The 140067-nt window shown below is 49.4% G+C and overlaps 4 protein-coding genes and 2 non-coding genes across 10 annotated transcripts; 3 read left to right on the top strand and 3 right to left on the bottom strand.

Moving 5' to 3' along the window:
* The first annotated feature begins 20232 nt into the window (after positions 1-20232).
* TRIM63 (tripartite motif containing 63) lies at positions 20233-36412 on the top strand. Of its 2 annotated transcripts, none has more exons than XM_030805398.1 (9): positions 20233-20532; positions 21429-21601; positions 26497-26665; positions 27470-27565; positions 29192-29425; positions 30141-30163; positions 30465-30589; positions 33403-33474; positions 35834-36412. In XM_030805398.1, the coding sequence occupies exons 1-9, from the start codon at positions 20374-20376 to the stop codon at positions 35842-35844; spliced, it is 1062 nt and encodes a 353-aa protein (XP_030661258.1). In that variant the 5' UTR covers positions 20233-20373; the 3' UTR covers positions 35845-36412. The 2 variants fall into 2 exon arrangements, with proteins under 2 accessions (XP_030661258.1, XP_030661259.1); XM_030805399.1 differs by having other exon boundaries at positions 20237-20532; positions 21429-21578; positions 26558-26665; positions 35834-36065.
* Positions 36413-41580: 5168 nt separating this feature from the next.
* Positions 41581-50047, top strand: SLC30A2 (solute carrier family 30 member 2). Of its 2 annotated transcripts, XM_003271639.4 has the most exons (8): positions 41715-41847; positions 42514-42734; positions 43286-43432; positions 44179-44332; positions 45030-45189; positions 45933-46038; positions 48131-48265; positions 48734-50047. In XM_003271639.4, exons 1-8 carry the CDS (start codon positions 41798-41800, stop codon positions 48877-48879), a joined length of 1119 nt encoding a protein of 372 aa, XP_003271687.1. In that variant the 5' UTR covers positions 41715-41797; the 3' UTR covers positions 48880-50047. The 2 variants fall into 2 exon arrangements, with proteins under 2 accessions (XP_003271688.1, XP_003271687.1); XM_003271640.3 differs by lacking the exon at positions 43286-43432 and having other exon boundaries at positions 41581-41847; positions 48734-49128.
* A 1528-nt stretch (positions 50048-51575) lies between these two features.
* EXTL1 (exostosin like glycosyltransferase 1) lies at positions 51576-66258 on the bottom strand. 3 transcript variants are annotated; one of them, XM_012498364.2, is made up of 11 exons: positions 64581-66230; positions 58742-58835; positions 58321-58428; positions 57416-57535; positions 56748-56880; positions 56449-56555; positions 55529-55618; positions 54700-54786; positions 54159-54319; positions 53023-53191; positions 51576-52863 (listed from the first exon to the last, which is right to left on the bottom strand). In XM_012498364.2, exons 1-11 carry the CDS (start codon positions 65357-65359, stop codon positions 52681-52683), a joined length of 2031 nt encoding a protein of 676 aa, XP_012353818.2. In that variant the 5' UTR covers positions 65360-66230; the 3' UTR covers positions 51576-52680. The 3 variants fall into 3 exon arrangements, with proteins under 3 accessions (XP_012353818.2, XP_030661537.1, XP_030661538.1); XM_030805677.1 differs by having other exon boundaries at positions 56449-56880; positions 64581-66258; XM_030805678.1 differs by lacking the exons at positions 51576-52863; positions 53023-53191; positions 54159-54319; positions 54700-54786 and having other exon boundaries at positions 55545-55732; positions 56449-56880; positions 64581-66258.
* A 15562-nt stretch (positions 66259-81820) lies between these two features.
* On the bottom strand, positions 81821-81903 carry LOC115833111. The gene has a single exon (XR_004028552.1).
* An 8702-nt stretch (positions 81904-90605) lies between these two features.
* On the top strand, positions 90606-126771 carry PAFAH2 (platelet activating factor acetylhydrolase 2). The gene is made up of 11 exons (XM_003271637.3): positions 90606-90751; positions 97925-98061; positions 99210-99363; positions 100490-100586; positions 104193-104261; positions 104633-104774; positions 106247-106360; positions 110669-110760; positions 112800-112970; positions 114755-114909; positions 124441-126771. The coding sequence occupies exons 2-11, from the start codon at positions 97972-97974 to the stop codon at positions 124533-124535; spliced, it is 1179 nt and encodes a 392-aa protein (XP_003271685.1). The 5' UTR covers positions 90606-90751; positions 97925-97971; the 3' UTR covers positions 124536-126771.
* LOC115833084 lies at positions 122237-122340 on the bottom strand. The gene has a single exon (XR_004028535.1). It is a non-coding gene; the product is annotated as a U6 spliceosomal RNA (small nuclear RNA).
* Positions 126772-140067: the final 13296 nt, after the last annotated feature.

Raw genomic sequence — 140067 nt, 5'->3', positions numbered from 1 at the left:
GTGCAGTGGTGTGATCTCAGCTCACTGCAACCTCCGTCCCCGGGGTCAAGGGATTCTCCTGAATCAGCCTCCTAAGTAGCTGGGACTACAGGCACGCGCCACCACACCCAGCTAATTTTTTGTATTTTTAGTAGAGACAGGGTTTTGCCATGTTGCCCAGGCTGATCGCGAACTCCTGAGCTCAGGCAATCTGCCCACCTTGGCCTCCCAAAGTGCTAGGATTACAGGCATGAGCCACTGTGCCCGGCCCAGTTTATTTTCTTGATAGCATTTATTATATCAGAAATTATCTTTGTTTTTAAAAATCTGTCTTCTCCTGCCAAAATATAAGCTCCCTGGGGAGAAAAGGGAACTTTTCTTTCTTGCTTTCTCTGTATCTCCAGTGCCTAGAACTGTGCCTGGCATGTAGTAGGTGCTCAACAGATATTTATTTTATCAACTCGAGAATTCAGCAGACCAGCCGGGCTCAAAGTGGCTCACGCCTGTAATCTCGGCACTTTGGGAGGCCGAGGTGGGCGGATCACCTGAGGTCAGGAGTTCAAGACTGGCCTGGCCAACATGGTGAAACCTCATCTCTACTAAAGATACAAAAATTAGCCAGGTGTAGTGGTGGGCACCTGTAATCCCAGCTACTTGGGAGGCTGAGGCAGGAGAATTGCTTGAACCCGGGAGGCGGAGGCTGCAGTGAGCCGAGATCGAGCCATTGCATTATTCCAGCCTGGGTGACAGAGTGAGACCCCGTCTCAAAAAAAAAAAAAAAGAGAATTCAGCAGACCACAGTTTACCTAGATGGTCATTGAATATCCTTTTTAAAAATAGCTTATTAGCTGATGCTGCAATAGATGTCTTGGGGAGTCATTATATATCAAGGAGTTTTGGAAGGAGGTTTTGGAAAAAGACGTGGGTTCCTCTCTTACCTCTGTCATTTACTAACTTTGTGATGTTGGGCAGTATATTTAACTTCTCTTAATCTCAGTTTCCTTATTTGAAATGAGGGTAATATTAGTGCCTACCTCATAGGGTTATTGTGAGGTAAATAAAAGGAAAACAAAATTAAATAAAAATAATGCACGTAAAGAGAGTTCTTAGCACAATGGCCATGAAACAGGAGCAACCCGTCCCAGCGTGTTCTCTGTGCCGGGCACTGCTCTAAGTATTTCCCACGTGTTGTCTCATGTAATCATCAAAATAATCTTTTTTTGTTGATTACACAACAATGCTTATTTTGTGAAAATTTATTCAGCTACACACTTAGTCATGTACAATTTGGTATTTGGATTTTACAGTCGGTAAAAGGTTTACTTAACAACAATAACAACAGCAACAAAAGCTCTACGAGGAAGGAAACTTTATCATTCCCATTTTATAGATGAGGAAACTGAATCTCAAAGAAGTTAAATCACTGGCTCAAGATACAGTACAGCCAGGTGCAGTGGCTCATGCCTGTACTCCCGACTACCCAGAAGGCTAAGGTGGGAGGATTGCTTGAGCCCAGGAGGCAGAGGTTTGCATGAGTTGAGATCGTGCCATTTCACTCCAGCCTGGGTGACAGAGCAAAAAAAAAAAAAAAGATCAGGGCCAGGCGTGGTGGCTCACACCTGTAATCCCAGCACTTTGGGAGGCCGAGGCAGGTGGATCACCTGAGATCAGAGGTTCAAGACGAGCCTGGCCAACATGGTGAAACCCTGTCTCTACTAAAAATACAAAATTAGCCAGGTGTGGTGGCACACTGCCTATAATAATCCCAGCTACCTGGAAAGCTGAGGCAGGAGAATCATTTGAACCTGGGAAGCAGAGGTTGCAGTGAGTTGAGATCACGCCATTGCACTCCAGCCTGGGCAACAGAGTGAGACTACATTTCTTTTTTTTTTTTTTTTTTTTTTTTTTTGTGAGACGGAGTCTTGCTCTGTGCCCCAGGCTGGAGTGCAGTGGCGCGATCTCGGCTCACTGCAAGCTCCGCCTCCCGGGTTCACGCCATTCTCCTGCCTCAGCCTCCCGAGTAGCTGGGACTACAGGCGCCCGCCAACACACCCGGCTAATTTTTTGTATTTTCAGTAGAGACGGGTTTTCACTGTGTTAGCCAGGATGGTCTCGATCTCCTGACCTCGTGATCCGCCCGCCTCGGCCTCCCAAAGTGCTGGGATTACAGGCTTGAGCCACCGCGCCCGGCCGAGACTACATTTCAAACAAACAAACTAAAAGATCATACAGTAAGTGGTAGGGCTGTGGGTCCAGAGCCTGTGTGCTTAAGCACAGCTCTGAACCACAGCTGCTCACTGCCAGACCCATTTAAGCACTTGTTATACAGTAGCTTTTTATTATTATTAACATTTAACATTTTTGTTGTTTTAAAAGCTTTTTTCTATTTTAAATAATACTTCAGGGTATATCTTTGGCCATTTCTGGCTTTTCTCTGGTGCTGAATGATTTCCTTTGGATACAGTCCCAAGAATAGAGTTAACTGGGGAAAATAGGGTCCAGAGAGTTGATGTGACTTACTCAAGGTAAGTAGTGGTGCTTGGAGCAGGGCCACCATGTACAGTTATATAGATTATTCACTTCACTTGATCTGGGGGTAAGTGGGCTTCCCAAGGGAGCTCAGCCTTGGGCAGGGCTTGAATGGGCAGAGGGGAGGGGGTATTCCAAGTAGGGGACCATAGAAGGGGAGAACGAGGAGGGTGCAATGGAGAAATAGTAGGAAATCAATTCCAACGAGCAGACAGTCGGAGACAGGATTTTAGGAGACAGGTGGGACTGGATCATTCATTCATTCCATAAACACGCTAAGCTGCATTGTATGCCAGGCGCTATTCCAGGAGCTGTAGATAGCAGTGAACAAGCTCATCCAATCCCTGCACTTATGGAACAGATACTGTCTTGGGTGGAGGGTGGGGACAAACAACTGACAAATAAATTGGGTAAAATATAGATTGTGATAAATATTGAGAAAGAACCAAGCAGGTGCTCAGTCCAGGAGTAATGGGACAGGGCCTATTTAAATAGAGTGGTTAAAGAAGGCTTCTTTGAAGAGGTGACATCTCAGCTGAGGAGGAAAAGACTATTCTAGGCAGATCACACAGCATGTGCAAAGGCCCGGAGGTAGGATGCTGCAGAGACGGCATTCAAAGCCATGCAGAAGAGGGTCTTGAGGGGTTGTAAGTTTAGAAGTCATTTCAGACAGCCTTGAGCAAAGGATTCTTTCCCCACAACCCCATCCCAGCTTTTTTCTTTCTCTCTCTCTCTTTTGGAGACTGGGTCTCACTCTGTTGCCCAGGCTGGAGTGCAGTGGTGTGATCTCAGATCACTGCAATCCCCGCCTCCTGGGCTCAACCAATGCTCTCACCTCAACCCCTGCAAAGTAGCTGGGACCACAGGTGTGCACCACCATACCCAGCTAATTTTTGCATTTTTTGTAGAGACGAGGTTTCGCCATGTTGCCCAGCCTGGTCTCAAACTCCTGAACTCAAATGACCCTCCCGCCTCAGCCTCCCAAAGTGCCGAGATTACAGATGTGAGCCACTGCTCCCAGCCTCCAGTCTGATCTTTCTTCTGAGTTCAGCTGTACTTTTCCATTTGCCTGCTGGTTGACCCATAGAACAGGCACCTCAAAGTCACGTGTTCTTCCCAAACAGCTCCCCACCTCCCATCTCCTTCTAAATCTCTACACTCTCCCGTGACTGTTGCTGAGCGCCTTGAATCTTCCTTCCTCATTCTCTCACTTCTGTCTCTTCCTTGGCCACCTTCCTAGACCAGGGAGGCAGCCAGGTACCATAGTGTGATAGGACCACACACAAGCACTTTGAAAGTACTCAGACCTGGGCTCAAATCCCAGCTCTGCCATTCAGTTCATTTCACAGGGTCTGGGTTTATTGGTCTGTGTAGGGAAGTTGTACCTTGCTGGTGGCTGGAGAGTAAGTGAGATGATGTTGGAGGTGACAGCAGCTGGCACACAATAGGTATTTGATGAGTGACAGTGCCTTGCCCTTTCCCTACCAACCTTGGGGAACTGTCTTGTTTTCCTCATAGCTTGGCTCTTTCTGTTTGGGAAGCAGAGAGGTGGTTGAAGTTCTTGGGTAATCATTGACTCCCAAAATATCTCTCTGGGGGAACCAAGATCTCCGATATCCCTTTTCAAAGTATTTTAAACAGTTAGCTTAATTTGCAATCATAATACTATCATTAACTGAGTGTTTATTACCTGTCAGTTACTGTGCTAAGTGCTGTATGTATTTTCTCTTCTTTCATCCTCATGACAACTCTGTGAAGAAAGTTCCATTATTGTCTCCATTTTATAGTTCAGGAAACTGAGGCTCAGAAAAATGAATTGACTGGCTTAAAGTTACATAGCTAGTTAAGAAATGAAACTGGGACTTGAACCTATATTTATCTGGCACCAAAAACCTGAGTGCGTGATCACTAGACCATCCTGCCTCACAGCCTATCTGGCCAAAGTAGGGAGAGTCAACATGTTTCATTTCCTGCATGGCTAGAAGCTCAGAGAAGTGAGAGGTTTGTTCAGAGTCCCATAACGGACTGGACACTAAGCCAGGGTATGGTGGGTCTGGCCCCAGGTCCCAAACCTGCCCCAGCAGAGAAAACTGGGAGGTCTGAGACTTCAGGGCAGCTTGGACCTTCCTCCTAGAGCTGGACTGCCTCTCCAGAACAACCGAGCCATAAACACAAGCAGCTCTTTCAACACGACACTGAGCCTGAGTCACTGAGTATTTATAGATGGGCCTCTTCTCCTCGCCTCAGCTTTGCCAGGATTTATCAGGTTCACTTGGGGTTTGGAGGGTGACAACCTGTTTATCATCCAAGGTACCCAAGCAGGATGTTGGGACATTCTCCGAGAACGAGATCTGGAGTCCTGCCTGTGTTTAGACCTGGCCTGACCCCCCACACCCAGACTGAGGCAATTCTCCCTATCCAAGTTGTGCCCTCTTCTACCAAATGCTCCTCATGCTTACCCCATCACAACCTTATATACCTACGGAATTCATGGTCTCAGGTTAAAATGGGACAGAAATGCTGCTTCTTTCAGGAAGACATCCTGGATTGATCTAGGAAGGTTAAAAACTTTCTCTAACCCCACTGCTCTGAGGGAATAAACTCTCTCATTGGTCAGATAATTAAATTAATCATAATAACATTTGCTAAGACTGGGAGGACAAGGTGGGACGATTGCTTGAGGGCAAGAGTTTGAGACCAGCCTGACTACATAGCGAGACCCTGTCTCTACAAAAAATAAAAAGAATTACCCGGGTGTGGTGGCGCATGCCTGTAGTCCCAGCTACTTGGAGGCTGAGGCAGGAGGATCACTTGAGCCCGGGAGGTTGAGGCTGCGGTGAGCTGTGACTGCATCACTGCACTTCAGCCTGGACAACAGAGACAGAGAGAGAGACCCTGTCTCAAAAAAAAGTAAAACAAACATTTTCTAAGGACATTCTATGTACCAGATACCATGCTAAGAGTTTTAACATTACGTTTTTTTGTTTTTAAAGATGGGGTCTTGCTCTGTTGCCCAGGCTGGAGTGCAGTGGGGCAATGACAGCTCACTGCAGCCTCGAACTCCTGGGCTCAAGCGATCCTCCCGCTTCAGCCTCCTGAGCAGCTGCAATTACAGGTGTGTGCCACAGCACTCGGATTAACATTACCTTTTTGAATCCTCACAATTTTATAAGTTAAATATTAATTTAATATCATCTTTATAGATGAGGAAACTGAGGCTCACAGAGGTAAAGTAACTTGCCCAAGCCACATGGCTTTCCTCCTAGTATGTAGCAGGACTGTGCTCAAAATCTACGTTTTCCTTGGTTCAGTGGTCGAAGCTGTAGGTAACCTTGGACAAGTTACTTCACCTCTGAACTCAGTTTCTTTATCTGTAGAATGGAGACACTAATACCGACAGTTGTACAGACTGAACAAACCCAGTACACAGCAGGCTCCCAACTGCTGACTGCTGTCCCACGCCCGCTAAATTTGTTTGTTCTAAGTTGCTTAGGACAATCAGCCAGGCCACATCTGGCTCAACTCTGGGGACTTGAACCTGGGACCCAGGCTGTTCCAGCCACCCCTGCTCCTCTGCCCCTACTCTTGCCATCTCCTTAATAGTCATCATGTCCCGAGTGACTCAGAACACAGGGGTGGGTGAAGGGGGCAGGGGAAAGTAGGGTGGAGAGTGAGTAGGGGGATTGGGGGTGTTTGTGTACAGAGGCACAGTAGACAGACCTGGCTCTCGCTCCTGTGATCTATTTTGGGTGGGGCCAGCCTCCAGGCTGCTGGAAGCTGGAGCTGGAGGTGTCAGTGCTGAGTTAACGGAGTGGCCCTTGGGGCCAGATTTAGTGGTTGAGTTCTGACCCCAGAGGGTGGCTTAGCTGCGGGCACTGGGCCAAAGCCACTTCTGTGATTCCTGCCGTGGGGTTCTGCGTCTTTGTACAGGGCACCCTGCTCCTTTCTGCTGTCTTCACCACGCCCTCCCCAGCCCAGTGCAGAGCCTCTAATTTGAGATTCAGATAGATTTGGGATCAAGGCCTGGCTATTCTACCTACTAACATTATGACCTTGGTGTCCTGAGGGTTGTGATGATTAATTGGTGTGTCCAGATAGGGCTGTTTTCCTCCCACTTCCCCCAACACCACTGGGGCCCATGAAACCAGGGCTAATTCTCATGTCTTCATCCCACCTCTCAGGGTCCACTCCCCTGGCCTTGACCTGCCTGTTCCAGGGCCCCCAGGGCTCGCCTTGCATGGTGCTTCCAGAAACTCTGATCCTAAGTGGGCCCTGGCCTACCCAGGGCTGTGCCAGGGCCCAGCTCTGACAGAGGTGAGGGCCCAGTTCTGCTCAGCTGTGGCTCAAGTTTCCTGCTGGGCCTCGTTAAATGGGCTTATTAAGGAGCCTTTAGAGGGCCTCATTAAGGAGCCCTGGCTCCTAGTTTTTAACAGTTTGGAGATTTCTTTCCATCCATTTTCTATGCCTGTACCACATATTTGATACATACGTGTATTTACATACCTATGTATAATATTTTTTAAAAGAATAGGATCAGATTACATTTAATAGGCATGTGTTTTTCTGTTTGTGCCTAACAATATATTGCTGACATCTTTTGATATTGGTATTCAATATGGAAAGCTCAATGTCCATTGTTTTAAAATTGGAGGAATATTTATGTATATATATATATAAGTATTTATTTTTCTGCATGGACATTTGGAATGCTTATTGGGGTATGCTTTTTGTTGTTTTTGTTTAGTAAACTTTTTTTTCAAGTATAATATACATTCAGAAAAGTACACATTGCAATCCCAGCACTTTGAAAGGCTGAGGTGGGTGGATCACTTGAGGTCAGGAGTTTGAGACCAGCCTGGCCAACATGGTGAAACCCCGTCTCTACCAAGCAATACAAAAATTAGCCTGTAGGTCCAGCTACTCGGGAGGCTGAGGCAGGAGAATTGGTTGAACCTGGGAGGTGGAGGTTGCGGTGAGCCGAGATCGCGTCACTGCATTCCAGCCTGGGTGACAAGAGTGAAACTCTGTCTCGAAAAAACAAAATAAGTACACAATTCCTAAGTGTACAATTCAAGGCATTTTCACAGAGTGAGTATACCTGCATCACCCACACCCGGGTCAAGAAACAGGCCATCACCAGCACTCGCAGGGGCCCCATGCTTCCTTCTGGCCTCCTCAAGGATAACCAGCATCCTGAACGCTGACAGCTCAGATTCGTTTTGCCTTTTTTGAAGTTTATATAAACAGAATTATACAGGATGTCCTCTTTTGCTTGACATTCTATTTATGAGCTTCCCTCATGTTGTTACGTGTGGCAAGATTTGTTTATTCTAATTCTGTATAATATTCCACTAGGTGACCATACGGCAATTTATTTATTTGTCCCATTGATGGACATTTGGGCTGTTTCCAAGGTTTTGCTACTGCCAACAAAATTGCAAAAACGTCCTGGTGTGTAAATAGCTTTCTATATCTGCATATCTGTATCTATCTATCTAATTATGTCTTTCTGTTATCTTTCTAGTTTTTTGATAAGATAGAGTCCTCAGAATATAATTGCTGAGTCACATGTATGCATAGTTAACATTTTTCTTTGTCAGATTGCACTCTCCTGCTCCCCCAGGGCCAAGAGCAGTGCCAGCGCCCATGTCCCTACCCCTCACCGAGCTTGGATGTTATTAATCTTTAATACTTTTATCTATTGGATCAAAGAAAAATCAGATTTTCTTGTGGTTTTAATGTGATATTTTTAAATTAGTGAGGATAAGCACTTTTTTTCGTTTTTGTTTTTGGGGACTTCGACATTTATTCTTCCGTGAATTGCCTTTTTATATCTTTTGCTTATTCTTAAAATTTTAACGTATTATGGATTTTGACATTTGGTCTTTTCATGTCTCTAGTGTTTTCCCCCCACCAGCTTTGTTTGTGAAGCAACTGCTGGTTTAAATATAGTTTGTTTTCCTCCTGCTCACTGTTTGTGATCTGGCTAGTCCCTGAGGGTGTGCGTGGCAAACCCCAGGTTCAAGCTGTGGGGGTGGGGAGCGGCAGGCCAGGTGGGTGGGCAGCTGAGCCCCCAAGACTGTCTCCCAGGGGGTATAAACAAAGGAACATCTGGGTCAGCACTGAACCCTTGGACTTGGAGTTTGCCCCAGAGGCTTCCCCCAGTCCTGTTTCCAAATATTCCCAGTGGCACATCGGGTCTCACTGTCAGTGAAGAGAGACTCTCACCCAGCCAAGGGGCCAGGTGGGAATCAGGGGGCGCCAGGGCCTGTGTTAGCACCAGAGAAAGAGGGAAAGGTTAAGAACAAGGACTAAACAGTCAGCTCTCTGAAGTCAAATCCTGAACCCTCTGAGTGCAAAGCCTGATGAGTCTGCTAAAATCCCACAGCTTGGGTGGCTTAAACAACAGAAATTTACTTCTCACAGTTCTAGAGGCTGGCAAGTCCAAGATTAAGGTGATTTTATTCTGAGTTCTCTTCTCTTGCCTTGTAGGTAGCTACCCTCCTGCTATGTGTTCCATGGTCTTACCTTGGTGTGTATGTGTAGAGAATGGGAGAGAGATGCAACCGCCCAACAGGTTCACCTTGCCTGCTGCCTAGACAGAGCCGATTTGTCAAGACAGGGGAAATGCAATGGAGAAAGAATAATTCACGCAGAGTCGGCTGTGTGGGAGACTGGAGTTTTATTATTACTCCTATCAGTCTCCCCTAGCATTCGGGGATGGGAGTTTTTGAAAATAATTTGGTGAGTAGGGGCTCTGGAAGTGGGGAGTGCTGATTGGTCAGGTTGGAGATAGAATCATAAAGGGGGTCAAAGTCAAGGTTTCTCGCTGTCTTCTGTTCCTGGGTAAGATCGCAGAACTGGTTAAGTCAGATTACTGGCCTGGGTGGTGTCAGCTGATCCATCAAGTGCGGGATCTGCGAAATATCTTAAGCACTGATCTTAGATTTTACAATAGTGATGTCCACAGGAGCAATTTGGGGGAGGTTCAGACTCTTGGAGTCAGAGGCTGCATGACCCCTAAACCATAATTTCTAATCTTGTAGCTAATTTGTTAGTCCTACAAAAGCAGACTGGTCCCAACAAAAGAAGGGGATCTTTTCAGGAAAGGGTTATTATCAATTTTGTTTCAGAGTCAAACTAAATTCCTCCCTAGGTTAGTTTGGCTTAAGCCCAGGAATGAACAAGGACTGCTTAAAGGTTAGAAGCAAGACAGAGTTGGTTAGATCTGAAATCTTTCACTGTCATAGTTTCCTTAGTTATAATTTTTGCAAAGGCGGTTTCAGAGAGACATAGACACAGCAAGAGAAACAGAGAGAGAAGAAAGGAGAGCAAGCTTTCTTGTGTCTCTCTTCTTCTTTTGTTTTAAAGACGGGTCTCTCTCTGTGGCCCAGGCTGGAGAGGAGTGGTGTGATCATAGCTCACTGCAGCAGCCTCCAGCTCCTGGGCTCAAGAAATTCTCCTGCCTCAGCCTCCCAAGTAGCTGGGACTACAGGTGTGTGGCATTACACCAAGCTAATTTTTTTTTTTTTTTGGTAGAGACAAGGTCTGTTCTATTGCCCAGGCTGGTCTCGAACTCCTGGGCTCAAGTGATCCTTCCGCCTTGACCTCCCAAAGTGCTGGAATTACAGGCGTGAGCCACCATGCCCATCTGCCCAGCTGCCCAGCCTTGTCTCTCTTCTTATAAGGGCACTAATCCCATTGGACATACTTTCATGAACTCATCTAACCCTAATTACCTCCCAAAGGCCCCATCTTCAAATACCTTCACATTTGGGGTTAGGGCTTCCATATGTGAATTTTGGGGGAACACAAGCATTCAGTCCATCACAACACCCCAGTCCATTTCCTAGAAGTGTAACTTTAAGCAAGTCACCTAATCTCTGTGTGACTCAGTTTTCTTATCTGTAAAATGGGGATGATAGTGGTATCAATGTCATGAATTAACACATGAATTAATACCTATAAAACACTTAGAACAGACTGTGATAGCCTCCAAGATAGAGCTCAATAATTCTTGCCTCCTGGTAATCAGGTCCTGTGCAGTTGCCTCCCGTACTGTATCAGGGTTGGTCTGTGTGTCCAATAGAATACAGTGGAAATGATAGTGTGTGACTTCTCGGGCTAGGTCATAAAAGATAGTACCACTTTTGTCTTGCTCTTTTGGATCACTGGCCCTGGGGGAAGCCAGTGCCATGTTATAAGGATGCTCAAGCAGCCCTGTGGAGAGGTATGTGTACTGAGGAACTGAGGCCTCCCACCAACTTGCCGGCCAGGAGCGTGCCATCTCGGTAGTAGATCCTCCAGCTCCAGTCAAGCATTCTGCTAAACTCAACTGCAGCCCCAGCCTATATATATATTTTTATTTATTTATTTATTTTTTGAGACAGAGTCTCACTGTGTTGCCCAGGCTGGAGTGGCACTATCACAGCTTGCTGCAGTCTTGACCTCCTGGGCTCAAGCAATCCTCCTACCTTAGCCTCCTGAGTAGCTAGGACTACAGGCACGCATCACCATGCCCAGCTAATTTTTTTTTTTTTTTTGTAGAGACAAGGTCTCTTTGTGTTGCCCACGCAGGTCCCAAACTCCTGGATCAAGCAATCCTCCTTCCTCAGCCTCCCAAAGTGTTGGTATTACAGGCATGAGCCACCGTGCCCAGCCCCAGCCAACATCTTGACTACAACCTCCTTAGAGACCAGATCCAGAACCACCCAGCTTAGCTGCTCTTGAATTCCTAACCCATAGAAACTGTATGAGATAATAAATGTTTGTTATTGTCTTAAGCTGCTACATTTTGGGATAATTTGTTATGCAACAACAGATGGTACGCAAGCCATGGGGTTACCCATACTAACTGCAGTAAATGCTAACCCGTGTTATTCCCAACTGTGATAATGTTAACAACGTTTGTTAAGTGTCTGCCATGTGTCAAACGTGTGCTATGTGCCTGTGCAAATGGACTCCCACTTCTGTGCCATCAGTTTTCAGCAAGGCATAGAATGCTGGGGGAGGATAGTCACCAGGAACCCTTGACTCTCAGGACTAGAAATGCCCACAGACATCATTACTCTACCCACTTGTTGTTTCACAGATGAGGAAACTCACACACACAGGTCATGTAACCTGCCCAAGATAAAACAGCTGATATGTGGAGAAGTCAAAACTTGAACTCAGATCTATTCGTCCTGGGGCAGCCTCTTTGTTGCTCTGCACTCTTAGGGTCCTATAGTAAGGATTTATTGCGTTTCACAGTTTATATGTTGCACAGTTTATAAAGCACTTCCAATACTTCATTTCAGGATCATCAATGCAGAGCCCCCTCCTGACCCTACTTGCCTCCATTTGCCCTGGGGCAGTCCCTTTCTCTAAAGACCACCCACTCCCCAGAGCCCTTGTAGCTGTCCACAAGCATTATCTGGCCCTGGGGACAGTGGGAGGAGGCCTGTGTGGCTCCCAGCCCAGGCCATGAGTGAGGAGGTCCTGGGACATTCTGCTCCTCTTCTGTGGCATGCAGGCCAGGTCCAGTGGACTTTGCCCTGGCACTGAGGGCACTGCTTCATGTCCCATACCCCATAGACCTGCCTCTGCCAACTGCCCCAGCTTTAACCACTAGATCAAATGACCCATTGGTTTGATCCTGTGATTTGGGATGATTCTTCAATGAGGATGACATCAAAGCATGTGATGGGGATCTTAAACCATAAGAAAAAAAAACAGTCCCTGTGCCACGCCTGTTCCACTTCCTGAGGGTGCTCCAAGCAGAGGCTTGAGGGGAAATCCAGGGCAAGGCAGGGCAGACCTCACACTCCTAGGGAGGAAATGAGGGAGAACAGGTACACACACGTGAAAAAGATCTGCTCCATGATGTACCAGGGAAGCACTTCCACAAGCCTGAACTATGTGGACATGAAAGGGGAGACAGACAGTGGTTTCCTCTCCAGCATCACCACCCCCTGGGCCTGTGTCATCACTGGAGCACTCCTCTGAGAACTTGGCCACTGGGGACGTGCAAGGACCATCCAAGATCATCTCCTGTAGATGGTCCATTTGGCGGATGAAGAAACTAAGGGTGGGTGTGGTTTGCTGGGCATCACATTTCAGGTCTCCAGCAGAGATGGAGATGGAGCCCAGGTGTCTGGGCCCTAGGCCAGGGTTTTCTCCTCTAAACCAAGAGGCGTCAAAAAAGTCTCATATCTCTGAAAAGTCCCCTTTCTAGAGACAATTAAAAAAACAAACATAGGCTGGTAACGATGGCTCATGCCTGTAATCCCAGCACTTTGGGAGGCTGAGGCAGGCAGATCACCTGAGGTCAGGAGTTAGAGACCAGCCTAGCCAACATGGTGAAAACCCATCTCTACTAAAAATACAACAAATCAGCCAGGCGTGGTGGCGTGCACCTGTAATCTCATCTACTCGGGAGGCTGAGGCATGAGAATTGCTTGAACCCAGGAGGTGGAGGGTGCAGTGAGCTGAGATAGCGCCACTGCACTCCAGCCTGAGTGACAGAGAGCAAGACTCTGTCTAAAAAAAGAAAAAGAAAAAGCATAGACTTTGAGGGTTAAACAGGCCTGTTGCAGCTTTGCCTACATGAGCTGTGGGTCGTGGGGCAACTCCACACCCCGATCTGTGCCTCATCTGTAAAACGAGGACAGTAAGTATGACCTGTATACTTGAAAATTGCCAAGAGAGTAGATTTTAAGTGTTCCCACCATGAAACAATAAGTATGCACAGTCATGCATATGTTAAATAGTTTGATTTAGCCATTCCACAATATATACATACATCAAAACATCATGTGTTACACCATAAATATATGCAATTTTTACTTGTTGATTAAAAAAAATTTAAGGATAACCTATTTATGGTTGTGTGAGGACTGAATAAAATAGTGCCTCAAAACTCTTTGTAGATGCCCAGCCACTTGCAAGCATTGGATCAATAAAAAATAGCATTATAATTGCTATTACCCTCTACCTCCCCTTTTTCCTTGCCAGGCCTAGACCATTCTCCCTGATGCCTTGCCTGTCATCTACCCAGCTGGGACCCTCTTGGGCACTACAGCTTCCTACACTCATGACACAGACTTTGGGAGCAATTCTAAATGACAGGTCTGTCGCTTAGCTGGGTGACTTTCTACAAGTCCCTTAAGCTTCAGTGCCTGATATGCAAAAATTAGAATCATAATACCCAGAATAATTATCTGACAAATCAATGGCACAGAAGAATGAGAGGGATGATGGTTGTTACAGTTTAAAAGAGATCCATGAGACAAAAACAACAGAGGTCTCAGCCTGAGTGACGGAGTGAGACCCTGTCTCAGAAAAAAAAAACAAAAAAGAACCACCTTAATTATTGTTTGTTAACATAATGGCACGGTGAGTATGTAACAAAAATCCTTATCTATTAGAAATGCATATTGGAGTATTTATGGGTGAAATGACTTGATGTCTAACATTTTCTTTAACATATTTTAGAAAAGGCCGGGCACGGAGGCTGAGGCAGAGAATTGCTTGAACCTGGGAGGCGGAGGTTGCAGTGAGCCAAGATTGCACCACTGCACTTCAGCCAGCCTGGACAACAGAGTGAGACTCCTTCTAAGAAAAGAAAAGAAAAGAAACGAAAAAAAGAAAAGAAAAGAGGCTGGGTGCAGTGGTTCACGCCTGTAATCCCAGCACTTTGGGAGGCCAAGGTGGGAGGATCACCTGAGGTCAAGAGTTTGAGACCAGCCTGGCCAACATGGTGAAACCTCGTCTCTACTAAAAGTAAAAACAAAATTAGCTGGGCATGATGGCAAGTGCCTGTAATCCCAGCTACTCGGGAGGCTGAGGCAGGAGAATCGCTTGAACCTGGGAGGTGGAGGTTGCAGTGAGCCAAGATCATGCCACTGCACTCCAGGCTGGACAACAGAGTGAGACTTTGTTTCAAAAAAAAAAAAAAAAATTTTAGAAAAAAGAAGCATGGGCCAGGCATGGTAGCTCACGCCTGTAATCCCAGCTACTCGGGAGGCTGAGGCAGGAGAATTGCTTGAACCCAGGAGGCAGAGGTTGCAGTGAGCCGAGATTGCACCATTGCACTCCAGCTTGGGCAACAAGAGCAAAACACCGTCTCAAAAAAAAAGAAAGAAAGAAAAGATAAAAGAAGTGTGTGGGAATATTGGGGCAATGATGAATGAGTTAAGCTGGGTTTGATTACATAAGCTCATTATACTGTTCTCTCTAGTTTTGTGTGTTTAAAACTTTCGTTCATAAGGAATAAAAATAAATGAAGTGACTTGCAGAGAGGGAGGCAGTAAATGTAGTGGTTAAGAGCTCTGGGTCCGGACACACCACTGGTGTTCCATAATTGTCTCTTCATCTGCCAGTACTATAGTCTTACGGTATGTTCTTATAACTGTAATGATGCTGGTTTATCACATCCTGATTCTGATGCTGGCTCTGCTACCCACTGCTGGGGGACTTTGGCTGTGTGACTTATCCTCACTGGGCCTCTGAAGCTCACCTGCAAAACAGGGAAAATTATGATCCCTGCTGTACCAAGTTATTTGGAGGACTGAATGGGAGGATGGATGGAAAGGACTTAGCACAACACCTGAACATAATAAGTGCTCAGTAAATCCTCCAGTGAGGGGAGCACAGGTTGAAGAATCAGGCTGCCGTAGATATGAACCCCAGCTCGGCTCTGCCACTTGTGGCTGTGTGACTCCAGCCAAGCCAATTAACTCTCTGAGCCTCATTTCCTCCTGCGAAAAAACCCGAAGATCATAAAACCTCCCCTGCAGGACTGTGGTGAGGATTAAATGACATGTTTTGATGCCCAGCACAGCCCATGTGGGAATTTCCGTTCCTCACCCCTTGACTTTCAGCAGCACTGGCCTTGCCAGCACCCCGGCTGGAGTCGATCCCACTGTCCATTTGTTTGGCGTCTGCACCTAGACTGCCAAGTGCCGCTGGAGAAAGTCAACAGGGCCGTGTGAATGGCTCCTCGCAAATGACACATCAGTACTGGGAAACATCAGTGAGGCTCTTCTGCCCCAGACAATCCTTCCATTTCTCTGCAGGGCACTTCTTCTTGTGTTCCACACTGGCCAGTCCAAACCTTTTTCACCACTGATTCCTTAGCCTCAGATGTTGACCTCAATGCTCTCTTTATCAAGGTCATCAAATATGAACACCTTTCTCTCCACCTCCCAACACCTCCATCCATTCCTCTCCTTCTATCCTTCCAACTCAAAGGTTGGAGCGTCCCTCTCCTTCCCAAGGCTTTAGAATTTACTCCATCATCCCCAAAACCCCATCTCCAGTACTTTTTTTCCATTGGCTGCACCATCTCAGCCAAAAAAAAAAAAAAATGCTGGGCGCAGTGGCTCACGCCTGTAATCCCAGCACTTTGGGAGGCCGAGGCGGGCAGATCACGAGGTTAGGAGATCGAGACCATCCTGGACAACATGGTGAAACCCCGTCTCTACTAAAAATACAAAAATTAGCTGGGCGTGGTCATGGGTGCCTGTAATCCCAGCTACTCAGGAAGCTGAGGCAGGAGAATGACTTGAACCCAGGAGGCAGAGGTTGCAGTGAGCCAAGATCGTGCCACTGCACTCCAGCCTGGTGACAGAGCGAGACTCTGTCTCAAAAAGAAAAAAAAAAAAAAAAACTTGCTCAAGTATCTGAACCAAGTCTGACAGTGATGCAGCTGCTCCTTTATATTTAACCCACTCATTCACTTGTCCAGTCATTTCAGAAACTTTTTTTTTTTTTTGAGACAGGGTCTCACTCTGTCACCCAGGCTGGAGTGCAGTGGTGTGATCACAGCTTGCTGCAGCCTCAACCTCCCAGGCTCAAGCAATTCTCCCACCTCAGTCTACTGAGTAGTTGGGACTACAGATGGACAACACTACGCCTAGCTAATTTTTTACTTTTTGTAGAGATAGGATCTCACTATGTTGCCCATGCTGGGCTCACACTAACTCCTGGGCTCAAGTGATCCTTCCACCTCGGCCTCCCAAAGTGCTGGGATTATAGGTGTGAGCCACCGTGCCCGGCCAAGAAACATTTGTTGAGTGCTACTATGTGCCAGGCTTTGGGGGTGCAGAGATGAATAGAGACCATCTTTGCCCTCAACGTCTTCAAAGTCCAGAGGGAGAGTCGGACTCACAAGCAGATGATGGTAATATGGCAAGTGAGATGCAAAGATGGGCCATGCCTGACACAGAGATTAAGTAGGCATGTGATGAAAAGAAGAGGGAGCCCTAAGATGACTCTCAGCTTCCTGGTTGGTGCAAATGGGTGGATGGCAGTACTGTTCACTAAGAGGAGAGACAAGAAAAATGGAGGGAGGAGCTAGGTATCGGGGAAGATGGTGTATTCTGGCTGGAGTATGATGAATTTGAGATACTATTAGAACATCCCAGTAGAAATCTCCAACAAATCTTTAGCTTAGGGGAGAGAGAAGTCGGAACTGGAATTAGAGAGTTGAGAATCATCAGCATATGGGAGTTGGAATCATGCATGTTTATGAGGTGCTTACTGCTTCAAGTAACAGAGTAATGACACTATAATGGCATTTGTAATCTCATGTCTTAAGTAGTCAAGAGACGGGCAGCTCTAGAGTTGGATAAATTGGCAACAAAATGATGGCATTTCTAACCCAGGTGCCTCCTACGGTTCCTCTATGCCATCCTCAGGGTGTTGACATCATCCTCAGCCTTGTCCCCTTGTGGTTGCAAGACAGCTGCTCTACCCTCTCACAACCCCATTCAAAGGTAAGGACAAAGCTTTCTTCTTGCACATTCATTTGTATCGTGGAGGAAATCCTTTATCTTTAGCCAACAGACATATCCTTGCGTCTCATTGGCCGTAACTGCGTCATTAGGCAAAAGAGAATGGGGTTGTATGATAGGCTTAAACTGTGTGTGACTCATCTCCTGTGGCAGTGGAGAGGGCCATCTCCCTGGAGCACAATGCTGCCAATGCCTGAACTAAACTGAGGTCCCATGAGCAAGAAGGAAAGGTGGCCTTTTTTCGGTCAGTGTTGACTTGACCCAAACACAGTTCAATAGCGTCTACGTGAGGAGCTTGGGTTCCTAAGTCAAGCATATTTGGGTTCATGTCCTAGAGCCACCTCGTGCTATCTGTGGGACCTCATACAAGTTATTTTACCTGTGTGCCTGAGTTTCCTCACTTGTGCAATGGGGATATTATGGGTCTTTTGTTATTGGCTGTTGAGAAGGTAAAATGAAATAATGCACACAAAGCATTTAGCACAATGCATAGCACATAGTAAGTGCTCAGCAAAATTTTGGGGGGACAACTCTCTCCTTGAAATTCTCCAGCCCTTTCTTTTTAAGGCCTCCTCCTTTTTCTGTAACTTGTTCCTCTTCTTCTCCTCCCATTTCCTCTCTTCTAAGGTTTGCTTCTCTGCTCTATGTCTTGTCTCATTGCTCCCATCATTCCTCTTTCTTGAAATCCTTCATACTCCTCCTGAGTATTCCACGGCCTCTTAGGCTCATCTTGGGCCCTGATACCACTGCTCTGTATCTCTGCCCTTGCACCAGATGACCCCACAGTCCTTTCATTAGATGCTACCTTAAAAACAGCTACTGGAGGCCAGGTACGGTGGCTCATGCCTGTAATCCCAGCACTTTGGGAGGTCAAGGCAGGTGGATTGCCTGAGGTCAGGAGTTCAAGACCAGCCTGGCTAACATGGTGAAAACCCATCTCTATTAAAAATACAAAAATTAGTCGGGTGTGGTGACACACACCTGTAGTCCCAGCTACTCGGGAGGCTGAGGCAGGAGACTCACTTCAACCTGGGAGGCGGAGGCCTAGATGGCACCACTGCACTCCAGCCTCTGGGCGACACAGTGAAACTCCGTCTCGGAAAAAAAAAAAAAATCAGCCACTGCAACTGCTCTAATGACTTCTACTTGCCAACGTGGAAGATGTCCTAAAATACATGGAGAAAAGTTAAAATGTGTGCAGCGAGCTGAGGGAAGCCTTCTAAGTGTCCAGGCAGGGCTTTGTGGCACCGCATGAGGGGTTTCCCTTTCTTTCCTTCTTTTTTCTTTTTTTTTGGAGACAGAGTCTCACTCTGTCACCAGGCTGGAGTGCGGTGGCGCAATCTCGACTCACTGCAACCTCCGCTTCCTGGGTTCAAACGATTCTTCTGCCTCAGCCTCCTGAGTAGCTGGGATTATAGGCACGTGCAATCATACCCAGCTGATTTTTGTATTTTTAGTAGAAACGGGGTTTCATCATGTTGGCTAGGATGGTCTCCATCTCCTGACCTCCTGGTCTGCCCACCTTGACCTCCCGAAGTGCTAGGTTTACAGGTGTGAGCCATTGTGCCCGGCGAGTTTTTCCTTTCTATCTCCCTTCCTGGGCTGTGAGTTTCTTGGGGCAGGGAAACAGATCACTCATCCATCTGTCACATTGTGATGTATACTAGTACTCAGAAAAATGTCTGATGAATGAATAAAATTTCTGGCTTTGCCACTTACTTTCTTTCTTTTTTGTTTTGTTTTGTTTTGTTTGGAGATGGAGTTTCGCTCTTGTTACCCAGGCTGGAGTGCAGTGGCGCGATCTCAGCTCACTGCAACCTCCGCCTCCCGGGTTCAAGTGATTCTCCTGCTTCCGCCTCCTGAGTAGCTGGGATTACAGGCACCTACCACCACACCCAGCTAAGTTTTGTATTTTTAGTACAGACACGGTTTTACCATGTTGGCCAGGCTAGTCTCGAACTCCTGACCTCAAGTGATCCACCTGCCTCAGCCTCCCAAAGTGCTGGGATTACAGGTGTGTGACACCACACCTGGCTGCCACTTACTTTCTAACTGACTTTGAATATAATCCTTTTCTTCTCTAGACCCATTTCAAAATCTATAAGGTGAGGGGACTGGACTGCGTTTCAAGGGAGGCTTTTCAGCACTAAGTGAAATAAGTGGCCGAGGGATGGAGGATGGGCTGGCTGGGGTTAGGGTCTCCATCATCTCCAGCAAAATGTTGTGCTGAAGTCTGAGGCAGAGGGATGGGCTCAGAGAGAGCGGCTGTCCGACCCTTCCATCTAGGAGCTGCCCAGGACTCCAGAGGAGGGGATGGAATTGATTTAGGTCAGTGAGGGGTTGAGCCGGGCTGGGAGGGGGTTGAGGTTGGGAGGCTGAAGGAGGGGACTCGCTTCAACCTGGGAGGCAGAGGCTGCAGTGAGCAGAGATCGCGCCACTGCACAATCCTTTCTATCTCCCTTCCTGGGCTGTGAGTTTCTCGGGGCAGGGAAAGAGATCACTCATCCATCTGTCACGTTGTGATGTATACTAGTTGCCTGATGTATACTAGTACTCAGAAAAATGCCCGATGAATGAATAAAATTCATTCATCGGACATTTTCGTCATAGCATTGGCTATTAACCCCTTGAATCCCAGTGGCTCACTTGCTGGGTCTCATCCCTGACCCACTAGCCTGGTGCCAGGGGGAGACCAATTTCTGGAGGAAGCTCTGGGTACCCAGTCTTGCCATAAGCTTGCCTCTGAACAGGCTGTTCTTGTTTATGACCCCCGTCCCAGCAGAACAGTGATTGCTCATCCCTGCATGTGATTTGAGAGGGCCAGTCTTTCAGGCCTGGAGGAAACTCAAGCCGCACCAGCCGCTTGGCATCGGAATGCTCAGCTGGTCCCCTCCTGGGGCTCATGTGACCAAGATCTAGCTATAAATATCAGAGGGGCCTCAGACCAAGACAGAATTCGGGCACCAGGAGAAGGAAGCCAACAGGATCCGACCCCGTGTTTTGTGACAAAGGCAAGACCCCCCAGGTCTACTTAGAGCGAAGTTAGTAGAGGAGGCAGCTAGGCGCGGCTCTCATTCCTGCCCACAGAATGGATTACAAGTCGAGCCTGATCCAGGATGGGAATCCCATGGAGAACTTGGAGAAGCAGCTGATCTGCCCTATCTGCCTGGAGATGTTTACCAAGCCAGTGGTCATCTTGCCGTGCCAGCACAACCTGTGCCGGAAGTGTGCCAATGACATCTTCCAGGTAAGTGCCGGGTGCAGCTTCATCTGGGGGCCCCAGGTTGCTACTTGGCTTCCCTGTGATGAAAACCTTCTTCTCCCTTAGCCTTCCAACCTGGACAGGCTCTTTCCCCTTGGAAGTGAACCCCTGCAGAGACCTCTGGACAGGGCTGAGAGGGGGCTGGGAGGCGGCTCTGGCTGCTGCGGTTCTTCTCCATGACACGTTTCCCCTCCCCACCCTGCCCACAGCTCCCCCACCCCTGCCCTGAGCACTGCTGTTGACTCTCCAATCAAGAATCAAATGCCTCAAGTGATAAGCAGGGGAGGCAGGGACAGGAGAGAGAAACCAGACCCCTGGGGCTGGAGCCAGGTCCTGGTGGCAAGAGGCCCAGAGCTTTGGGAGGAGGGTGGCAAGGAGGCAGGGGGCAGTAGAGGCATCTTCTCTTTCGAGGCTGTTCCCTACAATATGGGGGCAGAAGGGGCTCCAACTCCCCGAGAAAGGAAGGGGGTAGGTGTCCTGGCTGGGAGGCAGGATGCGAGGTTCCCCAGGGACACTTTACAAAATGTTCTTTCACGATATTATCTTTAAAGTAGCAGCCTTAGGAGCTTGCTCTCATTGTAATACCTATTTCATAAGTGGGCAAACTGAGGCCTAGACAGATAAGGTTGCTTGCCCAAAATCACTCAGAGAATAAACATGACTTGAACCCAGGTCTCCTGCCTCCCCATCCTGACGATTGCTTAGCTGCTTCTCAGGTGCTCTGTGTGTGAGGACTGGTTCTCATCGCAGTCTGCGGAGCTCCAGGTCATTAGGTTTGACCAGGGTGGCTGGGATAGGCAGAGGAAAGGATAAGAGGAGATTAGAAAGGAGAAGGGCTGAGGAGGGAGCCCAGGCCTCACCTTGACCTTTGCCACCTGCAGGCTGCAAATCCCTACTGGACCAGCCGGGGCAGCTCAGCGTCCATGTCTGGAGGCCGTTTCCGCTGCCCCACCTGCCGCCACGAGGTAATCATGGATCGTCACGGAGTGTACGGCCTGCAGCGGAACCTGCTGGTGGAGAACATCATCGACATCTACAAACAGGAGTGCTCCAGGTCGGTTCTCGTGCGTGCTGGGGGCCCATCCTCCTTCCCAGCCATGTTGTGCTCAGCTCCCCCAAGCTCCTTCCCCCTCCTTCATCTGCTCGGGATCCAGGCCTCTAGCTGGACTAGCTACACGAGCCATTCAGAGGTAGGATTGGAGACCCATACACCCCAAGCCAGCTCTCAAGATTGCTCAGCGGATGGGAAGGGGCCCAGACATTAGGCTGCCCTTCCAGGTGATACCAAGACAGAGACTGGGGGAAAGATGAGATGTGACAGGGAAAGAAAGGCCCTGGGGCCAGCTAAGTGGCTCTGGTCAGCAGAGAAAACGCCCAGTGAGAAACAGCCAGGTTGTCTATAAGGAGGGCAACAGCTACTCTCCCGTGTGCCACGAGGAACAGCATCAGGCGCTGGGAATGCTTCATCTAAGTACCTCCCAATAACTCCATAAATCAGGCATGACTTTATTATCCTCATTTCACAGATGAGGAAACTGAAGCCCAAGAGGAGAAGTCAATTAGCTAAGGTTTCCCAGCTGGGAAGTGAAAGGGCTGGGAGTTGACCCAGTCAATCTAGCTCTGAGTCTTCCTGCTAATAAAATAGCAGCTCATTCAATAGGCAGAATGTGTGAGTGGTGGAGGTTGTGAAGAGTTGGCCTCAAACTGGGGAGAGAGGGCCAGGCGTGGTGGCTCATGCCCATAATCCCAACACTCTGGGAGGCCAAGTTGGGATGATTGTTTGAGGCCAGGGGTTCAAGACCAGTCAGGGCAACATAGTGAGACCCTGTTTCTACAAAGTTTAATAACTAGCTGGGCATGGTGGGACATGCCTGTAGTCCCAGCTCTTCAGGAGAATTGTTGAGCCAGGGAGGTCAAGGCTGCAGAGCCATGATTGTGCTACTGCACTCCAGCCTGGGTGACAGTGAGACTATGCCTCAAACAGACAAAAAAACTGGGAGGCCGGGTGCGGTGGCTCACGCCTGTACTCCCAGCACTTTGGGAGGCCAAGATGGGTGGATCATTCGAGGTCAGGAGTTGGAGACCAGCCTGGCCAGCATGGCAAAAACCCCATCTCTACTAAAAATACAAAAATTAGCCGGGCGTGGTGGCACATGCCTGTCATCCCAGCTACTTAGGAGGCTGAGGCAGGAGAATTGCTTGAACCAGGGAGGCGGAGGTTGCAGTGAGCAGAGATTGTGCCACTGCACTCCAGCCTGGGTGACAGAGTGAGACTCCATCTAAACACACACACACACACACACACAACACAAAAATTTGGGAGAGACACAGCTACAGGAAAGATCTTTACAAATCAGGACATCCTGGTAAGACTCCAGGAGTGCTGACCTCACAGCCTTTAAGGTCCAAAACCTTCACCAAGCATCTGCCTGCAGGCAGTGCCCAGCCCAAGGGAAGGTGACAGACCAGATCTCAGGTGAAAAAACCCTGGCCCGGGGAACTGTGCTTGCTAGTCAGCCTCTGTGACTAATGTACTGTACCATCTTGGGTAAGCCTTTAGAGCGTCATTTCCTCTGTCTGCAAACAGAAACAGTAAGATCTGTTATTGTGGCTGTCAAATAAGATATTGATGGAAAATGGTTAATGTATCAACTATTTATTGGGTACCTACTGTGTGCAGGCACTGTACTAAGCACTTTCAGGCGTTTTTCCTATCTACTTCTCATAGTAACCTGGGAAGGCATTCCTGTCTCCATTTTACCATGAGGAAATGGAAGCTCACAGAGGATCAGAGATTTGTCCAAGGCCACACAGCTAGCAAGTGGTAGAGCTGAGAGAGAGAGGGTGTGAGAATATTTTTTATTTTTATTTATTTATTTTTTTGAGGCAGTCTTGCTCTGTTGCCCAGGCTAGAGGGCAGTGGTACGATCTTGGCTTACTGCAACCTCCGCCTCCTGTGTTCAAGTGATTCCCCTGCCTCAGCTTCCCGAGTAGCAGGGACTACAGACGCGTGCCAATGTGCCCAGCTAATTATTGTATTTTTAGTAGAGACAGGGTTTCACCATGTTGGCCAGGCTGGTCTCAAACTCCTGACCTCAGGTGATCTGCCCACCTCGGCCTCCCAAAGTGCTGGGATTACAGACGTGCACAACCACACCCAGCTAATTTTTGTATTTTTTGTAGAGACAGGGTTTCACCACATTGGCCGGGCTGGTCTTGAACTTTGACCTCAGGTAATCCACCCCCCTTGGCCTCCCAAAGTTCTGGCATTACAGGGCCACCGCGCCTGGCCGGCCGGTGAATATTCTTAATTGCTGCGCTAGATTGCCTCCCACGTTACTAGAGCACAACACTACAAAATGCAAACATATTGTTGATCATAAGGAATAATAAAATCAATTCCACACCAGTGTTAGCCTACCCAGTGCTGACCTCTGAAGAGCATGTTGTATGTGAACCTTTGAGGCCTTTCCGCACAGTTGAATGACAATGACAGCTGCCCTCTATTGAGGGTCTGCTCTGTGCCGGGCACTCCACATTCATTATAGACAATTTCTACCATGATTGCAGTAGTTCTGGGAGGAATCCCTGGCAAGAGAGGTGAAATCACTTGTCCAAAATCACAACAATGAATGTAAAAGAACAATCTGGATATGAACCCCGATGCCAAAGTCTGAGCTTGGGAGGGTGGGCATCTGGGAGGGCTGTGGGTACAGGAACCAGACCCTCAGGCTCTTGCCTCACCTCCGCACTCCCGGCCATCCCTTTATCAGGGGATGGAGGCAGGTGGCAATGGCAGACCCCTGCCAGCATAGGGACCCTGGGGTAAAAGATGCAAAAAGCCAAGCCCAGAAAGGGACTTATTTAAGAACTTGAGAGGACAACAGAGCCCAGGGTGTGATCAGTCACGTAAGGCTGTTTGGAGGTGAGGCATTGACACTGATGGGAACAGTCACCATTTGACATTTGCAAGATGCCTGTTCTGTTCGGGGCTGGGAATCGAAGGTAGTGTTGGCTTTCAATGAGTGTATAGTCTAGCTGGAGACAGAAGACTCAAAAAATCGAATCTACACCAGGCATGGTGCACCAGTTGCAGCTACTGGGGAGGCTGAGGCAGGAGGATTGCTCAGCCCAGGAGTTCGAGGCTGCAGTGTGTCTGTGAATCACTGCTGCACTCCAGCCTGGACAATATGGTGAGACCCTGTCTCAAAAAAAAAAAAAAAAAAAAAAAGCCTGGGTGCAGTGGATCACGCCTGTAATCCTAGCACTTTGGGAGGCTGAGGTAGATGGATCACATGAGGCCAGGAGTTTGAGACCAGCCTGCTCAACATGGTGAAACCTCATCTCTACTAAAAAATACAAAAATTAGCTGGGCATGGTGGTGCACGTCTGTAATCCCAGCTACTCAGGAGGCTGAGGCGTGAGAATTGCTTGAACCCAGGAGGCGGAGGTTGCAGTGAGCTAAGATCACACCACTGCACTCCAGCCTGGGCAAAAAATCAAAACAAAACAAAACAACAAAAAAATCCCCCCCAAACCCCAGTGAATCTAGGTTAGGAAATGACTGATGTCCCAAGAGAAGCACAAATAACAGGTCGGAGGTCTCAAGGAAGAACAGGTAGTTCTAAGCATATGTGTTAGGGGAGAAAGCAGAGGAAGAGACTTGGGCCTTTGGAAGAATCTCTGGACTAGAAGTCACGCTTGTGCTGGGCTGTTGGACAGCCCTGGGCTACCCACTCACCAGTCACCATGACATGGGGCATACGTGCTACTCCTTCTCTGAGCCTCAGGGGCAACCTCATGGCTCAGAGAGGGTCAGAGGTTTATCCAAGGCCATACAGCTAGCAAGTGGTGAAGCTAAGAGAAAGAGAGAAGGTATGACTGACTCTGTGGTGAATATTCTTTTTTAAAAAAATTGTTTTCTTATGGAGAATCTTAATAAATTCAAGATGGTGAATATTATTGACTCCTATGCTAGTTATTGATTTATTCTTTCTTTCTTTCTTTTTTTTTGAGATGAAGTTTTGCTCTTGTTGCCCAGGCTGGAGTGCAGTGGTGCGATCTCGGCTCACCACAACCTCTGCCTCCTGGGTTCAAGTGATTCCTCTGCCTCAGCCTCCCGAGTAGCTGGGATTACAGGTGCATGCCGCCATGCCAGGTTAATTTTTTGTGTTTTTAGTAGAGACGGGGTTTCATCATATTGGTCAGGCTGGTCTCGAACTCCTGACCTCAGGTGACCCTCCCACCTCGGCCTCCCAAAGTGCTGGGATTAAAGACGTGAGCCACTGCGCCCAGCCTTATTGATTTACTCTTTCTACCTTTGTTTAATTACCACCTCCTCTATGCCAGGCACTGTACAGTGTAGGCTCACGGGTGAAGAAAACAGGCAAGTTTCCCTAACCTGATGGAGGTTACAGTCTGGTAGATTAAATATAGAATTAAATGAGGCCATCAGTATAAATTTCTTAGCTCAGAGCCCAGCCTGCAGTAACCAAAGCTAAGGTGACTATAATTAGAGCAACTGAACTCTAGCCTCCTCTGCCCTTACTTGCTGTATGACCTTGGACGAGTCAATTCACTTTTCTGGAGCCCAGTTTCCTCTTCTCTAAAACATCTCCAGGTCTGACTCTGGAATTCTATGGCCCTTTCTGTGTCCTTGGCACTGGCGGAGCCTCAGGCTAACTCCCTCTTAGGATGTGGGGGCAGATTTGGTGTCATTGGCTTCCCAAGTCCTTGGTCCCCAGAAGATGAAAAGATTTTAGGGCAGCCAAACACTGAGAGCCCAGGGCATAAATCTGGAGATTCACAGACACACTGCAGCCTTGAATTCCTGGGCCAAGCAATCCTCCTGCCTCAGCCTCCCCAGTAGCTGCGACTGGTGCATTGGAGCTGGGGAGGGGGATGCAGGCACACAGGACCCCCATGACTTGTGACTGTTCTCCACTGCAGTCGGCCGCTGCAGAAGGGCAGTCACCCCATGTGCAAGGAGCACGAAGATGAGAAAATCAACATCTACTGTCTCACGTGTGAGGTGCCCACCTGCTCCATGTGCAAGGTGTTTGGGGTCCACAAGGCCTGCGAGGTGGCCCCATTGCAGAGTGTCTTCCAGGGACAAAAGGTACTGGCTCCAGCCACTTTTACCCCCAGCCTGGGCCTGCTGGGCATGGCCTGATGATTCAGGAGGCAGATTTGATCCCTGTAGATCTGCTGATCTGGCCTTTCAGGAATAGTCCCTCAGGAGGGACTTCCCAGGCCACAGGGACGGCAGCCCTGGCCTTCCTGGGGGAGGCAGCTGAGCTCATGGTTATACTTAGATCCACTCGAGAGCACCTGGGTGTGGCCACAGGGGAGCGGCCAGACGCCCCAGCCAGGCCACTAGGGTCCTCTCAGGCCACGGCTTCTCCATCCCCCAGATACCTCTTCCTGTGCCTCTCACCTCTTCTCCTAGTCTTCACATTCCCCTGCAGCAGGAGGCAGCTTAGAGCCTTCTCCCGGGGCCCCTGGGCCTGTGGGGGCTCACTACCCTGTCCGTGCAGTAAGCCGTAGACACCCCCTTTCCATATTCTCTCTTCCCCACTTCCCACTCTTCTCTAAGTCTCTCTCTTGTAGACGTCTCCAACTCTGTTTCTTTTTTTGTCCCTTCTTTCTTAGAAACAAGCCCCTCCTCTGCCAGTTCCTTGCTGTGTGTTTTGGGCAGCTCACTTGCCTGCTCTTGGCCTCATCTGTAAAATAAGGGATGCAGTCTCTTTCTAATATCCTCTACTCTGGAGCTGAGCTATACCCGAAAGAGGGGCCAGATCCCTACTGGAGGCTCTTTCTAGCAGAGAGGGGAGGGAGGGAGCCATGTTGCTGCCATGCCCCAGTGGGTAGGCCCTGAGGCTATTTGTGTCTCTTCTCTCCTGACCCCCACACCCGCGTCTAGACTGAACTGAATAACTGCATCTCCATGCTGGTGGCGGGGAATGACCGCGTGCAGACCATCATCACTCAGCTGGAGGACTCCTGTCGAGTGACCAAGGTGAGGGGACAGAATAGTCCTGCCTGGGGATTTGGAGCTTTCCAGGGCAGCCTGGTCTCTGGGGAAGGCTCACCCGTAGGTTGTGGCTAAAGGTTGGGGCCTGGGGCCTGGGGCGGCCAAGCAGGGATGGCAGGGGAGGGACTAATCCATTCATCCACTCTCTCAACAAATGCTTCTTAAGCACAGCTGTGTGTCCGGCCCCACCCAAGTTGTGGGGGATGGAGGAATGAACCAGAGAGACGTGGTCCCTGAGCCCAGGGAGTGTCCCATCAATAATTCTCAGTATTTATTCAGCATAAATTGTTTTCAGAGCACGGTTCTTCAGTGCGCTATAGACCAACACTTCCCAAACTTTAAAGTGCATGAAAATTACGCTGGGATCATGTTGAAATTCAGGTTCTGATTCAGTTGGTTTGGAATGAGGCATAAGAGCTGCATTGCTAGCCAGCTCCCAGGATTTGCCCAAGCTGCTGGGTCCACAGACCACACTTTGAGTAGTGAGACTGTTGAGGGCAGAAGGGAACTTTTCTATCCCTGAAAAAAACTTCCATGATTTTCCATGTTCACTTGGGGTAGGGAACTGGAGATGAGATGAGGGGAAGGGGTCATCATAATTGCTAGTGGATGAAGAGTTAGGCGAAGGGTAAGAAGGAGAGGAACATCGTGATCACCCCTGAGAGGCTCCCGGTCTAATGAGATGCTATTGTCACACCTATTTGACAGAAAAGAACATAGAAGGGAGCTTCGGTTGAGGAGGGTGCTAGGAAAGGAGCTGTTTTTCCACCTCTCCTAGGACCAAATGATGCAGAGCTTCCCGAATCCAGTCTTGGTCCTGAAAGGGAGGGAAGAGCGTGACCTGGGACATATGGGAGGCCCAGGAAACTGAATGGAAGCAAATACGTTAATTTGCTGAATGTCACACAGCTAAAAGGGAAACACAGCTGAAAGGCAAAAGAGAGCCGGGCGCCGTGGCTCACGCCTGTAATCCCAGCACTTTGGGAGGCCAAGGTGGGCGGACCATGAGATCAGGAGATCGAGACCATCCTGGCCAACATGGTGAAACCCCATCTCTACTAAAAATACAAAAAAATAGCCAGGCGTGGTAGCGTGTCTGTAATCCCAGCTACTCGGGAGGCTGAGGCAGGAGAATCGCTTGAACCTGGGAGGTGGAGGTTGCAGTGACCCAAGATCACACCACCGCACTCCAGCCTGGGCGACAGAGCGAGACTCCATCTCAAAAAAAAAAGGCAACAGAGAAAGACAGGGCAGATCCCACATTGGGTGACTGTTGCATTGGTCTGAGAGGTGATGTTGGGGGACAGGGGGATGGTGCAGGAAAAAGGAAGAATATGTTGTGTCATGTGACCCTAGAGCCTCTATTTTGGAAGAAGGGGCTAGCTGTTTTTCAAGGCGTCAGCCTCCAAATATCACTGGTGTACTAAGTAGCTGTGAGGCCAGATGAGCGTTTCCTTCTTGTTAAGGCTTTGTCTCATCTTTTGTAGTGTGGGGATGTATGTAATGAGAGCTCTTCTAGCTTTAGATTCCCTGCCACTGTCCCAGGAAGGGAGTGTAGTGGGCAGGGAATAAGGACCCTACAGAATGTGACCGCAAGACTTCCGTCCTCAGGAGAACAGTCACCAGGTGAAGGAAGAGCTGAGCCAGAAGTTTGACACATTGTATGCCATCCTGGATGAGAAGAAAAGCGAGTTGCTGCAGCGGATCACGCAGGAGCAGGAGGAAAAGCTTAGCTTCATCGAGGCCCTCATCCAGCAGTACCAGGAGCAGCTGGACAAGTCCACAAAGCTGGTGGAGACTGCCATCCAGTCCCTGGACGAGCCTGGGGGAGCCACCTTCCTCTTGGTGAGCAGGACTAGAAGGGTCTGTGTGGGGTCAGTTCAACTCTGCAGCTCTAAGGTTCAAGTTATGCTTCTCCACTGATCACCCATGGGCCCTTGGAAAAGCCATTTAAACCTCTGTGAGCCTCAGTTTCCTCATCTGTCAAATGGGCATGTAACACCCCCCACCTTCCTCTTACTGATTTTATGATGATCAAATAAGAGGATGTTTATGAAATGACTTTGTGAGCTGCAAAATACAGTGTCCCATTTATGGACTATTAATTGAGCCCCTACTGTAGACCAGGCACTGAGGTGGAAGACAAGGAGATAAACCAGACACAGCCCTGCCCTCAGAGAGCTTGTTGGGGAGGACAGGAAAGGCTCAGTTATAAGACTTCATAGTTCAGTTCAATAAAAATGTTCTAGGCTTCTACCGTGGGCCAGGCTAGGTGGTTAGGATTGGGGAGTTCAGGGTTTAGGAGTTTTGGGATTGATACCCCTAGAATCCAAGCTTCCTGTCAAGACAGTGGGTCCTAGGGTGATGACCAAGACCTGAACAGACCACAGACAGAGGGAAAAGTTCCAAATTCTGCTCAGTTTGGGGTGGGGAGCAGGTCACAACTGGGCTAGGGAATAGCACCAAATATCCACCTACAACACCTAGTTCACTGGTTTTGCTGATTTCCTGGGGTTACCTCTTCTGCGGTCCTAATCCTTTGTTCTCTCTCCCCCTGCAGACTGCCAAGCAACTCATCAAAAGGTCAGTGTCTCCCCAGAGGCTATGATCCAAGCCCCTAGTTCCCACCAGGGCCTCTGTCCAGGAAGCCTCGTCCTGGGCATTAGGACTGCTGGGAGGGCCTCACTCCAGGCTGGCTTCCCTGACTCGTTGCATCCCTGACTTTTTGGACCACTCCTTGTGCTTGAGGTTGGAGAGGAAATACTCCATCCCTCCAGGGGAGCCTCTGAGTAGAAGGCCTGGGCGTGGGCAAGGCATGTGCCCTCTCCTCCCTGCACTCAGCCCCAGAGATCTCATCCTGCCTCTCTCTCTGTCTCCCCTGCAGCATTGTGGAAGCTTCCAAGGGCTGCCAGCTGGGGAAGACAGAGCAGGGCTTTGAGAACATGGACTACTTTACTTTGAATTTAGAGCACATAGCAGATGCCCTGAGAGCCATCGACTTTGGGACAGGTAAAGGAGGTGGTGATGCCACTTGTCTATTTGCCTGCCTGACCCCTGGAAACCAGCATCCCTCCCACTGAGCCCCATGGGGAGGCAGATACACTAATAAAGATCCCCAAATATCAATCAAATTCATATAGCCAACTTCTGGCTGGCTGTGGTGGCTCATGCCTGTAATCCCAGCGCTTTGGGAGGCCAAGGTGGGCGGATCACTTGAGGTCAGGAGTTTGAGACCAGCCTGACCAACATGGTGAAACCTCATCTCTACTAAAAATACAAAAATTAGCCACATGTGGTGGCATGTGCCTGTAATTCCAGCTACTCAGAAGGCTGAGGCAGGAGAATCACTTGAATCCAGGAGGTAGAGGTTGCACTGAGCCGAGATTGTGCCACTGCACTCCAGCCTGGGCAAAAGAGCCAGCCACACTCTGTCTCAAAAAAAAAAAAAAAAAATTCATCATGTCCTCATTTCTGTTTATAATTACTCTTCCATAGAGTGCCTATAATAATTGTAACAATGCAACCATAACAATAATAAGGGTGAAAATAACAAAGGAAATGAAGAAACTGAATGGAAACAAATATGTTAATTTACTAAAGGTCACACAGCTAAAAGGGAAACACAGCTAAAAGGCAACAGAGAAAGAGGGCAGATCCCACATTGCTGACTGTTGTGTTGGTCTGAGAGGTGGTGCTCCAATGACCAGCTGAGGTTGGGGGACAGGGGGATGATGAAGGAACAAGGAAGAACTGTAAGTGGGCTGGCGTGAGAAAGAGAAGAGCTTCTTGGCACCTCCTGTGTCTCTCTCCTGAAAACCTTCAGTATCTGGTGCTAAGTCTGTTTTCAGAGCCCCAGATATACCCCTTTCATAGGTAAGGACAAAATACATCCCAAAGCAGAGATACCAATGGCCTTGGGGACATCCACTGCTGTAGTGAGCTGCTCCACTGTCGGCTTCCCTAAGCTAAGATATTCAAGAGTGGGTCGGCCGGGCACAGTGGCTCACGCCTGTAATCTCAGCACTTTAGGGGCCCAAGGTGGGCGGATCACCTGAGGTCAGGAGTTCCAGACCAGCCTGACCAACACGGAGAAAACCCGTCTCTACTAAAAATACAAAATTAGCTGGGCGTGGTGGCACATGCCTGTAATCCCAGCTAACTCAGGAGGCTGAAGCAGGAGAATTGCTTGAATCCGGGAGGCAGAGGTTGCGGTGAGCTGTGATCACGCCATTGCACTCCAGCCTGGGCAACAGGAGCGAAACTCCGTCTAAAAAAAAAAGGAAATAGATATTCAAGAGTGGGTGATACGGTGTGAACATAATATTGTGAAGTCCTGCACTGGCCTTCATAATCTCCCTGAGCCTCAGTTTCTCCACAAGTAAAATAAGGAGAGTACCAGCAGTCACCAGTTACCGAACGTTCTGTTTGTTCTAGGCACTAAGCTCTTAACATAAGCTTTATCATTCAACACAACTTCATGGGATAGGTTCTGTTACCATCTCTATTTTGTAGTTGAGGGAACTTAAAGCTCAGAGAGGGTAAGCCACTTGTTCAAGGCCACACAGCTAGCAAGTAGCCCATGCAAATTCTACTGAGGGCCATTTGGCTTGCAAAACTCTTGTGAGGATTTTATAAGACGATGCAGATTCAACACTTAGCACACTACTTGCACATAGTAGGTACTCAGCAACTGCTATTAAGAGTAGTCATTGTGATAATGATTAAACAACAGAACTCCCTGGGTTATACTCTGATCCCAGTTACTTGGCTGGAATTTTGGTTGTCATTTTGGAGATACTATTTTTTTTTTTTTTTTTGAGACGGAGTTTTGCTCTTGTCACCCAGGCTGGAGTGCAATGGTGTGATCTCAGCTCACTGCAACCTTTGCCTCCCGGGTTCAAGAGATTCTCCTGCCTCAGCCTCCCAAGTAGCTGGGATTACAGGTGCATGCCACCACACCCGGCTAATTTTTTGTATTTTTAGTAGAGACAGGGTTTTACCATGTTGGCCAGGCTGGTCTTGAACTCCTGACCTCAGGTGATCTGACCGCCTCAGCCTCCCAAAGTGCTGGGATTACAGGTGTGAGCAACCAAGCCTGGCCTGAAGATACTCTTGACAAATGTCCTGACTCTGTGGTGGCCCCTTCAGGGCCCCAAAAGATTAAGGAGATGGCTTGGGAGAAGATCGGGGGAGGGAGATGTTCCCTGTTAAAGCTTGACGGTGACATCTCAGGATGAAAAAGTGGGGACATGAGTTGCAGCTCAGTCACTGTCCCTCTGGTGCTCAGCTTTAGGGAGCAGAGGTGGCTCCAGAAGTGCTTCCCCATCATGTCCACCCCTCCCCTCCACAGGCTAAGGAATGAGGAAAACGGGACAGGGGCTGCTGAACAAGCAGATCTCATAGGCTAAGTAGCTTCTTTCAAGACAAGGACTCTGATCCCTGAGGATGGAGGAGGTTTTTCCTCCCCAGGCGATGTTTATCTGCCTACCTGAGAGATGTGCAGAAGCACAGAGTGTGCTTCCTCAGAGTCCCCTCCCTGGTCACAGGCAGAGCAAGTGATAGAAGCTGCTGTTGCTGGAGCAATGAAGCGTCTTGAGCCCAGCTCCCTGGGACGGAGTGCGGGGGATTGCAGGAGCAGAGCCTCTGTGCAGTGTGGGTCTGGCAAGCCCATCCCCTCCCAGACCACTGCCGTCTCTGTGTGGCCGTTTGACCTGACTGGGCACGGGAAGGGGTTTAGACCGTGCTCTGTCCTGCCTGGTTCCTCTTCAAGTAGCTCCTCAAGGAACCGGCCCCATCCTAACACAAATGTTTTTTTGTCACAGATGAGGAAGAGGAAGAATTCATTGAAGAAGAAGATCAGGAAGAGGAAGACTCCACAGAAGGGAAGGAAGAAGGTAAGAAATTCATCTACCTCCATTCCTTCCTTCCTTCATTCATTCCACAACAACCTGAGGTACCTACTATATGCAAAGCACCGCGTTAGACACTGGCAATGACGCTGAGACTTGTCCCCAGCACGTGCTTTAATCCTATTGAGGGTAAAGTCCTGTTCTCTTTACCCTTAGAGAAGAAAAAAAACCCCAAACTATTCATAATAAAATGCTCCCATTTCACATCTAAATGATCTTCTTAAATGGAAAGCACTGTGGCACAGCAGAAGGAAAAGACAGGGGCTCACGAGCGAGGCTGGGCCCATTGAGGTGTTTTGTTTGGCCAGCATTGTGTTTAAATTTTTTTTTTTTTTTTTTTTGAGACGGAGTCTCGCTCTGTCACCCAGGCTGGAGTGCAGTGACGCAATCTCGGCTCACTGCAAGCTCCACCTCCTGGGTTCACACCATTCTCCTGCCTCAGCCTCTCTGAGTAGCTGGGACTACAGGCGCCCGCCACCACGCCCAGCTAATTTTTTTGTATTTTTTTTTAGTAGAGACGGGGTTTCTCCATGGTCTCGATCTCCTGACCTCGTGATCCACCTGCCTCGGCCTCCCACAGTGCTGGGAGCCACCGCGCCCGGCCCATTGTGTTTAAATTAAAAACAAACAAACAAACAAAAACTACTTGCTGGACAGGCACGGTGGCTGGAGCCTGTAATCCCAGCACTTTGGGAGGCCAAAGCCAGTCTGGCCAACATGGTGAAACCCTGTCTCTACTAAACATACAAAAAATTAGCTGAATTTGGTGGCAGGCGCCTGTAGTCCCAGCTACTTAAGAGGCTGAGGCAGGAGAATTGCTTGAACCTGGGAGGTGGAGGTTGCAGTGAGCCGAGATCATGCCACTGCACTCCAGCCTGGGTGACAAGAGTGAGACTCCATCTCAAATAAATAAATAAATAAATAATTACTTGCTGGCTGGGTGTGGTGGTACATATGCCTACAGTCCCAGCACTTTGGGAGGCTGAGGCAGGAGGATTGCTTGAGACCTGGAGTTTGGGACCAGCCCGGTCAACGCAGCGAGTCCTCGTCTTTACAAAAATAATTTAAAAATTAGGCAGGCGTGGTGGTACATATCTGTAGTCCTAGCTACTCGGAAGGCTGAGGCTGGAGGATTGCTTGAGCCCAGGAGGTAGAGGCTGCAGTGAGCTGTGATTGCACCACTGCACTCCTGCCTGGGCAACAGAGAAGGACACTACACTGTCTGTTAAAAAGAAAAAATTAATTGCTAACATTTTTAAAATTAGGTTTTTTTTTTTTTTTTAAGGGTTCAGAAAAAGGAGATTTCAACTAAGAATCCGCATTTTCACCTTGTGAAAGTTTAGAAAAAGCAAACAATGCTGGACTTGAACTTCCTTGTAGTCCCAGAGTGCTGGCTCTGGGCAATGGCTCTCCCCTTTAAAGGGGACATGCTGGCACGGTGGCTCACGCCTGTAATCCTAGTACTTTGGGAGGCTGAGGCTCAGGCGGATCACCTGAGGTCAGGAGTTCGACACCATCCTGGCCAACGTGGTGAAACCCCATCTCTACTAAAAATACAAAAATTAGCCAGGCGTGGTGACGGGCACCTGTAATCCCAGCTACTTGGGAGGCTGAGGCAGGAGAATTGCTAGAACCCCAGGGGGGCGGAGCTTGCAGTGAGCCGAGATCACGCCACTTCACTCCAGCCTGGGCAAAAGAGTGAAACTCTGTCTCAAAAAAAAAAAAAAAAAAAAAAAAAAAAAAAAACAGAAAAGAAAACAAAAATGAAAAATGGGACATGCCCTTGCCAGTTTGCCCCCAGCCCCACCACCATCAATCCCGCTTGCTTCACTCATTCATGTTACCTGCTGGCTCCTTGTAGGCATCTGAGTTTGCCAGCCTGGCAGAGTTTGATTAGGAGCCTGGGTTCTGAATCACAGCAGCTCACAATTTCTCCGAGTCTTGGGCTCCTCATCTGTGTATGGGGGCATAACAGTACTGACGTCAAAAGGTTGTAGTGGGGAGTGAATAAGATAATCATTCAGCACAGTGTCTGGTGCATAGGAAGCACGTCTGCTAATTAGCACATGCTTGCAAATGTTATTTTTCAAACCACAGGTACTGAAACTAAATTCCAATCCAGTTGAAAACTGTAGGGTAGTCTTTTGGAGTTTTGTACTGATGTACAATCCATAATGTTTGGGCAGCTAAATTCTATTTTGGTTTTAAAAGGAAGAGACCAGGAGGAATTGGAGTTTGATGTTTTATTCAAACTCCTGTTTGAATAAACAGTAGCTTGGTAAGCCTTGGATCCTCCTGAGTCCCTGTCTCACCACTTGCCTCTGTATCTTTTTCTTCATTTCAGGACACCAGTAAGGAGCTGGATGATGAGAGGCCCTCAGACACAGAGAGACTGCAGAGGGTGGGGAGGGGCCCAGCGGCCTTGGTGACAGGCCTAGGGTGGGAGGGGTCAGGGCCCCTGGAGGGGCAATGGGGAGGTAACATCTTCTCTCTGCTCAGAGTGCAGGGACTAGGGTAGGACCCTCACCGCTGCGTCCAGCAGACACTGAACCAGAATTGGAAGTGTGCTTGAAACAATCACACAGGACACTTTTCTACATTGGTGCAAAATGGAATATTTTGTACATTTTTAAAATGTGATTTTTGTATATACTTGTATATGTATGCCAATTTGGTGCTTTTTGTAAAGGAACTTTTGTATAATAATGCCCGGTCATTGGGTGACCTGTGATTATCAGAAAGAGGGGAAGGAAGCCAGGTTGATACAGCTGCCCACTTCCTTTCCTGAGCAGGAGGATGGGGTAGCACTTACAGGGTCGATGTGCTGTATTTCAGTGCCTATCCCAGACATATGGGGTGGTAACTGAGTTTGTGTTATATGTTGTTTTAATAAATGCACAATGCTCTCTTCCTGTTCTTCAAAGGAGCCGGGGTTTCATTCAGCCTTTTTTTCCTGGAGATGAGGGTTGAGTGTGAATGAACAGGACCCCTGGTAGGAGGCAATGGCAGGGCTAGGCTTAGGTCCCAGTAAAGGAGTTCTTGACACCACCATTTCCCAGTGTGGACTCCACGGAAAGCCAGCCCCGAGCTGGTCCTTTAAGAACAGGTTCAACGTGTTGTTGCTCTGGTTCGCCAGAAAACAGAGCCTGAGGCAAAATTCAAATGCTTGAGTTGCAGGTTATAGGGACTTCCCCGTGCTCACTACAGGTTCACTGAAAATCATCAAGAAGAGGCAGATTAAGGCTGGGCAGGTGCAGTGGCTCATGCCTGTCATCACAGCACTTTGGGAGGACGAGGAGGGCGGATCACCTGAGGTCAGGAGTTCCAGACCAGCCTGACCAACATGGTAAAGCCCCGTCTCTACTAAAAATACAAAATTAGTTGGGCATGGTGGAGCATGCCTGCAATCCTAGCTACTTGGGAGGCTGAGGCATGAGAATTGCTTGAACCCAGGAGGCGGAGGTTGCAGTGAGCCAAGATTGCATCACTGCACCCCAGCCTGGGCAACAAGAGTAAAACTCTGTCTCAAAAAAAAAAAAAAAAAAAAAAGGAGGCAGATTAATAGGAGAAAAGGCACACAAATACACAAATTTATTTGACCATGGTTTTATGAGATACAAGAGCCTTCAGAATGAAGATCCAAAGATACAGGAGAAACTGTCCATTTTTAGCCTTCAGTTTTAACAAAGTATGGATGGCCGTGTAGAAATACGACTGGACAAAAGAGCTTGATCTGATGCTGACAGACTGAGTGGGGAACCCCATGAAGACTGTCTGTCGAGATTCTTTTCGGCCTCTCTGCGCAGCATTCCTTCCTTCCTCATATGGCGCAGGACTCTCTCTGGATGGGGGTCTTCTGACCTACAATCAGACAAAGGTCAAATAATTTCCTATGGCCAGTTTTACACAGAAAGAAAGGGGAAAATTAGAGTAATATTTTTAGGTTTTACGGCAGGCTTTTGGAGAAGAGGGATTGTAGTTTTTATGGCTAGCCTTGGGGGAAAATAAGGGACCAGAGACAGGAGGGCAGGAGAAGGTCAAAGAGAAACGTTTGCTTCCAAGGGAGGCCTTCATTTCAGGGTATTGTTTTCTAAGACCCTACGAGGTACACTCCCAAGGCCAACAGAGGGAAGGAAAATGGAAGCAAGGCAGGCAAGGAGGGAAGCCAGGCAAGGTGTTGCGTGGCTGAGCTGGCCACAGCTTCACCAAAGACTGGGCTGGCTGCTTAGTCATGTGAAATGTTTCCAGCAGGCCATAAAGAACAGAACATGATTCAAAGTCCTTCATCTGAGAGAAGAAAAAAAAAAGAAATGTGTCTGCTGGCTCCTTCCTGTCTCCTGCCTCCCATACTGTTCATTCCGCCTTGACTTCAGGTGGCACAGCTGCAGGGGGAGCAAGGTCATCTGCCACACTGGGTGATACTTCAGTTGAGTCTGGAAATGGTGGGAGGTGCCAGGGCCTCCATGGTCCAGTTGGGTTGGACAAGGGTGGGGCAGCTGCTGTCTCCACCTCAGTGAACACAATGGGGGCCAGGCTGGTGCCCAGACTCATGCCAGGAAAGGCCAAGTCAGCCACCGGCAGTAGGGGATGAATTCATGACCGTGGCCCAGTAGCATCCAGGATCTCCATGAGCAAGAAGCCAAGGGCCTGGAGAGAGACAAGGCTGAGCGAATCCGAGGCAGCGCATTCACTGGGGCTGATACACCAGGGACTTACGACTTTGAGGAGCATTGCAGAGCCTGTTCCTCCTTGTAGACATTCAGATCACAGCAGCGAATTAAGGGGTCTGAGTTGTCCCACCATAAAGAAAGCGAATTAACTTTAGACGAGGACCATCAAGTTCATGGTGCTTGGAATGAGAGACCCTAAGTCTCTCATTTTGTGTGTGTGGACTGAATTTCCCAACTGATTCATATGGCATCCTCCAGAACTAGAGTTATGTGGGACTTGCTTTAGGACAGTGCTCAGAAACCCTCACAGCCTCTGCCCATTTTCACTTCTGGGAGTCTTTCTAAGGCTAACTCGGTTCCTAACTTTGAATTTCAAGGAATCAGATTTTGCTCTCATTTCCAGTCCTTTCTCAAGTTCTGAAGCATTTTGTTTTAGTTTTTAAAACAGGGCGTAATACACACACACACACCCTTAAAAGTGCACAAAACCAGTTGTAGAGTTTAATAACCTATTGTAAAATGAAACCCTATGTTACTACCACTCAGGTTAAAAATAAAAAAAGAACATTGCCAGCCCTCAGAAGCCCTCCATGTGCCCCTCTACCACATCACAGCTCCTCTTTCTGATTGGGGTAACAGAAAGACGAGCGGTCAATTTTTTGTTTTCTTGACAATCACATACTTGTTTTTCTTTATGGTTTGGTCTCCTAAAGTATCCTCCCATAGAAAACTGAAGGGATTTGAGTCCAGAAGGAGAAATTTGAGGCCAGAAAGAGAGAGGCTTTCATCACCTTGAAATCAGAAGAATCAGTATTGTAACGTGTGTACATTCTGTTACTTCTCCAGGCTACTGATCATGTAAGCAACAAGCATTTCGGCCCCATAGCTTGTCACTTATGGAAGAGAAGAGAGAGCATTTGAGACTTTGAGTAATCAGTTAAAGATTAAATTCCAAGAAGATACCTGTTAATTGCAGCTAAGGGGATCTTTCCTTTGCCATAGGAAGGGCTCTTCCTGTACTTGCAAACTAGAACCCTTAAGATGGTATGAAGGGTTCTTGATCAACATGCTTCCTTTAAAATCATGCTGCAAGAGAGGAAAGCTGGCTTCAAGGGGGTTCTTCCAATGAATCTTGAATACAGTTCCATGGGCTGCTACATCAGAATTGCCAGAAAAGGTTTATTTTTCCCCAAGTCTTTAATTCTGAAACTTTTTTTTTTTTTTTTTTTTTTTTTTTAGACAGAGTTTCACTCTTGGTTGCCCACGCTGGAGTGCAATGGCATGATCTCGGCTCACTGCAACCTCTACCTCCCGGGTTCAAGCGATTCTCCTGCCTCAGACTTCTGAGTAGCTGGGATTACAGGCGCCTGCCACCATGCCCGGCTAATTTTCTTATTTTTAGTAGAGACAAGGTTTTGCCATGTTGACCAGGCTGGTCTCAAACTCTTGACCTCAGGTGATCTGCCTGCCTCAGCCTCCCAAAGTGCTGGGATTATAGGCGTGAGCTGCCGCACCCAGCCAACATTTTTTAAATACTGAAAAGTAGAGGGAATAGTTATAGTGTACCCCATTTACCCATCACTCTGTTTCAACAGCTGGTGACATATTTGTTTCTTCTATACCAGTACCGTATCCCCCCACTGGGATTATTTTAAGGCAAAACGCAGATGACATTTTATCCCTAAATACTTTAGATAAAGGTTTTCTTTGAAAAAAATCATAACCTCAGGACCAGCCTGGACAACACGGTGAAACCCTGTCTGTACTAAAAATACAAAAATTAGCTGGGCATGGTGATGGGCGCCTGTAATCCCAGCTACTCAGGAAGCTGAGGCAGGAGAATCACTTGAACCCGGGAAGCAGAGATTGCAGTGAGCTGAGATTGCAGTCGAGCCTGGGCGACAGAAACAAAACTCTGTCTCAAAAAAAAAAAAAAAAAACCACTATACATAAAAATGAACAATAATGCCACAATAGCACCAGAGAATTTTATAAATACAGATTTCCAGGCCCTGCCCCAGACCTACTGAATCCTGGAATTATTCAGGCTCCACACCCAGAAATTCTGGTTCGGTTGGTCTGATGCAGGGACCTGTAACCTGCATTGTGACACCTTCTCCAGGTAATGCTGAGCCTGCTGGTGCTCAGAGTAGACCTGAAGAAAACCAGGGTGTCTGAGGTTTTCCAGAAGAAAACCAGAGTCCAGAGAAGGCAGAGAGGCACTCAGTGAGGACCCAAGCAGAGCGGGCGCACCTCACATCCTCACTCCTGTCACCCCGTCTCCTACAAGACGAGAGACTGAAAGAGCCCCTTCCTGTCCCCAGTGGTGTGGGCAAGAGGCCTGCGCCTCTGACTCATGTCTCTGCGAAAGGCCATACCCACCAAGCCTATGGTCCTAGCGACCAAGGGTGCTGGGGAGACGAATTGACCAGACAGGGAGGTCTCCAGCAGCTTCTTTCGACACAGAGGGCACCTGTCAGAGGCCAGCGTGGGCGTCACAGGCTCCCCAGCCCCCAAGAACCGCCAGGGAAGGAGGCTGCTTCGAGTGGGTGGGGCACCAAGCTGGCCAGGAAGGACAGGGCTTCTCCCAGCGGTACCAACACGGTGGCACCTCCGGCCTGCATCTCCCAGGCTTGCTTGTCGGGCTTCCCGGGGCTCCCAGGAGCCGCTGCAGGGGAGGGGAGAAGGGGTGGCAGCAGTGGCAGTGGTCGCCTCTGCCCCGATGGTGACTGCCGATGACACTGTTCTCTGTGCGGGTGGAGACAAAGCCGGCCACTCCAGATTCTCCTGCGCGCAGGAGAGGAGGAGCTGGCGCTGCTTCAGTGGCGAGGATGGGTCGATCAGTCCCAGCCGGTCCTAGGGAGAGACACTGCCCCAGCCTGAGGGCGGCGCAGCCCACCCCACCCCAGGACCCTCCTAGCAGGAGGGCAGGAACGCAAGCCGACCTCGGGGGGGTCTCCGGCCTGAGAGGGGAACATGATCAAGCCCAGGGCAGCCGCCAGTCGGAGGGGGCAGACGCGGCCCCAGTAGCCTCTGGAGACCCTCTTCCGAGGCAAGGAACCACATTCCTGCCGTCGGGACCACCAAAGCGGATTTCTACAAACCAAAATCGAGAACTTTTCGGTGGGGACGCGGCCCACCCCGCGCGGGACAGGGGGCGCAGGCGTCACCCCGTCCTCACTCGGCAACACCCGGCGCCGCGCCGGGCGAAGGCTGGCAGACTTCTCGCGGCCGGCAGGTGGGCTCCGCGGGCCCCACGGGCGCAGGCACAGGTGTGCGGGGCCACAGCCGGGCGCCCTTTGCAGCCGGCCACCGCCCCCCCTTCCCCGCGGGCTTTTGCACACGACGCGCCGACGGCCGCTTCACACGGGTTGGCGAGGGCCGGATAAAGCCGGCGGCCGCGGGGCGCAGCGGCGGACCCGAGACGCGGGAGCGCTTGGCGCGCGGAGCCAGAGCCGGAGCTGCAGCCGCAGCGGGAGCCGGGGGAGCTCAGGGGCCGCAGGAGCCGGGCCGGAGTGAGCGCACCTCGCGGGGCCCTCCAGGCAGGTGGGTGAGCGCCACCCGGAGTCCCGCGCGCAACTTCCACGGCGCACTCGGCGGGGCGGCCGCGCGGCTGCCGGGCCTCGGCGCGGGACTGCATGGAGGCCACGGAGAAGCAGCACTTGTTGGACGCCAGGCCCGCAGTCCGGTAAGGCGAGAGCCTGGGGACAGGGGGGAGTTTTGGCGGCAGCCGACGCACCTCCGCGTTTGCCATCCTTGCAGTGGTTGGTTTTGGCGGCGGCTTGAGCTGGGACCATGCAGGAGGGGTGGGGTGAGGTGAGGGAACGAAGATAATGGGCTGTGGCCCAAGGACCGTCTCTCCCTTGGGGCCCAGCCCAGATCCTGACCCCTGCCCGCCGGGGGCCTAGGGCCGGGGGATTGGCGGTTCCCAGGCCTGGAGTCCCGCCCCGCCCAGCACTTTGCCCCAGGCAGCCCCGCCCCGGGGAGGCCCTGTGTCCCAAGTGCGCTGGAGGGGGCCTGCTCTTCTCCCAGAGCCTGCGCTCTGTTCCTTCCCCGCGCTCCACTGGACAGCACGGCCCTTGGCCGGTTCCCAGGGTCTTCGCCTCCTCTGGCCTCTGAAGGGATTGGGGAGGAGGGAACACCCCGGGACCCGGGCCCCAAGACTCCCATTCCCCTAGCATCCCCGTCTGAACACAGGCTTCTCACCTCTGGTCACTCCTCAGAGATCGTCGAGCTCGAGCGTCCTTAGCTATTTTTCCCAGTGGACGCAAGGCCTCACAGAGAAATGGGACTAGAGTCGGCCCTCCTTGCCTCATCGCGGAGCTGAGCGTTCCCTCTCTTCCTCTCTGGCCAGGTCATACACGGGATCTCTGTGGCAGGACGGGGCTGGCTGGATCCCTCTGCCCCGACCTGGCCTGGACTTGCAGGCCATTGAGCTGGCTGCCCAGAGCAACCATTACTGCCATGCTCAGAAGGGTCCTGACAGTCACTGTGACCCCAAGAAGGGGAAGGCCCGGCGCCAGCTGTATGTAGCCTCTGCCATCTGCCTGTTGTTCATGATCGGAGAAGTCGTTGGTAAGCACTTTTGGGCTAATTAAATGAAGCTGGTGCATGGATAGACTGGATGTTCCCAGCAATACTGACACTAAAAGCCCCACTTACTGGACACACACTACGCTAAGCCTTTATATACACATTATCTGATGCAGGTCTAACAACAACCTGTGTTATCACACGGGTGACGTTATTCTCCTTATTTTACAGATGATGAAACTGAGGCATGTTCAGGTTAAGAAACTTGCCAAAGATTACGCACAACTAGTAGCTAAGGGAAGGCCTGAATTCCTAGAGGGAAAGAGCATTTACTGAGTGTCTACTATGCTTTCCAGTCCCTATTTGAACTTGATGTGCACATTCACCCTCTAAGTAGATATTGGTGGCCCATTTCACAGACAGTGGAAGTTGAGACTCAGAGAGAGTAGGTCACTTGTCACGGTTGTACAGCTCATGGGTAGAGAGATCTTGAGCCCAGAATGTCTTCTTCCAGAGCCTGTGGTCTCCCTGCTGCACACACAGTCTTGGGAGCCAGCTCTCTGGGAAGCTGATAAGGACCCTCTACCCTGCAGGTGGATACCTGGCACACAGCTTGGCTGTCATGACTGACGCAGCGCACCTGCTCACTGACTTTGCCAGCATGCTCATCAGCCTCTTCTCCCTCTGGATGTCCTCCCGGCCAGCCACCAAGACCATGAACTTCGGCTGGCAGAGAGCTGGTGAGGATTGCGGTTTGGCTGGAGATGGGGTTGAGAGAGAGGGTGGGTTAGAACAGTGGTTCTTAGATGGCTGTAAAGGGTGGATCCCCCATTCCTCCCCTGAGTGAGGCCAGGAGGGTGATCTGGATGGAGGAAGAGGATGGCAACCACGGCCTCTGTCCTCTGGGAAATCCTGGTCTGATGGGGGAGCCCTGGTCCCAGTCATCCAGGAGCTCTCAGTCTGCAGGGAAGCAAAGTTGACCTTCCTAAGAAGTGCAGTAGCCAAGCTTCAAGAACAAATGACAATGGCATTAACACTGCACATAACTCTGTGGATCAGCTCTGGGGGGAGGGGAAGGCTGGCAAAGGCTGCTGGAAGGTATAGGCTTTAACCTCTCTTCCGTTCACCCTGGACTGCATCGTCACCTTCCTCTTTGTGGGAGATGGCCCAGCCTGTCTTCCCCAGAAGCCTCAGTTTACTAGCTGAACAAAAGGCACATATTTTAATAAGTCAGCTTCTTTACATGTACAACCAAAATGGTGGATTCAGATGATGACTTATTAGTTCCTTCTGGCTCTTACTTTCCTAGATATATGAGGGGTGGGATAAGGGGCAGCCATGCCGGCCATACCTTCAGCAGAGCCCAGTGGGACCCAGGCCCTCACTCTGTGTGGGGGGTGGGTGGGGAGGATCCTGAAGGAAGGGGGAAGCCTCCTTAGCCTCAGGCCCATGCCAAGGTGGGTGCTGGGGTTGGGTTCTTCCTCAGAGATCTTGGGAGCCCTGGTCTCTGTACTGTCCATCTGGGTCGTGACTGGGGTACTGGTGTACCTGGCTGTGGAGCGGCTGATCTCTGGGGACTATGAAATTGACGGGGGGACCATGCTGATCACGTCGGGCTGCGCTGTGGCTGTGAACATCATGTGAGTGGAGCCCCAGTTTCCCCATCTCCCCTCCTCCTCCCGCCTCTCACACCCACACCTGTGTCTGCTTTTCGGAAGGAGACCGTGCCACTTTCCAGCATATGCTACAGGGACAGAACTTCCCTAATGGTCTGAGCTCTGGCACCTGGAACACCTGGGTCCTACCTTAGGCCTAGGCCAAGAACACTGGGAGCTGTAAATCGGAGTCTTCATCTGCTTTACCCACTCCCTGATACATGTCAGGGACTAACCTTGGTGGCTTCATACCTGAAGTGGGGCGGGAACAGGCCAGTTGTTGCAGGAGTAGCTGTCCCTAGGGGCAGAACCCAAGTCTTAAATTGGTTTCAGCTAGAGACAATGGGTGTCTCTTTCAGGGTCTTTCTCTTCTTTGTTCAGAGGCCTCAGTTTCCCCATCTGTGACATGATGGAGTGAACTTACAGTGACCTCCCTAATGCCCTCCTGCTCTGAGATTTGGCATTGTGGCATTGTTGTGCCCAGACTCAGCCTGGCATTGGCGCTGAGCCCTATCTCTCATGGCCGTCTGAACCAAGGCCACGTGGGTTGGACTTCTCACATGACCAAAGAGATCACAAGGTTTGGGGGCTTGAGATTTTTGCCCTACAAGTTGGCTAGTCCTAATAGGTGACCTCCATCTGCGACCTCAGCAAGCCCTTGGGTTTGTCTCCACTTCCATAGAATGGGGTTGACCCTTCACCAGTCTGGCCACGGGCACAGCCACGGCACCACCAACCAGCAGGAGGAGAACCCCAGCGTCCGAGCTGCCTTCATCCATGTGATCGGGGACTTTCTGCAGAGCATGGGCGTCCTAGTGGCAGCCTATATTTTATACTTCAAGGTCAGGGCTGGGACACCAGGCAGTGGGGGTGGCAGGGGAGTGTAGACCACCTGAGCATACTCTCTACAGGGGGTCCTTTTCAGATTCTAGCTCCCTCCCAGTTCTAGGGAAAAGGGTGGGGAGAGGAAAGGAACATTTATCCAATACCTACCAAGTGTCAGCACTTCTGATCCTCACAACAACCTGAAGGGTATGTGGTAGTGTTTTCTGTAGCTCAGAGAGGTTCAGTGACTTGCACAGTGTCACACAGCCGGTAAAGCACACAGCCAGATTCAAACCTACGACTGTGTGTTGTCAAACCCTGGGCAATGCCCATCACGTAGAGGCAGGGAGCTGTAGTGGAAAGAGGCAGGCGTTTGCTCTGAAGCTTGGCTCTCCTCCTTGCTAGCCACGCGATGTTGGGTGAGTTTACTTGCTCTAATGAAGCCTCAATTTCCCCATCTGGCAAATGGGGATGGATGGCAGATCAGATGGGATCTAAGATGCCTTTTTGCTCTGTCCATGTCTCAGCTCCTTGAGAAGGAGGGGTGGGAGGGGATCGCCTTATCCTGAACTGTGGTCTGTCCTTTCTGCTCTTGCAGATGTGAAATAAAGAGCAGAAAACTGGGAGGCAGGGCCGGGGTGAGGCTCATGCCCACCCAGCACAGAGAGCACCTCTCCCCCACAGTGCTGGGTGGGAGGGGAGAAGGGAAGCTGAGGTGTTAGATGGTGAACTCCAGGTCTGCCTTCCTGTCTTCCTGCAGCCAGAATACAAGTATGTAGACCCCATCTGCACCTTCGTCTTCTCCATCCTGGTCCTGGGGACAACCTTGACCATTCTGAGAGATGTGATCCTGGTGTTGATGGAAGGTAACCTGGGCTTTGTGGTTCCCTTTTTGCTCTTGGCTGTCAAGCTCTAATCAGCTCAAACAGGGCATGTGTGTGTCTGGGGCATCCCAGCACATGGGCGGGGAGCCAGGATCTGGAGCCCCGGCATAGGCTGGAAAACCTCCTGGGGCCCCCGGGCTGACCTTGACATAGAGCCTGGGCTTTCAGGTGTGGCAGTTCCTGGAACCATCCCCCAGCCCGAGTCTTCCCTTCCCCCTACCCCTAAGGGTGCCTCCTCTGCCAGGTCAGGTGGCTTCTGGGGGACGTCTGTAGCATCTGGAGCTCTCCAGACCTCCCCTATACACTTCCCCAGGCTCTGGCTGCCTTCTCTCAGGAAGAGAGAGGGGGTGAGGATGATGCTTCCCATTGCACAGAGGGGACAGAGAGACTCAGAGAAGGACAGTCAGCCTTGGACAAAGCTACTGAATCCACTGCAGCACAGGCCTTTCCTACATCTCGGGGACCAAACAATGCCACACCCTGGGGGGACATGGCTGTACTTTGTGGGGTTGGAGAACGGTCAGTGCTGGAGAATGATCTGGTCTGCCCTGAATTACCTTTTTTTTTCTTTTTTTGAAATAGGGTCTTGCTCTGTCATCCAAGCTAGAGTGCAGTGGTGCCACCACGGCTCACTGCAGCCTCAACCTCCCAGGCTCAAGTGATCCTCCTGCCTCAGCCTCCCAAGTAGCTGGGACCACAGGCCATGCCACCATGTCTGGCTAACTTTTAAGTGTTTTGTAGAGATGGGGGTCTCGGCCGGGCGCGGTGGCTCACGCTTGTAATCCCAGCACTTTGGGAGGCCGAGGCAGGCGGATCACGAGGTCAGGAGATCGAGACCACGGTGAAACCCCGTCTCTACTAAAAATACAAAAACAATTAGCCGGGCGTGGTGGCTGGCGCCTGTAGTCCCAGCTACTCGGAGAGGCTGAGGCAGGAGAATGGCGTGAACCCGGGAGGCGGAGCTTGCAGTGAGCCGAGATTGTGCCACTGCACTCCAGCCTGGGCGACAGAGCGAGACTCCGTCTCAAAAAAAAAAAAAAAAAAAAAAAGATGGAGGTCTCACCATCTTGCCCTGGCTGGTCTCAAACTTTTGGGCTCAAGCAATCATCTCACTTCGGCCTCTCAAAGTGCTGGGGTTACAGATGTGAGCCACCACACCTGGCCCTGCACCTTGGCTTTCTTATGCTCTAGGCCTGGGGTCTTGGGCCAGGGTCATAGGCCTCTGCGTGGTCGGGGTCAGTCTGGAATGGAGTAGGATGCTGGCCTAGGCTTAGCAGTATTTGGCTGCAGGTCAGAGCTTTTTCTCCAAGCACATGCTAACCCAGATAAAAGCGATAATGACGAAGATGATGATCGTGCCCTGGGTGGGTCCAAGGATTCTCAGGATCTGTTCTTTCCTTCTTTCCATTAAATAATATATTTATTGGCCAGGCGTGGTGGCTCACACCTGTAATCCCAGCACTTTGGGAGGCTGAGGCAGGCAGATTACCTGAGGTCAGGAGTTCAAGACCAGCCTGGCTAACACAGTGAAACCCCGTCTTTACTAAAAATACAAAAATTAGCCGGGCGTGGCGGCACGCACCTGTAGTCCCAGCTACTCAGGAGGCTGAGGCAGGATAATTGCTTGAACCTGGGAGGCAGAGGTTGCAGTGAGCCAAGATCGCGCCACTGCACTCCGGCCTGGGTGACAGAGCAAGACTCTGTCTCAAAAAAAAAAATTATATATATATATATATATATTTATTGAGCACCTACTATGGAGTAGGTGCTGTTTTAGGCACCGAGGAGACTGTGGTAATCAAAGGAGACTGTCCTGCCCTCATGGAGTGTCCATTTTAGAGGGAGAAGCTGACAATAAGTACATTCATAAATAACTTCAGTGTTAAGAGTGGAGAAGAAACACAACAGAGTGATAGGGCGGAGAGCTTGGGAGGCGAAGGCAGCCTCAGACCTGCAGGCCAAGGAGGTTTTCTTTGAGGGGATGACGCCTGAGGAGCAGGAGCCGGCCCTGCACCAATGGGCAGGCGTGAGAGGGGTAGTTTCCTTTAGTTTCCCCTGTGCTTGCCGTCCTCAGGGACCCCCAAGGGCGTTGACTTCACAGCTGTTCGGGATCTGCTGCTGTCGGTGGAGGGGGTGGAAGCCCTGCACAGCCTGCATATCTGGGCACTGACCGTGGCCCAGCCTGTTCTGTCTGTCCACATCGCCATTGGTGAGTGCTTGGGACACTCAGGGTGGGGTGGGAGACAGGGAGCCAGAGGCCTGGTGCCATCCCCAGCGGGTCCAGGCGACCCCAGATGCTCACGGTGCCCATGCATCAAGCCCAGCCTCATGCTGAGTACTTGATACACATTATTCCATCTGATCATCACAATCTCATTTATCCATGAAGAAACTGAGGCTGGGGTTGGGTGGTAAAGTTACTTGCCCAGGCTTTTACAGCTAGTATATGGCAGTAGGTGGCAGATTCCTGGCCTTAAGGCCAGTGCTTTACCAGCTCTTTCAGGCATGAGCCAGGTCAGCTGGGAGGCTACCTGGCAGAGGAGTGGAATCTGGGGCTTCTCCATGTTCATGGTCCCCCATCCTGTTCTGCTGGGGATGGGATATGAGATTTGGGCTCCTGATGGTTCCAAAGGGCCAGAGTAAACGGCTTCCCCCGCTGTGTCCTCTCGGCCCCCAGCTCAGAATACAGACGCCCAGGCTGTGCTGAAGACAGCCAGCAGCCGCCTCCAAGGGAAGTTCCACTTCCACACGGTGACCATCCAGATCGAGGCCTACTCGGAGGACATGAAGGACTGTCAGGCATGCCAGGGCCCCTCAGACTGACTGCCCAGCCAGGCACCCACTGGGGCACAAACAGGACCTGCAGGTGGCTGGACTGAGTGTCCCCCAGGCCCAGCCAGGACTTTGCCTACCCCAGCTGTGTTATAAACCGGGTCCCCCTCCTGACCTCTGCTCCATGTTCAGTGCAGAGCCTTGCCCCACTCCAGGAATGGAGCGCTTCCCAGCCTCCCATCTGACTACAGCCAGCGCCAGGGTGGGGACTCAGCGGGTATAAAGCTAGTGTGACCCTGCTCTTCCAGCTCCTGGGCCAGCTCTGGAAGGGCTGTATTCGGGCCTAATCCTCAGCAAATGTTCTACCACTCGCAGGGGCAAAGGCGGTGAGCCACAGGACGTCCAAGGAGAGGCTGGCCCCAGCGCAGCCATACTGCCTGCCTCACCCCCCATTCTCAGTCTGGCTGGCCTTTGCCTTTATGAATCTGAGCCCCTCCCTCTGCCTACAGCAACAGGCACGGGGGTGAGGACCCTCACACTCTCAGTTGAGCCTCCCTGAGGCAGGGAGCCAGGAGGCACCTGAGGCCTGTCTGTGCCTTAGTCACTTCAGCTGTGAGCCAAATGTTCCCTTTCCTGGAGGGGAGAGGCTTCTTACTAGGTAAGGGACCTGTTTCCTCTTTCCTTATTCCCTCAGCTGTGCCAACACAAAAAACAACTTTGGCACAGGTGGTGGGTGGGGGGGTAGAGAGATTTCAGCTTGGCTTCTGTGCTAACAGCCTCGAAGCCCCCTGGCACTTCTGTTGCCCTGAGAGTGTCCCAGGGGATTCAGAGTCTCCAGAAAGATATGGCTGGGCCAGCTCTATTGCCTACCTGGCCTGACCCAGTCGGAGCCTGGCATGATGGAGGGAAAGGGAAAGAAGTGGGGCTGCACTCGGTCCAGAGGCCAGCTAGGAGGGAAACCGCAGCTTCCTGGGCTTGTGTGTGAAGATTCCTGACTTAGGGGTGGCTTGTGTTTACAAGATGCAAGAGGGGAGACCTGTCCCCGACTTATCGAGACAACATGCCCAGTTATCAGTGAGTCCTGTGTCACAAGGTCTGTCTCTGCCATTGTAAGCAAGTGCCTTGGGCGAGTTGGCCTCTGCCCCACAGTCTCATCTGTAGACCGACAGGGTTGATGCCTCCCTCACAGGGTTGAGAACAAGAGCCAGTTGGCCAAGTACCTGTGGTTGTTGAAGATTGGTTACTTTTATCATCCTGGAGACAGGGAACTCTGTGGCCCGCGCCTCCCCAGGGGCAGAGCTGAGTTTGTCTTGACTGTTCTGGCCCAAGGTGGGAGGAGGTGGGTTTGGTCACTTGCCTCCCACTTTAAATCTCTGTCATTCCATCTGTGAAACGACCTCTTTGTGCCTTCCCAGCACTGTCATCCTGATCTCCTGTGTTCTAGGTAGGTGGGTCCTTCAGCCCCTCCAGGTCTGTGAAAAGTCTGTGGAAAGCACTGGCCTGGAGAGGGGTGGGGGGCTGCCGGTGGGTGCTCCATTCCACCACAATCTCAGGGGACTCAACCTCCCCAACTCCCCACCCCCCACCCAAGCCATGGCAGGCCCCAGGAACTTGATCCCGGGCTTTGCTGTGTGCCCAGTCGTTACACCCCTCTCAAGAGACAGTCATTGGCTGGGCACAGTGGCTCATGCCTGCAATCCCAGCACCTTGGGAGGCCGAGGCAGGCAGATGACTTGAGGCCAGGAGTTTGAGACCAGCCTGGCCAATATGGCAAAACCTCATTTCTACTAAAAATACAAAAACTAGCCAGGGGTGGTGGCCTGTGCCTGTAATCCCAGCTACTCGGGAGGCTGAGGCAGGAGAATTGCTTGAACTGGGGAGGCAGAAGTTGCAGTGAGCTGAGATCACACCACTGCACTCCAGCCTGGGCGACAGAGCGAGACTCCAGCTTAAAAAAAAAAAAAAAAAAAAAAAAAAAGAGACCATCACTGCTGTCCTACATTCTTATAGATGAAAAAACTGAGGCTCAGAGGTTGAATCGTTTTCCTGAAGTCACACAGCCAGTGCAGGCAGGTCTGGGAGTTCTGCCTCATTTCCGTAGACCTCCCTCTACAGCAGGGTCTGGGGACCTGGTCTGGGCTGCCTGTTGGTACAATACGAACCCCTGGGACCAGCAGTGCCCGGCCCACGGGTGAGGACATGCCAAGGCAGTTCAGTGTCCTGGGTGTCACAGCTGTGATTGGAAAGGTGCCTCTTTCACCTGGCTGGGCCTGGCACCCAGCTCCCTCCCCACCCTGGGAAGGCTGCCTGGGCTGCAGCTGTATGCTTTCCCACCACCCCTCAGTTCTTGACTCCGGGCCAGACTGCCTCTCCCCCACCTCTTTAATTTCCAGTCCGCCCTGTACCTCAAGCATCTCACAGCACCACGCCTCCCAAGGGTAACCCACTCTGCCACTCAGCTGTGACTGGCTCTAGGGAGGACCTGAGTCATCCAGGGGCCCGCCGAGGTCAAGCTGGGGGGTGGGGGTGGAAGGCCTTGGAGAGGCCTAAGGGGACAGTATGTTCCTGCCAGTGAGACAGTCACGGGAGTTTCCAGAGCTGCGAGGCCATCAAAGCAGGAAAACACCTGACATCCTGGACCTGGGCTGGACCCACCACCCTCACCCTCTGGAGTCGCACGCGCTCCCAGGCGAGCCCTGAGCCCCTCCCTCGAGCAGCTGCTGTAAGGGTATTTATAGCCTGGAGCGTGAGGGGGCAAGGACACGCGCTTTATTTCGGAAGTGATAATTCCAGCTCCAGGTGGGTGAACCCCGGAGGACCTAGTGTCCCCCCCGCCCCGGCCAACTCCATTCTCACCTGTACCGCTCGGGACAGTCCCTGCTCGCGCCCAGCCCACCTAGAAACAGTCCCTTCTTACTGAGTTCCAAGTGTGCAGGCCAAAGAGATGGGGCTGTTCTCCAGATTCCTCTTCCCAGCTTTCAGCCCCCGAGCTGCCCACAGCGCTCACCATCCACATCCCGGCCGTTCTCTGGCCATGCGGGTGAACAGTGCGGCGCGGCGCTGACCTCTAGTGGTCGGTCTCGGTAGTGTAGGGTAGACAGCCGAGGCAGAGCCGCGGGCCGTGCGGGGACAGGCCACTTGTTCCCATCCCGCTTTCCTCGCCCCACTCCTCGTTTACCCGCACCCCTCTGCTCCTTGGCTGAGGCTCAAGGATTGAGCCTGACAACCCAGGCGTCTTTGGGTAGCTGCCTTCCCGGGACTAGGAACCCTAGGAATGGGTGGCGGGGTGGGGCGGGGGCAGTTCTGTCTCTCCGCTCACCCTGTCCCGCCGCCGCCCGCATAGGGCCAGGCACGCAGTTAATGTCTGCCATCCATCTATTCGTCACATATTTGCGGCACACCTGCCTAGCCAGAGAGAAAAGGACACGACACGACCCGCCCCCGGGGGCTCGCAAGCCAGTACTGGGGCCTGACCGTGCGGGAACAGCGGCAAACACTGGGCTGCGAAAGCGCAAAAGAGACCGAACCCATCGGGGGCGGTGGGGGAGGAGGGCCAGGCAAGTCCCTGGAGGAGGCAATGCTCTGAAAGACAAGAAGTTAGCTGGGTGGAGAAGCGGAGAGCGGCGCTCCGGGCGCGGGGCTCAGCCTCAGCAGATGCTCCGCACCTGAGGGCGGGCAGGAGAAGGTAAGGCCACGCCCCCCTGTTGTGATTGGCCAACCAGGGTCCGACGTGTAGGCCCGCTGGCTGCCATGATAGGTTCTCCAGTGTCCCAAGAGCGGAGCCCGCAGGCAGGCGCCGCGACCCTTGGAAACTGTGCTGGGACCTCTGCTGGGGTCTCCGCGGGTCGCCCCCTAGGGCTTCTCCAGGCTGCGGTACTTCTTGCGCTGCACAGACACTGGGTCCTTAAACAGCACCGGGTCCAGACGCAGACGAGAGGACAGCAAGGGCATGTGGCCGAACGCTGCCGCTATCTGGTTGATGCAGCCGGGGGCTGGGGCCTGCGGCTTTGGCCTGGGCCCCGGGCCCCCAGGCGCCTAAGAGGGAAAGAAGCAATGCGTTAACGGGCTCCTCTGCCCTTCCGAACTCCCCACGCCCGTGCAGCAAGAAAGACTGGAATTAGACAGTGAGAGGGAATCCTCTCTGGCATCCCGCTCAATCCCTGCCAGTTCCGACCAATCCCCCTCAGCCCTCACCAGTGGAGCAGCCTCCTGGCGCTGCTTGCCATAGGGCACCTTGATAGGGGGCAGCTTGGTGACTGCTGCTACTAGGAAATTCATCAGGACGTCCACACAGGTGGGTGCCTCATCTGCCAGGGTCCTCAGAGCCTTGGGCAGGGAGTGGGTGAAGAGAGTGTGGTAATACCTGGGCAAGGGGAAAAGACAGGGAGAGGCTGCAGCCAAATCCATCCCCAGGCCCCATTCTCCCTCCTGACCTCACCTCTCCCTTTGACCCCCATCCCCAAGCCTCTGAGCCCTGGCTGCCTCAGAGAGCTCCCATCCCTGGCGTGAACAGCTCTCCACTGTGCTGTGCCCCGTGGTTCATCGCAGTCAGTGGTGTGTTCCCTGCCCTCTCCCTCACAGCTCCTTGGGCCCCCCATCCTTGGGCTCTGAGCGCTGAACTCAGAGCCAGAATTAGATGGGTTTGGATCAGCTGGTTTCAAAGCCATCAAACATGGAAGCCCAAAGAACAGTTGTGGATGAACCAGGCTGATACTGCTCCAGGTGAGTCTCACTTCACAAGGCCCTCAGGCCAACTTCATCTCGCAGACATTAGGTTATTCTTTACTGAGAATTCCCTGCAGGGCTCCTGAGTAATCTACAAGAGGTTCCAGGTTATGCATATTTGATTTAAACATGTTTAAGGGACCCCTCTAAAGAGGTCTTAAAGAATTCAGTCCCTGCCTCAAGACCGGAGCACTTCAGGCAGCTTCTGGAAGGCCTGGGATGTTCCCCAACTCATCACATCCACATTTATAAAGCATCAGGACTATTTTCTTGTCACCCCACCACCAGCAAACCCACACACTGCCCTTACTCACTGCATGGCTCTACTTAAAATAACAATAGCTACCATTTGTGGAACCTCTGTGCCAGGGACTTCATTTAATGTTCACACCAGCCCTGGGAGGTGAATCCATCCCATTTTACAGATGAGAAAACAAACTCTAGAGAAGTGAGGAGATTTGCCCAGGATCCCACAGCTGGGAAGTGGCAGATATGGGCCTTGGACCTGGATCCCTGGGGTCTAGGCCACCCTGCTCCGTTCGGGGTGGGGGTGGGGGGAGTCTCTGTCTGACCCTCTGATCCCTGTGCAGGATGGGGGTCTGTACCTATGGTAGAAGGCGGCTGTGGTGAGAACCATGGAGAATTCGTTGGTCCTCTCAGCAGTGTAGCCCCAGCCACCATGGGCCTCGTCCCAGAAATGGCTTGACGTCAGGAAGCCCACCATTCGCTCTGGGAAGCTCTGCCACACCACAAAGGCAAAGTCCACCTGGAGAGGGACTCAAGTGAGCTGTGAGGAAGGACCTCCTAAATGCCTAGAACATCCAGGGAAATGGAGGCAGGGGCAGCCTGGCTGAGGGGCCGGGGCAGGACTCAGGGGAGAGGGCGTGGGAGCCAAGACTTGGAATTGGCTGGAAGTGTGGCATGAAAGCTTCCAGGGGCCACAAAAACAATTTCTCAAAAGAGTCCGTGGGAAGCCTCTACGAGACTCCTAAAGAGGAGGCTGCCTGGCTTGCTGGGGTGGTTTCAAATGCAAGAGGCTGGACCTCATGACCTGGGGTCCCCTCAACCCTGGGAACCTGAGGGGCTGCCAGGGCCCTCTGGCTCTGTGTCCACCCACACTGGGCTTCTCTTGGGCCCAGCCCTCACCTCACTTGTGGAAAGACTGCTGCGGGCATCGAGGCTGAGGATGGCATCTGTTCTGATGGTGCTATATGGGTAGAAGCGATCACTAACCTGCAGGGAGCGGGGGAGGGGGACTCAGCCATTGGAATCTTCCCCCTACCCCCATCCAATAAGTAGGAGCCGTTCAGGCACAGTGTAGACTCCTGGGCCATGAATAAAGCCTCCCTTCAGGCACAGTGTAGACGCCTGGGCCTCGAATATGGCAAGCCTGTGCAGAGCTCGTTTTGGGACCTGGGCAACTCATTTGACCTCTTTGGAGTTCAGTTTCCCCTTTGGTCAAATGGGGCAGTTGGTCTCTAGGGGCCCTTCCACTTTTGACATCTTGGGATTCGTCCATTGTCATACTGTCGCATCGACTCTGGGAGGAGTTGTCAAACATCCCTCATTTGAAAGAAACAGATCTACAGAGACGAAGGGACTTGTTCACAACCATGCGGGAGGCAGGTGGTTCACACCAATCACGGTTCCCAGAAGCCTCCCCTTCCTGGCCCCGTGTGCTGCCCTTGGTCCGTATTTTCTCAAGATCCCGGGTTTCTCCTCTGTTCCTCATCTGAGATGTCAGTGCACTCCTCTGTCTTCCCCCATCACATAAGCCCCAGTGCTCTGGAAGCACAGTTCACAGGGACCAGGGAGGGAAGAGAATCATTACTATTAGCCCTGCGGCTGAAACCTCTGTGTCATTCTTCAGGCCCAACTGCGGCTCAGGCCCAAGTATTCATAAAACACCCCATGGGTGCCCTCCCCCAGCTCCCAGCATGGGCCCACCCCTTTCATGGCTCTCCTCATCTCTTACCTTCCTGTGCCCATCAGTGACTGTCAAGGGCACGGCTGTCTCCGGCCACCTGGATGGGAGTGGCCTCTCATTGCTCCAGAGAACCAAGATCTAGAGGATAGGGGGTTGTTCCTGAAGTCTGGGGTCTGGGGCAGAAGGCGGGTTGCGAGGGGCAGGAGTGATCTTTCTCAAGGTGGAAGAGGTTTGAGAAGTCAGCTTTATAAACTGCACATGGGAGAAGGGTTTAGTTGGATCCATGGTCCTTTCACCGCTGCTCTGGCCTTGCCTCTGGGCTTGTAGAAGGCAGGGATTCTGGTGACATGAGGGTAGTGACCTGTGGCTTTAGAACTCAAGAGAGTTGTCGGTGGTAGTCCCTAGCCTGGGCCCTGACTCCATGCTCCATCCCCATCTTTTCTCGAAGCCTTCATTCTCTTCCTCAGGCTTTTATGACTCCCAGCCCAGCTCAATGGCCTGTTTGGAGCCCTCCTGTGTGCACCCTGGCCGAGCTAATTGCTTCACTTCCTCTACAAGGACTCTTATTAGTCTATCTGGCTTCTCTAGAAGTCAGATTTGACAGTCTGTGTGCTAGAAAATGCTAACCCAGTCTGAATCTCTGGGCAGAATCCTTCCTTCCTTTTTATCTGCTCAGCCTTAAGCCCAGGGCCTAGTGCTCAGAAAATGACCGCTGAGTAAAGGAACGAATGTTTCCTTCTCCAGCCTCCCCAAGAGACATCTGCTTTTCACGTGGCTTCATCAATTTCCATGGGGAAAAGGCAACAGAATCTTGGGACTTACAGAAGAAGGCAGCAAGAACACTTGGAAATCTTCCCTGTGCCTCCCCTCAAATAGTGGTCATCTTTGGGGTCTGGAAGTCATCGGGCCCTGCCCTGTCCCTTACCCCCACCCTGGATCCCAGGACTCCAGCTGGGAAGGGGGCAGACCTGGGCACAGTGCTGGGAGCCTGCCACCGCCTGGATGAGCTTCAGAGGGGGCTGGCCTGGGGGCCCCACCCAGATCAGGGTGCTGAATCTGCCCTCAGGGCGGGAGCCTGGGAGAATGAGACACAGGCTTAGAGTGGGAGGGAACAGAACCCCATGAAGAATGACCTGAGTAGGGAATCCCAGGGGCCAGGAGAAATGTTGGGGCTTGGGAAGGGTCTTGGTGGGGCTCTCCAGATGAGGCTGGGGCAGCCCTGGGTAGAGCTGAGGGGACTTCAGGTTGTCCCATCCCCAGGGCATACCCTGTTGCAGGTAGTAGAAGGGGAAGTCCTGGGGACTTGTGGAAAAAGTAGACAGGGCCAGGAGTGCCCCTGGGGGGCTGTTCCACAGCAGTGAGGGGTGAGCTGATGTTCCAAAGATCCGGTCCTGGATAACCTGAAATGAGAGAGGAGCTGAGCAGAGCGAGTGGCCTGTGTGACCATGGCCACACCTCCCCTTCCAGGCTCTGGGGAAGGTGGCAGCTGCATCACCAGACCCCTGGGGTCAGAATCTGAGCCTAGAGTAGGGGGCACTCCATGATGTTGCTCCAGAGGTGGGTGATGGTGGCAGGGTCACTGCTTCCCCTTCCTTCCTCACTCATGACAGATGTCACTAATGGGTCATGACATTCTTTCAGGACTCAGAATCCCTCCCAACATAGCACCCCAGGCAGCCGTTGGTGGTCAACTGGCATTGGTGCATGCTTTGAAATCTATTTGCCACAGCAGTCTTCTGTACAGATGGGGAAACTGAGGCCAAGATTGGACAAGAAACTTGCCCCAAATCTCACAGCCAAGTCTCAGATTCATCCCAGGACCATCTTCAAGGAGGGGGGGGGGGTCCCCAAACACTGGGGCAGAGAAGTATGGAGAGGTGACAGGGATGAAGCAGGAGTCAAGGGCCAAGACCCCCAGCAGGTGAGCCCCCTCACCTCCAGAGTAGTATGGATGACCTTCTCCACTGAGGAGAAGTAGGCATCCCATAGAAACTGGGTCTGCTGACGCAGGGCGAGGACCCGTGCAGGGGACATCTCCTGGAGGGCAGCCAGGACCTGGGGCAGAGAGGGAGAAAAGTGCCAGGTAATAGAGCAATTTTGAGCCCAGGAGGTCGAGGCTGCAGTGAGTCATATTCATGCCACTGCACTCCAGCCTGAGCAACAGAGCAAGATCCTATCTTAAAAAAAAAAAAAAAAAAAAAGAAGAAGAAGCAGCAGCAGCAGCATTCAGGGGTCACACAGAGTTGGGTCTGAATGCCACTTGGTAACTATGTGACTGTGGTCAAGCTATTTAACCTCTCTATTTGCTCATTAATTGCTTAGTACACTGTAGAGGCTCAATAAAAAAATGGTAATTACTATTAACCCCTCTACCATTCTCAGGGGATTCAAGGCAGGTCACACATATATTTTTCAGAGCTGGACAAAATTAGTTTCATCGGATGGAAAAGTCACCATGCGTTTTGCTTTCCCACTCCAGTCCCCATGGAGGTGCTCTGAGTTTGAATTTTTTTGTAGCCTTCCCCTAAATTGGTATTTAAGCAGTCACAGGCCATTGGAGCTAGGCCCATGGGGATTGTCTGGTCTAGCTCATCCTGTTGTGGAGATGGGAAAACTGAGGCTGGAAGAGGATCAGGACTGGCTCGCAGAACCCTTAGGAATCTCTAGCTCCATCAGACCCTCTGGGAGCCCCAGAGGGGAGACTTGGTGCTAGGAGAAATTCACCAGTATCCATAGAAGGCAGATAGGAATGAGGACAGAGGCCAGCCTCGATCCAGGATTCTGGTTCCCTCCCCTGTCCTGGGTCCAGTTCCCACCCCGTGGGCAGGGCTCTGAGCTACCTGAAGCGGGAGCCTCTCATCAGCTACGATGGCTGCCTTGGTCCAGTCGATGACCTCGGAGAAGGGCAGCTCCCAGCGGGGGCTGAGAAGCACTGGGATGCAGCCGGCCTGGGGGGCAGGGAGGTCACTGGGGAGCCCAGCCCCACCCTGCACATACTCACCCCCCGCCCACTTTCAAGTCAGTAGCTGCTGCTGTTGGGGGCAAAGGGCAAAGAGGACAGGAACATGGGGTTTTTCAGGGAGGGGCGGTTATGATTGTTCTGCAGAGGGTGCAGTGAATGGGGACACAGGCACACCTGAGTCCAGGAGTAAAGGAGCAGGCAGCTTACTGCCGCTTCTCATTGGCCTGGACCCAGAGTACTCTGCCAGCTCATGAGTGCTGGGGGACAGAGGACGGGTGATGCTCAAATTGGGGTTGTACCTGCAGGGCTTGGAGGAAGCGCGAGGCAGCCTTGGGACGGTGGCCAGAGATGAGGCAGAAGGTGGCATTGGGCAGCGTCTCCTGGCGCTGGGTCCTAAAGAGGCAGATGGGGAGGTCCCACCACACATGAGCTTGGACAGTGCCCTTCGTCCCCTGGGCTCCCTCAATGGGAGCACCCCACACCCACACTCCCAAATGTGTAAACCCACTCATGCATATGCACAGCCGCACACTGACGCACTAACACAAACACAAGCCTCACACCGGCCACGCATCTGTGGTTGGACTAGGAGGCAGGAGCCCTGCATTCTAGCTCTGCCTCTGCCCTCAGTGGCCTTAGACACCTCCCTCGCCTTTCTCTGGCCTCAGTTTCCTCATCTGTAAAATGGGAGGCAGAGGACGCTGTTTCCGAGGCCCTGCCTGACTTAGACATGCACGTCTGCCCTCCCCCACTCGGCCACAGGCAGACTTTCAGCACCCCTTGCCTGTGTGGCCTCTGAGCCCAGCCCTCCCCCACGCTAAAAGCCAGGCTCGTGAAAGGCTCCTCTGTCATGAGGTGGGCTGGGCCCCCAGCCTGGAACCACACAGGAAACTGCTGCCCAGAGGCCAGGCTCCCTCTGTTCCTCCCACCTACCCCCTCCACTGCCCTAGCCCAGGGCCACACTCAGGCTGTGTGTGCCTGTGGGGGAGGGCAGGAGTCCCAGCCTCCTCAGAGCCAGCCCGGCAATTGTCCACCCAGGGGACCATTGCCTGCAACCCAGCCGAGGGAGGGATAAAAGGAGGGACCAGGACACAGGCCTGCTCAATGTGGGACTCATGACTAGGGCCCAGTGGGTCCTAGGACCCTCCTCAGTTACAGCCTGTTTGGCTCTGAGCCTGAACCTTCAAGAAGCAGACCCGGGAGGACTTAGGCAGCCTTGGGGCCACGCCCCATTGAACAGATGGGGAAACTGAGGCCCAGAGAGACCCAAGGACTGGTTCTCCTACTCATCTTTTTCTTCAGGGTCACAGATAGGGTTGGGGTGGAGCTGGGACTAGAGCAGAGATGTGCCAGCTCCTGACCCCGAGTTATCTGAACCACCCCAGAGCTGCTGCTTTAGGGGTCTTCCAGGGGACCCCAGCCTTCTTTGTCCTCCCTCCATGCTTAAATGTCCACCAGGCCCTCCCTGGAAGAAGCCACAAGTAAGCATCAGGACACCCTTCACCTCATGAAAAGCCACAGCAGAAGCCAACCAGGTACAGCCCCCTTCACCCCTATGTCAACCTCTAAGGAATTGAAAACCTCTAGGTTAAGGCTGAATCAACTGCACCACTGAGCCTTAACCTCCCTTGATCCTCTGCCTTTAAGATCCCTTCTCCCTCATGTTGGAGAGCCTCTCCCTGCCTTGTCAGCCTGAGGAAGTCCTCCTACTCATCTCTTTCTTCTGAGACAAGCTCTTGCTCTGTCACCCAGCCTGGAGTGCAGTGGTGCCATCACAGCTCACTGCAGCCTCGACTTCCCAGGATCAAGCAATTCTCCTGCCTCAGCCTCTGGAGTAACTGGGACTACAGGCATGTGCTGGCTTTTTTTTTTTTTTTTTTTTTAGAGATGGGGTCTCTCTGTGTTGCCCACTTCTGGCCTCAAGTGATCCTCCTGCCTCAGTCTCCCAAAGTGTTGAGATTACAGACATGAGCCACCACACCTGGCCTTCTCCTATGCTGTCTTAATGTCTAAGCTGAAACATCACCTCCTCTGGGAAACCCTCCTTGATCTCTCCAGAGATGGCTTTCTCTTCTCCCACCTCCCAGTGGACTGCAGTAGTAATGATCCATCCAAGCTAACCTATATTGAGTATGTACTTTGCTGCAGGCACTGTTCTAAGTGCTTTACATGTATTAACTCAGTTCATTCTCACAGCACCTCTATGAGATAGGAGGGGAGGTATGCACTGTTATTATCTCATTTTACAGATGAGAAAACTGAAGCCCAAAGAGGTCACGTAGCTCTTGAGTAGAGGAGCCAGGGAGGCAGCCGGTGCAGCCTCTCTCTGCTTAACAATGTGTGTCAAACAATTGACTTGCCTGTCTCTCCTACAAGGCTGAGCTCCTTGAGGATGGGGCTGTACCTCCCTCATCTCAGTATCCCTAGGGCCTAGCAGAGTGCCTGGTGGAGAACGGGAGCTCAGTGAGACACTAGGGAATAGATCGGGGACTAAGAGACCAGGTATGTGGGAGGTCAATTTCAGCAGAAATTCTAGTGATGGAGCTGGCTGAGCGTGCAGCCAGTGGGTGGTCTTTGGAGGTGGTGAGTTCCCCATCAGTAAAGGTAAATAAGTAGAGACTGGATGAGCACCTTTGGTGGGGAACAGGGAGTGTGTTACAGAGGAAACTTGTGCATCTATGTGGTGAGCACTGAAGAAGTCTTAGGCTTCTGTGACCATATAAGGTACCTGCCATAGACTCAGGGCCTCAGTGCCCAAGGGTGGTCAGTGTGGCTGTGCCCATGGCCTCAGTGCTCTGCTGGGGCCTGGCCATAGGCAGGGCTGCACTGTGACTTCCATGTGCTCTAGGCACCTTGGCCTTCACAGTCCCCCCTGCCATAAAAAAAGAATATAGTTGATAACTGTGTTGTTATAAAAACAAGCAATATTATATATTCAAACATTTTCTGCTGGGCACCATGGCTCATGCCTGTAATCTCAGCACTTTGGGAGGCCGAGGCAGGCAGATCATTTGAAGCCAGGAGTTTGAGACCAGCCTGACCAACACGGTGAAACCCCATCTCTACTAAAAATACGAAAATTAGCTGGGCGTAGTGGCGTGTGCCAGTAATCCCAGCTACTCGGGAGGCTGAGGGAGGGGAATCGCTTGAACCCAGGAAGTGGAGGTTGCAGTGAGCCAAGATTGTGCCACTGCACTCTAGCCCGGGTGACAGAGCAAGACTTCGTCTCAAAAAAAAAAAAAAAAAAAATCTTTTTTTCTTCTACCTGAAAGTTCATTTTTAATTCTGCCTGGTTTTTTTTTTTTTTTTTTTTTTTTTTTTTTTTTTTGAGACAGAGTCTCTCTTACTCTGCTGCCCAGGCTGGAGTGCAGTGGCGTGATCTCAGCTCACTGCAGCCTTGACCCCCTGGGCTCAAGCGATCCTCTCACTTCAGCCTCCCAAGTAGCTGGGACTACAGGCTTGCACCACCACACCCAGCTAATGTTTGTAATTTTTGTAGAGACAGGGTCTCACCATGTTGCCGAAGCTCAGGCGATCCCCCCACCTCAGCCTCCCACAGTGCTGGGATCACAGGCGTGAACCACTGTGCCCAGCCCTGATTTTCAAAAAATGAAAATATTTTCATGAGCCTATAAAAGTATCATGGGCCCTAGGTACTGACTGTGCCCCTTGTTCCCAATGGATACAGCCTGGGGGACTTTGAAGCATGCATCAAATTTATGTTAAAAAATGGGGGAGAATATACATATTGCTCGTACACACGCAGAGTTTCTCAGAAAAGACACTTAAGAAACTGGAAGCGGTGTTTGGCTCCAGGCAGGAAAACTGGGTGGCCGAGAGACAAGGATAGAAGGGAGGCTTTTCATTCTATGCCCTTTTGTGCCTTTGGAATTTTGTACCATGTGAATGAATTACCTATTCATAAAAATGAATAAATAACAATTTGAATGGGTGGAGATTTATTCCAAAGCAACAAGAGACCATTCAACCAAGGTGGAAAAACATGGGCTTTGGAGCCAGAAGTGCAGAGTTGAATCCCAACTCCGCTGCTTCCAAGCGCCTGATTAGAAAAGTGAGGGGCCCATGGAGAACAGGGAACCTTGTCACCCTGGGCTACCCCACCTCTCTGGGCCTCAGTTTTCCGTTCCCTGAAATGGAGATAATAATACCTCCCTTGAAGGTTGCATGACAGGATCAGCAGTGACTTAAGTAAAGTGCCTGGCACAGCACCTGGCCCAAGCCAGGCACTCCTCAAATGTAGCCTCCTCCCCTCCCCACTCTCGCCTGGCTGAGTGAATGTGGGGCGGTGGCAGGGACTGTGAATAGCCTCTTTCTCTGGCCGGGACTTGTTTATTCAGGCTATCTCTCTCACTCTGTCCCTACGCTGTTTGGCCCAGGCAGTGCCCGGCACTTCGGAGAAACTGAGGCTCAAACCACTCCAGAGATGACAAGTCCTGTCACCTTTAGGGAGGCTGAGGCCACAGACAAAACTTGAAGGTCAGAGTCCAAGGCTGCCAAGCTTCGCCCCTGGGAAATAAAACTTATCAAAAATGCTACTCAGAGGGTGACCCACACTAATTAGAAAACCGTGGCCATCTCTGGCCAATTTCAGATCCATTAGTAAACATTTAATGAGCACCTACCTGCTGTGTGCAGTTCCCTAACTTCCAGTTTCTCAAAGTTCAGACTGAAATCACTTTCAGGTTCATCAATAATGAACTGTGCTTAGCGGTAACTAAAGTCAGCTGAAAAAAGAACTTCCCGCAAGCAAGAGTATCTGAGTGCCTCATCGGAAAAGTGAGGGAGGGCGTGGCAAAGGGAGAGCCTTGTCGCCCAAAGTGAGCTTCTGCCTGAGCTCTGAGCTGCAGGGGCTTGGGGGAGACCCCTGACTTTTCAGGCTCCCACCTTGGAGAACACTAGGAGATAGGTCCCGGCAAAAGGACCCTGGGGCTGACCAGGACAAGTCCGTTCTTACTCCTGGCTGTGAGGGCTCCCTGGAGGCCTCCATGTACCTTCGGGAAGTGGAAGGATCCCATTCCCACAAGAGCCCTTTGGCCAAGAGAAGTCCCAGGAGCCCCAAGCAGAGGCAAGAATTCCTGGGAGGGAGTGGAGCTCAGAATAGCTGATGATGTTCGAGCAGAGAATAGGGAGAGAGACCTGAGGGAGGAGCAAAGGGAGGATACCAGAGTGACAGTTCCCGACTCAGGTTGGCCCTGGGAGAGGGTGGGATACAGAAGGAACCCTCTGCCACCGGGGCCCTGGACAACCTCAGAAGGACTCCCGTTCTTGCCTGCCCAGCTAGCCTTTAGAGGCTGCTGGCCTGCTGGGGACACAGAGGGTTAGAGTGCTTAGGGGGTAACTATCACCTGAGGCACATCACCCAAATAGCCCAGGTGGAAAAGAGTTTCTGTACAAGCTCACCACATCCCACAGGCCCCCAGCCCCTTATATATGTCAAGGGCCTCTCCCTGGCAGGAAATTCTTTAGATCTGACCTACGTCATATTTGCTATAACCAAAGGCTGTTTCCTTGAGAGGTTAATCCCCAAAATTAGACACAGGAGCAGCTTCCCGCTGTGACTGTGAGGCCCTTCTGAGGCATTTGATGAGGCTGATCATAAACTTTTGCTTAAAACTCAGAATTCTCATACTGAAGGCTTTGGAGATAGGCAATTCTGGACCAAAATACTGGCTCTTTCCGGCTAGGTGGCCTCAGAAAAATTACTTAACCCGTCTGAGCTTTCGTGCCTGGTACACAAACACTTAAATGCTAACAACTAGCATATTTTATTATAATCATTATTTATATAAGTGCTTGGCACAGAGTAAGCACTATATAAGTGGATGTGGGGAAAAAAAATATTAGGGTAGGAGGTTTGGAATGAGTCGTGTTTTATGTTTTGAAAGATCCCCGGGGGAGAATTCCAAAACCTACCTTAGACACCCCTTGCTTCAAGTCCCCATCTTAATGGAAGTGCTCTCTGCCATCTAACCTGGCTCCCTCCTGCTGCAGCTGAGGCCTAAGTCGGCCAGGACTACCTGGTTCTCCCATCTCAGTCCTGCCTTCTACCCTCGTCTCTGGGCTTGCGTCTATTCCAACCCCCTCCCATCCAGCCCCCAAGGCAAAAGTTTCACTTACTGCCCAGGTCCAGGGTCTTGCTCACAGCGCCCATCCCAGGGGCAGGCAGAGGAGCCGGTGTCTGCTGTGCGCCACCCACCCCTCTCCTCTTCCAGGGCTAGCAGGGCTACCCCGGGCTGGGGGCTGTGTTGCCGCAGCTGGCCAGGAGCCCCACCTCGCAACGGGTGGGCTTCAGGGAGAAAAGGGAGGGCCACATCAAAGCCAGGCCGGAAGGAGTCCACCGTGGGGCTGGCCTCAGCCACCATAGCCTGTCCCAGCTGGAAGGTCCTGGGGCAGGGAGCTGGGTGGAGACGGAGGACCAGATGGTTCCTGCCCCTGTTCCATTGCAGAGGCATTGAGCTGCACTCTCCAGTCTGGGCGTCCAGGCTGAGGAGGAGGAGGAGGCAAGCCCCAGCAGGGCTGAATGTGTGGAAGCGAGAGCCCTCAATGGAAGCCAGGATCCTGCGATGAGTCTCAGAGATGGGTCCAACCACTGGGTACACGAATACCTTAAGGCCATCGCCCCTGCACTTTGAGGTATCAAAGCAGGCTTCCCAGTTGCAGCTGCCACCATGAGGGGCTTGAGGAGGTGAAGCGGCATCTTCTGGGGGCTCTCCAGGCTGGGAGAAGCTCTGCAGGAGCTCTGCGTCCAGCCACCGGGGCCAGCCTTGGGAAGCCCCGGGCCGAGGTCTGGGAGGCAATGCCAGGCGGAGAAGGGAGAAGCCTCCCAGCAGGACAAGCAGGAGCCAGGAGGCTGACAGTGCCAGCCAGAGGGACTTTCTTCTCCTCCACGACTGCATGTGGCCACCCACAGTCAGGGCTGGGGAAGCTGGGAGGCCTCTGCCAGCAAGCAGGAAGAACAGGGCCTGGGTCAGGATACCAGAGCTGGGACCGACCTGCTAGTCCTGCACTGTCATTGTACAGATGGGAAGACTAAGGCCCACCCAGACCAGGCCGCCTGTCTAAGGTCAGACAGTGAGTCACTAGCCAGGCAGGAGGAGGCCAGGTGGGACCCAGCTTGCTGGCCTGGCCCCCCTGCTCTCAGGACTCTGCCTTCTCAGCCTTTGGACAACCAAGCCAGTCTTTTCCCTCCCAGCAGGGACCCCTGCCCCTGGGCACTGCTCTGGCTGATGCAAACCCTGTCCAGAATGCAGGGCCGTGTCCCCCTGCCCTCCTGGCTGCACCCCTTGACCTTGCCCTCAACTGAGAGGAGGGCTGTCTGCCAGGCCATGGGGACCAGTCAGAGCTCTCACAGGGGGCGGCCTGGCCAGGGACAGGCTGGAGGGAGCTGGGCTGGTCTTCTCACTCCTCCCCTTGCCTGAGCAGCCCTGGCTGCCCCTGTGCCCGCTGGCAGACACTCCTGGGCTGTGGCCCCTGTGGCTGGAGCTAAAATTAGACCCTGCGTCCCATGTGGATCATCGGAGTCAGCTGAGGTCACAGCCTGGGTGCAGCCGGTGTCCCCCGCCTTGGAGGGCCAGGCAGGCTCGGGGTCCTGGTCCTCATCCACTCTGCTGCTGCACCAGCTCAGGAAGTGCAGCCCCTCTTCCCAGCAGCCCAGCAGCTGCCCTGCACCATCTGGCTTGGAGCTATCACAGTGCAGAGGCCAGGGCTGCTGTACCAAGCCCCCCAAACCCTACGGTGTCTCCTCCCATCCCTCTCCAGTCGGCATCTGGCCCATCTAGATCTCTTTCCTTAGCAGCAGCCTGGCTCCTCCCCTGCCAGCCCTGATTCGCTCCTGGCTGGGAGGCAGGGTCTCCATTTAACCCCTTCCAAACCAGTTTCCTCAATTGCTAATCCAACCAGCAAGTACCGCAACTCACAGCCGGCCATGAGCTATCACAGCCTCTGTCTCTCAGTCCTCCAGCCACCCTCCAAGGCAGAGATTTACCTGTCATTTCTTACAGATGAGGAAAGCTCAGAGAGGGGATGAACTCTTCCTAAGGTGACCCAGCTAAGAAGTGACAGGGTGGGGATTTCAATCCTGAGCTCCTGATCGTTGGTCACCCCAGCTGTGGGCCCCGTGGCTGGAGCAAAAACTAGACCCTGCACCTGCTGTGGGCCATCAGTCAGTGGAGGCCAGAGCCTGAGTGTGAGGAATCTCCGAATCGGCAGATGAGAAGGTCAACAGATGAGACGAGTGAGGAGTTAAGGGGTGGGGGTGGAGGAATTGGGTAAGGTGCCCCCAACTGTCCCCAGGATTGATCTCTCTTCCTTCAGCAGCCCCACCCCCAATCTCCTCCAATTCCCAGCCTTTTGCTCCAGTCCTTATGGAAAGTTCTTCCTGCACTTGACTCTTCCACAGTCCAGGCCCCATGGAGGGACTTCCCCGGTCAGTGCCCTGTGAGGGGAGTCAGGAGTGGGTGATGTCAGCCACTGAGGAATCTCTGGGGTGACAGGGGAGACACACTCTGGCCATGAGGAGTTCTGGGCTGATGAGGGAAGGCACAGGGAGTGGGCAGACTTGAGTGGGTTCTGCCTCTTCCCCTGACTGCCTCGGGGGTGTTGGGCCTCTGTCCCCTTATCTCTGGGATGGGCATAATGTCAGCCAGGAATGGGTTACCAGGTTGACGCAGGCCTGTCCGCTGGGGTCCCTCAACAAGTGCGTTCCTCCCCTTGATCTTGGAGAGCTGCTGATCAGACCAGGGAGCCTCCATGGGATGTTTTGCCCTCGGTGAGCAGCCAGTGTGAGACTGTCCTAAAAATGGCCAACAAAGGGGACACTGCCTCTTGGCACTAATGGCTCAGTCACTCAGTGATGAACTGCAGTTCCTGCACACCTCAGTCCTCCCATGCTGAGAGGCACCCACAAAGGCCACTGGCTGCTTCGCACGCCCCCCCTTTCACCATGCCCAGCCAACTCATCCTGCAGGAGTCAGCTGAAAGCTCCCTCCCCACAGGAAGCTTCTCCAATGCTCCGCAGGCTGGGTTAGAGCCCCCTCTAGGTCCTCATGTCATTCCTTCATCCCTCTATCCCCATACACAGTCATCCATTCACCTAACAAACACTTATGAGTGTTGAATATGGCCCAGGTTCTGAGCTAGGCTAGGGGCCACAACCCTGAGTAAGAGTAATCATGGCTGACACTCGTATTGCACTTACTGTGTGCCAAGCATCTCTCTTTTGTATCAGCTCGTTTCATTCCTTGCCCCAACCCTAGGAGGGAGAAACTGTGATGATCCACATTTTACAGTTGAGGAAACTGAGGCTGAGGGAGCTTAAGTATTTGCCAAAATTGTCACGGCTTAGCCAGGACTTGGACCCAGGTAGTGCACTCCTATAGCCACTGGACCATTCCAGCTCCTTGCTGTCCTGGAGAAGACAATTACAGAACTAGGCAATTGCAGGCAATTACAGATGAGGGGAGGGGACCCTGAGCGTACACAGAGGGGCTGCCTAGCCCAGGGGGCGAGAGAAGCCTTCCGAGGAAGTGATACCTACCCTAAGACCTGAAAGACAGCAATGTGGTTTTTAGAAAAATCGCTGTGGCTGTCTGTGTGGGATCAGACAAGAAATGGCAGGACTGGAGGCAGGGACAGCTTTTTGACTGGTCTGTCACCCCACAAGTCTCTCATTCATTCAACAGCTATTTAATGAACCCCTACTGTGGGGCCAGGCAGGTCTTAAGGGCAGTGAGCAAAGCAGAAAAAATCTTGCCCTCCTGGAACTTACCCTCCAGGGAGGGGAAATAGGCAAGAAACAAAATGAATAAATATCTCATACTATTTGACAATAACTGCTGGGGAGATGGGATGGGTTGCAATGTTAGACAGAAATACAGGAGGCCTCATAAAAAAGCTGGCATTTGGGAGGCCGAGGCAGGTGGATTACGAGGTCAGGAGATTGAGACCATCCTGGCTAACACGGTGAAACCCCGTCTCTACTAAAAATACAAAAAATTAGCCGGGCGTGGTGGCAGGCGCCTGTAGTCCCAGCTACTCGGAAGGCTGAGGCGGGAGAATGGCCTGAACCCGGGAGGCGGAGCTTGCAGTGAGCTGAGATCGTGCCACTGCACTCCAGCCTGGGGGACAGAGCGAGACTCCGTCTCAAAAAAAAAAAAAAAAAAAAAAAGCTGGCATTTGTGGCCTGGTGAGGTGGCTCACATCTGTAATCTCAGCACTTTGGGAGGCCGAGGTGTGCAGATCACTTGAGGCCAAGAGTTTGAGACCAGCCTGGCCAACAAAGCAAGACCCCATCTCTACTAAAAATACAAAAATTAGCCCGGCGTGGTGGCACACGCCTGTAATCCCAGCTACTTGGGAGGCTGAGACATGAGAATTGCTTGAAGCTGGGAGGTGGAGGTTGCAGTGAGCCGAGATCACGCCGCTATACTCCAGCCGGGTGACAGAGCGAGTCTGCCTAAAAAAAAAAAAAAAAAAATCTGGCATTTGTGTAAATTTCTGAGAAAGTGAGGGAGTGAGTGAAGAAGTATATTTGTAGGGGAAAATCGCTCCAGGCAAGAGGAATAGCCGGGCCACAGGTTCTGAGGCAGGAGTGTGCCTGCCGCGTGATGGGTACGCTCCGACCTTGTTTTCACAGTGTGACTCAGGATCCAGGGAAGAGGCTGGCTGTAGGATCAGGGACAGCAGCAGGGAGTCCTGCTGGGCCAGGCTGTAGTGCAAGTGAGCCACCGCGGTGGCTGGGACCAGGACGGCAGGGGTGGGATGAATAGAAGTAGTTGGATTCTGGGTATATTTTAAGCCAGGGCAAATTGACAGATTTGCTGATAGATTAGATGTGAGGTCCGGCCTGCACCACAGACAGGGTGGAGTTGTCATTAACTGAAATGGGGAAAACTGAGGGGAACAGTTTTGGGGAAGAAGATCAGGAGTCTGGTTCTCATACATCCTTCTCATCCCCAGCAATGATAAAATAAATGTCCAGGTTGGGCACAGTGGTTCACTACTGTGATTGTAGCATTTTGGGAGGCTTAGGCAGGAGGATCCCTTGAGCCCAGGAGTTTGAGACCAGCCTGGGCAACATAGCAAGTATTTGTCTCTACAAAAAAAAAAAAATGTTTTAATTGGAGCTGGTGGCTCATGCCTGTAATCCCAGCTACTTGGGAGGTGGAGGTAGGAGGATTGCTTGATCCCAGGAATTTTAGGCTGCAATTAGCTGTGGGCGCCACTGCATTCTAGCCTGGGCACAAGAGGAAGACCCCATCTTTAAAAATATAAAACAAATATAAATAAATAAATAAGCCAGGCATGGTGGCATGTACCTGTAGTCCCAGCTACTCAGGAGGCTAAGGTTGGAAGGTCAGCGGGAGGCTCTCTTGAGCCCAGGAGTTTGAGATCAGCCTAGGCAACATAGCAAGGCTGTCTTTATTTATTTATTTATTTTTAAGATATATGTATCCAACAAATACTTGTTGAATGAGTGAAGGAATGGAGGGATGGACAAAGTTGAGATGGCTAGGAAGCCAAGCCCAGCTGGTTTGGGGTTTGGAGGAATACCTAATCCCGTTCTATTAATAGCTCTATGTGTCCCGCACCCCAGCCCTGGGGACCCTGGCTGGCTCCTGCCCATGCCCATAATTGTGCACACACATAAGCCTTCTCCTACTTTCATCCCTGTGGAGGAGGCTCTCAGGCCAGCTGGAACCTGGGCTTGTCTAGCCTGCGATTCACATGGTTGCCCTGGGGCTTGGATGGAGGAAGAGAAGGCAGGCGCATCCCGGCAGGCAGGACTGAGGTCAGGGATCTGCCAGGGGCCTCCATCGGGCTTTTCAGTGCTCAACAAAGCCTCCAGGAGCCCCCATCCTATACCTGGGCTCTGATCAGTGGGACAGAAACAAACACTTTGGGCGATGGGAATGAGCCAGAGCAGGAAGGAGAGGACAGCACTGAGGGGGAGGAGAGGGCTGGCCTCAGGTGCAATGGAGGAGGCTTCCTGGAGGAGGCAGAGGACTTGTTTCTTACAGGCCAGGATTGAAGCAGGCCTTTGTGTGAATTTGAGGACACAGATGCCTCTGGAGGCATCGAGGAGCTCTGAGCACTGCAGCGCGTGTCATAGCTGTGGTGGTGTCACAGCTGCCTGGGGGCTGCCTGGGCATGGGGGTGCTTCTTGCCTGAAGCACCAGGTGTCATATTGGCTAGGATGCCCAGGCAGAAAATGGGGGCTAACAATACCATGTTTCACCTGAAGTGTTTCCTCTCTGCACCCTGCTTGGCCTTCCTTCCCTCCCTCCCGCTTCAGGCTGGGCCTGAAATCTCCAGAAGGAATGGCTCTGGTCCTCAGAGGAAGGGACGCAGCACTATAGAGTGCTGTGGTTAAGAGCACAGCTCAAGTGCTCTTAGCAAGCCGTGTGTTCCCATGAAGTTACTTCACCTCTCTGTGCTTCTGTTTCCAATCAGTAAAATGGGGATGCTAATAACAGCTCCTTCCCTAAAGGCTTGCTGGGAAGGAGATTAAAGAAATGAGGTAATGAGTGTGCAGCATTCAGCACACCACGCCTGGTGTGGAGCAGGCGCCTAGCAAATGGCATCCTTCTGTCCCTCCTCAGACCCAGGGAGGTGAGGTGACTTGCCCAAGGAGCGCCAAGGTATCCATCTGGGACCAAGACTTGGGCTTCCCCCTCCCTGTTTCTCTTGCTGCACCTCCACCTCCATTCAGGAAGAAAGAAGACACTTGGACTCCAGGAAATGATCACTGTGGAAACCCGTCTGCTGCTTCTTGTCTACGGCTGTTTGTTCCTCCAGCTCTGGGCTGCCTGGGTGTCTCACAGCAGAATTAGCAAGTGCGGAGGCTGGAGGTTTCTAGAGGCCCTGAGGTCACAGCTCTCACCTGCTTGAGTGCAGATAACCATAAGCCATGGTGAACCCCAAGACTCTGCAATATCCGTCAACTCCAGCAGACGCTTCAGTCTGGCCCTGTAGACCACCCCGTAACCCCCGCCAGGATGCACAGCAGTTCCTGGACCCCACAGGGTGCAGGGCCAGGCAACCCCCCCGGGGGGACCTGGGGACGGGGGTTGGAGAAAGTAGGTTCTAGCCTCTGCTCCTCTTCTAGGCATGGCTGTGTGATCTTGGACGAGTCACACCCTTTTCCTGGGCCTTCGTTTTCTTTTTTATTTAGTTTTTAAATTAATTTTTTATTTTAAAATTTGTTTTAGAAACTGGGTCTTACTCTGTCACCCAGGCTGGAGCGCAGAGGTACAGTCATAGCTCACAACAGCCTCAAACTCCTGGGCTCAAGTGATCCTCTCACCTCAGCCTCTTACACCGGGACTACGGATGTGAGTCACCAGAACTGGTCCCAGGTGTTTCTTTTCTTTCTTTTTTTTTTTTTTTTTTGAGACAAAGTCTCACTGTGTCGCCCAGGCTGGGGTGCAGTGGCGCAATCTCCACTCACTGCAACCTCTGCCTCCCAGGTTCAAATTATTCTCCCAGCTCAGCCTCCTGAGTGGCTGGGATTACAGGCAGCCACCACCACCCCTGGCTAATTTTTGTATTTTTAGTAGAGATGGGGTTTTGCCATATTGACCCGGCTGGTCTTGAACTCTCGACCTCAGGTGATCTACGCACCTCAGCCTCCCAAAGTGTTGGGATTACAGGCATGAGCCACCACACCCAGCCTTGGGCTTTCATTTTCTTGTCATCAACCTAAAGTGGTAGCAGAACTAGGCTTTCAGAGCAAAAAGATCTGAAATTCTTACTCAGAAGTAATCCTGACATAGCTTGGAAGGTCAATCCTTCCATTTCCCATCCTGTCAACACGACTTTGTTAAGGAAAATTTTGTAAAGCTTGGAAGTAAAGCCATGAGGAGCCGATGTGGCCTTAAACCTCCCACTGGGGCATTGCGTAACAAGCCCTCAAGTGTTGTAGGACTCCCTAAAGGGAAGTAACTTTGTTTGACCTTTTTTTTCTTTTGGAGACAGGGTCTCGCTCTGTCGCCCAGGCTGGAGTGCAGTTGTGCGATCGTGGCTCACTGCAGCCTTGACCTTCCAGGCTCAAGTGATCCTCCCACCTCAACCTCCTGAGTAGCCAGGACTACAGGCCCACACCACCACACCTGGCTAATTTTTTTTTTTAAGAGATGAGTTATTTCTCTGTTGCCCAGACTGGTCTCTAACTTCTGGGCCCAAGCCATACTCCTGCCTCACCCTCCCAAAGTGTTGGGATTACAGGCATGAGCCACTGTGCCTGGCCTTGTTTGACTTTTTACTCCCTGTGTATTGGGACACAAACTTTTTTTGTTTTGTTTTGTTTTGTTTTTGTTTTAGATGGAGTTTTGCTCTTGTCGCCCAGGCTGGAGTGCAATGGCGCGATCTCGGCTCACTGCAACCTCTGCCTCCCAGATTCAAGCAATTCTCCTGCCTCAGCCTCCCAAGTAGCTGGGATTACAGGTGCCCACCATTATACCCGGCTGATTTTTGTATTTTTAGTAGAGACGGGGTTTCACCACATTGGCCAGGCTGGTCTTGAACTCCTGACCTCAAGTGATCCACCCACCTCGGCCTCCCAAATGCTGGGATTACACACGTCAGCCACAGCGCCCAGCCTGGCCCAAATATTTAATAAGTCTGAGAACTATGGTGCTAATGTATAGAAAACAGATTTTTGTCCAATAGTGATACAAATGACTTCTGACCAATAGGGCTCACCCCTAAAGGTTCTAGTTCATGCACTATAGAGCATTCCCCAATTTGGAATCTAACTAGCAATCTTGTTCCGGCATTCCCTGTGCTTCCTCGACTCCCATCAGTGGGTTCTCTGAACCAGCTCTGTCATCCTGAGAGTTGCTTCATGAATAAGTGAAACAACAGAGACATGTGCTTACTGTGTATTTGTATTTTTTTTTTTTTTTTACATTTAGAGGATTATAATTTGGGAGCTCACTGAGCCTCATTTTCCTCTTCTGTAAAACAGGGAATTCAAGGGAGGAGTTGAATATGTGTCAGGCACTACTGAGCTCTTTAGACCCAGAATTTCATTTAAGCCTCACAACAAAACTGCCAGGGCAGATGGCTATTCCCCTGATTTTACAGATGAGGTTCAGAGAGGTGAAGTGATTGCCCCAAGGCCACACAGCCAGTGAGTAACAGCCTGGATTTGAGCCACTGCATCACAGGGGGCTAATTTCCTCCTCACAGGCTTATAGTGGGACTCGTTGGGTGAGATAAAGGTGGAAAAGTGCTTGGCAAACTGTACAGGTAGATACACAACTGACCATTATAGTCAATCCAAGCCTACCTTGCCTTACCTTTCCCCTCATGCCACCTTGCCTAAGACCAAGTCTAACTCTAACTGATGTTGTCCCAGACCCATATGGACTTCCACTGGGATGGACCAGCTTCAAGAGGCTACAGAAGAGAACTGAAGTCAGGAAATGAGACGTAGGATTTATTTGAGGAGACTTACACACAGGATGGTCCCATGGTGGCAAGCTGGATGGGAGAACCACAACCACTTGCAAAAAAAATGCAGTTTATACAGTACCCTCGGCCAGGCACGGTGGCTCATGCCTGTAATCCCAACATTTTGGGAGGCTGAGGTGGGTGGATCACAAGGTCAGGAGTTCGAGACCAGCCTGACCAACATGGTGAAAACCCATCTCTACTAAAAATACAAAAATTAGCTGGGCGGGTGGTGGGCGCCTATAATCCCAGCTACTCTGGAGGCTGAGGCAGGAGAATCGTTTGAACCCGGGAGGCAGAGGTTGCAGTGAGCCGAGATGGCGCCACTGTACTCCAGCCTGGGTGACAGGGCAAGACTCTGTCTCAAAACAAACAAATAAATATATATATATAGCATCCTCACGTAGCACCCTCCCTCAGCATCCTTCATGTGGCAGCTCTTGTTTCTTCAGTTATTGCTGTCAAGTGCATCTACCATACACCAGCCACCCCTAAACACCACCCAGGGTCTCTCCCTCTGGAAGGTGGGTCTCTGCTTCCTCTAGAGTGAGTTTCTGTTATCCAGAGAAAGCCAGGGGGGATTAAGGTGACCAGGCATCCCTGGTCCATCCCCTCACACACAGGACCTTGTTCATACCTCAAGCTGCAGGTTGAGCTTTTAGTCCTGGACACCTCTTTGGGGGCTGTATTCCTGGGACAGAGGTCTGAGGAACATCCCATATTCCTGGGACAGGGGTCTGGGGACAAGCCAAGTGAAGTAAATTTCAAACCCTGATCCTGAAGTCATTCTGTGCCATCCTCCTGAATGTCTCACCTGAATTGGACCCGTTTGAAGGCTACAGAAGCCGTGCCCAGCCTCCCTCAAGTTAGTTTCTGGACGCTTCTAGAGCAGCCCACCTCCGAACACCTCAGCCCTGGGTACCAAGGGGTTAATGCATGGAGCCAGCTTGGCAAATGTTTACCTAACAGGCAGGCTGCTGGGAACCCCAGGTAATTAACAGTCTGCTTTCCAAAGCCCAGACAGGAAGATTTCTGTCTCCTCTCCTCCTTTCCCAGGGATGCCTCTTGGCAGAGTGAACACAGCTTTCTCTTGGCTCTTTGAGAAGACGCCCAGCAGAGGTGGGAGCTGAGGGCAGGGATCAGGCCTGGAGGGAAGCAGGCCCAGAGGTGGGCACCAAGGAGGAGATGGAGGGGGCTTTGTCCCATTTCTCTCTGAGTCTTGGCCCCATCTTGGGAACCTGGCCCCAGACTGCCATTCTTGAATATGTGATAATTACTGCTATAATTGGTGGAGCCCCCGCAAGGGGCTTACATACTTTGCCTCACTTAACTTTCACAACTACTAGAAGAGCGAGGCCCTCTTATCTCTGCTTTCAGATTAAGGAAGGGAGATGCAGGGCGATGAAATCACTTGTCTAGCCTGGGGGCAAGGGCTCACTCATGCCTGTAATCCCAGCACTTTGGGAGGCCAAGGCGGGTGAATCACGAGGTCAGGAGTTCGAGACCAGCCTGGCTAACATGGTGAAACCCCGTCTCTACTAAAAATACAAAAAAGAATTAACCGGGCGTGGTGGCGGGCACCTGTAATCCTGGCTACTTAGGAGGCGGAGGCAGGAGAATCGCTTGAACCCAGGAGGCGGAGGTTGCAGTGAGCGAAGATCACGCCACTGCATTCCAGCCTGGGCGACAAGAGTGAGACTCCATCTCAAAAGAAAGAAAGAAATCACTTGTCTAGGGTCACCCAACCAGTGTGGGGTAAAGCCCATACTTGAACCACGGTCTACTTTCCCTTATGGAAGAAAAAGCAGTGGATTTGTTCAGTACCTACTGTATACTGTACACTATGTTGGATGTTTACCTCTAATCCTGGAGGTGTCATTTCCTTAAATTGCTTTAATAAGCCATGAGCATCAGAAAAGTGAGATAGTCATTTGAGCCCAGGAGTTCAAGACCAACCGGGGCAACATAGTGAGACCCCCCATTTCTTTTTCTCTTTTTTTTTTTTTTAGACGGAGTTTCTCTCTTGTTGCCAAGGCTAGAGTGCAGTGGTGTGATCTCGGCTCACCACAACCTCTGCCTCCCAGGTTCAAGGAATTCTCCTGCCTCAGCCTCCCGAGTAGCTGGGATTACAGGCATGCACCACCACGCCAGGCTAATTTTGTATTTTTAGTAGAGGTGGGGTTTCTCCATGTTGAGGCTGGTCTTGAACTCCTGACCCTAGGTCATCCACCCACCTCGGCCTCCCAAAGTGTTGGGATTACAGGCGTGAGCCACCGCGCCTGGCTGCGAGACCCCCCCACTTCTTAAAAAGAAAAAAAAAAAAACCTAGGCTGGCATGGTGGCACGTAGCTGTGGTCCCAGCTACCTGGGAGGCTGAGGTGGCAGGATCACTTGAGCCAGGGAAGTTGAGGCTGCAGTGAGCTGTGATTGTACCCTTGCACTCCAGCATGGGTGACAGAGCTAAAAAAAAAAAAAAAAAAAAGAAGAGTAAGATAGTACAGTTCATAACTAGGGGAGGAAGCATAAATGTAAATCTCAGAAATAAGAATAGAATGAGCCTCAAGTTGCTTCTTGTAATCTGAAAGGCTCCTTGTTGGATGGTCATCAGCCTCATCTCCAAACAAACCCTGAAACCAGCCTCCCTCCACCTCCCCTGCTCTCACCTAAGCTAACCGCCTTGCCACCGGGATCATTGCACTGGCCTCTGGTCTCTGCTTTCCTCTCGTCTCACTAAAGTACTTTCTCCTCCAGCCAGAGGATCTTGGTAAAATATAAGCCCACTCTCTCCTTGGCTTTGACACTGTATTAACCATGTCTTTTTATTGCCTGTATTTTAATGCTCTGTCTCACTGGGGCCTGCCCTGGAAAGACTGCCCCTCCCAGAGCTAGCCAGTTCCTAGAGAGAGCGAGCGAAGGGCCTTTGAATATGCCTTTCAAGTGCAAACCAACCAATCAAGAGCCCACACTCCATGCCACCTCCTCTACTGGGCTCTCACACTCAGGGCCACGATTCTCCTGCCTTCATCACCCCAGAGCCAGGTACTAGACTACTAGGGAAAGCCCCATCCCCTGAGCTGACAGTGTTCAAACTAGAAAATGCTAAGCCTGCTTACCCTGCCTTGCCCGTTCCTTTCCAAGGAAACTAGACAGAGTTGGAATGGGGTTTGGCTTCAGCTCACCCCCACGAGAGCATTCTTTCACACATTCTCACTGATCATAAAACCCACACCATTACCTCGCTGACACCATACCCGCTAACGCCGAGGCTTTAGCCAAACAAAGAGAGTCACCATTCGGCCGGGCGCGGTGGCTCATGCCTGTAATCCCAGCACTTTGGGGGGCCGAGGCGGGCAGATCACAAGGTCAGGGGATCGAGACCATCCTGGCTAACACGGTGAAACCCCGTCTCTACTAAAAAAATACAAAAAATTAGCCGGGCGTGGTGGCGGGCGCCTATAGTCCCAGCTACGCGGGAGGCTGAGGCAGGAGAATGGTGTGAACCTGGGAGGCGGAGCTTGCAGTGAGCCGAGATCACACCACGGCACTCCAGCCTGGGGCGACAGAGTGAGACTCCGTCTCGAAAAAAAAAAAAAAAAGAAAGTCACCATTCTATATTGTTGCAGAATAGCTGATTTACAGGCTTGTTGCTGCTGGCCAGACCACCACCAGGTGGCCCATTACTCAAGAAAACTATCCAACCAAATGTGCTGACCTGCATCTCCTACCTCGCACATGCTTTGCCCAGCTCAGCCTGCATAACCTACCCCCCTATCATTTCCTATGGCTTTGCCTAATAAAGAATCCCAGCCAGCTCTTTTCAGAGAGTCAGCCAGGGAATTATTCTCTCGCTCTCTTGTGCTGCCTCCCTTGTTCTGAGGCATAAGCTCCAACGAAGCCTTGTCTGGTTAAACTCTTTTGGCCTCATGTCAATTTCTGTTGCATTGGCAGCCCAAGAACCTGTGGTTGGTATCAAAACCACGCTAAGGGCTCTTGCCCACCCTTTTTCCCCTCTGCCACCTGACAGACCCTGGTGTTTCCTCATGTGTCTCCCATGGCACAGCATGCCCCCTTTGGGATCTGTGAGTGTAACAAACTTCTTTATTTCTTTCTTTCTTTTTTTTTTTTTTTTTGAGACAGAGTCTGGCTCTGTCTCACCCAGGCTGGAGTGCAGCGGTGTCATCTCGGCTCACTGCAACCTCCGCCTCCCAGGTTCAAGTAATTCTCCTACCTCAGCCTCCCGAATAGCTAGGATTACAGGCGCCCACCACCACGCCAGCTAATTTTTGTATTTTTAGTAGAGACGGAGTTTCACCATGTTGGCCAGGATGGTCTCAATCTCTTGACCTCATGATCCGCCCACCTCGGCCTCCCAAAGTGCTGGGATTATAGGTGCGAGCCACTGCGCCTGGCCACAAACTTCTTTTCGATGGTAGTCATCTCCTGATCTCCTGGCCTCACCATACCTAAACAATAATAAGCCATAATAATAATAATAATAATCATGCCTTCCATCATACTTAGAATAAAATCTAGACTTCTTTCCATGGCCTAGAAGGCCCGCCAAGCGCTGGCCCCTCCCTGCCCTCCAGGCCCTCGCCTCTGCTCTCTCTTGCTCGGGGCTCCAGCCCCACTACCTTCTTCCTGCCCTCACACCCAGCAGAGCCTCAGGGGCCTTCCTCTGCTGTTCCCTCTGCCTGGAACATCTTCACCCAGAGCTCAGCAGGGGCGGCTCCTTTCCCATGTCCAGGGCTCAGTTTATGGTCACCTTCTCAGCCAGGCCTTCCACGAACACTCACCATCAGGGAACAATAACAGCCAACACTTCCTGGAGGTTTTCCATGGGCCAGACACTACTTTATGTGCTTTCTGTTACTATTCACTCTTTGAATCCTCACAACCCTCTAAGGTAGACATTGTTACACTTTCTATTTTGCAGATGAGGAAACTGAGGCTCAGAGAGGTTAAATGACAAGACCAAAGTGTCACAGCTAACAGGCAGGAAAGCCGGGACTCAAACCCGGCAGCCTGTTTCCAGAGTCCACGCTTGGAACAACTGAGCTGTATTTCTTAGCAGAGTAAGCATACAGTAAATACTAGCATATTGTTGTTTTATCAGAGACTACGTTTCAGCCACCAATTTTCTTTCTCTTTTTTTAAAAAAATAATATCTTGACTATAGGACCCTAAGAGCAGGAGCCTGATGACTTTTTATTTATTTATTTTGAGACGGAGTTTCGCTTTTGTCGCCCAGGCTGGGGTGCAGAGGCACGATCTTGGCTCACTGCAGCCTCTACCTCCTGGGTTCAAGCGATTCTCCTGCCTCAGCCTCCCAAGTAGCTGGGATTACAGGCATGCGCCACGACACTCAGACAATTTTGTATTTTTAGTAGAGATGGGGTATCATCATGTTGGCCAGGCTGGTCTCGAACTCCTGACCTTAGGTGACCCACCTGCCTTGGCCTCCCAAAGTGCTGGGATTACAGGTGTAAGCCAGCCACATGTGGCCGACATTTTTATTTTATTTTATTATTATTATTATTATTATTGAGACAGAATCTCACTCTGTTGCCCAGGCTGGAGTGCAGTGGCACAATCTTGGCTCACTGCAACCTCCGCCTCCCGAGTAGCTGGGACAACAGGCGCTCGCCACCACACCCAGCTAATTTTTGTATTTTTAGTAGAGATGGAGTTTTGCAATGTTGGTCAGGGTGGTCTTGAACTCCTGACTTCAGGTGATCTGCTCACCTTGGCCTCCCAGAGTGCTGGGATTACAGGCGTGAGCCACTGCTCTCAGCCCCATTATTTTTTAATGTAGAGGCTGGGTCTCACTCTGTTGCCCAGGCTGGAGTACCATAGCTATTCATAGGTGTGATCATAGCTCACTCATCCTTGACCTCCTGGGCTGAAGCGATCCTCCCACCTCAGCCTCCTGAGTAGCCAGGATTAGAGGCACACGCTGCCACCCTCTCCCCAGTTTTCTTTCATTGAGTTTGAATCCCTTCACACAAGTCATTCACTGTCCAGTTTGTCCCTCCTGCTCCCTATTGTCTTAGGCCAATTTAATTGACTTGGTTGAACCTTGAAGGCATTTATGCCTCTTACTCAGCCCCTCATTCTTTTGTTGTTGTGTTGTTGTTGTTTTTGAGGCAGACTTTTGCTCTGTCACTAAGGCTGGAGTGCAGTGGAGCAATCATGGCTCACGGCAGCCTCTACCTTCTGGGCTCAAGCGATCCTCCCACCTCAGCTTCCCGAGTAGCTGGGACTACAGGCGCGCACCACCACACCTGGCTAATTTTTTTTTTTTTCAGTTTCGTAGAGCCAGGCTTTGTGGCTCACGCCTGTAATCCCAGCGCTTGGGAGGCTGAGGTGGGCGGATCACTTGAGGTCAGAAGTTTGAGACCAGCCTGGCCAACATGGTGAAACCCTGTCTCCACTAAAAATACAAAAATTATCCCGCTGTGGTGTGGTGGTGCATGCCTGTAGTCCCAGCTACTCAAGAGGCTGAGGCAGGAGAATCACTTGAACCCAGGAGGCCATTGCACTCCAGTCTGGACAACAGAGTGAGACTCTGTTTCGAAAAAAAATTTTCCGTAGAAACATAGTGTTGCCATGTTATCTGGGCTGGCCCCTCATCTTTTAACCAATACCCACCATGCCAGGTGCTGTGCTAGGCCCACAGAAATGAATAAGGAGGTACCCTCGCCCTCCAGGAGCCCACGGTCACATGCGGAGGCAGACCTGCACCCTGGTCACTTCATCGCAGGGTTATATGTACTGTCCTGGGGATGCCAACAAGTGTTAGAGAAGCACCTGGGAGCACAGAGCAATCAGCCAAGGAGGACATCCCAGAGAAAGTGACATCTCACTGGGTTTGAAGGACGAGACAGGACGCAGACAGGAGAAGGGCAGCACAAAAAAATGCACGAAAGGGGCTGAGCGCACGGGTGTCTAGGGACCGGCTGATCACGTTAGGTGTGAAATGTGTCTAGGGACTGGCTGGTCGCGTTGGGTGTGAAATGCATGGAGGTGGCTGAGCGCACGTGTCAAGGGACCAGCTGGTCACGTTGGGTATGAAATGCATGGAGGTGGCTGAGCGCATGTGTGTCGAGGGACCGGCTGGTCATGTTGGATGTGAAGGGGGTGTGAATCTGCCTGGCTGAGGGAAATTGATCCAGATCTTGAAGGGCTTCTATAAGGCCTGCAACTTCTGTTGTGGAGGCTGCAAGCAATCCCAGAGGGATTTTATTTTATCTTATCTTATTTTGCCTGGCCTCAGTTCGTTCTTTTTATTATTATTTATTTATCTATTTTTGAGACAGAGTCTCACTCTGTCGCCCAGGCTAGAGTGCAATGGCGCGATCTCGGCTCACTGCAACCTCTGCCTCCCGGGTTGAAGCGATTTCTCCTGCCTCAGCCTCCCCAGTAGCTGGGATTACAGGTAGGTGCCAACCTGCCCGACTAATTTTTTTTTTTTTTTTTTTTTTTTTTTTGAGACGGAGTCTTGCTTTTTCACCCAGGCCGGAGTGCAGTGGCACAATCTCAGCTCACTGCAAGCTCCGCCTCCCGGGTTCACGCCATTCTCCTGCCTCAGCCTCTCCAAGTAGCTGGGACTACAGGCGCCCGCCACCACGCCCGGCTAATTTTTTTGTATTTTTAGTAGAGACGGGGTTTCACCGTGGTCTCGATCTCCTGACCTCGTGATCCGCCCGCCTCGGCCTCCCAAAGTGCTGGGATTACAAGCGTGAGCCACCGTGCCCGGCCCTGCCCGACTAATTTTTTTGTATTGTTAGTAGAGATGGGGTTTCAGCACGTTGGCCAGGCTGGTCTCCAACTCCTGACCTCAGGTGATCTGCCCGCCTCAGCCTCCCAAAGTGCTGGGATTACAGGCATGAGCCACTGCACCCGGCCCTCAGTCCATTCTTAGAACACACTCCATCACCTGGTTCCCAGAACTCAGACTGCACAATGGTGACTTCATCACTGGCCAGGGCTCACAGTTATTGCAGCAGAGGCCTCTCTATACCTCCCTCCCCTCCAGCCTCGCCCACTGCCCCTCACCCCTCCTGCCCCCACCCTGGGTCCCGACCCCACTTTACCTGCCATGTTTATATAATTTTCTTAGGCTCGCAGCAGGCATTGCCGCCTACAATGGGATCTGATCATGGAAGGAAAACACTCCCCTGGAGACCTAAGAACGCCCTACCCTACTACACATGCTGCACCCCATCTGTGGCCAACCTCTCTGCCCTGCCCCTGTACCCAAAACCAGTGCTATGTCAGGCTAAGCAATATCCCTAGAAATTTTAAGCAGAGATTGGCACGATATTGCTGGCAAGGTTTCCACCCCCACTCCCATTCCAACCCCATCCAGTTTCTCCAAAACTACTGAGAACTTGGTGCTCACCAAATCAGCTCATGTTCTGCAGGCTGGCAAGCCTTTACCAGGCATTTGATAGGCTTGATGATAACAATGCTGGGAGCCAGGAAGAGAACATTAAGGGCAGGAATTCAGGCCTGCCTTGGCCTCTAGGCATCCCTGAACCGGCCCAGTTTCCAAGAATCATTTTTGATGAGAGATTCTGGGAAGCAGGACGTTGTTGAGGCCAAGTAAACTCGCAAAGGCCTGGAAGGAGCCAGAAAGCAGAAAGGGTAATGCTTCCCCTCCCAGGTGGGCGTGAGCAGGATGACCAGCTCCTTTCCCTGCAGAAAGCCCCCTCAGCCTGGCCTCCTTCTGGGCTCCGTAGTCCCTTCTCCTCCACTAGGGCTCTGGCAGCTGCCTTGGCGGATGCCCCCCATCTCTACACTTAGGCTTGGCAGACAGCGAATGTGAGAGCAGCGTCAGAGAACCCTTCCCATCCCTTCCCTCCAGCCAGGCATCAAGGTATGGTAGCAGAACAGGGAAGTCTGAGTTCAATCCTGGTTTTGCCAGCCATTACTTGTAAGACCTTGGGTGAGTCACCTGGCCTCTGCGAACCTTGGTTTCCGAACCTGCAAACTGGGGGTGGAGCTACTGACCTCTCAGAATCATTGTGCCAACTGAATGAGCTCAGGTGTACCAAGCACTTGGCACAAACATGTTCCTTCCCAGGGCTGGACACTGGCATTTGGCATTCTTGGGGTGGAGTGGGGCCAGGGTGGTTATTGTCTGGACCACACAGATTCAACCCATATTTTGGCAGAGAAGACAGCATTTGCAAAGATATGCAGGGGTGACAGGGCATGGCAGGGTTGGAGAACGTTATGTTCCCAAGCAGTTTGCTGTCCCTGGAGCAAGGGGTGACCAAGAATGAGGAGGTGGGAGATAAGTCAAAAAAGATCAGCTAGGGTCAGGATGTGAAGGGCCTTGAACCAGACTAAAAAGCTTAGGCTCCAAATGTACCCATTAAACTTAAAAGTTGGAAAGAAAAAACTATATATATATAGTTTTTCCATATACACACACACACACACACACACATATACATATATATATATATATATATATATATATATATATATATGATAAATAAAAGGCTTAGCTCCATCTCAGGCTTGCTGTCATGGGGTGCAGCAGTGAGGACTGTGGAATGTGATCCAGGCAGACCTGGCTGCACATTTCAGTTCTGCCACAGGTTGGGTGGCCTTGGGCAAGTCACTTAGTCTTAGCTTGAGTTCTCCCATCAGCAGATCCTGAGACTCAGGTGCTGGAACTAAATTGCGGAGGTAATTTCAGGAAGCAGAAGTAGGGCATGGAGAAAGTAAGACCGGGAAGAGAAAAGGTAATAAAGGGTGCGTGAATGTGCGGGTTGCTGCCAGGAGCACCTGGGCGCAGTTCTGCTGGAGACTTTCTGACAGACAGTGTGAAATCATCCTATTTGATGGGGAGATCGCTTGAGCCCAGGAGTTTGAGGCTGCAGTGAGCAGTATTTGTGCCAATGCACTCCAGCCTGGGTGACAGAGCCAGACCCTGTTTCTTAATTTAAAGAGAAGGGAAGGGTGGGGAAGGGAGGGGAGGGGAGGGAGGGAGGGAGGGGAGGGGAGGGAGGGGAGGGAGGGAGGGGAGGGAGGGGAGGGAGGGGAGGGAGGGGAGGGGAGGAAGGGGAAGGGAAAGAGAGAGAGAAAGAAAGAAGAAAGAAAGAGAGAGAGAGAAAGGAAGGAAGGGAGGGAGGGAGAGAGAAAGAAAGAAAGAAAAAAGAAAGAAAGAAAGAAAGAAAGAAAGAAAGAAAGAAAGAAAGAAAAGAGAGAGAAAGAAAGAAAGACTCTCCTATGTGAAGATTAGGAGGTTGGGCATTTAGGCACCAACTCTCTTGATGGTTGAAGGTTGCCCTTGGGGTACATAACACGCCTGTTCCTGCTGGTTCGTAGATGCCTAAGAAAGCTCTCAGGCGAGGAAGCCAAGAGAAACAGGCTCTTGTGTGGTGGAGCCCTGAGCGTGCTGAAAACTACCAAACTGGCGAGGGAACTCAGAGAAGGGATGAGGGGCTATGAGGCAGGTGTCAACACTGTCTGCTGTTACCTCTTTGAGCCTCTGTTTTCTTGTCTGAAAAATGGAAAAGATATGACATACTTCACAGGAAGATTAAATGTAAAGTATTTGAAAGCTACCTAATGACAAGGCTGACACATAGGAGATAATCAATAAATGGTAGGTATGCTTGGGCTCAGCTCAGATGCCAGCTCCTCAGAGAATCCTTCCCTCCCACCCTATTGAGATTAGCTCACTCCCTTCCTTCTCCACCAAAGCAGTATCTACTTCCTGTGGAGCATTTAACATAGTATATAATTATCTTGGTTATGTGTTTGTTTGGAGTTTTGTTTTTGTTTTTGTTTTAGAGACAAGGTCTCACTGTCACCCAGCCTGCAATGCAGTGTCGCAATCGTAGCTCACTGCAGCTTCAAACTCCTAGGCTCAAATTGTCCTCCCACTTCAGCTTTGTAGTAATTAGGACTACAGGCATGCACTACGACGCCCAGCTATTTTATTTTTTAATTTTTTATAAGGCAGGGTCTCACTGTGTTGCCCCAGGTCAGTCTCAAACTCCAGGCCTCAAGTGATCCACCTGCCTCAGCTTCTCGAAGTGCTGGGATTACAGGCGTGAACCACCACGCTCCACCTGTGTTTGTTTAAATCTGTCTCTCCTCACTAGAATGAAAGCACGGTGTGAGCAGGGAATTGGTCCCTCTTATTCACTGCTTTACATGCAGCGCCAAGCATAATGCCTGGGACATACTAAGTGCTCAATACTTTTTTTTTTTTTTTTTGAGACAGGGTCTCACTCTGTCGCCCAGGCTGGAGTGCAGTGACGCGACCTCGGCTTACTGCAACCTCCGCCTCCCAGGTTCAAGCAATTCTCCTGCCTTAACCTCCCTAGTAGCTGGGATTACAGGTGCCCACCACCGTGCCGGGCTAATTTTTGTGTTTTTAGTAGAGACGGGGTTTCGCCATGTTGGCCAGGCTGGCCTTGAAATCCTGACCTCAAGTGATCTGCCCACCTCGGCCTCCCAAAGTGCTGGGATTACAGGCATGAACCACCGCACCTGGCCTCAATACATATTTTTTGAATGGCAGAATGATTACAGTAGCAAAGTAAGGAAGGACAATTCCTGTTCTTGAGCTTTGTTAAGCACATCTTGTTAACAAGATGTTAAAAAGGATTCATTTGAACTCCACCTGGGTCCCAATGCTGATAAAGACTAGGTGTAGCTATATACAGAACCAGACCTAAGTCAGTTTCTCCATCACTAGAGCATTGCCCACTGACTTGTAGGCTATAATACAAGAAAGAGCTTGGCCGGGCGCAGTGGCTCACGCCTGTAATCCCAGCACTTTGGGAGGCCGAGGCGGGCGGATCACGAGGTCAGGAGATCGAGACCATCCTGGCTAACACAGTGAAACCCCTCTACTAAAAAAAAATAGCCCCGGTGCTCAAGCCTGTAACCAGATTGGAGGGAGGGGGGACAGGTCAGGAATGAACAAAACCCGTCTCTACTAAAAATACAAAAAATTAGCCGGCGTGGGGCGCCTGTAGTCCAGCTACTTGGAGGCTGAGGCAGGAGAATGGCGTGAACCCGGGAGGCGGAGCTTGCAGTGAGCCGAGATGCGCCACTGCACTCCAGCTGGGCGACAGAGCAGACTCCGTCAAAAAAAAAAAAAAAAAAAAAAAAATTAGCCGGGCGTGGTGGTGGGCGCCTGTAGTCCCAGCTACTTGGGAGGCTGAGGCAGGAGAATGGCGTGAACCCGGGAGGCAGAGCTTGCAGTGAGCCGAGATTGTGCCACTGCACTCCAGCCTGGGCGACAGAGCAAGACTCCATCTCAAAAAAAAAAAGAAAGAGCTAAGAGTACTGGAGCAGTTTTCAGCTAAGGGCAAGGACATTTTGGGAGCGCTTGTCTGAAGACAGTGATTTGAAAAGAATAAAGCTATTGTATAATTTTGCTTCTTTGTCTCTTCCCACAGTCAGAATTATTGAGAAACTAATGAAGTTTTAGCTCCAGAACCTCTTCTCAGGCCCTGGACAGAGATCTAGCAATGTGTTCCCAGGTCATACATTTTGCAAATTTTGAAAAATATATTTTTAAATTCTTTTTCTTTCTTTTTTTTTTGGTGGATCTTACTCTGTTGCCCAGGCTGGAGTGCAGTGGCGTGATCTTGGCTCACTGCAGCTCCACCTCCCTAGTAGCTGGGACTGCAAGCACGTGCCTCCACACCCAGCTAATTTTTGTGTATTTAGTAGAGATGGGGTTTCATCATGTTGGTCAGGTTGGTCTTGAACTCCTAACCCTAGGTGATCCACCCGCCTTGGCCTCCCAAAGTGCTGGGATTACAGGCATGAGCCACCGTGCCCGGCCTAAAATTCTTTTTCTTAAAGAGAGCCCCCCAAAACTGTGTAAGTTTCAAGCCCCAAAACCTGGATCCATCTCGGCCCCCTCCCAAGTCCAAGCTGCTTAAGTAACCAGCGATCCATGTTTAGCTCATTGAACTCTTGAAACAATTCCATAATATAAATACTATTGTCATTCCAATTTACAGATGAGGAAACTGAGACTTAGAGAATAGTCATTGCCCAAGTTCTCACAGTTAGTAAGTGGTAGAGCTGGGATTTAAATTCAGTAGCCTGTCTCCAGAGACCAGACCCTTAATTCCCTTCACTAGAGTGCTTGATAATGGTGTCTATTTGTTTTCTTGTCCATTTTCCCCACTAACTAGGAAGACCCCAAGGACACAAAGACAAATCATTTCTTTTTCTTTTTTCTTTTTCCTTTTTTTTTTTTTTTTGAGATGGAGCCTCACTCTGTTGCCAGGCTGGAGTGCAGTGGCAAGATTTCAGCTCATTGCAATCTCTGCCTCGCAGGTTCAAGTGATTCTTTTGCCTCAGCCTCCTGGGATTACAGGTGCGTGCCACCACACCCAGCTAATTTTTGTATTTTTGGTAGAGATGGGATTTCACCATGTTGTCCAGGATGGTCTTGATTTCCTGACCTCATGATCTGCCTGCCTCGGCCCCCCAAAGTGCTGGGGTTACAGGTGTGAGCCACTGCACCCGGCCAACACAAATCATTTCTACATGCCAAGCATGCAGCCCAGAAGAGACGTCACCATATGTTGGGATGTAAGGAAGAGGAAAGCAGCTCCCAAAGTCCAGAGGCCAGCCTGACACTCACAGCCAGGCCTTGGCCTTGTCCTGTTGAACATAAACAGCTTCATAAAACATCAACAGCAGACAAGGCCACTCTGTGACTGTGATGAATCCAAACACAAACAAGACCACTCTGTCATCATGTCTGAACACAAACAAAAAATGGATATTATCCAAACCATGAAAAAGACCAACCATCCCCCATCTAAAATGAGAGACTGCTGCTTCTTACCTATGACAGCTTTAGCCTTGGTCTAGCCTCCCCTCCCTCTAGATACATTTTATCAAGACCCTCAGTCATAGAATTACCCTTGCTCTTGACAGCATCCAATCCAAAGCCAAGCCCTGCTTCCTTAAACTCTCCCCAGATTATCTAACAAAAGCCCAAATTCTGTAAGTTCTTTCTTCCACCTTCCTACTGAGATGCACCCCCTGTGCCCTTATTTCCCCATTGCCTGCATTCTCCCTTGCTGCAATGAATAATTACTACAACTTGTTTAATACAGGTGTGTTTCCGGTGGTCTTTGACTGGAATGGCATCAACACAAGTATCACCTATCAGTGAGCATAAAATGTTATTGTCAAAGTTAAAAAATGTTGCTTCTCAAAACTAGTTGATGATAAGAGAAGGAAAGTAGTTGTTCCTTCTGGAGGATGGGTGGGGGTGATTGATTACAAACTGAGAAGCCAACCTTTCAGGATATTGGAAATGTTCTACATTTTGAAGTAAATGGTAGTTATAGCAAATGTTTTTAAAAAGTTAAGCTGTATACTTAAGATTAGTGCACATTACATACTTTATTGTATACCTATTCTACCTTTATTTTAAAAGTTTTGTCCACTGGTGGTGCGTGGTGGCTCACACCTGTAATCCCAGCACTTTGGAAGGCCAAGGTGGGCAGATTACTTGAGGCCAGGAGTTCAAGATCAGCCTGGCCAACATGGTGAAAACCCATCTCTACTAAAAATATAAAAATTAGCCAGGCGTGGTAATGTGCCTGTAATCCCAGCTACTAGGGAGGCTGAGATAGGAGAACTGCTTGAACCCAGGAGGCAGAGGCTGTGGTGAGCTGAGATCCCGCCACTGGGCCACAGAGGGAGACTCTGTCCCCCTCCCCCGCCCCCCCAAAAAAAAAAAAGAAATCCAAAGCTGGTCACCCAAATACCAACTTGAAGCAATTTAGCAACAAAGTAAAGGCCAGAGTTGGGATGGTAGCTGACAGCAGATTTGAAGGGAACTTTGGGCTGTTGGAGGATGAGTTCTATGATGAAAATACTGGAAAATCAACCATTTGCTTAAAAAGGTAAAGGCATTTGGGTTGTTTATCCTAGAAAAGACTGGATTGGAAGGAAGTGTAGTTAAACTCAACTGTTTTATTTTGCAACAGGGAAGAGTCTGATTGTGCCCAAGGAAGATCTTCCTGTGACAAAGGAGGTAAAGGAGGTGGTGACATGCCCATCCCTGGGAAATTTTAAACGCGGCTGGCCAGCAAATGGCTCCAGCATGGCCTGGTCTGGGAGTAGGAGACTGAAAGAAATGACCTCCTTCTGTCCCTCTCATGACCAGGACCTCTGGCTTGTCCTAAGTGTTCTGGCCAGCTGCACAGCACGGATTAATGGGCCAAAGGGAGCCGCTCTCTGATCTGCACTAAGCTTTTCAGGTTCTGTGGCCGCCGCCATCAGCCACAGATGTAATGAGATCCGAGGCTTAATTACCACAGTGCAGGTCTGCCAGCACTCTCTCCTGATGACTTTATCTTGGCTCCTGGAAGGATGGGGGTGACAACAGTATGTCGGCAGGAGAGGAGAGCCTAAAGCAGGGACACTGGACCCTGGTGATTCGGGGGGGATGTGGGCTGCAAGAGTGGGTGGAGGGGGCGACTGCAGGACTCAGTACTTGACCTCAAAGAGCTCACAATGTGTCGAGAGTTAAGACCTCTAATCCAGGAGATAACCAAGGCAGTGTGAGTCAACTAACATGTGCGAGGCACACACAGATGTCGGCGGAAACTTTGGAGGCATGAACAAAGCTCCCAGAGGAGGGGCGCTGAAGGGTGGGGGGTGGGGCGTGGGGGCGTGGAGGTTGGAGAAGACCTTGAATGTCAGGCTAAGCAGTTGGGACTTCACTTCATAGGTAGTAGAGGGCCGTTGAACGTTTTTGAGCTGCCTGAACGATCCACATTTCCTATGGAAGTTTACAGGACTCCTGAGGATGGGCTCTGCCTAACCCCCACTCCCCCGAAAATAATCTCCTTCCCTCCCTCACACTCAGCTGCAGCCAGCACTGAACTTAATGCCATACTCTGAAACGTCCTTCACAGTCTCTGTGCTCCTGGCTACGTTCTTTCCTTATATCCGGTCTCAATGTTAACAAACATCACTCCCTGTAAGAAGCCGTGCGGATACCGCCCCTTTCTCCCAAGCCTGGCCAGAGGCCCCTTTTCAAGGCTCCCACGCTTGCTGTGTCTCCCCATGAGATCACGGCTCTGTGCTGTCACTATTCATTTGTCTGAATTCTCTGCTAGACTGTGATTCTGTTGAGGCTAGGGGCGGTATCTTGTCCCTCAGTGTCGCTAAGAACCAGCATAAGACCGTAATGTGGGGTGGATGCGCACAGATTACTCGGGTTCCTCCCCTTTCTCTGCCAGGGAGTCTTTTGAGGACAATAGAAAATCACAGGTGTCAACAGGTGCAGGCTGGTAGGGAATGTCCCCTTAATTTGAATGATCAGTCTGTTATTCTTACAGGAAACAAAGTGTGCAGAAGACACAAAACAAACTCCGAGCTCCTCGAGAATAAAGCGAAGCGGGGGCCATTTCCAGGCACGCCTGAGGACTATTTGAGGAGGGTGAGGCGGAGGGTTACGCACGGAACTACAAGCAAAACCCTCCGCTCGAGAGCAGAAATCGCGGCGGCTCCACTTAAGGCCACCAGGGGGAGGAATCACACCGCATCCCGGGCCTTGGGCGGTTTCTCACGACCACGCGGGGCTGGGAGGTCGCGTAGAACTCTGGGAGTTGTAGTCTTAGGGTTGTAATGCGCTATCTCGCGCACTGCACATCGGGAGTTGTAGTTCTAGATTGAGGAACGGGAAGTGCTTCCAAGGGTCCATTTTGAGCCCTGGAAACTACAATGACCAAAGGGCCACGGGTTCCTGGGCCGTTTCTCATTTCCGTCGAGTTAAACGTCTGGGGCTGCTTCTGAGGAATCTGCTTGACTGGGTAAGTTTGATTGGAGAAAACACCTATATCTCAATTGAGCTCCCTGCAGACTTTCGTATTCTGGCCCGGTTTGGGGCCTCGGCGTCTCTCTATCGTAGGAATTGCACATTAATCTTCGTCCTTTACGTCTCCTGTTCAGACACCTGTAGCCACCCACTCCCTTGACCCTCCCACGGTCGCCTCGCACTTTTAACGGCCAGCGCCCCTGGAATCCCCACTGAACTCCCGTCCCAGGACCCAGGCCCCGCAGCCCCACCTTGTTCCCCACAGCCCTACCTTCACCCTGCAGCCTCACCTCCCTGAACCCCGGGCTTCTTTGTGCTCCTCCACCCTTTGTGTACTTTACTCTTACTCTCAATTTTGTTTTTCACGGCGGTGGAAGAAGGGTCCCCATTCCTTCTTTCCGATCCGCGATTACCCTGGACTCGAAGTCAGCCGACCCGGTTCTAGGCCAGCTCTGCCTCTCACCCTCTGTGACCTTGGGCAAATCATACAACTCTGGGACTCAGTTTCTTCCTCTAAAACGGAGATGACTGTTGCCCCATCAGTCTCAGGTGAGGAGTGTTGAGGAATCAACAGGCTAGTATATGTGAAGATGCCTTGTAAACTGTAAGGCCCTCACAAGAGACAGATTATTTTTATCACAATTATTAATGTTCTGGAACACTCTTATCAGGCCTCTTCTCTAGCTCTGCCACCTTGTTGCTCAATCTCATCCCTCGAGTGCTTGGTGTCTTCATTGTCTACGAGCTGGATGATATTTCCTCACTTCCTCCAGAGACCAAAGGTCAGGCCAATGAGCTTTTAGTCTTCAGAGAGCTTTGTCTGAAAGGAAGCACAAGAGAAGTGCTTATCTTGGACTGTATCTTGAAATATCCGGTGATGAAAGGGTCACACAGCTGGCAGAGCAGCAGTCCTCTGCTCACCAGAAACAGGGTCCCAGCAGGAGAGGACAGCTGCAACCTAAGCTCCATCCATTCCCTCTGGGCTCCTCTGGGCCTATTCAGTAGACACTGGCTTTGGTAGGGGTGTCTGAGGCCTGAAAAGGCTGCTGGGAAAGAATCTGTTTTGCCAAAGGGCTTAATCCAGGAAAAATGAGAGACCTTGGCTAGGAAAGAGAGACATAGCATTGTTAATTCGTTCCTAACATTTTATAAGCACTCAAAATACACCAGGCCCTAGGCAATATTTTCACTTATGAAGTATCCATTTTACATATAAGGAACTTGAGAGGGCATGTGGTTAAAATAATTATAGTTGCCTCCTGTGGTTGTAGTACCTTCTATCCATCGAGTGCTTTACATGCATTATTTAATCCCCATCAACAATCTCATGAGTAGTTACTATTTCTTTTTTTTTTTTTGAGATGGAGTCTTGCTCTGTTGCCCAGGCGACTAGAGTGCAGTGGCGCGATCTCGGCTCACTGCAAGCTCCGCCTTCCGGGTTCACGCCATTCTCCTGCTTCAGCCTCCCAAGTAGCTGGGACTACAGGCGCCCACCACCAGGCCCAGCTAATTTTTTGTATTTTTTTTTAGTAGAGACAGGGTTTCACCGTGTTAGCCAGGATGGTCTCGATCTCCTGACCTCCTAATCTGCCCGCCTCAGCCTCCCAAAGTGCTGGGATTACAGGTATGCGCCACTGCGCCCGGCCCATAGTTACTATTTCTTTTTGAGACGAGGCCTCGCTCTGTCACCCAGGCTGAAGTGCAGTGGCGCAATCTTGGCTCACTGTAGCCTCTGGCTCCCAAGCCCCAGCAATTCTCCTACCTCAGCCTCCTGAGTAACTGGGACTGCAGTTGCATACCACCACATCCAGCTAATTTTTTAACTTTTTATAGAGACAGGATTTTGCCATGTTGCCCAGGCTGGTCTTGAACTCCTGGGCTCAAGCAGTCCTTCCCACTTGATCTCCCAAAGTGCTGGGATTATAGGCATGAGCCACCGCGTCTGGCCATAGTTATTATTTTTGTTGTGAGAATAAATTATCAGAAGCTTAGAGTTTGAGGAACTTGTTCAAGATCACACAGCTAATAAGTGACGGGTAGAATTCAGAGTCATCAAAACCTTTTTCCCCCATTATTCCATATAGCCTTATTTTTAGATCAAAAACAAAGATTAAAGAAGACTTGAGATGGGTTTAAATCAAAGCCAAATGAAGGAACATTTATTGAGTCCCAACTATGTGGGGAAAGCGTGCAGATAGACGGTTTGGCCTACAAAAAAATATAAAACCCAGTCTTTACCCCCGGAGTAGATCTGAAGAGATGAGGCATAAGTGTACCAAAAATTAAATAGTATTCATTGGATAAATTAATTATTGAGACCAGCTATATGCAGGGCACTACATTAAGTCTAGTGATAGGAACATGCTTCTGGGTGGCCATGGGGATTATAGCAAGTGAAATCGTAGTCGTGAAAATGGTGGACCAGGACACAGTATACACTCAGTAAGCGTCTGCTGCATGCATACATGTCTGAATGAAAGAAAAGTTCGTCCAGAGACATTTCTAATCAAAGTCCAGACCAGAGGTTCTCAAACTTTGCTGATCAGAAACACCTGGGAAGCTTTTACAAATGAATTGATCCCTAGAAATAGGGGCCCCAGAATATACATTTTTGAAAAGCTTCCCAGGTGATTGTGACAATAGGTTCAGGAACCTAAGATCTAGATTCTCTATAGACCACTGTTGCAGGCAAGTCACTGGTTGAAAACTGCTAGAAAAGGTGTTAATCCAAGAGCTGCCCTAAGGTAGTCTAAGATTGGTTACCAGATAATGGATGTGGACAGTGATCAGAGATGAGAGGAGGAAAGGTTGGAAGGACCTGGGAAAGCTTCACAGAGGACTAGAGATTTCACTGGGCCTCAGTGGATGGAGAGGCTTCTGGACAGGTACCATCATGAGCTATTTAGACAAAGTGAGCAAAAGAAGGTAGAGACACATAGGCTGATTTCCTTGGAAAATTCCATGACTTTTATTAGAAATGACTCTGGATGCTTTGTGTGAATGTCTCTTTGGCAAGATTTGCAACTCAGATTGGATTTTTCCATCTCTCCATCCTATTTGGACATCAGTCAATGTGAGCCTAGGAAACAAGGATTCATTTGCGTGTTAGCTTCACTCTGGCCAATTAGCTTCTGTAATTTTTATTTCCAAACAATTTAGTTGATGATCTTCCCAGAAACTTTCCGGCAGCACAGGAGAGTTCTGCTGTCTTCTGTTTGGCCATTTCCAAGTCCCCTTATCCTGATTCCTGTCCTAAGTGCTGATCTCTATGCAGAGTGAGACAAAAATCTGTTCCCATAAGAAGCTTAAGGACTATTGTCCTGGTTCCCCAATCTTAAAACCTGACTTATTGGCTCTTGACTCCCCAGATTCACTCAGTGGCCAAATCCTAGTGTTTCTACTTTTCATTCAATCAGCACATTTCTTGGATGCTTCCTAAGAGTCAGGTACCACACCAGGTGCTTTGAATACATTATTTCATTTTATTTCCATAGCAACCCTGTGAGGATGGATAGTGTTGCCATTGTACAGATGGGGAATCAAGCTTAGAGAGATCAGATAACTTGCATAAGATAAGAAAGCTAGGCAGGGCTGGCACAGTGGCTCACTCCTGTAATCCCAAGCACTTTGGGAGGCTAAGGCGGGAGGATCGCTTGAGCCCAAGAGGTTGAGACCAGCCTGGGCAACATGATGAAACTCCATCTCTACAAATAAATATAAAAATTAGCCGGGTGTGGTGGCAAGTGCCTATAGTCTCAGCCACCCAGGAGGCTGAGGTGGGAGAATCACTTGAGCTGGGAGGGTGAGGCCACAGTGAGCCACTGCACTCCAGCCTGGGAGACAGAGCAAGACCCTGTCTCAAAAAAAAAAAAGCTAGGCACCAAACGAGCTGGGCCTCCACTGTGGTTCTTTCAGACTATCTCTCATGGACATGACCTCATTTCCAGAGTAGATTCCAACTTTTTAGCTTAGCACTCGAGGGACTGCTCCTCCCCAAATCTGGTCACAACTTTCTCTTCTCACCTTGTGTTGTTTCTCACACAAGCTTCCTTCTTACCGTGCCTTTGCTCGCTCTCTCCTGCTTGAAAGAGACTTTCCCATCTTCCCCTGCTCTCTACTTCCAAGCTAAAGGAACACTGTTTCTTCTCAGAACTCCTGTGGTCTTTTGTCTGCCTCTCTTTTATGATAGTTGAACTTGCAGCTGCTTCATTGTCATGTGAGTGACATGTGTCTTGTGGCCCCAGCAGTAGGTCTTCCATGTGCAGACCTCAACAACAAGTGATGGGGAAAGGTCAGGGTCTGAGGCTAAGCAGAGCTCATCCCCCTTCACTCTGGCTGAACAACCCACTGACATCAGGAGCTTAGCTTCTTTTTCAAAAGAATTGGGTTTGTTTTTTAAATTTGCTAAAAAGAAACAAAATGAAGACGCTATCTGTAGTAGAAAGAAAATAATTTCTTATCTTTCAAAGTTAAATAGAATGATGTTAGGATTGTTGAGACCGGACAAGTGGCAGCTGACAACCAGGAGACTGTGTTGTTATCATCGTTCTGCTTGTGACTCTGAGCAGCTCACTTAATCTCTCCGGACCTTGGTGTCTTCCCTGGGAAAGCACATGTATGTACGCGGAGAAGGGGAAACCGATTGTGGGGAGGATTGACAGAAATGCTCTCTTAGGTCTCTTCTTACCCAGACATGCTTTGACTGGAACTCCCGAATCTCTCCCAGAGCATCTTAAAGGAAGCAGAATAATTTAATCATTAACATGTGGACCCCAGACTCAGTGTGTATCCATTTAGATGCTTTTGGTTGCAACCAGAAGAAATCTAACTTCAGTTGGTTTAACCAAGGGAACTTACTGACTCATGTAACTAGAAAGTCTAGGAGTGGGTCAGGTTTCAGATATGGTCTAATCTGTGGATTCTTAATGTCTTCACCAATGGGCCTCTATTTCTCTGTGATTCTTTTGGTTTTGCCATCCACCATGGGTATCTTCATCCTCAAGATGGCAGAAGTGACTGCTGTGGTTCAAGGCCACTTGACAGGTGACATCTATACATCACACTAGTTCAAAACAGGAAATAACTTTTCTCCCCTCAACCATCATACCAAAGTCCCAGGCTTTACTCCTATTGGACCAACCTAATGCCATACGCCCACTTTTCATCCAAATACTGACCAGAGAATAAGAAGGACTGACTGGCTCTGGTTAATTAAGGCTCGGCTCTGGAGGTTAAGGAGGGGTCAGCCCCACCCAAATCACAAGGCAAGGGATACTGGGAAGTTTGATGTTCTCATGTTACAACCACACTGCCCAAGATCGAACTCTGGCTCTGCTTACCATATGTTACTGGGTAAATTGCTTTTGTCAAGCATCCGTTTCCTCATCTGTAATAATAATACGTATCTCAGAGGACTGTTGAAAGAATTAAATAAAATAATATGTGAAAAGCACTAAACATAGTTCCTGGCACAGAGTAAGTGTGACAATGATGTTGGTGTTGGAGATGATGAAACTGAAGAGGGTTAGGGGAGCACTGGCCCCAGTTTAGGAAGCAGCTGAGCCGTAGGAATGTTATCTAGTCAGGAGTGTGCATGCCTGTCACGCTGAAAGCTTCTCTTTGATCTACTGTCCACATCATACTTTTCTCTACCTCTGCTTTTTTTCCTTTTAGGTTTTTTTCTATAAGTGCTTTCTTCCTCCTCCCCTGCCTCTCAACTTCCTCATCTTTAAAGGCCCAGCGTAAGTGCTACCCCATATTCAGTAGTTTAAAGCTGGATGTGGTGGCTCTTACCTGTAATCCCAGCTTCTTGGGAGGCCTAGGCAGGAGGATTGTTTGAGCCCAGGAGTTTGAGACCAGCCTGGATAACATAGCAAGACCCTGTCTCTCAAAAAATCAAACAGTTTTAAGAAAAAGCTTAGTTCAGTGACTTTGCATCTGTATAACTGAATCTCCCCCGAGCAGGATCAGCAGTAATGGTTAAGAACTTAGCTTCCGGATTAGGCTAAGTTCTTAAGATGGGTTTGCCACTGGGTAACTTGGGAAGGTTATTCAACCTCTTTATGCCTTAGCTTCCTCATCTGTAAAACAGGGTCTTTTGTTTGTTTGTTTTTTGAGACAGGGTCTCACTCTGCCACCCAGGCTGGAGTGCAGTGGTGCAAGCTCGGCTCACTGCAACCTCCACCTCCCAGGTTCAAGTGATTCTCCTGCCTCAGCTTCCTGAGTAGCTGGGACCATAGGTGCCCGCCACTGCACCCAGCTAATTTTTGTATTTTTAGTAGAGACGGGGTTTCGCCATGTTGGCCAGGCTGGTCTTGAACTCCTGACCTCAGGTGATCTGCCCGCCTTGGCCTCCAAAATGCTGGGATTACAGGCGTGAGCCACCGCGCCTGGCCAAAACAAGGTCTTAATAGTACCTACCTCAGAACAGGCGTGATGGCTCACGCCTGTAATCCCAGCACTTTTAGAGGCCAAGGTGGGTAGATCACGAGGTCAGGAGATCGAGACCATCCTGGCCAACATGGCAAAACCCCGACTCTACTAAAAATTAAACAAAAAATTAGCTGGGCATGGTGGCACGTACCTGTAATGCCAGCTACTCAGGAGGCTGAGGCAGGAGAATCGCTTGAACTAGGGAGTCAGAGGTTGCAGCGAGCAAGATCATGCCACTGCACTCCAGCCTGGCAACAGAACGAGACTCTGTCTCAAAAAAAAAAAAGTACCTACCTCAGAGAGTGGTTGAGACAATGAAATGATGCAACGTATATAACGTCTATAAAGAGGTCTGTACAGTGCTAACCGTAAATAATGGATCTTAGTGGTTACTATTAGCCTCAGGAGAGCAAGGTCTGCATGACAGTCTCTGCAGCAGTTGCTGCTGTGCCGTGCACATAGTAGCTGCTGGATAAACATTTGTTAATGGGCTGTGAGGACTATGGAGGGCTCTCTTTCCCCTTCACAGCCGTCTCCTTACCCTACCAAAGTAAAAAACAACCCCCAACCTTGGCAAAGGCAATGTAGCAAAGTAGTAGGTGCAAGATTTAATGAGTGACGGCAGGGAGGATGAGGTGCTAAGGAGGGGTGGACAGGATAACAGATAACACATTTCAGCAACAGGAAGCCAAGAGGAAACCAGCAAGCGGCTGCTGTTCTGTGTTCCCCCATCCAGCCAGCAAGTTCAGCTCCGGCAAGTCATTTGATTCACCCGGGGATGAAATGGGGGTCAACCAGTCTGTGGGTTTTCCACCTGTCACAGGACCTCACCTCGTAGGCTGTGGGGATGTGATGGAGGGTCAGAATCTCCAGGTAAGTGTCCCCAGCTCCCTTTCTTCTGTTTGCACTGCCTCTGCCGGCACCATGACTTACTGATCACAAGTCTGATCCTGCACTCCCACGGTGGGGAAAATGAATTAGAGCAGGTCTGGATTGGTTATCAAGCCCCCAGGTCTGTCTTCGTGAGCTTTTTCTTCCTCTTTCCAAACATTAGAAACATCCCAATAGACAGAGATAATGGGTTCATTTTCCACCTAAGAGGAAAGGGGGGACTCTAGCTTTAGAGGCAGCTCGCAGATCCTCTCACCTTTCTTGAGGGCAGATGCCTGATCTTGGAAGGGTTCTAATTGTATCATAATCCAAGTATGTGAGAGAAAGAGCCATGGGCGTGTGCCTTTGGCCTTGGACTCCCTGACCTGGGTAGGGGGACAGCTTCCTCTTCTCTCTCCTGCCTTGATCTGTTTTCTCCTCCTGCTTTGACTTCTGGACTGGTCCTCTATCAGGTCCTAGGACTTTTTAATTAATTAACTTATATATATGTATATATAGTAGAGACGAGGTCTTGCTATGTTGCCCAGGCTGATGTCTAACTCCTGGCCTCAAGCGACTCTCCTACCTCGGCTTCCCAAAGTGCTGGGATTACAGGCATGAGCCACTGTGCCTGGCTTAGTTCCTAGGTCTTTCTCTGCTAGCCCTTGGACCTCCTGTCTCCCTTGAGAGGCACACACTTCCTAGTAACCCCTCACCTACTCCCATGTAAAATGAGTGTGCTGTTGCTTCCTAGGGGCTGTCCTAGCAGAGTGGCCTGGATGAGCTACCAAGGCCACCCTGTTCAGCACAAGAACTAATCTCCAACTCCTGGGGCTCCTCCAGGCCTAGGCTCAGGGCCAGATTTAAATCTTTTATTGTCCCAAGCACTCAAATATTTTTGGTGCCCCCTCCCACAATGTAATTCAAAATACAGATGGCTATTTGAAATAATGTAAGCTTTACATATATGCTAAAAAGCAAATTGTTTCTTTCCAGATTTCTGAATGTAAAATTCAGGTATGATAATTGAAACTTGTTTCCCTGTTTTGATGTCCTGTTTTGCTGGTGCCCCAAACGCCTGCTGAGTGTGGCTGTTGGGAAATCTAGCCTGGGCTCCTTGCTCTGAACAGCTGCTGTCTTCTTTCCTACAGGGGAGCTTCTTTCGACTCTTCTACCCCTGCCAAAAGGCAGAGGAGACCATGGAGCAGCCCCTGTGGATTCCCCGCTATGAGTACTGCACTGGCCTGGCCGAGTACCTGCAGTTTAATAAGCGCTGGGGGGGCTTGCTGTTCAACCTGGCTGTGGGTAAGAGCTGGCCTGACCTCTGCATGCTTTCCCAGTTGTTTGGTTATGTTCCTGGGAGATCCCCAGGTGGATGCAGTACCTTATAGCCTGCAGCGTCCAGGCTTTTGTAAGGGGCATCCATTAGCCAGTGTGGTATGGAGAGTTGGGAGAGAATTACATATGAAAGAGCTTTGGTGACTGAGTTAGACTTTCCTGGATTCAAATCCAGACTTTATAATTTACTAGCCATGGGGTTTGGGCAAGTTACTGAACCTGTCTAAATACGTGCCTTTGGGGGTTTGTAGTACGGGATGTACGTAAAGCCTCTAATGCAGTGCTTAGGACATATAATGTGTTCCATAAATGGCACCGATTGCTCATTTATTCAGCATGTATTAATTCCTACTCTGTGCCAGCTATTGTGTGTATCAAAGAAAGATTCTTAACTATCAAGGAGCATACAGTCTCCTGCAGTTTTCCCTCTAGCCACCCCTCTTCTGAGTAGGGTAACACTGAGTCATCTACTTCCCCCAAAGGTCCCACACGTAGGAATTCCACCCAGTGCCTTGGCATCTCAGCAATTTACCCCAGAATTCAGTACTGCCATTTTGGACTTAGCTTCCCATTTTCTTTTCTTTTCTTTCTTTCTTTTTTTTTTTTTTTTTTTTGATGAGACGGAGTCTTGCTCTTATTGCCCAGGCTGGAGTGCAATGGCACAATCTCAGCTCACTGCAACCTCCGCCTCCCGGGTTCAAGTGATTCTCCTGCCTCAGCCTCCCGAGTAGCTGTGATTATAGGAGCCTGCCACCACGCCCAGCTAATTTTTGTATTTTTAGTAGAGAGGGGGTTTCACTTGGCCAGGCTGGTCTCTTGACCTCATGATCCGCCCACCTTGGCCTCCCAAAGTACTGGGAATACAGGCGTGAGCCACTGCGCCTGGCTTAGCTTCCCATTTTCTATTGTGTTCACTCTTCCTAGGGAAGAAAGGGAGAAGAAATAGGTGATTAACTGCCTTGAGCTGCTCAGGGACCGATGGTGGTTCTCCAGAGGGGAGAAACACATGTCCCCACCCACACCTATACTCAGGCTGCCCTTGGGATAACAGCTTTGGGGCAGCCAGGTATTCTATAGCCCATGTCTCTGCTAGGATCTTGTCGCCTGCCTGTTAGCTGGAATGGTCCCTTTAAGACAAAGGACTCTGGATACCCCTTGATCATCTTCTCCCATGGCCTAGGAGCCTTCAGGTAAGAGCTTCTTTCCCCCAGACCTTGCCATACTCCTTGCCTGGTGACAGCTGCTGAGTCTTAGCTTATTCTCAAAGGGCAAAAAAAAAGACATTTCCACCTGCTAGCTGTCTTATCTCCCATCTGCTTCGTCCCATAGCATTGGATTCACCTTCTCCAGAAGGCCTTTTTCAAGTCCTTTTCACCTTGTGGAGCCTTTCGGCAGCCTTCATATGCTTTACTTCTCATGGTCCGGCATTTATATAAGTATACACTTTTAGCTTTCCTCCTGTGTGATAGCCCAGAAATGCTAGAAGGAGCACGAGCTTTGTGATCAGAGCATCATTTATTTATTTTTTTTCAGGCAGGGTCTCATTCTGTTGCCCAGGCTGGAGTGCAGTGGCGTGATCACAGCTCACTGCAGCCTCAACCTCTTGGGCTCAAGCAATGCTCCTGCCTCAGCCACCAAGTAGCTGGCATGTACCACCATGCCTGGCTATTTTTAATTTTTTTTTTTTTTTCAGGGACAAGATCTCACTGTGTTGCCCATGCTGATCTCGAGTTCCTGAGCTCAAGCCATCCTCCCGTTCCAGCCTTCCAAAAGTGCTGAGATTATAGGCATGAGCCATTGTGCCCCACCGAGAGTCATTTATTTAACCTGAGGGTTCACTCTGCGTGTGGCATTGGCGTCGTAGTGAATAAGACAGACTTAGGCCGGGCGCGGTGGCTCACGCTTGTAATCCCAGCACTTTGGGAGGCCGAGGCGGGTGGATCACGAGGTCAGGAGATCGAGACCACGGTGAAACCCCGTCTCTACTAAAAATACAAAAAACTTAGCCGGGCGTGGTGGCGGGCGCCTGTAGTCCCAGCTATTCGGAGAGGCTGAGGCAGGAGAATGGCGTGAACCCGGGAGGCGGAGCTTGCAGTGAGCCGAGACTGCGCCACTGCACTCCAGCCTGGGCGACAGAGCGAGACTCCGTCTCAAAAAAAAAAAAAAAAAAGACAGACTTGCTCCCTGCACTTGTGGAGCCTGCAGTCTCGGCCTCCCAAAGTGCTGGGATTACAGGCATGAGCCACTGTGCCCGGCCCCATGTGTTCTTATTTAAGCTTGTGAATGTTCTCTCTGTCTGTTCATCAACATATATGTCTAGTTTAGGTCCCAGAATGTTGCACATTTCAAAGGCATCTGTTTTTGCCTCCCAGCCCCCAAACCATTGTCCACACTGTAGCCATGGAGACGTTTTTTTTTCTGAGACGGAGTCTCAATCGGTTGCCCAGGCTGGAGTGTGGTGGCATGATCTCGGCTCACTGCAACCTCTGCCTTCCGGGTTCAAGCGATTTTTCTGCCTCAGCCTCCGAGTAGCTGGGATTACAGGCACCCACCACCATGTCCAGCTAATTTTTGTAGAGACAGGGCTTCACCATGTTAGCCAGGCTGGTCTTAAACTCCGGACCTCAGGCAATCCACCTGCCTCAGCCTCCCAAAGTGCTAGGATTACAGGCATGAGCCACCGCGCCTGTCAGGGAGATCTATTTTATAACGAAATATGATCTTGTCATTCCAGCACTCAAAGCAGTGCCCAGCATATAATAGGTACTCAATAAATATTTGTTGAGTGAGTAAACGAATGTTTTTTCCCACTTAAAAATTTTTGGCCGGGCACGGCGGCTCACTCCTATAATCCCAGCACTTTAGGAGGCCAAGGTGGGTGGATCACCTGAGGTTGGGAGTTCAAGACTAGCCTGACCAACATGGAGAAACCCTGTCTCTACTAAAAATACAAGAAATTAGCCAGGTGTGGTGGTGCATGCCTGTAATCTCAGCTACTTGGGAGGCTGAGGTAGGAGAATTGCTTGAACCTGGGAGGTGGAGGTTGCAGTGAGCCAAGATCATGCCATTGCACTCCAGCCTCGGCAACAAGAGCAAAACTCTGTATATAAAAAAAAAAAATTAATAGTTCTTTGAACTTAATTCAGTTCTTTTCATGGTCTTACCTTGATGCAGGTCCAAGACAAAGTTTCCAGGCCTGTTCCTTGCTGTTTGCCCCAGTGTAGCTCTCCAGACAAAATGGCCTTCTTTCACTTACTGAAAGGCACTGGGTTATTTCCTGCCTCGCTGTCTTCATCTGTGCTGTGCTTTGTGGCTGATCTTTTTGCCTGGACTATTCACTGTTCTGCTCTTTTCTTCTTCCCCCTCTCCATCTTTTCCTGCTAATTCCAGATTACCTTTAAGATCTTAGTTTGGATGTCATTGTCCTAGGGACACCCATCTTGACACCTATATTATATTAGGTCAGTTTTTCCAGAATGTGCTTTCATAAGACAATCTATACTTCTCAGCATTTGACATAATTGTAATGAATTAATTACTTGTGTAATTATTCTTTAATGCCTGTCTTTTTCACCAGATTGTAAGCCTTCTGAAGGCAGAGACCACATCTGTCTTCTATTGCTCTGGTTTCTAGGACAGTGCCTGGAAAGTAGTTGTTTACCCATAAGTATTTATTGAATGAATACAAGGGCTGTGCTCTGCTAGGTTCTCATTCATTCAGCAGACATCTGTGGAGCACCTGCTCTGTGCCAGCCCCTTGGCATGAGAGGAAGGTGGGACATACCAAGATTAACAAATCGAGGAAATCGCATCTGCTAGAGTAGCAGGAACATAGACTCCTGTAACTGTAGCCCATGGCAGGAAGTGGAGAGTAAACATGGAGATGAAGTTAGAAAGGCAAGTAGGTGATTTTTGATGCTGCTTTCTTGTTCAATAAATTGAGTACCTGCTGTGTGCCAGGGCTGGGCATTCAGTAGTGAAGACGAGAGAGTTCCTACCTTCAGGAAGATTATAGTCTAGCAGGGAAAAGAAGCAAAGAAACCTTTTCCTCCTAGGCCAACAGGTATTTATGGAGAGAGCAGGTGAGCACTTTGGAGGTGGTCCTTTTTGTCTAAGAATCTGTATTGAGACTTCACACTTCATTAGACCTGGGCGAGTCAGTTATAAATACTCTCATTAATCAGAGTGAAATTCCAAGGAAAAAGGAAAGGAGGATAAGGAACATCGTTTCCTCTCATTGCATCTGTGGTTAATTCAGGCTCTGAAATCCTTCCCATGGGTCATGGACCTATGGTTTCCTATCCTAAGTTGGAATATGTGCAGTTAAATACCTAACCATTCTCAGTGTGCCACTGTCTCATTTGATTCCCACATATCCCCGTGAGGTACACAGGCAGGAATGCATATTTTTCAGCTGGGCAAACAGGCTCTGGAAGGCAGACTTGCCCAAGGTGACACAGTTTGAACTGGGAAGGGATCAGAATCTCTCTGGCTCTGAATTCCAGTTCACTGCCTTCCCTAGAAAAGTGGGAGAAGGTGAAAAGGAACTTAAGAACCTGATCTCCCTGTATCACTTAGAAATTGGACAAGTTGTATTTAACAGAAAACTCCCAAATAATAGTGACTTAAATATGGTAATGTTTATTTCTCTCTCAAGTGAAAGGAAGCCAGAGGTAGACAGTTAAGGTTGATATGGTAATTCCACAAGATGGCTGCTAGCAGAGCATTGTTGGAATGAGGGTGAAGGCTGGGCTGTTCTTTTGATCCCTTTTCCTTGTTCCCTTTTGAATCTCCAGGACTTTGTATTCAGCCTTCTGCATGGAGCTGGCCTCACGTGGCTTTGTGGTTGCTGTGCCAGAGCACAGGTGAGGGATGAGCTGCCATGGATTGGGTGCCTGCAGTGAGCCAGGATATAGGCTAGTCCCCTGTCAATGTACTATTTCTAACCCTGTTGACAACCATGCAAGCCAGCATTATACCCCTTTTAAAGAAGAGAAAACCAAGGTTTAAAGATGTTAAATAATTTCCCAAAAGTGACATAGCTGAGTTGGAATTCAAACCCAGATCTGTCTCTAAAATCTGTATTTTTTCCACTTCCTATGCATGCCCCAGATCTCCTTCCCTACTAGCCAAAGGGTGATCTAGAGCCTCCTGGATGAAAGGGAGGCTTTGGTAAAGGGGAAAAATAAACTCAAGGATGTTTTCTGGTTTCTCTCTGATGATGTGTGTATTTCAGGGACCGGTCAGCGGCAACCACCTATTTCTGCAAGCAGGCCCCAGAAGGGAACCGGCCCACCAATGAATTCCTGGAGGAGGAATGGATCCCTTTCCGTCGAGTTGAGGAAGGGGAGAAGGAATTTCATGTTCGGAATCCGCAGGTAAGTTTGTGCCAGTTGGGGAGGGAGAGTTAATGAGCCTGTCCTCCCCCTACTATATTTGATAGCAAGACTTTTAGTTAACCCTCTCTTGAAATGTCAGTCGTAGTGGGTCTGAGTTTGCCACATCAGTGGAAATACATAGGATATTAATCAGGACTCTTGCAATTGCTGTGACAGAAATCCAACTTAGGCTTACTTAGGCAAAAAAGGGAATGATGGGCTCATATAAGTAGACTGTAGGAAGAGCAGGACAATTGGAACCAGACTTAAATGCCGTCAAGATTTGTTCTTCATCCTCATTTCTGTCTCTCTCGGTTGGTGGGTCTCATCGTCAAACTGGCCTACTTTCCAAGGTTAGAACTATAAGGTTTTTTTTTGTTTGTTTGTTTTTTGAGACAGGATCTTGCTCTGTCACCCAGATTGGAGTGCGGTGGCATGATCACAGCTCACTACAGTCTCAATCTTCTGGGCTCAAGAGGTCTTCCTACCTCAGCGTCCTGAGTAGCTGGGACTACAGGCATGCACCACTATGCCCAGCTACTTTTTTTTTATTTTTTATTTTTTTGAGACAGAGTCTCACTCTATCACCCAGGCTAGAGTGCAGTGGCACCAACATGGCTCAATGGCAACCTCAATCTCCTAGGCTCAAGTGACCCTCCTACCTCAGCCTCCTGAGTAGCTGGGACTACAGACACACACCACCACACAATTTTTTTTTTTAGTAGAGACAGGGTCTTGCTATGTTGCCCAGGCTGGTCTCAAACTCCTGAGCTCAAGCGATCCTCCCACTGTGGCCTCCCAAAGTGCTGGGGAGATAGGTGTGAGCCACGGCACCCAGTCAGAACTACAGCTCTTGACAGCTCTGACCTTGTCTGTGTTCAGCCTTGTCACCTATGAGAATAGGACTGTGTTTGAGTTGCTCCCCGAGTCCCCTACCCTCGTGCCAAATTGCAGTTTGAAAAATCCTAGAGAGGGATTCCAGGCCTGGGGAGAAGTAACAAGATGGGAAGTTCCCACCAGAAATACATTGTTAGAATGGGGGTGGGAAGGCCATCCTCAAAAGGCAGGGTTAACAGGAGAAGGAAAGGGGGTAAGTGCTTGGGAGACAAAAACAATAGATATCTGATATAAATGGGCAGTGAAATCCAGTACTGGTTTGCTAATAACAGCACTCTTAATTCCTTTTGTTTTTAAAATGCTTTCATGTACATCATCTCGTTGGATCCTTCTGACAGCCCTGTGGTTAGGTAGTTAGAGTCAGAACAACAGGGCTGAATCTGTTATGCTGTTAGACAGTGCTTATGTGAGCTGCAAGGTAGCTGAGCCTTTCTCGGGACGTGGCGCCCAAGGTGCTTGCTGAGGCATGGGTGGGTAGACTATCTGTGCATTCTTCCTTGGCTCTGTACGTGAGGGAGATTCTCGCTAGACAGTTGTGGAGTGTTCCAGTCCCACTGGGACTGTCTCTGTTGCAGGTGCATCAGCGGGTAAGCGAGTGTTTACGGGTGTTGAAGATCCTGCAAGAGGTCACTGCTGGGCAGACTGTCTTCAACATCTTGCCTGGTGGCTTGGATCTGATGACTTTGAAGGTATGGAAGCAATTGGTATGACCTAGAGCCCAGTATTCAGGGCTTTCTCGGTTACAAGTAACAGAAACCTAACTAACTGGTATAAACCAAAAGAGAATTGATTGGCTCATATAACTATCAAGAAGACCAAAGGCCAACTTTAGGCCAGTGTAGTTAGACCCACGGTCTCAGACATTCTCTTCAAAGCCCTGGCACTCTTCTCTCCCCTTTCCTGGTTTGGTTTCTCTGTATATATGTGGTTTTCTCACCAGACTCTCTCCTTCAGGCAAGAAAGGTGGTCGCTAGCAGTTCAAGCCTGCACACCAACTTACAGCTCCAGTTTTTTTGCCTTTTTTTTTTTTTTTGAGACAAAGTCTCGCTCTTGTCCCCAGGCTGGAGTGCGATGGCACAATCTTGGCTCACTGCAACCTCCACCTCCCAGGTTCAAGCGATTCTCCTGCCTCAGCCTCCTGAGTCGCTGGGATTACAGGTACCTGCCACTATGCCTGGCTAATTTTTGTATTTTTACTAGAGACGGGGTTTCACCATGTTGGCCAGGCTGGTCTCGAACTCCTGATCTCAGGTGATCTGCCCGCCTTGGCCTCCCTAAGTGCTGGGATTACAAGCGTGAACCACCACGCCCGGCCAGCTCCAGGTTTACAAAGAAAAGAGACTGTCTTAGCTTCCACTAATCTGGGAAAGCTGTGACCCTACGTGGGTCTCATGTCCCTCTGGGCCAGTCCCTGTGTCAGAGGGAGAGGGTATTCCGATTGGCCTGCCTAGGTTACATTCCCATTTCTGGGTCAGGTGATTGACCACCCACAGGGCCAGATGGATGGCGGGGAGAAGATTGAGGCTACTGAGCAGCAAACAACCTGTGTCCACTGCAGGCTCAGTCTTTCCTTTGAGGGGATCCCAAGAACCCTCCCGGGAGGGTATAATACCATCGTGGTCATGGAATTTGGTGCTTATGAAGATACATTCTTCATGCCCCACCCCCATCCAATCTTTTTTTCTCCATAATTTCAAAAGTCATTCAGGCTCTATTCAAAGAACCAAGAAATTTCACGAAAGCATGAAGAAAAATGAAAAACCTTTTTCGATATTTTGATATTTGTCCTTCCAGTTATTTTTACATGTATTAATATATGTATTTTTTTACACAATTATGTTATCATTTAATACAAGCTGTTTTGTGGCCTTATTTTCATTTAGCAAGACAGTATGAGTATCTTCTTATGTCAATTAATATTTTCCTATGGCGTGATTTAAAAAAAACTTTTTTAGAGACAGGGTCTTGCTATCTGCCCAGGCTGGACTCAAACTCTTAGGCTTAAGCAATCCTCCGTATAGCTTGACTTTTATTATTTATTTTTATTTATTCATTTTTTTGAGACAGGGCCTCACTCTGTCACCCAGGCTGAGGTACAGTGGTGTGATCACCACTCACTGTAGCTACCTCAGCCTCCCAAGTAGCTGGGACTCCAGATGTGCGCCACCATGCCCAGCTAATTTTTTGTATTTTGTAGACATGGGGTTTCACCATGTTTCCCAGGCTGATCTCAAACTCCTGGGCGCAGGCAATCCACCTGCCTTGGCCTCACAAAGTGTTGGGATTACAGATGTGAACCACTGCACCCAACCGCATGATTTTTAATAGCCATATCATATTGTATTGTATGAATAAGAATGGTGTGTGTATGTGCGTATGTGTATGTATATATAAATATGTATATATAAATATATATACATATATATGTATAAATACAGCCCAGCGTGGTGGCTCACGCCTGTAACCCCAGCATTTTGGGAGGCCGAGGTGGGCCGATCACAAGGTCAAGAGATTGAGACCATCCTGGCCAACATGGCAAAACCCCGTCTCTACTAAAAATGCAAAATTTAGCTGGGCGTGGTGACGTGTGCCTATAGTTCCAGGTATTCGGGAAACTGAAGCACGAGAATTGCTTGACCTTGAGCGTAGGAGGTGGAGGTTGCAGTGAGCCACGATTGTGCCACTGCACTCCAGCCTCGGTGACAAAGCAAGACTATCTCAAAAAAAAAAAAAAAAAAAGGCATTGGGAAATGGCAGGCTACAGTCCAGTTAGATTACTTAAGAGGCAGCCTTTTAGGGGAAATACAGCATATAAAAAAAGCTAAGTACATTTTCGTCTATCAAATTGAGTAAGATCCAGAAATTGATTACTCACTCTCTTAACAAAGTTGTGGGGAAGCAGATATTCTCCTACATTGCTGGTGAGAATACAATTCGTCCCATGGAGGGCATTTGGCAATTGATATCATCAACAGTACAAGTGCATATGTTTCTTTGACCCAGTAATTTCCAGTTTGGGGAATTTATCCTACAAATAAATACCCGCACACATGCAGCATGATAGATGGACAATGTTATTCATTCTAGTGTTGTTTGTTATGGCAAAAGTTTGATAGTAACCTAAACATTCACCAGTGAGGGAACTGGTTTAATTATGGGACAGTGGATGTATTTGCTTGGTTAATGCTTATTGCTAGAGTGTGTAAACCCCACATTTCAGTGGCTTAACACAGTAGAAATGTATTTCTCTCCTACATAAAGTTCAATATGGGTGCTCCTGTGTAAGAGGCAACTCAGGGATCCCTGCTCCTTTTATAATCTCTTATGGCTCTACCCTCTCACAAAATTTGTGAATCCCAAATTTGTTGTTTGCATTAAGCCAACAGAATGGGAAAGAGCATAGAGGTTTGTATGAGACAATTTATGGACCAGGTCTGGAAGCAGAGATATCACTTTTGCTCACATTCTGTTGGCTAGAACAATCACAAGTCCTTATCTAACTGCTGGGAAATAGTTTAGCTGTGAGACCAGGAAGAAGAGGAAAAGATTTGGTGATCGGCTGGCTGTCCGTACCATGGCCAAGTCGCTGTGAAAAAGGATGTGGAAACACTTTATGTACTAATGTTGTTATGTACAAAAAGATACAGCCCCAGCTGTATGAAAAGAGGGAAAGTGTATATATTCATGTTGACTTATGAATATAAGCAATCTCCTCAGGGACACATAAAAAACTGTTACCTATTTGGAGGTAGGTGGCAGGCAACCATGTAGAAAAAGATGGGGTAGGTAGGAGACTTCTTTGTATACCTCTGACTTTAGAGGTATATGAATATATTAACCTGGTTTTTTTTAAATGCTGAAGAGGCCGTCCAACCAAGATGCTGATCTGAGGGTACTGAGTGAAGGGGGAGGATGTAGGTACAAAACCTTGGAATAGACACTGGGGAGAGCAGAGCAAAAGTTCAGAGCAGAGGCTGGGCCGTAGAGCCTGGAGAGGCCTCTAAAGCCCCTTAGCAAACAGCTGCAGTGGCTTTTTATATAACCATACCCTGAAGGCTTCTGGGGACGACTAGAAATAGATACATGTGGAGCGTGTTAGAGTGCACAGACTCTCTCTTCCCCTTGGCTTTGGATAAAAATCACGACATATATCCAAAGAGGAAGTAGAACCTGCACTGGCAGTCTTTGCTCCAGAGTACAATGGATGGGCAGCAGGAGCATCCCCGTTTCACCCTCAGCTCAGTCCATGTCTCATGGACCGTTGGACCAGTTTATAAGGCAGAGATTCTAGAGGATGGAGATGGCTCTTATTCTTAACATGCTCATAAACCGATGGGTCAGTGTGGAATCTGACCATTTCGAGCCATTCATTTCTTCATAGATTTTTTTTTTTTTTTTTTTTTTTTTTTGAGACAGGGTCTCACTCTGTCACCCAGGCTGGAATGCAGTGGTGCAATCATGGCTCACTGCAGCCTCAACCTCCTGAGCTCAAGCGATCCTCCCACCTCAGCCTCCTGAGTAGCTGGGACCATACATGCACACCACCAAGCCCAGCTAAGTTTTGTACTTTTTTGTAAAGACAAGGTTTTGCCATGTTTGAGCCCTGGCTGGTCTCAAACTCCTAAGCTCAAGCAGTCCACCCACCTTGGCCTCCCAGAGTGTTGGGATTATAGGCGTGAGCCACCACACCCGGCCTATTCATAGATATTTGAATGTCTATCCTGGTCCACTATTGTTAGGTGGTGAGATTACAAAAGTAAACATGAAAAGTGTGATTCTCACAATTCCTGCCTACACAAGGCTATTCAGTCTAAGGATTGCTTGACTGTTGCCCCTTCCATAGGCAAGAGATTCTTGACAGTGTGGTGTTGGTGGACTCACTTGCTGTATTGTGCCTTTGGCCTCATTGCCTCACTATTTCTTCCTCTTGCTCCTGATGAATTCCTAAAGAAGCAGTCCTGAGTTTCTGACTTGGCTAAGTTCTCCACTTTCCTCAGGGCAACATTGACATGAGCCGTGTGGCTGTGATGGGACATTCATTTGGAGGGGCCACAGCTATTCTGGCTTTGGCCAAGGAGATCCAATTTCGGTGAGTTTCCTAGTAGTGTTGCTGTGCTTAGCTCCATACACCATTTATTCATTTAGCAAGTATTTGTTACACAAGTACTATATTCCTGGCACTGTTTAGGGACTGAGGATTCAGTGGTTAAACAAGAAAACAAGATCTCTGATTTCATGGGATTATATTATTGCGGGAGGAGACAGACTAGTGAAAAAGCCAACAGATAATTAAATCCCCATGACCAAGTGCAATGAAGAAAAATAAGGCTGAGCATGTTGGCTTACTCCTGTAACCCCAGCTCTTTGGGAGGCTGAGGCAGGAGGATTGCTTGAAGCCAGGAGTTTGAGAACAGCCTAGGAAACATCACAAGACCCCATCTCTACAAAAAATTGAAAAAAAAAAACAAAACTTAGCCACGTGTGATAGTGCATGCCTGTAGTCCCAGCTACTTTGAAGGCTGAGGCAGGAGGATCACTTGAGCCCAGGAGTTCGAGGTTACAGTGAGCTCTGACTGCACCACTTCAGCCTGGGCAATAGAGCAAGACCCTGTCTCAAAAAAACAGAAAAAAGAAAACAGGCTGATATGTCTCTGAGAAAGTGAAACCAAGACTGGAAAGGCAAAGAAGCCAGCCGTGTGAAGATCTAGAGGAAGATCTTTCCAGCCAGCAGGAATAGCTAATGCAAAGGCCCTGTGATGGAAAGAAGCTTGCTGTGTTAGGGTGGGAGGAGCGTAGTGAGTGAGGGGGAGGCAATTTAAGCTGTGATCAGAGAGAGAAGCAGGGGCCAGATCACAGGGTCATTTGGCCAGGGTAAGGAGGTGTAGATTTTATTCTAAGTATGATGGGAAACTGTTGAAGATTTTCAACAGAGAAATACTGGTCTTACATTTTAAAAGATCCTTCTGGCTACTATGTGAAGAATGATTGTAGCAGGACAAGACTGAAAGCCTAGAGGCTCATTAGAGAGATGCTGTTTCAGAGTCAATGTGAGAGATGATAAATTTACATCAGGATTGAGATAGTGGGATGGAGAGAAGTGATTGGAGTCAGGGTATGTTTTAGAGTTTTCAGGATTCGGTCATGTGGGAGGTGAAGTAAAGAGAGGAAATCCAGGTTTTTCTTTTTACTTTTTCCTTTTGAGACAGGGTCTTGCTCTGTTGCCCTATGCTGAAGTGCAGTGGGGCAATCAGCTCACTGCAGCCTCAACCTCCTGGGCTCAAGTGATTCTCCTGCCTCAACCTCTCAAATAGCTGGGACTACAGGTACATGCTGCCATGCCCTGCTAATTTTTTAATTTTTTTTAAAGAGATGATGTCTTGCTATGTTGCCCAGGCTGGTCTTGAACTCCTGGGCTCAAGTGATCTCCTGCCTCAGCCTCCCAAAGTGCCGGGATTACAGGGATGAGCCACCATGCCCAGCCCAAGGTTTTTCATTTGTGTATCTATTATTTGAGTGGAAGATGATTGTCCTTTATTGAGATGGAGAAGAATAGAGGAGCATTTCAGGGGTCTGAGGAGGGAAATGGCTAAATCTTAAGGCCATAATATTGCCCTTGGTGACACAGTTTTGCTGTTGGCAACACGGAGGCTTTTCCTGACCTCACATAGAACCTTGTGCAATTGGGGCACTAAGTTATATTGTTTTGCCACCTTGTCTGTTCTGTCTTCCCTGCTAGACTGGGAGCTCCTTGAGAGCAAGAACACTCATTTATGTCTATATCCGAAGCACATAGTAGACACTCAATGAATGCTGAATGAATGAATAATTAAATGAATGAAGCGCCATTCTGTGGAACTCAGGTCAGTCACCTGAGAGAGTAGATCCAGGAGAAGAGGGAGATCTGATCCTTGTTCTCACGGAGTTTGATATCTAGAAGGATCTTTGGTGTAAAGTAAAAGTGATCCCTATCTAAGATCCTGACTGAAGGCTGTGGGCCCTGGTACCCCCTTCCTGGCTTTCTGAGCCTTTACCCCACCAGAGGGAGGAACTCTGCCCTTCCCTCCACCACTCTAACTATTCTTGCCTGGGATTCTGCATGGCAATTCCAAATGTCTGGTCCTATTCCAGGTGTGCGGTGGCTCTGGATGCTTGGACGTTTCCTCTGGAACGTGACTTTTACCCCAAGGCCCGAGGACCTGTGTTCTTTATCAATACTGAGAAATTCCAGACAATGGAGAGTGTCAATTTGATGAAGAAGATATGTGCCCAGCATGAACAGTCTAGGATCATAACCGTTCTGTGAGTAAACCACAAGGTCGTGATCCCAGTGCCCTCTCCATTTGCCACATGCTGTGGCGCCCTTAACTTCTGGATTACCCAGAACTTTCTACCCATTAGTAGGATACCTGAATACTCCCTGAATTGCAAAGTCTAAATTCTTTTAGAATTTTCTATCTGTCCTTCTTCTCCACTGAGCTCCATCTACAGTGATTTATTCCATAGTTTATCTGACTTTATGACAGGATTTACCTAGTGCTTTCTGAAAAAGGGCATTATGGGATTGTGTGTTGGAAAGGAAGTGGTGTGGGTTTGGGTGAGTTTCAGAGATTGCTAGCCTCATTTGGGAATTTTATTGGGTCTTTGGAAGAGTGTGAATATGGTAGACCTTTGATATTCACCAGACACATTTCTAGAGACCTTCATGAATACCAGAATCACAGATCACTGTTAACATATGTTGTCTTCCATAAACCATCTATTTTCTGGTCAAGAGAAGCCACATTTTCTTCACTTCCATCATCAGCACTATCAGTTGGTTTTCTTTTGGGAGCCATTTTTCACAGGGAAAAAAACATTTTTAGTGACTTTAAGAAATGTTCCACATGTGGGAGGTGATATTGAGCCACAGATGTCGGGCTGAGATCTCATGGACTGCTCCTGCCCTGCAGTCGAGCCCAGTGGCACACAGGATTCAAGGATCCATCTGGTTCCTATTTTCAGCAGAATGACGAGTGACTGCATACCGTGGACCTTTGGAGTCACTGGGTAGTTGAAATGCCAAATCCAGAGCCCTTGAGCACTGGGGCCGGCAGCATGGCCAGTGGCTTCTTCCCTAGCTCATCTTGGTCCTGGCCTTCTTTCCTAGGGCCACCCCTCCTCCTTCAGTTAGGTTTCATGGCAGTAGACACTGCCTGAATGCTTCCCCAGGTCAGATGCAGGATAATTGTAACCAGGAGGGAAAGGAGGTGAGGCCAGTTGGGAAGGGGTACACTCAGGGGACTTAACGCCTGGCAATGTATCATTTATTCAACTGAGTGCTGGATACTCAAGTATCCCATATATTATTCTATACACCTTTTTGTGTGCCTTAACTAATGCATTTTTTAAAGTCAGTTTTTCTGTGATATCAGACAAATACTTTAGCATTTAGATTCTCTTTCTGTCACTGAATTGACTAGTAAATTCAGTTATGAATAATTTAGCCCAAAATTAACCTAGTGAGGATTTCACCCGCAAATTAAATATATTTCGTGCCAAAGGACTTAAGTTCCAACTCAGAAACCCCCTTTTACAAAGCACTCACTCTTACTTTTCTGATTGTTTAAATAAAGGCAAGTAATTCCTTTTCCCTCTTCACTCTGTGGTACAGTTCTGAAGAATAACTTAATTTGTTTTGTGAATGTTTGAAATTCACCAGGCAAAAGCCACAGCTAATAGATTGTAGTAACATAGAAATACCATGTGCCACAGATCCCACCTCCTTGCTCCTGTCCCCACTCCCGCTAACTCAACCTTTTCCTTGCACTGCCAGGCATTGTAGTCTAGGGGTCAAGCTACCTTTGAAGCCAAGCACATCTGGCTTCAAATCCTAACTCCATCCCCAACGACTTGTATGACCTGACCCTAAGCAGATCATTTCTCTCCTTGGATTCTGTCAAGCGGGAAAATACTTCCCTTACAAGGTTGCTGTGAAAATAAAGTGTGATAATGCATGAAAAGCACCTTGTACATAGTAGGTACCTAACACACATCTGTATGCCCTAGCCGCCAGACCCCTGCCAGTTGTTTTTCTTTTCCCCTAGTGGTTCTGTTCATCGGAGTCAAACTGACTTTGCTTTTGTGACTGGCAACTTGATTGGTAAATTCTTCTCCAGTGAAACCCGTGGGAGCCTGGACCCCTATGAAGGGCAGGAGGTTATGGTACGGGCCATGTTGGCCTTCCTGCAGAAGCACCTCGGTAAGGAGAAAACTGGGGCTCTTGGGGCAGCTGTGGGGTCCCTTAGATGTCCTTGCAGCAGAGTGAAATCTCTGACATGTCTGGGATCTGGGAAGGAGATTAATGGCAAATGGAAAACCTGAGTGAAGGAGAGACTTACATAGAATTACAGAAAAAACAAGGCCAGGTGCAGTGGCTCATGCCTATAATCCTAGCACTTTGGGGGGTTGAGGTCGGAGGATGACCTGGGGCCAGGAGTTCAAGACCAGTCTGAGCAACATAGTGAGACTCTATCTTTACCAAAAAAAAAAAAATAGCTGGGTGTAGTGGCACACACCTATAGTCCCAGCTACCCGAGAGGCTACGGTGGGAGGATCAGTTAAGCCTAGGAGGTCTAGGCTGCAGTGAGCCGTGATCGCACCACTGAACTCCAGTCTGAGCAACAGAGCAAGACCCTGTCTCTAAATAAATAATTAATTAAACAAATAAATAAGAAAAAACACTTAACTGTCAGTTTGGAGATCCTGACTATCTTCCTTGCAGAATGACCTTGGCCTAGGCATTTAACCTCTCTGAACCTTGGTTTCCTCCCTGTAAATGGAGTATTCACCTCTCTGTACTGCACCACCTCTCTCCTTACCCAGACTCATTATTGCCCACCTTATCTGCATTGTAGGGGAGCTTATGACGATAACAGCCTAAACTTATGGAAGTGTTTTAAAGAAACAAAGCATGGAAGGACTATGAATAATGTCATCAGTCACAGAGCAGCTAAAGGGCGAGGCCTGCAGAGGTCCATGGTCCAGCTTCCACCCAGAGGAGGCATCCTCTTATTAAGCTTTATTGGTTACAAAGACTAGAGGTTCACAAACTTAGCTTGAGAAAAAAAAGGGGAGTTTGTTTATGAGAGTGCACTTGGACTGGGTGCGAGTGCAGTTATAGAAATCAGGGCGGCTGGCAGGACTGACTTTTCTTTCCGTCTGTCTCATGGGTTCAGTCTCTCTGTGTCTTCCTCCCACGACATCTCTTTTTCTTTGTTCCATTATGCATTTTTTTTTCTGCTCTGTGGTTTTTCTCTCACTGATAGCAGCTGTTTATTCCGTTTCTGCTTCCTCATAACTTCGCTCGGCTTGAACCACTCAGAGTGTGTTTCCTCTAGCTTGTGGCATCCTTTCATCTTCAGCTCCCACTGCTCACTGCCGTATTTTTTTGGATTTCTTTGAACAGATTCCCAAGAGAGGCAATTTGATTGTATCAGCTCCTCTTTGCCCGCCAGAACACACTGTAGCCCTGTCCCAGCTAGGCTCCGAGCTCTCTGCATCAGAGGTCCCTTTCTGATCCCTCAGCAGGTGCTGTGTGCAGGGCAGTTTCCGTGAGAAAGGAGCCAGGCTTGCCTGAATTTCTAAGGTTTGACTTAACTCTAACCTAAGAGCAAGATCTCCTACTTTGTAACCCTCCTCTACTTGCCCAGGTTAACCCCTCAAGAGCTACCCAGAGAAGCCTCAGACGGCACCTGGCAGTTCCTTAGATATTTGAAGTCACCTATGCTGGTCTTCTCTGAGTGTTCTGTTTATTAAGCTAAATGTTCATGGTACCTCCACCTGTCTCTGTTCAATTTCCCATGTTGCTATTTGTTATCCCCTTCCTTTGGAGTCACTGTTTTTTGGTGCCCCTTCTAAAGTGTGGTGCCCTGGCCAGGCGTGGTAGTTCATATCTGTAATCCCAGCTACTTTGGGAGGCTGAGATGGGAGGATAGCTTGAGGCCACGGGTTTGAGACCAGCCTGTGCAACATAGTGAGACCCCATCTCAACAAAAAAATAAATAAAATTAGCCAGGTATAGTGGCATATGCCTATAGTCCCAGCTACTCGGGAGGCTGGGGTGGAAAGATCACTTGAGCCTGGGAGGTCAAGACTGCAGTGAGCCAAGATCGTGCCATTGCACTCCAGCCTGGGCAACAGAGTGATACCATCTCCAAAAAATAAAATAAATAGATAAACTGTGGTGCCCTGACTTGACTATAATGTGTTAAATGTGGTCTGACCGGTGCCGTCCTGGACAGTCACTTCTGTGCTGTGTTTTTGTTTTGTTTTGTTTTGTTTGAGACGGAGTCTCAGTCTGTTGCTCAGGCTGCAGTGCAGTGGTGTGATCTCAGCTCACTGCAACCTCAACCTCCTGGGTTCAAGCGATTCTCCAGGAGTTCTCCTGCCACAGTCTCCCAAGTAGCTGGGGCTACAGGCATGTGCCACCACGCCCAGCTACTTTTTGTATTTTTAGTAGACAGGGTTTTGCCATGTTGGCCAGGCTGGTCTTGAACTCCTGACCTCCAGTGATCCACCTGCCTTGGCCTCCCAAAGTGCTGGGATTATAGGTGTGAGCCATCGCGCCTGGCCGTCTCTGTGCTCTGGACACTAGTCTTTTAGTTGGATGACCTGAGTGCATTCACATTCCTCACAAGTGCACAACAAACAGCCTGCATTAAGTTTGCATTTAAAACACATCTGTCGGCCAGGCGCGGTGGCTCATGCCTGTAATCCCAGCACTTTGGGAGGCCGAGGCAGGCGGATCACGAGGTCAGGAGATCGAGACTATCCTGGCTAACACAGTGAAACCCCATCTCTACTAAAAAAATACAAAAAATTAGCCGGGTGCGGTGGCGGGCGCCTGTAGTCCCAGCTACTCGGGAGGCTGAGGCAGGAAAATGGCGTGAACCCGGGAGGTGGAGCTTGCAGTGAGCCAAGATAGCGCCACTGCACTCCAGCCTGGGCAAAAGAGTGAGATTCTGTCTCAAAACAAACAAACAAACAAAAACACATCTGTCTTACTCATTTATTGACTTTTTGGAAGTAAATTTTCATTTTTCTATTTCTGCCTATTCGTTTCATCTCGCACATCATGAGCCTTGATTCCAGCCTGTGTTTGGAGACCTTAGGGTCAATAAGAGATTTTAGGGCATCATTCTTATCACCTGGCAAGCAGGGAATGGACCCATGTCTCAAGACTTTAATGGCACCTGACTGCCTGGTCCTCAGCCCCCTTTCCCTGTCTCCTCATAGGCACCATGTCATTATAAAAGCTTAAGATGAAAGATGATAGGAAGCCCACCATGGCACGATTGGGCTCCCTTTAAAAGCAATACCCATTGAGCTAAGATACTCACTGTTAGAAACCAGCAGACATGGAAATGGGAGGTAGGGGGCACTTAGACTGAAGGAAGATTTTTGAGGGCTTACTTTATGCCAGGCCTTCTGCTCCTGCTTTGTCGTGTGTAATTCTAGAGACAGCCCTTTCCAGTAGATACCTTTATTATTAACTGCATTTTACAGGGGAGGATACCGAAGCATAGGAAATTTAAGTAATTTCTTTAAGGTTATCTGGTTATCAAGTGGCAAAGCCAACATGTAACCTAGACTGGCCAGTTCTAAGGCCCATGCCCTTAGTCACTTCACTATGCTGGCGGTGACTCTGGTGACAATTCAGAGTGATAAGTTCCATGGCCACAATAGGCACTCAGTCTTTAGACTGTCCACACGGAGGACAGTCTCCTACCTTTGACAGGAGAGGAAGAACAGCTAGGAAAGGAGGCTTCCTTGACAACCCAATGCTTGCCTTTAATCTTAGTGGAGGGTTCACAGGCAGGAAAGGGCGAGGGTCTTCTGGACAGAAGGCATAAATGCTTGAGTGGGCCTGGTCAGGATTGGGAAACTGTGTTTAGTGTATCTGGAGCTCAGGAGAGTGAATCGTTGAAAGACGAAGATATAGAAGTGGGCAGAAGCCTGACGAAGAAGCCTGTGGATTTGCTGAAGTGAGTTTGAATGTTATTTCACAGGCTGTCAGGAGCCCCTGGTGGGTTCTATGCAGGTGAATGTTGTGATTAGACTTGTGCTGACAGTCTGGTGCATTGTGGAGGATGGAGCAAGGTGAGAGGCAGGGAGCTCTTAGGTAGGAGGCTCTTGCAGCAATCCGGGTGGTAAGAGATAAGACAGTCTGAAAAAGTCGGGCACAGTGGCTCACGTCTATAATCCCAGCATTTTAGGAGGCTGAGGCAGGAGGATTGCTTGAGCCTAGAAGGTTGAAGTTGCAGTGAGCTGTGATTGTGCCACTGCACTCCACCCTGGGTAACACAGTGAGACCCTGTCTCAAAAGAAAAGAAAAAAGGTCAAGGGTCTTGGCTTGGGCTAATTAGCTTTACAAAGAGAGAAAAGCTTTTAGTAGGCACACAGAAGGTTGTCACATGGGAAACTAAAATAGGCTGTAAGTGGCTCAGCTGAACCTCTCACTCTGAAAAACAATCCTTCTGAGAGCACTTGTTTGGCTGCTCTGGGGATATGATCTTCTATGAAGACTGGTGCTTCCTTCATACTAACTCCATGCAGCTCCTGTCTCCACCTACTCTCCTCTCCCACTCTCCTGGAAGACTATTTCACACCTTCTTTCTCCTCAAACCTCTCCCACCTCTTCCCTTATCCTGTCTCTCAGTTAACTTTGCCTCCCACTTCACAAAGAAAATGGAAGCAACCAGCACTTCCTCAGACTCCCAACACCACCTCTCCCTACCTTCCTGTGTATAATCAGCTTTCCTTTTGGTTACTAGAGTTCCTGACTCAGTCGCCTAATTAAGGCCAACCCCCAACACGAGATTCCATCCTCTTCTGTCTGCTCAACATGATTGCGCCAGTGATTTTTCCCTCTTTATTTTATTTATTTATTTATTTAGGACAGAGTCTCACTCTGTCGCCCAGGCTGGAAGGCAGTAGTCACCATTTCACCTCACTGCAACCTCTGCTCCCAGGTTCAAGCGATTTTCCTGCCTTAGCCTCCCGAGTAGCTGGGATTACAGGCACCCGCCACCACACCCAGCTAATTTTTGCATTTTTAGTGGAGATGGAATTTTGCCATGTTGGCCAGGCTGGACTTAAACTCCTGACCTCAAGTCATCCGCCCACCTCGGCCACCCAAAGTGCTGGGATTACAGGCATGAGCCACCATGCCCAGCCCCTCTTTACTTTAGATCATCAATTTTTCCCTCTCTACTGGTTCATTTCATGCTGAAGTTTCTCATAGAAAAAAATAATTTTCTCTTGACCTCAATATCCCCTGCAGTTGCCACCCATCTCCCTGTTCCCCATCACAGCAAAACTCAAAAGAATGTCTCCCTTCGCTTTTTCTAATTCCTCTCTTCCCATTCCCTCTTAACCCACTCCAGGCTTTTGCATTACAGTACTCCATCAAAACCACTATTGTCAGGGTCCGCAATGACCTTCACAATGCTAGCTCTAATAGTTCTTATTCCCCATCTTCTGGAACTCTCTGCAGCTTCTGATGAAGTTGATGGCCCCCTCCTCTGGGAAACCCCCATCTTCACTTTGGAGATCCACACTGTGGACTTCCCCCTATCTCCATGTTTGGGCCTCTTCCATCTGCTGTGCTGCTTGCAGGGCCCAGTGCCTGGACCTCTTCTCATGGCTTTCCGTGCCACCTCCATGCTGGGGACTCCCTCTGCCACTGCTCCCCATCTCTACTTAGTCATCTCATAGAAGTAACAAACAAAACCAATTTCAACTGCACTCTTTCCCTTCTTTGTTAATCGTAGCTCCATCCTTCCAGTTACTCAGGTCAAAGTCTTCATCCTTGTGTCTTCTCTCATGCCTCCTACCCAGTCCCTCAAACAATCCTATTGCCTCTACCTTCATAATACACATGGAATCGAATCACTTGTCACCACCCCACAGCTACCATCCTGTCCAAATCATCTCTCATCCAAATTATGCAGTGGTTTCCTAACTGGTCTCCTCACTACCACCCTTGCCAGTCCCTCCCCCTCACAGTCTTTTTTTTTTTTTGAGACAAAGTCTTGCTCTGTCACCCAGGCTGGAGCAGTGGTGTGATCTTGGCTTACTGTGACCTCCACCCCCCAGATTCAAGTGATTCTCCTACCTCAGCCTCCTGAGTAGCTGGGATTACAGGTGCCCGCCACCATGCCTGGCTGATTTTTTTGTATTTTTAATAGAGACAGGGTTTCACAATGTTAGCCAGACTGGTCTCAAACTCCTGACCTCAAGTGATCTACCAGCCTTGGCCTCCCAAAGTGCTGGGGTTAACAAGCGTGAGCCACCGTGCCCAGCCTTTCCTTACAGATTCTGGATATTAGCCCTTTGTTGGATATATAGTTCGCAAATATTTTCTTCCACTCTGTAGGTTGTCTATTTACTCTGTTGATTGTTTCTTTCATGGTACAGAAGCTTTTTAGTTTAATTAAGTCTCATTTGTCTCTTTTTGGTTTTGTTGCATTTGCTTTTAAGGACAAATTATTTGCCTGAGCTAATGTCCAGAAGAGTTTTTCTTGTAGGATTTTTATAGTTTCAAGTCTTATGTTTAAGTCTTTAATCTATCTTGAGTTAATTTTTATATATGCTGAGAGATATGGGTCCTGTTTCATTCTTCTTCATATGGCTATCCAATTTTTCCAGCACCATTTGTTGAATAGGGTATCTTTTCCCCATGTATATATTTTTGTTGACTTTGACAAAGATCAGTTGGTTGTAGGTATGGGGGCTTTATTTCTGGGTTCTCTATTCTGTTTCATTTATCTATTTTTCTGTGTTTATACAAGTACCATGCTGTTTTGGTTACTATAACCTTGTAGTATAATTTGAAGTTGGGTCATGTGATGCCTCCAGTTTTGTTCTTTTTGCTTAGGATTGCTTTGACAGGCTCTTTTTTGGTTCCATATGAATTTGAGGACTTTTTTTCTAATTCTGTAAAAAATGACGTTGGTAGTTTAATAGTAATTGCATTGAATCTGTAAATTGCTTTGAGCGTTATGGTCATTTTTAACAACATTGATTCTTCCATTCCATGAGTGTGGGATGTTTTTTCCGTTTGTTTTTGTCATCTACAATTTCTTTCATCAGTATTTTGTAGCTCTCTTTGTAGAGATCTTTCACCTCCTTGGTTAAATGTATTCCTAGGTTTTGTTTTGTTTTTTTTTTCTTTTTGGTGGCCATAAATGGGATTGAGTTTATGATTGGGTTCTCAGCTTGATTGTTATTGGTGTATAGAAATGCTACTAATATTTTTGTTTGTTTCTTCATTTGTTTTTTATAGAGACAGTGTCTCACTTTATTGACTGGGCTGGTCTCAAACTCCTGGGCTCAGGCGATCCTCCTGCCTCAGCCTCCCAAAGTGCTGGTATTATAGGCATGAGCCAGTGCATCCAGAAAAAATCACCACCACTGATTTTTGTACACCAACTTTGTGTCCTGAAACTTTACTGAAGAGTCATCTTATTTATTTATTTATTTATTTATTATTTTGGCTTCCTCAATCATGGTATTATTATTTATTTATAAATATGGAATGCTTAACGAATTTGCATGTCATCCTTGTGCAAGGGCCGTGCTCATCTCTGTATTGTTCCAGTTTTAGTATATGTGCTGCCAAAGCGAGCACTGAAGAGTCTTTTCTTCATAGAGCAGCCAGAGTGATCCTTTTAGGAATTTAGTGAGATCTTCTCACTCTTCTGCTCTGAATTCTCCAGTGGCTCCCAGTCTCCCTAAGAGCCAAAGCCAGACTTGATTATCCTGCCGGGTATATGTCATGTGGCCCATCATTTCCTCCTGGCCTCCTCCCCTGCTGCTCTTCCCTTGGCTCACTTCACTCTCACCACATGAGCCTCGAACATGCCAGGCACCCTGCTGCCTCAGGGCCTTTGCACTGCTGCTCACTCTGTCTAGAACATTCCTCTCAGATAGTCTCGTGGCACACTCCCACTTCCTTCAAGCCTTGCCTCAAATCTCACCACCTCAGTGAGGCCCACCCTGACCACTCTTTTTAAAACATTGGGCTGGCCAGGCACTGTGGCTCACGCCTGTAATCCCAACACTTTGGGAGGCCGAGGTGGGCGGATCACAAGGTCAAGAGATCGAGACCATCCTGGCCAACATGGTGAAACCTCATCTCTACTAAAAATACAAAATTAGCTGGGTGTGGTGGCGCGTGCCTATAATCCCAGCTACTCAGGAGGCTGAGGCAGGAGAATCACTTGAACCTGGGAGGCAGAGATTGTGGTGAGCCGAGATTGAGCCACTGCACTCCAGCCTGGTGACAGAGCAAGACTCCATCTCAAAGAAAAACAAACAAACAAAAAACATTGGGCCTTTCCTTCCTGCCTTCACCCCAACCCCTGGCCACCACCAGCGCTTCCCTTAACGGGCTCTATTTTTTTCCATGGCACCTCTCGCCTTTTCACATCGTATATAATTATTATGTTTATTGTTTATCTCTGCCCACTAGTTGATGAGCTCTGTGAGGACAGCAGTTTCCATCTGTTTTGTTTGTGGATATATTTTTAGCTCAAAGAACAGAGTGTGGCACATAGTGGATGTGCTTATTGTTTTTTGAATTAATGACTATGTAGTGCTTATACATTGAGGACCTATTCCATGCCAGGTTCCTGGCAGGACACTGGGAATCCAGAAATGCATGGGAGTGGTCCCTGCCTTCTGTCCCAGAGTCTGTTTGTTTTGAGGAAGGACACCATTCACCTGCTCAGCTTGCCCTGCTCCCTCAGCCTTAGGGCTTAGACCCTTTGTGCCTGTTCTTGCCGTGTAGTTACCCCTCCTGGCTGTGAGCTCAGGGCCCCCTCTTGAGTCATTCCTGGAGTTACACTGCTCCATGAGGTTGCTGTCCTCTTGCTCCTGCCCTTCACTGAAGTGGTCCTGGATTTGCACCCACAGGCTGAGCTGTCAGACACTGCTTTTTACCTAGTAACCTCCTTGAGCCTGGAACTAGACTTTTCGTTTTCTCAGCCTTTTTTTTTTTTTTTTTTCTGAGACATGGTCTTGCTGTTGCACAGGTTGGAGTCACTGCCGCCTCCAACTCCTTGCCTCAAGCAATGCTCCAGTCTTGGCCTCCTGAGTAGGTAGGACTTCAGGCACACACCACCACACCTAGCTAATTTCTTTATTTTTTTGTAGAGTTGAGGTCTTGCTACGTTGCCCAGGCTGGTCTAGGAACTCCTAGCCTCAAGTGATCCTCCTGCCTCAGCCTCCCAAAGCACTAGGGTTACAGGCATGAGCCACCATGCCCAGCAGTCTCTGCCTTTCTGACCTGGGTTTGAATTCTGTCTCTACCACTTAACAGCTCTAATGACCTTGGGCAACTCAGGTAGCTTCCCTGATCCTCAGTTTCCTGAATTACATAATAAGACTAGTAGTAATACTTAGTTCATAGGGATATGGTGAAAATTAAATGAAACCATGAATGTAAAGCATTTAGTACAATCCTTAGAATGAATTCTCCATCAATAAATGTTACCCTCTGTTATTATTATTGTTATTGAATTGTTATGGATTATGTAAGTCATTTATAAAGGCACTGAATAAATCATAGTTATCATTACTGCCACCACCACACAACCCCACCAAAACCAGTCCTTTTGGTATCCCAGGCGCTCCTCTCTCTAGGATGACCCCCTCAATGCATGTCAGCTACTCTTTGACCAAACCTCACAATGATTTGCCTAACGCTCCTGTTTTTTTTCCTTTTCAGACCTGAAAGAAGACTATAATCAATGGAACAACCTTATTGAAGGCATTGGACCGTCGCTCACCCCAGGGGCCCCCCACCATCTGTCCAGCCTGTAGGCACAACTGGCCATTTGTAAAGTCACTTCAGCCAAGTTTTCATGTGGGAGCTACCCAAGGGCACCCATGAGTTCCTATCAGGAAGTGATCAACGTTGACTCCTTGTCACAGATTGAAAGGTGTAATCACACTGCTGCTTGGATAACTGGGTACTTTGATCTATCTTAGATTTGGTCTTAAAATCACTTTGGGACTGGGATCCCTTGCTGATTGACAAACAGACTTTCTGGGGCCTTCATGGAGTGGGGAACAAGCAGTAGAGTGGGACTGGGGGAGACCCAGGCCCCGGGCTGAGCCCTGTGAGGCCTGGATGTGAAGACTCAGCCCAGCGAGCTCATTCCCTCACCCCCGGCCAGTGCTGCTGCTTCAGTGGAAGAGATGAAGCCAAAGGATAGAGTGAAAATCCCTACCTTCAGAGACTCTAGCCCAGCCCAACACCATCTCTTCCTACTTCTCAGCCTTCTCCCTCCCCAGGGCCACTTGTTGAAGTCTGAGCACTTTATGTAAATTTCTAGGTATGAGCCATGATCACATTTTCTATTTATTTCCAAGTCTTCTCATTGTATGGAACATAGTACTACTTATACTTACAGTAGTAAGTTATACTTGTGAGCCCACAGAGTGGCAGACAGCATGGCTCTCACAGCACAGGGAGAAAAACTGAGGTACAAAGAGGTACCTCAGAAGCTCTGGTTGTCTTTGGGGGTTTTGCTAAGTGTATCTTGATAGGAAACAACACAAGCAGGTTGAGATGGGAAAGACGACAGAACAACAGTGTTAAATGGCCATTTGCACAGGCCTTTGCCACAACAGAGAAGTAGTTTGGTCAGTTAAAACTCAGCTGCAGCCTGGACAGTAGAGCGAGACCCCATCTTAAAAATAAAGAAGGCTGGGCGTGGTGGCTCATGCCTATAATCCCAGCACTTTGGGAGGCCAAGGCAGGCAGATCACTTAAGGCCAGGAGTTCGAGACCACCTGGCCAATATGGTGAAACCCCGTCTCTACTAAAAATACAAAAAATTAGCCTGGCATGATGGCAGGCGCCTGTAATTCCAGCTACTCATGAGGCTGAAGCAGAAGAATCACTTGAACCCAGGAGGCGGAGGTTGCAGTGAGTCAAGATCGTGCCACTGCACTCCAGCCTGGACGACAGAGCAAGACTCTGTCACAAAAAAAAAAAAAAGAAAGAAAGAAAGAAAAAGAAAAATTTAAAATAAATACAATCTAAAAACCCAGAAGGCCACTCCCAGAGAGGCCTAGGAGTACCTTGGTCACTTTTCTTGCCTCAAATATTATAAACCTCCAACTTGCTCAGAATCAGGGTGCTTTTATTGTCTGTTTTCTGGCTCTGAGGCCCTCGCCCCAAATTTAAGTCAGATACAGACTGAATTTCCATTCTGTTCCATTTATAATGTGAATGATATTAATACTCTTGTTTGCTTAATGTTATGTTGGAATTTTCTGTTTAATCTGCAGTAGAGCAAGATGGAGAGCCATCTGGAATTGACTTCCTTCTGTCTTTCTTCTGTGTTCACTTACTACTTGGGCCCATGTGGGAAAAAAACTTTAAAAGGAAGGAAGTCTTCTTAGGGATCCAGTTCAAAGCTATTTGGGGGCATCAAACTGAAACTCTCCTCTCCACTACTCAAGACTTCATGCCTCAGTCCAAGTAGGTAAGAGCAAAAGGGAAATGGATCTCTACACAATGGCCCATGGTCAGGGCCACCAGAGCAAGCTGGGCCTAGGTCTCCACCTGTCAACGGCTGGCCATTCTAAGAGGTGAAACAGCAGATCTTTGAGGCTGTGGGGGAGGATCTGTTAATTCCCATGAGACATAGCTTGAGAAGGGTATCATTAAAGCCCTGGGCTCTAGAGTTACAGAGCCTGGTTTTGAGTCCTGGCTCCACCACTGCCAACTGGGTAAATTTGAGCAAATGGCATTCTCTTTCTTATCTCAGCTTCTGCGTTTCTAAAATGAGGGTCTGCATTATGAATAGTTAGGAGGATTAAGTGAGAGGATGTATAACCTATGGGTTACTTAAAAGTATATTTCCTACCTTCCAAACATGAGATTTTTCTAGTTATAGTTTTTCTTTTCTAGCTTGATTGCTTTGTGGTCAGAGAAAATGACCCATATGGTTTCCATCCTTCAAAATTTGTGGAAACTTGGTTGTTGGCCTAGCATGAGATCAATGTTGTAATGTGCCATGTATGCTTAAAAAAAGACTATATATTCCGAAGAAGTTGTTGGCTTGCTCTTTTACTCAAGAACACATCATAGATTTCTGTCTTTTTTTTTTTTTTTTTTTTTTTTTGAGATGCAGTCTCACTCTGTCACCCAGGCTGGAGTGCAGTAGCATGATCTCGGCTTACTGCAACCTTCGCCTCCCGGGTTCAAGCAATTCTTCTCTCTCAGCCTTCTGAGAAGCTGGGACTACAAGTGCATGCCACCACGCCCAGCTAATTTTTGTTTTTTTTTTAGTAGAGATGGGGTTTCACCATATTGGTCAGGCTGGTCGCAAACTCCTGACCTCAGATGATCCACCTGCCTCGGCCTCCCAAAGGGCTGGGATTACAGGCATGAGCCACCGTGCCGAGCCCATAGATTTCCTTCTATGAGAGCACAGACAGATATATAATGGGGCTTTCCAACGACCACATGGGCACCAGAGCCCCTCAGCACTTGCAGAACCAGCCGTAGGTCAATTCTGAGCATACGCCACCCTTGTGCTGGTTCCACAAATGCTGAGAGGCCGGTTCTGGCAGTTGTAGCACGTGACACCCAGCTTCTACCTTAGCTCCATAAATAACGCAGGTAAATTTTACAAAACCATGAACAAGAGACCTGGAGCCTCCCTAGTGAAGGGAGTGTTTCAGAAACTAGATCCCTTTCCTTCATTCAATTCATGTTCTGGTAATCACTCATTTATCCAGCAAACACTGGAGTAGGTGAATTTTCCATATAATTGAAAATTATCCTAGAGGCAGCAAAATATAATATTGATTATTTTGAATGGTAATCTACCAAAAAGATAACACACACACTTTTTAATCAAAGTGAGCTGACCTCATTCAACCTTTTAGGATGTTCCAGTCAGGATGGACTAGGTTGTATGGTGGTAACAGGCAACCCCAAAAGCAACAAAAGTTTGTTTCTTGCCCATGCCACTTGTGCTCTTTGATCAGCTGCAGGCTCCGCTCTGCATCATTTTTATCCTCACTCTAGGATCCAGGCTGGTAGAGCCGCCATTATCAGGAAGTGTTGCTGTTCAACATGGTGGAGCAGGAAGAAAGCCTGATGAATCACCTGCTAGCTCTGAGAGCTTCTGCCCGGGAGTGACTCTCGTTATTTCTGTTCATGTGTCATAAGCCAAAGCACATCCTGTGGCCATTCCTAACATCCCATGCCATCCCAAGAGAGCCAAAATATTTGTGACCAGGTCTCATGTCAGAGAAGTGGTGCCCTCTGATCTAGGAAGGTGCAGAAAGCTGTTTGACTTGCATGGGGTTGCCCCCTGTGCTGCATTGCTGTTCAGAGTTGGTGTCTCATTTGTGGTCAGGCTGCAATCATCACTCTTCAACGCACCAGCCCCTAGCAGCCCTCCCTGGCCACTTCAAGTTTATGACTTTCGATGTGCAGTGGACTGATAAATCAGCCACGTTATTTAAAACTCTGTCTAAGGGAAAACAAGGCAGTCAGTGAGCGAGGGTTTTAGGGACTCTCTTGCAGCTAAAGTATGTCACCTTTAGCGCATGGGCTTTGTAATCCTCTGACTGCTCCAGAAGGGGTATCACGAGGCCTTTGGTCCGTCGTTCTGGTTTTTGGTTAGCTTCCAGGGGACTGAAGGACACTTCATAAATGGCCTTTAGATAAGCAAGGAAATCCTGATGGTAACTGACATGTGCTGATAAATCACATCCTAGTGAATCTTTTCCAGAAAGAGGATGTCTTGGGTTTCTTTTTTTTTTTTTTTGTATTTTTTAGTAGAGACGGGGTTTTACCATGTTAGCCAGGATGGTCTCGATCTCCTGACCTCGTGATCCACCCGCCTCGGCCTCCCAAAGTGCTGGGATTACAGGCGTGAGCCACCGCGCCCGGCCTGTCCTGGATTTCTTTGGCATCTTCTCGTTCCCCATCCCACTGCAGGACTCTGTGCCTATGGAGGCCTCCTAGTGCTATAATGTGAAGTTTCTGTGCATGGGATGGTAAGCCAGTTAGGAAGGAAGGTAAGTAAATATCCCTTGCACTTCCTGAACTTGTCAGACTAAGGCTGGTTGGATTCTTGCTGTGTCCCTAACGCAATCCCTGAGCCCCTTTCCACTGTGCATTCTGACACAGCTCCCCCTCTTGTCCTTCCTCAGAAATTCTACTGGGCTCTTGAAATGTCAAATGGTGGATTCCAACTCCGTCTTGACCTTGTGGGGACCTTCATCTACCCCCCTTTTTTCTGGAGCACCACTTATCCCTAGGCTAACAAAGTGACACAGCAACAGGAGAGGCCATACTGTATGTTTGGGACTCATCCTCATTAGGAAGCTCACTTTCTATCCCATCATAGCCAGGTGCAGAGGGCAGCTGTCCCTGGCCATAGCTGCAGGGCACAGTGACAATGAGGGTGCTGAGGATGATTGTCACTGTGTGTCAGGACCGTGCTCTGGGCTGACATGCATCATTTCACTTACTTCTCACGGTAACCCCACCGGCTCAGGTGGCATTGGCCTCATTTTATGTAGGAGGAAACAGAGGCTTTAGGAAGTGATTTCATCAGGCTCTCAGCAAGAATTTGGCAAAGCTGGGACGTAGACATCAAAGTTTGAGGGTTTTTTTTTGTTTTTTTGTTTTTTTGAGACGGAGTTTTGCTCTTGTTGCCCGGGCTGGAGTGCAATGACATGATCTTGGCTCACTTCAACCTCTGCCTTCCGGGTTCAAGCAATTCTCCTGCCTCAGCCTCCCAGAGTTGCTGAGATTATAGGCATGTGCCACCACGCCCAGCTAATTTTTGTATTTTTAGTAGAGACGGGGTTTCACCATGTTGGTTAGGCTGGTCTCCAGCTCCTGACCTCAGGGGATCCACCCGCCTCAGCCTCCCAAAGTGCTGGGATTACAGGCATGAGCCACCTTGCCCAGCCAAGGGTTTTTGTTTTGTTTTGTTTTCTTGAGATGGTCTCCTGTCACCCAGGCTGGAGTGCAGTGGCGCGATCACAGCTCACTGCAGCCTCGACCTCCCAGCCTTAATCCATCTGCCTGCCTCAGCCTCCTGAGTAGCTGGGACCGCAAGCCCACACCACCATGCCCGGCTAATAAAATCTGAGCTCTTAATTACTGTGCTGTCAACCCTAATATACATACTTGGCTTTGTAGTTTCTCCCATTTCTTCAAACTCTCAGGATGTAGGGAATGTATTAATCTCATGATCAATTAGCTAAAAAATATCAAAATCTTCAGCAACTTCTACATGACCTGTGTTGAGTTTCAGTGATATCCTCAGCGTGACTGAGAAATGGGTTGGGGGAGAAAAACGGCTTCACCAGAAACTGGGTCAGGTACTTGGTTGATGGGTAGGGGGTGGGGGGTTGTTTGTTTTTTGTTTGTTTTTGAGACAGTGTCACTCTGTTGCCCAGGCTGGAGTGCAGTGGCATGATCACTGCTCACTGTACCCTCAACCTCCCAGCCTTAAGCAATCCTCCTACCTCTGCCTTCCAAGTAGCTGGGACTACAGGTACATACCACCACACCTGGCTAATTTTTTGTTTATTTTTTGTAAAGACAGTAGTCTGTCTGTGTTGCCAGGGCTGGTCTCAAACTCCTGGGCTCCAATGATCCTCCTGCCTCAGCCTCCCAAAGGGCTGGGGTTACAGGTGTGAGCAGTTCAGGGACTAAGAACACAGTCTTTGAAATCAGACAGCTCCAACACTATTAGCCCTGTGACTTTATGCTAACTCACTTCTATGGCCTTTAACGTTCTTATTTGTAAAATGGGGATTCTAATAGTATTTAACTCATAAGGTGGTTGTGATAATTAAATGAAATAATGCAAGTAAAGCACTTAGCGTGGTGGCTAGATTAAGGACTTAATAAACATTAGCTATTACCAGTCTTGTTTCATTTGGGCCTCCTTACATAGCTGTAAGGTTAGGTACAATGGGCCCTTGCACTAAATGGCCCCAATGGTCTTGGTCTAAGTTCTTTTTCTCTTTTTCTTTTCTTTTCTTTTCTTTCTTTTTTTCTTTTCTTTTCTTTCCTTCCTTCCTTCTTCCCTTTCCTTTCCTTTCACTCTTTTCCTTCCTTCCTTCCTCCTGCTTCCCTCCCTCCCTTCCTTCCTTCCTTCCTTCCTTCCTTCCTTCCTTCCTTCCTTCCTTCCTTCCTTCTTTCCTTCTTGTCTGAGTCTTGCTGTCACCCAGGCTGGAGTGCAGTAGTGGGTTCATAGCTCACTGAAGCCTTGAATTCCCAGGCTACAGCTATCCTCCTGCCTCAGTCTCCCAAGTAGCTGGGATTACAGGCATGCAACACCACGCTTGGCTAATTAAAAAACTTTTTTTTTGGCCGGGCGCGGTGGCTCACGCTTGTAATCCCAGCACTTTGGGAGGCCGAGGCGGGTGGATCACGAGGTCAGGAGATCGAGACCACGGTGAAACCCCGTCTCTACTAAAAATACAAAAAAATTAGCCGGGCATAGTGGCGGGCGCCTGTAGTCCCAGCTACTCAGAGAGGCTGAGGCAGGAGAATGGCGTGAACCCGGGAGGCGGAGCTTGCAGTGAGCCGAGATTGCGCCACTGCACTCCAGCCTGGGCGACAGAGCGAGACTCTGTCTCAAAAAAAAAAAAAACTGCCAGCCACCTGCTACCATTGTGTCCTCGTGTCAGGGTGGAGCTAGGTGGAGAGACAGTTTCCCGTTCTCTTTGCTCTGCTATCCCTGCTCCTCACATGAAAAATCGAAATCCCCACCCTAGTTCTAGCCTTGCTCGCTTGTCCACGTGAAAGAGTCCACACTCTTAGGTTCTGCTTTGGGTTTTAACTTCACACCAGGTCATCCAAACACATCTATGCCTCAGCTGCAAATTGAAGATCCTAAAATGTCAAAAGGGAGAAACAGATCCGTGGAGAGGTTGGCCAAAGGGAGGAGCTGGGGGCAGGGGCTTTGTAGCAAAAGCTAGTTGTGTTAATTTTTGTCTGCTGCCCTTGACACCAGGTGAGGGGGTCAGAATGCCTGGTGACCTCCTCGGGGGAAACCCCCAGGCCTGCAGATGGCCGATGAATTGGCTCTGCTCAGCTCCCTCCGTCACGGTTTCCTGCCAAGTCCTCCTGTTCCTTCACTCTTGGTGGTTCTCCCACTCAGCCCATCCTTTCCATCTTTTTTGAGCCTGCTGTCCTGCCAGCTCACCCCTGGGCTCGTTTCACAGTCTTCTGGACTGTAATCTCTCTTTCCCCCCTGTATTCTGCTGCCAGATCTGCCTGAAATGCTGCTTTTGCATGAAAATACCAGCCTGGCAATATGGTCTAATGGTAAGAGGACAGACTTGTTGTCTGGAGCCCTGGGTTCTTACCTCTATCACCTGCTTGCTCTGTGATGTGTACGTGCGCATGTGCGTGTGTGTGTGGTTTTCCTCTCTCGACTTTAGCTTTAGTTTCCTTATCTGTAAATTGGGACATGGGTTGGTGGTTGTTGAATTGGCCGGTCTCTAAGGCCCCTTCAGTTCTGGCATTCAGCATCTCTGTTATTGAGTTGTCACGGATTTCCAGGACTCCCCTTTCCTTTTTTTCTTTTTTCTTTTTCTTTTTCTTTTTTTTTCTTTTTTCTTTTTTTTTTTTTTGAGATGGAGTCTTCCTCTGTCACCCAGGCTGGAGTGCAATAGCACGATCTCCGCTCACTGCAACCTCCGCCTTCCAGGTTCAAGCAGTGCTGCTGCCTCAGCCTCCCGAGTAGCTGAGATTACAGGTATGCGCCACCACACCCGGCTAATTTTTGTATTTTTAGTAGAGATAGAATTTCACCACGTTGGCCAGGATGGTCTCAAGCATCCGACCTCACGTGATCCACCCACCTTGGCCTCCCAAAGTGCTGGGATTACAGGCATGAGCCACCGCGCCTGGCTTCCCCCTTCCTGTAGAATCGCACTACACTTCTTCATTCTTTCTGACCTCGCCTCTCCTCTCCTGCCTTCTGCTTCTTAATGTGCACTCTTCCCACAGTCCCCTTCATTTGCCCACCCATTCCCCAAACAAAACGTCACCCAGGCTGGATTGCAGTGGCACGATCTCAGCTCACTGCAACCTCCACCTCTCAGGTTCAAGTGATTCTCCTGCCTCAGCCTCCCGAGTAGCTGGAATTACAGGCACGCACCAACACGCCTGGCCAATTTTTGTATTTTAGTAGAGATGGGGTTTCACCATGTTGGCCAGGCTGGTCTCAAACTCCCGACCTCAAGTGATCTGCCTACCTCGGCCTCCCAAAGTGCTGGGATTACAGGCGTGAGCCACTGCTCCCAGCTCTCCTGAGGTTTTTCTTGCCTGCGGGACTTCCCCACCTCCCCATCTCCTTTCTGCACATCCAAATCTTGCTAATGCTTTAGGCCTAGTTCTAATCCCACCTCTTCCATGAAAGCCTTCTTGATTAAATTTGACTAACATTTGATCTCTTGGCCTCCTGTTCCCCAAGAGAAATCCAGTCTGTGCCAGATTTAGTATTGCCCTTTATCACATTATTCCAGGAGCAGGGCCCATCTGTTGGACAGGAAAGAGCATCCTCCTGTTGACTGACATGGGGGACAGGGATCCCTGGCCCCGGCCCCCCATCAGCCCTCGTTCCCCAGACAGACTTGGGAACAGCTGGAGCTCACCCAGCCTTCTGACATCTCCAGCTGCCTCTGCTTCCTTTTCTTTTGGTTTTCCCAAGTCCTAGCTGTGGGGCCAGGGCAGAGCCAGCAGCAGCACAGCCAAAGCAGCTGGAGCGAACTTCTAAGTTGCACGGACAAGTAGCATTTGGGAGTTAGAAGGAGTGCAGAATTGAGCACAGATCACACCAGTGTTGAAAATGAGGGAAAGCAGTTTGCCAGCTTGTTTTTCCCATCTTGCTTTCATCTAAAAAAAGAAGCTGCTCAGAAATACAGTCCTCTTCAGCCTGTTAAGCCAGATGGCCCCGAGATGCTCAGCCTGCCAAGTGTGTATATATAATTATTCATCTTCATGGAATCACACCCAGGTTTGAATCCAGACTCTGACATTTTTCTTTTGTTTGATCTGGAGCCAGTGAATCTTTCCGAGCCTTTATTTCTTTTTCTGCAAAATGGGGACACTGGCGTCTACCTTGCCCACCTCAGAATTTTTTGGGTGGGATTAGGGATGGGCTTAATGTAAGATGTCAAAGCACTGGACACATATACGTTACTGTTAATTATAAAAAGGGCCATATTTTGGTTTTGTCCTAATGTGCTACTTCTTAATGAGCACTTATTCTGGCCAGATACTCTGCATTGTGTCATTTAATCCTAACAACATTCCAGTAAGGTAGTGCGTGTTAGCCTCATTTTGTAGATCAGGAAGGTGAGATTCAGAAAGATTTGCTAGCCCAGCCAAGTCACCCAGCATGTAAGTGCTAGAACCAGTATTTGAACCTAAATGGTTGGACTCCAAAGTCAGTGGGGTTTTGGGGGTTTATTTATTTATTTATTTTTTTTTTTTTTTGAGACGGAGTCTTGCTCTGTCGCCCAGGCTGGAGTGCAGTGGCGCAATCTCGGCTCACTGCAAGCTTCGCCTCCTGGGTTCACGCCATTCTCCTGCCTCAGCCTCTCCGAGTAGCTGGGACTACAGGCGCCCACCACCACGCCCGGCTAATTTTTTTTGTATTTTTAGTAGAGACGGGGTTTCACTGTGTTAGCCGGGGTGGTCTCGATCTCCTGACCTCGTGATCCACCCACCTCGGCCTCCCAAAGTGCTGGGATTACAAGCATGAGCCACCGCGCCCGGCCAGGGGGGTTTATTTTTTTGAGACAGTCTCGCCCTGTCGTCCAGGCTGGAGTGCAGTGGCGTGATCTCAGCTCACTGCAAACTCCACCTCCCAGGTTCAAGCAATTCTCATGCCTCAGCCTCCCAAGTAGCTGGGACTACAGGCGCACTCCACCACGCCCAGCTAATTTTTGTATTTTTAGTAGAGATGGAGTTTTACCATGTTGGGCAAGCTGGTCTCAAACTCCAGGCCTCAAGTGATCTGCCCACCTTGGCCTCCCAAAGTGCTGGGATTACAGGTGTGAGCCACTGCACTGGGCCCAGAGTCAGTGCTCTTAACTCCTGGTCATTACTATCTCTCAATAGGAAAGAGGTTCTTGACCCTAGATAGGCTAAAGTAGCCCACAACTTGATATCCAGCTAAATGCACTAAGCAGTTAGGTCCAAGAGCCGTTTTAATTGAAGACCAGGCTGAGTTCTGACAGTAAAATGTACACCTTGAATTGTTTTTCTAGCAGTAAACATGGGCTCCATTCATTCATACACCTTGTATAAAGTGAACAATTCAGGGGACAAACCCATTAGTACTGTACCCCGTAAACCGCAGAGCCAACCAGCTGGCAGAAAAAATTTTTTAAATCTCTAGCCTAAATATTGTAGATTAGTGATTCTCAGCTCTAGATGCACATCCAAATCACTTGGGAACTACTTAAAAATCCAGGCCAGGCACAGTGGCTCATGCCTGTAATCCCAGCATTTTAGGAGGCTGAGGCGGCTGGATCATTTGAGGTCAGGAGTTTGAAACCAGCCTGGCCAACATGGTAAAACCCCTAAAAATACTACTAAAAATACAAAAATTAGCCGGGTGTGGTGGTGCATGCCTGTAATTCCAGCTACTCAGAAGGCTGAGGCAGTAGAATCACTTGACCCCGGGAGATAGAGGTTACAGTGAGCCAAGATCATGCCACTACACTTCAGCCTGGGCAACAGAGCAAGACTCCATCTCAAATAAATAAATAAAATAAAAATAAAGATACAGATACCCTGGCCATGACTGCAGAGATCCAGAGATGCTGATTCAGAAGGTCTGGAGGGGGACCCAGGTGTGTACGTGTGTGTAACTTCCAGGAATATTACTTCCTGATACACAGTGAAGTTTGAGAATCCTTGCTGTGGTATAAGCCTTCTAGCCTATTTTTTTTTCTTTTTTTTTGACACAGAGTCTCGCTGTGTCACCCAGGCTGGAGTTCAATGGCATGGTCTTGGCTCACTGCAACCTCCACCCCCTGGGTTCAAGTGATTGTCCTGCCTCAGCCTCCCAAGTAGCTGGGATTACAGGTGCCCACCACCATGCCTGGCTAATTTTTGTATTTTTAATAGAGACGAGGTTTCACCATGTTGGCCATGCTGGTCATGAACTGCTGACCTCGTGATCTGCCGGCCTCGGCCTCCCAAAGTGCTGGGATTACAGGTGTGAGCCACCGCACCTGGCCTACTAGCCTATTTTCTTTTATGAAATAAAAGTAATTGCTAGCTGAAAACACAGAATCGTTAAATTTTAGAATTGGAAGAGGCCTTAAGTTTTTTGGTCCATGGGGAAACCGGAGCTAAAAGAAATTCAGCAGGTGGTTGGCAGACTTGAATTAAAATCCAGATCTTCTGACTTGTAGTCTAGTGTTCTAGATACATCCGTGGATGCCAGGATTTTGTTGGATTATTAAGAAAATCCTCAGGACCCACCCTTTCACCATGACATCCATGATTTCTGGCAACTGTACCATGGAGTTTTGGGTCTTTTTTTTTTTTAAGAGATGGGGTCTTATTCTGTTGCCCAGACTGGAGTGCAGGAGCACAATCATAGCTCACTGCAGCCTCAGACTCCTGTGCTCAAGTGATCCTCCTGCCTCAGCCTTCCAAGTAGCTGGGACTACAGGTGTGTGCTACCATGTGAAGCTTTTGAAGTTTTTGTATAAGAAGAAACCTGGGCTAGAAGGCCTATAGGAAATGACTCAGATGGCAGTTCTCATGCATGTTCCTATATTCTACAAGCACACTGATGCCTGCACCATGGCCAGCCCTGTCCTTGTGGAATTGAACCTAAGGGCAAGAAGGGCAAGTCAACAGTTAGGGGTCATGTGATGAGTGCTGTAATAGGGGATATATATGGCTCAGAAGTGGCACAGGGTGGTCAGTTCAATTCAGCAGGGGAGAGGGCTAAGAAGGCTTCACGGAGTGTCATATACTTGAGTGTGGTTTGTTTATTTGCTATCTATTACTGCCTAAGAAATTATTCCAAAATTTTAACAGATTTCAAAACTCCCCATGCCAAAGCTACGGCCATAGCAATTAAATAAGAATTTCTGGGAATAAACTCAGTCATCAGCTATTTGTAAAGTTTCTCAAGTGATTCCAATCTACAGTCAAGGTTGAGAACCAGTGCTGTAGGCAATACGAACAACAAACATCTCACATTTTCTATGGCTCAGGAATTCTGCAGTGGTATAGTTGGGTGGTTCCAACTGAAGGTCTCTTGTGAGGCTGCATTCAAGACATCAGCTGGGATGATTATCATCTGAAGGCTTGAGTGGGGCTGGAGGATCCATTTCCAAGATGGTGCACTCACGTGGCTGTTGGCAAAAGGCCTCAGTTCCTCACCATGTGGAGCTCTCCACAGGGCTGATGCTCAAGACTTGGCAGATAGCTTCTCCCAAAGCAGAGGATCCAAGAGTTAGATGGAAGCTACAGTTTCTTTTATAACCCATCCTCATGCCAGGTGCAGTGGCTCACGCCTGTAATCCCAACACTTTGAGAGACTGAGGCAGGTGGATCACAAGGTCAGGAGTTCGAGACCAGCCTGGCCAATAAGGTGAAACCCCGTCTCTACCAAAAAATACAAAAAAAAAATTAGCCAGGCATGGTGGCACACATCTGTAGTCCCAGCTATTCAGGAGGCTGAGGCAGGAGAATCGCTTGAACCTGGGAGGCAGAGGTTGTAGTGAGCCAAGATCACACCACTGCACTTCAGCCTAAGCAAAAGAGCGAGACTGTCTCGAAAAAATAAAATAAATAAAAATAACCTATCCTCAGAAGTCACACTCCATCATCGTTTCTACAATATTATATTATTGCACAAGTCAGCCCTATTCAGTGCAGTAGAGCACTATACAGAAACATGAAAACCAGGGGGTAAGGATGACTGGGGCCATCTTGGAGGCTGGCTTGCCACAGTATTGAAGATGAATGGAGCTTTCCAGATGGATGAGGGGGAAGAAAGACATTCCAGGCAGAAGAAATAAGGTAAAGGCATGTAAAAAGCAAGGTGCAACATATTCAGGGCACTGTAACTGGATTGGAGAATAAAACATATAGAAGAGCATACTAAAGAAATCAGAAGGGGCATTCTATGCTAAGTGAAGGAGTTATGCCTTTATCTTCTAGGCCAGTGGCTTTCAAATGTTGCTACACATTGGAATCTCTTGAAGACATTTCAAAACTCCCCATGCCAAAGTTACGGCCATGGCAATTAAATAAGAATTTCCGGGAATAAACTCAAACATCAGCTATTTGTAAAGTTTCTCAAGTGATTCCATTCTACAGTCAAGGTTGAGAACCAGTGCTATAGGCAATACGAAGTGACTGAAAAGCTTGAGGCAGGAGCCATATGGTCAGATTTCCAATCTTCCCAGTGGTGACGAAGGGCAGCTCTGCCTCCCTTGTCTGCTTATCTAGAAAGTTTTGTATTAGGACTAGAAAGGCCCTATCATCTGTGCTTACTCAGATATTATCATAATCTCTACTAGCAAAAAGTCAAGCATAGGGCCAGGCACTATGGGTGGTGCATAGAGTGGCTCACACCTGTAATCCCAGTACTTTGAGAGACTGAGGTGGGCAGATCACCTGAGGTCAGGAGTTCGACACCAGCCTGACCAACATGGTGAAACCCTGTCTGTACTAAAAATACAAAATTAGCGGGGCATGGTGGTGCATGGCTGTAATCCCAGCTACTCAGAAGGCTGAGGCAGGAGAATCACTAGAACCCAGGAGGCGGAGGTTGCAGTGAGCGGAGATCGCGCCATTGCAATCCAGCCTGGGCAACAAGAGTGGAACTCCGTCTCAAAAAAAAAAAAAAAAAGTTAAGCATAAATATCTGAGCTATAAGTTCCCAATTTCCAAATCTAATGTTGACACCAACATTCTTATGTTATCACAATCAGTCTTATTTTTGTTGTTGTTGTTTTTGGTCCTTTTTTTGAGACAGGGCCTCACTCTGTCATCCAGGCTGGAGTGCAGTGGCACTATCTCGGCTCGCTCCAACCTCCACTGCCTGGGTTCAAGTGATTCTCCTGCCTCAGCTTCCCAAGTAGCTGGGATTGCAGGCGCCTGCCACCACACCTGGCTAATTTTTATATTTTTGGTAGAGACAGGGTTTTGCCATGTTGGCTAGGCTGGTCTGGAACTCTTGGCCTCAAGTGATTTGCCTGCCTCAGCCTCCCAAACTGCTGGGATTACAGGCATGAGCCACTACACCCGGCCCATAATCACTCTGGAGGTTTATGTCCCACTTAACACGTTACATGTGTGAACTTCTCTATTTCCTTCTTTTTTTTTTTTTTTTTTTTTTTGAGACAAGGTCTTGCTCTGTGGCCCAGGCTGGAGTGCAGTGCAGGGGTGCATGATCTCAGCTCACTGCATCCTCAAGCTCATGGGCTTAATTGATCCTTCCGCCTCTGCCTCCCTAGTAGCTGGGACTACAGGCACGTGCCACCATGACCAGCTAATTTTTGTATTTTTTGTTTTGTGGGTTTTTTTAAAGACAGGGTCTTGCCGTGTTGCCGAAGCTGGTGTTAAACTCCTGGGCTCAGGCAGTCCTCCTGCCTCAGCCTCCCAAAGTGCTGTGATTACAGGTGTGAGCCACCGCGCACAGCCAATTTTTGTATTTTTTGCAAGAGATGGGTTTTTGCCATGTTGTGCAGGCTGGTCTCGAACTCCTGGACTCAAGCAATTCACTAGCCTTGGCCTCCCATAGTGCTGGGGTTACAGAGATGAGTCACTATGCCTGGCCTACATCTCTATTTCTTACAGTCCTTACATCCAACAGTCTTCAACAGTAGTGTATAAGTAAAGGTTCACAGCATGGGCTTTGGAGTCAGATGGACCTTTGAACTTGAGTCCTGACATCATCAAGTATAAACTAGTTAGGTGACTTAACTTCTCATGGCCTCTGTGAACTCATCTGAAAAAAATGATGATAGCTGGGCACGATGGCTCAGGCCTGTAATCCCAAAACTTTGGGAGGCCAAGGCAGGCAGATCACCTGAGGCCAGGAGTTTGAGACCAGCCTGGCCAACATGGTGAAACCCCATCTCTACTAAAAATATAAAAATTAGCTGGGCGTGGTGGTGTGCACCTGTAGTCCCAGCTACTCGGGAAGTTGGGACAGGAGAATAGCTTGAACCCAGGAGCTGGAGGTTGCAGTGAGCCAAGATCTCACCACTGTGCTACAGCCTCGGTGACAGAGCAAGTCTCAGAAAAAAAAGGAAGAATGGTGATAATAATACCTACCTCAGAAGACCCTTGAGCATATTAAAC

This window comes from Nomascus leucogenys, chromosome 24 (assembly GCF_006542625.1).
Source record: "Nomascus leucogenys isolate Asia chromosome 24, Asia_NLE_v1, whole genome shotgun sequence".
Lineage (NCBI taxonomy): Eukaryota > Metazoa > Chordata > Mammalia > Primates > Hylobatidae > Nomascus > Nomascus leucogenys.
Note: the sequence above shows the minus strand (reverse complement) of the source record. Positions and strands in the feature narration are given on the sequence as shown.

Excerpts from the sequence above, each read along its gene's own strand:
- TRIM63 (XM_030805398.1), top strand. The coding sequence starts at position 20,374 with ATGGATTACAAGTCGAGCCTGATCCAGGATGGGAATCCCATGGAGAAC. Across the intron at positions 26,666-27,469 it reads GTGTCTTCCAGGGACAAAAG|ACTGAACTGAATAACTGCAT; the intron begins GTACTGGCTCCA and ends ACCCGCGTCTAG. Across the intron at positions 29,426-30,140 it reads GGGGAGCCACCTTCCTCTTG|ACTGCCAAGCAACTCATCAA; the intron begins GTGAGCAGGACT and ends CTCCCCCTGCAG.
- SLC30A2 (XM_003271639.4), top strand. The coding sequence starts at position 41,798 with ATGGAGGCCACGGAGAAGCAGCACTTGTTGGACGCCAGGCCCGCAGTC. Across the intron at positions 45,190-45,932 it reads CCTATATTTTATACTTCAAG|CCAGAATACAAGTATGTAGA; the intron begins GTCAGGGCTGGG and ends GTCTTCCTGCAG. Across the intron at positions 48,266-48,733 it reads GTCTGTCCACATCGCCATTG|CTCAGAATACAGACGCCCAG; the intron begins GTGAGTGCTTGG and ends CTCGGCCCCCAG.
- EXTL1 (XM_030805677.1), bottom strand. The coding sequence starts at position 65,359 with ATGCAGTCGTGGAGGAGAAGAAAGTCCCTCTGGCTGGCACTGTCAGCC. Across the intron at positions 58,429-58,741 it reads GCTTCCTCCAAGCCCTGCAG|GCCGGCTGCATCCCAGTGCT; the intron begins GTACAACCCCAA and ends CCTGCCCCCCAG. Across the intron at positions 55,619-56,448 it reads GCTCCCAGCACTGTGCCCAG|ATCTTGGTTCTCTGGAGCAA; the intron begins GTCTGCCCCCTT and ends CCTATCCTCTAG.
- PAFAH2 (XM_003271637.3), top strand. The coding sequence starts at position 97,972 with ATGGGGGTCAACCAGTCTGTGGGTTTTCCACCTGTCACAGGACCTCAC. Across the intron at positions 99,364-100,489 it reads GCTGTTCAACCTGGCTGTGG|GATCTTGTCGCCTGCCTGTT; the intron begins GTAAGAGCTGGC and ends TGTCTCTGCTAG. Across the intron at positions 104,262-104,632 it reads GTTGCTGTGCCAGAGCACAG|GGACCGGTCAGCGGCAACCA; the intron begins GTGAGGGATGAG and ends TGTGTATTTCAG.